This window comes from Aquila chrysaetos, chromosome 3 (genome assembly GCF_900496995.4).
Source record: "Aquila chrysaetos chrysaetos chromosome 3, bAquChr1.4, whole genome shotgun sequence".
NCBI lineage: Eukaryota > Metazoa > Chordata > Aves > Accipitriformes > Accipitridae > Aquila > Aquila chrysaetos.
Genome location: NC_044006.1, coordinates 74,481,909 through 74,626,087, shown reverse-complemented (window position 1 = coordinate 74,626,087; position 144,179 = coordinate 74,481,909). Strand labels below are relative to the sequence as shown.

The 144,179-nt window shown below is 39.3% G+C and overlaps 1 protein-coding gene across 3 annotated transcripts; it reads right to left on the bottom strand.

Moving 5' to 3' along the window:
• Positions 1–28,438: 28,438 nt before the first annotated feature.
• On the bottom strand, positions 28,439–115,612 carry MINDY4 (MINDY lysine 48 deubiquitinase 4). Of its 3 annotated transcripts, none has more exons than XM_030010015.2 (18): positions 115,372–115,612; positions 113,218–113,337; positions 111,793–112,001; positions 107,924–108,182; positions 106,468–106,886; positions 91,117–91,175; positions 90,656–90,765; positions 89,399–89,515; positions 85,783–85,871; positions 81,052–81,153; positions 79,996–80,059; positions 78,561–78,626; positions 78,230–78,297; positions 58,576–58,639; positions 56,481–56,642; positions 42,465–42,645; positions 37,527–37,599; positions 28,439–32,061 (listed from the first exon to the last, which is right to left on the bottom strand). In XM_030010015.2, exons 1-18 carry the CDS (start codon positions 115,432–115,434, stop codon positions 32,013–32,015), a joined length of 2,274 nt encoding a protein of 757 aa, XP_029865875.1. In that variant the 5' UTR covers positions 115,435–115,612; the 3' UTR covers positions 28,439–32,012. The 3 variants fall into 3 exon arrangements, with proteins under 3 accessions (XP_029865875.1, XP_029865876.1, XP_029865877.1); XM_030010016.2 differs by having other exon boundaries at positions 115,396–115,612; XM_030010017.2 differs by lacking the exons at positions 78,230–78,297; positions 78,561–78,626; positions 79,996–80,059; positions 81,052–81,153.
• Between the last annotated feature and the right edge of the window lie 28,567 nt (positions 115,613–144,179).

The following is a 144,179-nucleotide window of genomic DNA, read 5'->3' as shown; positions in this document are numbered from 1 at the left end:
TTATGGGCATGTTTTTTGCTGAACAGACAAGGTATGAGGAACACACTCAGTAGATAGAGGATGGTGGAAGATGCACAAGCTTGAACATAACTTTTCTCTTACCTGTGAGTCACTTAACAAGTTTGGTTTTTTTTTTCATGGCCTTCACTGCTATGAGACAAGATTAATTATAAGCTGTATAGGATTATTCTTTGAAACCACTTTGTCAGTTAATCTTCTTTTTCAGCTAATCTTGTTTTTCAGCTCTGTGCACTATGCTGTGCTGCAAGATGCACAAAACGGAGCCTTTAAGCCCACTGCACTCATTTCTTCTTTGGGTGGTTTTGATACCATATGAGAGTGTGTATAAATTTCATGTGTTTTAGTTCATGTAAACAGACCTTGGCTGATTTCAACCAAATTTAAAAGGGTGGAAAACTCAGAGATGGTAAATTTCTAAAACACTTATTAAAATAGGCAGCTGAGTAGAAAGTCCTCTTAGTGAACTTTAACTACCTTTCTAGACATCACAAAACCTACTCATTGGGGAAAATAAAGAAGAGAGGGAAAATATACACCAACATGACCAGTGCAAACCAGTCTTCATTTATTCCACTGCTCATAGAACAAGTACTTTTTACTTTAAATTAAAGTTTCATCGCATCTTTAGCCCTCTGGTATTTCATGCAAATCGTCACACAGGAAAGTACATTAATCTAAGATTTCCAGCCATGACACAGTTCCTGACATTTATATTGAAGTGAAATCTGTGAGGAATAAGAAGCCAATTACTAACTGTTTTATATACATGAGAAATGAATCATGTCATTATCATTCAGGGTGTTTTAGACCTCCTTTTTTGCTATCACCATAATTTTATAGAATTTATTTGTAATTTGCTGACAGCTTTCTACTATTCAAACTTAGAAACTGCAAAACAGTATTTAATTTATCCATCTTGCGCATTTTCTATTAATAGTATCTCTGAAATGTAGCCCTGAACTCAAAAAAAACCCAACAAATGCAGCAAAAGAACTAGCAAAATGTATATATACACATGTATATAAATATATAGGTATACATGTCCTTAGGAAGAGAAAATTTAGGATAAATTCTCAAGGTGGAGAGGAAACCTTCCCAACAAGAGCTATTATACAATAGCTCCCCTGGGGAAGTGATGAGCACATAATTTCTTGAAATACTGAACATGAGCTTTTTCAAAACCAACAAGCGTGCACTGGAGAGAAAACCTCTAGCAGCAAGGAACTGGACCATTTAATAGTCCTTTCCTATCTCTACAGTTTGTGAGTCTGTGAAGATCCCTAGGGGCTAAACGAGCCACAGATTTTGACAATGCTTTCCAGTAGTCTGTTATCAGTCACAAGTTACAAAACAGCTGGGGAGTTACTAGAGCAGTTCATGCAATTTCCCAAATCAGGTCAGACCAAGCAACCTGACACCTCAGTACATCATAGATCCAAGAGTGGAAGTGATTAATACCACGTAATATCTGACTATGCTACCCATACTGGTCTGCTGTAAAGACCTATGCCCTGCCATTAACAAAGATATTGTTCATTAATTCCTTATTAATTTCATGAAGAAAAATCAGAAAAACAAGGATGAAGACAGTCAAAACTGAGGAGACAGGGGAACAATATTTTTTTTCCAAGCTTTCTGTTCAGTCCACCCCTGTTGACCCACCTTTTTCCAGGCCCTGGTCTGCAACCAGATAGACAAGGGCAGCAGCTTGCTCAACAAACAAGCTTGTGTACCCACTGCATGTGGGTTTTGCCTATGAATCACCTTCTGATGTTGTTCCAGTTCTTTTCTGTCCGTTTATTAAAAACCATTCCAAGAGTGGGATGGACATCAGACAAAAGATGGCTCAGTAGAAGAAGCTGTAATTTCATATGGAATTGCTTCAGGACTTATCAGTCTGAGGAAACTGCACAGATGTTGTATTTCTAAGCATTAACTTATCGCTGAATAGGCACTGTTTCAACATAATTTATATTTCAGTCTTGGGATTTCCCTGACAACCTCCTCCAAATCATTTCTAGCTGTTAATGTCCTGTCAGATTTAATGATTCTGGCTTCTCTGACAGTTTTACCCTTAATGTGAAATAAATACCTTCCTGATGCTTCACTCAGTGTTGCTAATGGGGTGGTAGCTTAGCATTTTTATTCATGTTTGTCTTTTGGTCTTCAGAGGCTAATCAAACTTGGCCACTGAAGGCCACTAAATGGATCCTGCTGGTAGCACTGAAAGTTAGAGAAGTCTCCTGGCCAGGTGGGACTGCAATGGTCACCGAGGCAGATGTGGAGGGGGATAAATCTCAAAGGAAGACACTCTTACTGGATAACTAAAGACAGATGAGTTACTTGAGAGACAAAATATTTTTGCCAGAGGAAGTAGAAAGAAGGGAAAGTATTGGGGCTCTTAGGACATCATCACAGGCACAGGATCAGCTGCATTAAGCATAGGCCAGAGGAAGGAAAGTTTTTGCCCGCTAAAACTTCTTTCACTCTATACAACCAAATATCCAGGTTTCACAGTGCACACAATCTAGTCCCAGCACCGCAACCTGAATAAACAGCCCTCACGCACCAACCACAAGAATTAACTCCAGACACAGAGAGGTTTGGCATTTCTTTACTCAGGCCTTGTAAGAAGTAACATCCTTGACTTAGGTCAGAAATCATCCATAAGACTGTCCTGATTCCCTCTGCTCCTGTAATGTAGTAGAAAACCTGTTCAAAAGCATCTTTGAGCTACAATTCCCTGATCTATCAAACACTTGATTCAGCGAGACTGAGTCCAATCCAGTGCCAGCAGGATAAATGATCATCTCTGGGAAGTTATCATCTTTGCAAAGACTAAATCTGTTCCTCAGGATTTGCCTTTGCTGGGCTGCAAGTCCCCAGGGACTGATTATTATGGGAAGTGAATAATAGTTATGCGATTTATCTCCTAGATGTCGATGTAAAGAGAAGCTCCTCCAGAGGCTGTCACCAAACACTCATACCTCTCCTTTGAACAGTACATGGAGCCTAAACTGCTGACTTCTGTGTCAAATTTTGATGCTTAAAATTAAGTGACATGAATATCTCCCTCCCCACAGTGTCCCTGCTACAGTCAACTTTCATAAGGATCCAGGAAATTTGAGGTCCTTAGCCACAGAGGTGGAAGAGTGTGTTTCCATCAAGAAAATGGTGATCCAGGTGACACAGCTGTATGGAATACTTGAAACATTAGCAGCATCTTCTAATACTGATAGAAGATAGACATTTCCAAGCCAGACTTCAAGGAGTACAAATTCTCTTCCCCTGTATTATGCAGGCTACTGAGGGATGGACATTGGTCTGCAAACGTGATGACAGAAAAGCAAGACGCTCAAAGAAGCATTTTCCCCATGGCAAGACTTGATTCCTCCTTATTTGGGCAATTTTTCTGTGCCTACTTAATATGACCGAAACTTCTTTAGAACAAGACAATGCAAGAAAACAAGCTGGCCCAGAATCACAACATGTGAGGTGGAGAAGGGACTTTTGTCTCTAACACAGCAAATATTTCAGACAACCTCATTTTTCATACTCACTGTTTCCTTCTCTGATTTTTTAATCTCTTTTTTTTTTTTCCACAGAATAAGCCAGACCAAAAAAATCTCCCAAAAAGCAAAACCTTCTCAAAAGGTCAGAATGAAGAATAATATTTCATACTGCAGGTTGTGGAGCCATAGCATTCCTTTTCAACAACACCAGAACCACATGAGAAAGTTTGCAAATACCATTTAAGATAGCAGGGAATGAGTCACCTTACATAGGACCTCACTGTCTTATTTAGGTAATACTCGGCTTAGCTAAAATTCTAATAACTGGTACCAGCTACCGCTATTAGTAACAAATACTCCATAGGCAAGTTATCCCTTAATCTGCTGGTACCACTGTCAACATTTAATTAACCTGCCTAAAGGCCTGGTGCTCCCTCAGTGAGGTAAAGGAATGTTTTGCCATTTATTTAGAGCTAAAATATAACCCAATTGCCATTTTTAGGCACTTGAACATTGATTTTCCAGATGTGCAACAGAATTCGTTTCAACAGCACAGCCAGCTAGCTGGTTTCTAAACAGATTTAGATGCCTAATTTCTGAGCTGACAACATTTTTTTGTAATGTCTGCAATGTTTAAATACCTGTCACTCCAATGATCCTTGGTCATCATCATTTTTCTTCATTCTGTAAATGCATATTCATGAAATAATTAATTCCCAGGGCACAATGGAGGGATAAACTACTTGTGCTTCACATGCAGTTTATGTATGCGAGAAACTCCAGCTTTACAGCTTTTCCTTCCACTTCTTTTCCAATTCAGTCAACCTACTACAAGGGGGATTTGTTCCTGAAACCAGTCTGGTATGAAACCTATTCAACCCATAGGCTGTGAATGGAAAATGCTGGCATCTATATGAAGTGCTCACATGGTGTGTCCTTATGCGTTGGCCCATTTTAATCTTCAAATATAAAAGATACCACTACATGTGTAGTTACTGTTTTGTGATAGAAATAGACTTTTTTTTTCATGTGTGTGTGGTATCAGTAGCACTTTTAGCAATCACTGTAACACAGTGAAGTAATTTATGTCCACTAGGTCTCGATTTCATACAAATCCTTTCTCAAACTAATTTCTGATTTTGAATCATTTCTTTCAAGACCAAGAACAAAAAAAAAGTAAAGTTGTTATATTCTCGGGATTCTCCAACAATCAGTAATGCAGAAACACGGGAAATAATGAAAAAAATTACTTTAAAAAAAAGCACATACATTCGCAAACTCCCCCGTTTTGGCCAACGACCACACCCCGCACAACCTGGAGTTCATCCTGTATCCATTTGTTTAAGCAACTAAAGAACAATGAAACATTTCTGGACATTCCTGCAATCGCCTTCTATCCATCAGCTCTGGCAGCTGCTTGGCAACTCTTTATTTGGCCTCCAAAGTAAACCCAGCCTCTGAAGAAAACACTGCAAACCTCTACAGCCAGCCTGTTTGCCTGCAAAGTGATTAATTTTGAGCGCCTTGAAACCAAAGCCAGTGTGCTGATAACATGAAGCAAACAGAGGGAGCAGCGTGTTGAACAGCTTGGAACGAACTGTTCCTGCTTTGCAAGCCAGGCTGATATTCTCACCACGCATTAGTTTTTCCAAGGAATGGAAAATGAGCACCCTGGGCAAGTTTGAAAGCCTTGAGAGGAGATCTACCTCGTTATCCACCTCCTCATCTCTGTGATTGTGGAGACACCCTTTGATAAACATACATTAAAGCTCTTCATGTTGCTCAAATCTGAGATCAGTGTCTCTGCTGAAATTCAGGGGCTTCCCTCTCTGAGACTTCCCTGAACATTCCTTCAACTATTCTATTGATAAAACAGGAATATTTCATATAATAACATATACTGATAAGACATGAAGGCTGAGATGAAGAGGTCTCTTATGAAACCCAGTTAAGAAACACTTGGGTTATCGCAACCAGATGTTATTAAACTCACCGCAGGAATTACTGGCTTAGATATGCTGGCCTGTGTTAGGAAGCATTCAAGCCACATAATTAAAACAGTCTCTTTTAGCTTTAAAATCCACAAATCCTTGCAGCTATTGCACTTGCTAACTCCTTCTCTGGAATTGACGTGACAATAAGTTTATACCATCTTTCCAGAAAAGCGTTTGCAAAGAAAAGCTTAAAAGCATCAAGAGAACAAAAGATTCCCTTTTCCTTTAATAATTTTCAAGTCAATATTACAATCTGGAGGTATCTGCCTCAGGATTTATGAGCTATATGAAAAGTTAGCCTACTTACCTACCATGTACGCTTTTATCTCATGCTCATCCCATAGTTTCTGGACGTGCCCAGTTGTAGCCAAGGAAAACTTAATTAATCTTGACTTAAGTCAAGGTAAACAATTTAAAGCATTTTAAAATGCTCTCTGGGGCTCAAAAAAAAGCAAACAAGCTTCACTAATGGAATACATTATTTCATTCCACAAGCTATTGCTGAGGTTTCTTCAATTTGGTTGAACATCTGTAATGATTTTCCAAAAAGAAAGCAATAACTATTGTTTGTAGCTAGAGGGCTTGATTTCATGTCCCATCTGATTTTTCCTGACAGTCCTCAAGATGCTCCTAGGAATGCCCTGGTCTTTTTTCTTTTTTTTTTTTTTTTTTTTTTTTTTTTTTCTTCCTCCCCACCCCTTCCTTCGTGTATAGCAAAGTACTCTGAGGAATCATGACAGACAGGGAATGGAGGTGTCGCCTTCTTGTTCGCTTTTACAAAGACAGTGTGCTCACAGCATGTTATATACAACATCAGAGGCACGCATGGGGATGGTATATCTAGGGTCCCTCTAAAATGCTGAGTTCCTCTTGCCTAAGTGTTTTTGGAAGGAGACCAAGATGATGTATCATTGCAACCAGCTTCTACCATGCACCTGTGTTTACTTAACTTCAAAACGAAGTCTGGGCTGGACATTGCTGGATAAGGTGTTATCCTCTACAAGCTGGTTAAACTCTTTATTTTCCTTAGAAAAACACTGAAATTAAGTTGTTAAAGACAAGTCCTGAATACATTTCAGAGCATACCAAAGGTAATCTAAGTGGGTGGCTTACAGTTCATTGAACTATCACACATTCACTGCTCCCATAGCCTGGAAAGTTTTCCAAGAAATACAAACCAGTGAGGCAGGACCAAGCAAGAAGGTGTCAGAGAGCTCAACGGGACATTGCTGTCAAGACCCAGGCATGACCAAAGGCAAGAGAGGTACCTGAGAAAGGTGCTCACATTGAGGTCGATGAGCTAGGGCCAGAGAACAGCTATGAACAGCAACTTTAAAAGCCTCCAAGGACTTTTGCCAACATTTGGTGATGCCATTCGGAATCCAATCATGGCTCACAACTTCATCTTTCCTACGTAGATAACAACAGCAACCTGTCTGTATTTTGTCCCGAACCTCAAAAGCACAACGTTCATCACATTAAATTACCCAATACAGGGCCGTGACTCTTAGAGACACCAGAATACAGCTTCTAAGGGACTTTAAGGAAAAAATATTATTTACTGGTCTGTCTTGGGCTTTGGCATCCTGAAAAGAAAAGGTTATGGAAACTGTACCCTAAGCAAAATGTAAAAGGGGCAAAAAGTTGGGTTTTGTGTGTTTGTTTCCAAATACAAAATGAAGGGAATTCCCTGTTGCCTTATACAAGGCTGTACAGTTCTGGGCAGCAAAAGCTAGTGACACTAAATTTCAGTGCTTAGAAAACCATATCTTTAGAAAGCTGAGAAAATTTCACTTTAAAATTCCTAAACAGTCTTAACATTTCCCATGCACAATATCAAGATCTTCAGAATAATAGCTGCAAAATGCTCTTCCATGTAAAATCTTTTGAGGGAAAAGAAACACTGAGATATTACTTGTCCTCTTTCCACCAGATACAGGAAGGAGAAGAAGAATGATTTTAAGGTAGAGTTAAATTTTTCTTTTGGATAAAATTCCACTTTCTGTTAGTCATCACAAGGGAAATACGGTGTAAATCAGCCATAGTCAGTTGAGTTCTGCATATCTTTACTCTGCCTGAATTTGAGTCATTTGTTATTCACACAAATATAGAAGTCTATAAAGATCACTCAAAACCAAGCAAGAGTGATACATTAGTATATCCTCATCACTGCAAGGTCTCAGCCTATGAAGCCTTTTGGTTTTCTTCTTTATGTTCATTCCCCTGCGTGGTTACTTCATAACAATCATTCACTGTCCTTTATTTTTTCATTATTCTTTTATTTCAGAAATGGTTTTCTATTCATTTCTCTTCTTCATATTTGATTAATGTTCTGAAATGTTATAGTTGCAAAAATTATTTTTTAATGAAAAATTCTTTAAAAATGAAGGAATTAAAATAATCAGAAAATATTATCCTGGTGGTGTACATATGCTCAATTTCTAAGCACTGTTATTTATTCATTTTGATAAAATCTTTGATTTAAAAAGACTGTTTATCATTATAGTTCTGACAGGTGACATCTGCCTTTTTTTTTTTGTTTGTTTGGGGGTATTTTTTTGAAAATTAACTTATGGATGCTTTAAAAATGTAAAAGATGTCTATGAAAACATAAGATGAAAATGTAACATGAAATGTCCTATTCTGGATGAAATATCAGACCTACCATTGATTTGGTGTTTCTTTTACTTCATGGTAAATGTGTCCAGGCCATAAAAACACAAAATTTCCAACCCTAGCTGAAGAAAAATTTTCTGTTTGGTGGGGTAGGGTGGGAGCAGAAAACATGTATCTATTATTTCCACCATGAGCTGTAAACTTCAAGTGTCACAGTAATGGGCACTTGCTCAGAAACTGTCCACACATTTATTACAGCCTATAAAAGCAATGTCCTGTTCCCATCCCTTGTTTGCTCTGAGCAGTGAATGCCAGCGCAGTAGTGTTGGTGTCTGATGTACCAGACCAAAACATCCCTTGGCAGAATAATCACCCTGTGCTGAGATCTGTGCTACTGTGGCTGTTTCACCTCCAGAATGAGAGCTGGCTTGGTCGAAGGTACGAGCTACACCGGGCGTACAGTGTGTAAATACGTGCCGTGACACCAGATGTATCTCATTTACTGTGCACATCAAGACTTCAGAGTTAAATTTCCATTTTCTTATTGCAAACAGGGGTTTACTAATGTAAGGAAGCTCTTTGTTTGGAAGAAGATTTAAGCAATCAGCATTTCACAGCAAGCACTGAAGATCTACGCGACTGCAGCATTAGAAAGGTGAGGTTTAGGATTCCTAAAATCTGAAGTTCGATCTATCTGTTCTGGAAAGTGGGAAAGGAAAGAGAATGGGAAAGAAGTTTATCTTCCAAGCTGCCCTGACTTAAATATGTTTGTCCTTGCTGCTCATGGGTGCATAGTCTCTCCCCTCTGCCCACAAAGAGATGACAGAAGCTCCTATAAACCTTCCACCTAGCAAAGCCCCTGAAAGAGGCTGCTATCATTTGTCATCCTCCTCCTCCTGCAAAACTAACCCTCCGTCCATGTGTTCCACTGTACATCAACAAAACAGATAATAAAGATACCAAGAAAGGTTATTTTCTGTATTTTTTTTCTTCCTGTTTCACACAGCTTCTGTGAAAAAAACATGACAGGTGGTTTGAATAAAACATCCTACGTACTTTCTTTTTTTCATCAAAAGGCTGACAAAGAACGGCTTGTCTGTCGCATCCCTCTCGCAATGTCTTTACTAGGACAGGCTGAGACAGAGGTGTTTTGGGGAGCAACAGTGCTCCCAAGCATTTCTGTATGGCTGGCCGGAACAGCATGTGTGTGCAGATAGATATTTCAGACTGTTTTGATGCACCGCAGGCCAATAACTTCTCTACAAGCCAACCAGGGGTACCAGGGATTTATTACAATTGAGGCTTGGCCAGTGGGTGTCACTAAAAATTAGCTGTAAGGGAAATAAAAAAAATAAAAGAAAAAAAGAAAAAAACATTGGGGCAAGAGAACCTGAATATTAAAAAAGCATTTCAGAACTTATTTTTGGCCCCAAGCCTTGTTTTGAATCCTTCCTTTGGTCAAACAATGGCAATGAGATCAGAGCCAGGCATCTAGTGCCCGCTAATTACTATCTGGACTGACGCTTGCAGTGAATAGCTGGTAGGAGGCCCGGATAGGATGGGAAATGATTTTGCTGAAGTATCCCGCGTGGATTCCCCGGTGGTGGTGGCATGTTTCTTTATGGGCTTCCTTCGGTGCTCTCCCTCACGCAGTGGGGGAACGCAAGCCAGGTGACTCACTGAGATTCTGCCCCATGTTTACTGCAACGGCAACAGTCCCCTCTCCACAGGGACTTGCTCACCGTGTGGAGCCTGATTTTCCCAAGAACGTCTCAAAGGGCTAATTTTAAATTAACAAAAGCTTTGGAAGGCAGGGAGAAGGGAAGGGGGAGGGGGATTTCTTGCAGGAGGAAAGAGATGGCAGAAATAGACTCCTTCCTTTTTCCTTTCTCTTGTCCAAGATAAGGAAACATCACACACTAAAGGCAATTTAAAAACAACTTAAAAGGCAGATAAATTTAGTCACAAGTATTCCTCTGGGTGGACGATCGAGATATAGTACGAGTCTTGAGCCAGAAGGTTTTTAGGAAAAACTACCAGTGGTCAAGGCAAAGGGGCAAAAATCAAGGAAATATTGTTCATATTAAAACTACCATAGGCCCAGGTCATAAACCCCTTTAGAGGAAAGATGGTCCAGTAGTTAACACAATGGACTTTAATTTATGCATTCCACCCAGGTCTCCTGCTCCAGTCTAGGCTTCCTCTCTAACTGTGACAAAGTCACTGCAGCTTTTCTGTGTCTCCGTTCTCCACTCATAACATAATGATATTAACAGGAAGATGGCTAGGACCAACATACCAACAGCTACGAGCTTTGCTGAAATTATCATTGTATCAATAAGAAGTTGCACCCAGATCTAGAGGCCTATTATACCCTGCAAAAAACAAGGTTGGAGGATTTCATTGGGGAGTTCAGATAGTCCTGTTACTTTCCAATTCATGGTCCAAGTTTCTAACTAATTGATAAAGACTAAAACATGTGAGCCCTGCAAACTGGTCCTGTAGACGATGAGATTCGCTTCCTGAGCATATGAAGCCAGTGGCATGCTTTCATTGTGTGTCTCCTGGAAAGCTGGAAGTCAACTCATCCACCCATGGAAAGGGGAAGCTGAATTGGGATGCCTTGATATACTTTGCTTGGAGGTGTCCTTCTGTAGAAGGGGTGGACTGGCACATGATGAGCAGAAATGTGTAACCTTCAGAAAGCCTAAGAGATGTCCTCTATCATATTAAAGAGTTCACGTTCCAATTCTATCAAGACTCAAACTCTTTCAAATCTTTAAAAGGGTGAAGAAATTTGTTACTTGAAGAGATAAAACCTGAAGATGATGAATGAATTTCACATCGGGCTACAGGCTGATGGTTCTTCTGTAAAAACTTGAAGGGACTTGTAGCTCTGAGGCAGAGGGATGCCATCAGAAAATGACACTGGCAACTATTCAGTAGAAGTAGAGGTTTTGCATACAAGGATTATAGTAAAGCCTCCTCTTTTTATGTCTCTTGCCAACTGTCCTTTTGCTACTTTTATCGAGTGTTTTCTCAGTGGTCTTTGGGTTATTTGGAATTTGAGCCAACTTCCAAAGTTTGATGGGCCAGCAAAGATACTCTATCCATTATTGTGGTGAACATGTATCAACCAGAGGTCAGCACTAGCTTGAGGATGTCTGTATAATGCTCCATTGCACTAAGTAAACATGTCTTTAATCTCTCTGTACCATCTGGAAAATAATAATATTTCTTTGATTTTTCCCTTTTGATTTTCTTTTCTGTTGAGATTACAAGTATTAAAAGGCAAGCCCCTTCTCTTATTACACAAGGATACATGAACGCGAGTATGACAAACAGGCCAAGACCTGTTCCTTGGCCCTGAAGGCAAATGGTGTAATTAATCTCATGGCCATATGGCTAAATTTTCCTCCATGTGAAAAAAAGCATAGCCTCACCCATACTGCCTATTGGGAACAGTCTCTGACCTGTGATATTACTTGAACCATCTCTGAGCATTGTCTGGGAAAAATTACATGGAGCAGAACTATTTCAGGGACGGTGCTAACAGTTGATCACTATGGAAGATTGCAGGTTGTCATGGTTTAACCCCAGCTGGTAACTAAGCACCACGCAGCTGCTCACTCACTCCCGCCCACCCAGTGGGATGGGGGAGAGAATCAGGAGAAAAAAGTAAAGCTCATGGGTTGAGACAAGAACAGTTCAATGGAACAGAAAGAAAGAAACTAATGATGATAATGACAACAATAATAAAATAAAAATAATAATAAGAGGATTGAAATATACAAAACAAGTGATGCTCAATGCAATTGCTCACCACTCACTGACTGATGCCCAGTTAGCTCCCGAGCAGCGATCTGCCCCACTCTGGCCAACTCCCCCCAGTTTATATGCTGGGCATGACGTCACATGGTCTGGAATACCCTGTTGGCCAGTTTGGGTCAGCTGTCCTGGCTGTGTCCTGTGCCAACTTCTTGTGCCCTTCCAGCCTTCTTGCTGGTTGGGCATGAGAAGCTGAAAAATCCTTGACTTAGTCTAAACACTACTTAGCAACAACTGAAAACATCAGTGTGTTATCAACATTCTTCTCATACTGAACCCAAAACATAGCACTATACCAGCTACTGGAAACAAAATTAACTCTATCCCAGCCAAAACCAGGACACAGGACCATCCCTGGTCTTCTTTACTTTAACAGCATAGACCAAATTCAAGTGTGCCATGCCCAAGACAAAGGGCCACAAGGTTGATTGGGGCCTGTAGGTATTACTGTAAAAGAAAAAAAAAAAAAAAGTATTTTTCCAATTGACTTTTTGATTTGGCTTCCAGTAATTCAAATCACTAGTCATGAGCACCTCCCTGAAGGAAAATACCAACTCGAAGGCGGCATGCAGTCTCTACACAATCACTCCTCCAGCGGACGTTCTAGTTCATTCCCAGCCATTCTCTGCCGGTTTTCCAGCTCTGGAAAATTAGCACAGTATGTTACACCAGTGCGTGAGAGGAAAATGCCGTTAACGAACATGACTCTCTTGACAGAACAGTGGAGGTATGTATTGCTTGGCTTGTCTATTGTGCACTCCATTGGCGTCTTTGAAACACACAACTGTGAAAGCAACATCGCTCAGATAATCCTTCCCAAGTGTAGTGAGAAGGAACTGCTGGTGCCACAGAGCAAAAAGATTTCCAAAGATTGATTCTAATTTCCTGATTTTTAAAAAGAAATTGCTCATCTGTGGCTATTCATGTTTGCGCCTTTTGCTGTCTCCAAGAGCAATATTTTCCGAGGTGCTTTTAATGAACTGAACAGCCTCTTAAAGTCTCATGAGAGACAGAGAGACTATTAGAGACAAGTCATTTTATTTGATTATGCGTCACAAGATTTTGGTACATTCTTAACAGAAAAGAACACAACAAAAATTGATCCTCCTCCCACTTAAATCAGTTGGACTTTTTCTCTAAGGTGGGATCAAATCCAGAACATATTAATTAGAAATGTGTTTTGATGAAATGTTGTTATGTAGTGCGAGGCGTGTGACCAGAAAAGCAGATTAGGTTACAGGAGAGACATAGCTGGAGATGACTTCCAAAGGGAAAAAGGCCAGGAGAGGTCAAGGTGGTAGATTTGAAAATGGAGAGCTCACCAAGGAACAAGAAGGGGAATCCACACAACCTCAGCCTCACTTCTCGTGGGGGCTTGGACCCTTCTGACTTGCAGGACATAGTGCCATAACCCCACCTACATTCTCAATAGCTTTGCCAATAGATAAAGTCATTTATTTATAATGAACTATATTTCATGTGCCTTGGCAGAAAAGCACATAGTTGCTGAACAGTTGGGAAAGTGTTTTGTCAGAGACAGTCTGATTGAAGACTTGCTTATAACACTGTTTTCTAGAGCTCTGTTAGGCTACTTTTCTCATTTACCATCTGCTCTGGTTTTGCTGTTTTGCTTTCTTTAATTATTATTTCTAATCTGTCTAAAAGAGCACTCTTCCCCAAACCCAAATAAAATTTTCAAAATTCTTAATTTAGTCATTCAGGAGCAAATTCTTGCGAATACCAACAGGTAACATGGTGTTGATAGCAGGAAATTTCATAAACTCCTTTGACAGAAATCACAAGAAATTGTCTGCACTTCTAGGTACAGTCTGTGGTTTGTCTTCCAATGGTTCTCCCACTTCCACTCTCTTTCTCTTTCTGAAAGCCAAATACTGCATAGAATTTGAATCACTAACATAAAGTGCAATGTTGTCAAGGGTTTATTCACAAGGTATAGATTCAGTCCAGAGAAAAACAGACTTTCCTTTCTGCTCTATCCTTTTGACGATAAACTACTTTTGAACAAATGAAAACCCATTTAAGTTTTCATCTGTACCTTTACTGATAAGTGAAAAATTGACTAACTCATGAAATAATGTTTTCTCTTACATGTTTTCTTTCTGTGGTACAACTGAGATTTGGCTAGGACAGAATGTCAATCTGCCAGAATTAGGCGGAAGGCGTAGGATTCGTGGTATTTCAGACCCAGTCAACACAATTAAGCAAGCTTTGTTCTATTTTAAATTCACAGAACACATCGATCACCTTAGAAGTAACTTCCAGAAAGTTTTGTTTTGTTTTGTTTTGTTTTGTTCTTAAACCATGCTAGTTCCAGGCTGATTTCCAGAACATTTAAGTTTCAAAACTGAATAAGAACTGAGGAATCATCTGAGCTGAACTTCCAGGTCCTTGACAAGACTTACCTGAATATAAGAATAATAGACAGATGTTCTCCACACACAGAGTTCTGTTTAGCTTGAGGCCTCCCTGTAATATCTTCTTCTGTCACTGCAAAATTAATATTTTCAGCAGTTACTAGCCTCTTTAGGAGAAAAGTAGAGCAAAAATCTTCAACAACTGTGACCAAGCTTGTTAGGCAAATGAAAAATAAAATACTCTAAAAAGCCCTCCGATGTTCCAACAGTGCTGATCTATGCTCATGTAAAAAAATCTCAGATGTCTACATCGAAAATATGAACCATTACTCTATCTTTGTTTTGCTATTCGATTGTAAACTCATTCAAACAATATCAGGTTAAAACTAACTCAGCCTTTTCAGAGCTATAATAACCCCAAAGAAAATTACATCCTCAGCTTGCTGACAGGAGTCTTAAGGGTCAGAACTCTAAATTCCATCACTTTGGTGTAGTGCCAGGGATTTTGGAAAGAAAAAATAATAAAAATCAAGTAAGCTTCATATGAGTCTTAACAGATGCAAATAATTTTACTAAAACTAAACTGTTGCCTGGGACTATGTGCACCCTAGAGTCTCATCCATGTTCTATTCTGACACGTAACATGCTTTATTCTGACATGTAAAATAAAACCTAATGAGAAGTTACCATAGATTTATGAGAAGAGAAAGGAGAATATTATTTTTATTTCATTTCTGTACTGCTGTGGAGCCAGTAAGGGGTAACAAAGGTATGTGCCAGATACTATGATGTACAGCTTAGACTGTGGTTAGTGAGCATTGGTTATTATATAATATCAGCAGAAAGACATGGAAAAGGAATAATTACAAGGTATCTTCTGGGTTGCTGTACCCTGAGTTTCCAGAAGATTTTTGTATCCTTTATGAATTTAACTGTTATTTACCTACTAACCCTTAATGCTTCAAAATTACAAAGCAGGCTTCCATATTATCATATATTTCAAGTGAGATGCTTATGTATGTGGGTAGGTAAATGTTCAGGAAGAAAATCAGATCATTTTTCTTGAGATGTTTGAGTTTGGAATAAAGCATCAAACTCAAGCAGCCCAACTGTAGTGGTGGTTTTTTTTCCTGCTGGTGATTTAACACTGGCACGGACTCTTTTCTGATATTTCTCATGCAGCAGAAATATGTTTTCCCTTACAATTTGCAATTGAATATTTACAATTTAGCTTGAGAGATTTCCTCGGGTATTATTGTGCTTTAAGAAAATTGTTCAGACAGCACTGGCACAATTTGCTGAAGGTGACAGAAATGAGCAGATCCTGTGAAATGTTTTACTCGCCTAGGTTGTTAGTAGAGGAAAACCTGGGACATTGGGATTCAAAGCATGGAAGTCAATCACTCAGACTCCATTATCTGGCAACGAGCTCTTATTGCTTACATGACCCAATTATTACAGGAGAATGTGAAATCTGAATAATTTTTTTGAAATAATCTCTCTCTGTATATTATTGGAAGCATAAGGCAATAGACACCTCAATCAGATTTTTAAATGGAAACGGGATCAATCTGGTCCCTTGTTTCTAAGCACAAAGGTAGAAAGTGAGGGAGTCCTGTCATTATAAAAACAGTCCCTATAGCTCTCATTACCTTGACAGCTCTAAAATTGTGAAAACCATTAAAAAAGTCATTAATTTTCCAGAAATGTCTTTAAAAAGGGGGGAGCTGGGATGTCTTGGGGATTCTCGTATTAAAGCGAACTGTGCGTGACAGGTTTTTGTTCTCTTCTCAGTTCTTATCCTTACAGAATAAGCCTAGGGAGAGGTTGATTAAATGCCGCAGATACAGAGTAATGATTCTTTTTTGCTCCTTGGCATGAGAAGGCTCCAGGATTATCCACTCCACACGGCTTCCCTAAAAGGAGAGGAGAGCATGTGGTGCTCTCTATAAATTGCTTCCCAGGGAATGTTAAGTGAGCATTTAGGCAGTAATGATTCTCTTGTGCCTCCTTGGGCAGGGAAAGGTCCCGTTTGCTCTGGCCCAGAATAATTTTTCAGCACGTTTGCCTTGGTAGCAGCACTGTTTTTTTCACATCCCTATTTTCTGGTGAATCAGTGATTTGGTTGTTTTAGTGCCAAGTTTTCTTAATGTTTTCTTTTCTTTTTTTTTCCTATGAACCTTGGTAAACAGTTCTTCATTTGTCAGGTCCTGACTGATTGTTTTCACCTGGCCGATGACTCTACATTTTTCCTTCTTTGGCAAAAAACTGCATGGATGTAGCAATTCATTCCCTGTTGCAAAACTTTTCACTCTAATTAACTGATAAAAAGAATATCTTGGTGTAGCTTATTCTTTAGTCAAATGGCCACAGTTTTTTATACCGAATGAACAGAATTTTTCAGTTTAAATCAAGGCTGTATTTTGTCTAGGAATCTGTAACTGCTCACCTAATTAATCCATCTGAAAGTGGCCGTATGATCATTTGTGTGGGGGAACCACCCATCATTGACCATGATCCTCAACTAAGCACTGACAGTGCACCGTGGCTATAAAACTGAATGCAGCTGAACTAGGCTAGCCCAATGGACTAACACACAGATCTTTGACTTCCATTGGCTTACACACTATTTTGTTTATTTTATGCTTTGGGAGCTACCAAATTAAGAACGTATTCTCAATGATGGAGTTTTATTTGATTGCACATACCTCAAAGCTGATTTTTTTTTTTTTTTTTTTTTTTTTAGTGAAATCCTATTCATTATGAAATCAAATCATATTGATTTCAACAGGAATGGAATTTCACCTGTAAAGCCTTTTAATGGGATACGGAACTTCTAAATGGAGTTAGTTTCCTTCGTTCCTTGTCATAACCGTTTTTTTTCTCCAAGAAGCATATGGGTAGAAATGCAGTCAGCCTCATCAGTTGGTCATTAGAAATGTGTAGGCCTGTAAAGCTCTACTATGAATTACTCTACACATGCCAATATTGGCAAGAGGTATTTAAGACATCATGACACTAATGAATACTGAGAAGTATTTAAAGGCAAACCAGAAGTTCTCTGATTAATTCTCATAGAAATGTTCCATTTCTAATTTGACAATATCCACTCAAATTCACAAGGGAAATTTTTTTGATTTTGCAATGAGACCCTTCATGTTAGAGAAGGAAGGTGTCAGTTTTATTCTCAAACTCCATTTTGTTAAGAAATAGGAAAGGAAAAATAAAACTCAGTCAACAAGGATTTTTCCCAAAATCCTTAAGCATATCAGGACAGAAAGAAACATAAGACAATTGGATGGTGATACTCTATATGTCCTTGATTTGAAGTTATTTATGTTCTTTCGTCCCTGCATTTCGCTTCACCTTACTGCAATCATGTGTATTGCTGTTGTCACTATATTTTTTCTTTCATTTTCAAATTACAGAAGTGCAACCAGGATGTTTTGGTTATTTACTTTCCATTTGTTTTTTTTAATTTTTACATATATCAGTATTTTCCTAAATAGTCAACACGGACTTGGCTCTCCTTTCGCATATTTACTGTGATTTTCAGAGTGAAAGCAATTAGAACATCACAGTTTGTTCATCTGTTTATTTTAAATGGGATTCTGAATCAGTAGTACGGAACTGCTGAAAAATTTCTGAGATTTATTCTTTTTCTCCCCATCAGCTTAGAGCTCCACTGCTCTAAGCAAATGAAGTTTGCTTGGAGCTGTTCTATATTGTAACTTGCTGTGCTCAGGGATCATTAAAAGAGTTTGTCCTCCCTGAACTTCTCAGGTACAGGGGGCTCAGTGAAGGAAATTATTACTTTAGTGTGCTGTGACTATCCTAGCACAACTCCCTGCTGTTGTCTACTTATGTCTTCATATTGGCACTCCCATTAATTTCAGGTGTCTTTTCTCTTGCTTGCTTCCCCAAGCTTAATAAACTGCGCCGTTCCATCAAATATTAACAAGTTAATAATAAATTGTAGTGTCATTTACAACATGGGTGCATTCAGAAAGACCTGCACAATCTTAAGTGGGGCTGTCACATGCTGTTAATTTTGCATAAAGCAGCAGTTTTGTACTTCAGCTCTGGAGAATGTTAGGGGCATTCACAGTTCTCACTCCTAATTTACACAAAGGGCAACTGCAGCATGGCTTAGTTTATTTGTTATAGTAGCAATCATTTTGGCACATGCTGGCACTGCCACTGAAAGCAGAATAATGTCACCAGAGGCCGTTTCCTACACACTACACTGGAATTGCTCAAAAATCTCAGCTGGAAAACAGCCTGCTGAGGCCTGAGATCATAAAGGGCTTCTCGTGCGTAAATGACACTGATCCTGGTACTGGAACAAGTAGTTAAACCCTCCGCAAGCTCAGAAAGAGCATGGAGAAAAAGCCCAGAAAATTACACTTGATTTTGTAATTTTCTTCTATTTTTTTCCACCAGCCTATGGTCTGCACACAGATGACACTGGCTATGATCCATGCATAGAAAGGGGAGGGATTAAAAAAAATATCTATACTGTTACAGTTGCAAGCAGAGGGTTCCTTGAAGCATCCTCTGAAGTCACAGTTCATCTTGTATGCTGTGCTCCACTTTCAGAAGTGTATTTGTATTTTCCTAAAGTAGCTGTAAAAGGCAGGTCAGGAGGAGGCATCTGTTCATCTGACCCTAAAAGATGTGTAGAGTGATGAGTTCAGACACAACGTTTCAAGAATAAAATTAAAATTGACAGCTTCCACCTCAAGAGGAAAACAGCATTTAACAAAATTATGTTATTCGGGTATCAACCTGGGTTAGGGGTGCTCAAGATCAGACCATCACTTCACACACACGCTCACAGCCCAAGACAACCATACGTCTTTCACGAGGGCATGAAAAAGCAAAGCTCTTTCCTTCATTTTGCTCCATTTTTGGTATACAGTGGAAAACAGACTAGTGTGGCAGTAAATAAAATGCAATTTTACTTTAATCTGAAAAGACACTTGTTTTAAACATATTAGTGATTACAAGAAACATGATAGCTGTGGTATTGGCACAGAAACTGATAAAATCTTCTGGATAACTATCACTTTCCCTATCTGCATGGTTTGTTTCTCCAGTTGTTCTCTGTTTTCACTCTTAAAACTTTTATCTGATTTGCAGACTTATATAGCACAGCAACTGGACATGAGTATAAGAGCCTTCCTAGGAAACCATGATCGAGATGTGTTTATTAGCTTGTTCCTTCAAAAAAAGTCCTTTATTTTCAAATCCTGAGCAATAAACTGAAAAGCACAAACCACAGATGAAAATAAAGGTAATGCACTGGTAAACAGCAGGTAAGCACATCTAACCATAAAATATTCCTGAACATGAAGAACAGAAGAAGAGAGTAGATGTGCATTCACTGTAAGACCATAGGCAGTGGCTTCACTTCAGATTTTGGTCACAGACTAAAGTTATCCATGATATAAATTCTCTTTGCTTGAATCTGCCTAGATGTTGAATGTTTTCTGGTAAGGTGAATCTTTTTATATTACATGCCATTAAAAAGCACCACAAAGCAGAACCTGGTATTAGTCAGAGTTTTACTGGGATGCCGCGGAGTTAAGAATCAATAATAAAATTGCCTAGTTCAGGCACCTGACATTTAATTTTGGATTTGTGATTAATATTGGATGTGAGGCACAACATACTGGTATGGCATTTCATAACTGTTCACCTTTATTATAGAAAAGATGTTAGAAAATATTAAATCAGAGACCCATTGGTCCATTGCACAGATGTCAGATCTGTAGAGACATGGAGAAAAAAATCATCTGAATTGTTTAGAAAGCAAGAAGTCAGAGAGATGACGTCATGGAAGGGGGGGAATTTGAAACCTCCTCAGACCAAGAGCAGTGGTATATGTGACTTTCACATATACCTAGAGTGGAATGAAGGAGAAGAGGAGATTTCCTCACGTTGCTGAACTCAACACACTATGTCCTACAACCCCTTTCAGGAACTTTTGTTGTTGGAGTAGAAAGTTCCTATCCCATAGATTCAGAGTACAGAAAGGCCTCAAGGGGTTGTAGTTGTCCAATAGTGCTGTTAAAAGCCCCCAAAAGTACTAACATCAAATTTATTTCCTTTTTTTAAATAGCTTAAAATATGTTTCCAGAAGCTTGGTGCCTCCCTTAGTGCCTTACATCACATTATGTGATTAAAAGCTAATCACCACAAACACCAACGTTCAGTAGGGGTCAGATGGACAACGACTGGGGAGAGCACGGGTCAGGATGACAGATGTTAGAGGCAGCTGGATCCAAGAGCCAGTGGATGCGAGGCTGCCACAGCTCCATGTCCCCAGGCTCAGCCGGCTGTGAGGTTCAGCATGGATTCCCAACAGGCGTTGGGAATACTCACAATCTCTCCAGCAACTGCTTCAGACCTCCAGACCCTCCAGTAGCCAACTTGTTGACTCCCTGGTCCCTCCAGTATTCGGCCCCAGGGCCATGGTCTCTCCCATGCCCAGCTCCCAGACCTCTTAGCCTTCTCGCCAGCTAGCCTGGTTGGAAGTTTGTTGACAAATGAGGTATACCCACGTGCACACACACACACACACACGGGGCTGCAGTTCCTCAGGGAAACACTCACACATCCTGACGGTTCTGGTTCCTGGTGCCACAGACACACGAGCGCTGTGAGCCACGGCCCCTTCTCCAGCCGCTGGCACTCAGACCCCATCCATACACACACGTGCACGCAGCATAGGGGGGAGCCCCTCGGCCAGGAAAATGTTTGGAAATGGAGTTCAACAAGGAGACAGGACGGACTGAGCTGAGCAAGCACAGAGCACGGCCAGCCCTGGTTCATACACATTCAACTGCTTTTATCCCCTTATCTCTCTGTTTTCCCACACTTGCTCCTCCCCAAGCCACGTGGATTGGTCCTTCCCCCAAACATCCTATGATAAGTCTCACATACTCTCACAATTCCCATAAAACCAGCCCACAATAAGTTTTACACAATCCTCAAGTGCTCCTCCCTTGCATCCCGCTATGAGTCCTGTTCCTGTGAAGGCAGCAAACCCACAGCTTTCAAGGCCACCTGGGAAGTATTTCTTTGGCCAAGCCAAGCCATCTTGGTGGGTCTCAGCCTTGACCATGGGCTGATGACCCTCCCTGGGTAGCCCCAGGAGAGACTGAGTCAGAGTAGTCCATCAGCACTAATTGCGTTATTGGGGTTCCTCCACCTATTGTAGTTCCTCAACTCGTTGACGAGCCTTTGTGTTTATGGCGATTTAGCTCTTCATCACATATGCTAACGGATTAGGCAAACATCCTGCCTGCTGCCTAGTTTATTGTTCTTCTGACCAGCCCTCGCATGGCACCTAGCATGATTTGTCCACCTGCTGATCCGAAAATATCATGCTCTGCTGCTTCCCATTGCCCAGGCTGCATGAAGCTCCCAAGGTCTGGGGAACCCTGTCTGGCCAACATCTCGTTGTGCTCTCTTCCTTTCAGCCACCCTATATCAATCACCAGCTTCTCCTCACCCACATCTGTGAAGGTTTTGAGGTCCTATAAAACCTTCCCGATACACAATTTCTGTCTCATTTGTTATTGTGTGCCTTTCCCTTTGGCTCCTTCCCTCCAATTAAGACACTAGTCTTCCCTCCGGGTTTCCTTCTCATTCATGCTGAGTCAAAGATATGTGATGCCTGCAACTCTGCCCCATTCACCTCCCTCCTCAAAACTCCTTTTCCCTGGAAGACTTACCAAATCAGCTGGTGAAACGTCTTCTCTACCCCACTGTGAGATGTAAGGGCAAGAATGAAGAGATCAGTGAAAAAGAGCAGTAACTCTGCTTTATCAAGCAGATATTCTAGATTTTGCAGATTGGTTTTAAAGCAAAGAAATCTATTTTGGTGCAGGATACACATGAAACATTTTCCCTTTCGCATACCTGGTAACAAACATGAGGGTACATAATCTCTTCCTTCCAGACTCGTTCCAGCAGCCGCAGAATCTGCACGACACTTCTGCTGCCCCCAGGACCGACCACAATCGGGGCAAGGCAAAGAAAAACCTCTACCTCCCAGAGCTGCGTATCATAAAATTCAGCACCACCCCAACATACATTCTCGAAAGCTAATACTTTGAAGACCCCAGTAAGAACAGATTGTTCGGTTTCTCTCTTTATTTTACCAGCCCTTGTAGGGCATATTTTTTCCGTACTCTTTGATGCTTTACTAGAGCACGGACTACGCTCTGAAGGTGTGGCAATACTACAACTCAACTGAAGTCAGAGGATTTACGCAGTCTGAAGACCTGGCCCTACATTTCACCTTGGCCTTTCCAGCATGCTGATTTAATTTAACCCAAGGCCAGGAATTAAAATAAAAAACAACAATTCATGCCTGGTTACATTTGTGCTTGTGACCTACGCCTGTCTGAACAGGAGTTGGACAGGACAAAGCACAATGCACTTCCTTGTTTTTATTGCTTTCATTCACTTCATGTCATGCCAAAGAAGGTTGATTTAGGAAGTTCTAGTAATTAACTGCTGATGTTTTTGACTGCTGTTCCCAAGAGACTTACAATGACTTGTAATGGTTGTTCTGTAGGAAACTCTTTCTGGAATGATTGTAGATAACACATATTCTCCGTATGGCTTTACTTTTACTTGATTATTTTTTTAAGCAAGGAACATAATTTTTCCTTTAGGCAAAAGTCACCTGTTCCCTGCATCCTGGAAACCTCATAAATCACCCTTCTCCTCTCAGACCATACTGACATTTTGCTGTCAGAGTCCACGAAAGAAAGAGGCTTCCTAATTCAGTTACACGTTAGACATAGGATATGTAAAGTGGGCAAAACAAGCAAGGAGAGAGTAGAAATTAATGCTGCCTTTATACTGCAAGTTATGGAGTGCCTTTCATTGCTCTTAGCAGCTGAGAAAACTCAAAAGGAGGAAGCACAGGAGCAATGTGTATTTGGAAAGCACAAGTTGTTAGAAGAATTTAAATCTAGGCTGGTGCTATTAGAGGAGATTCTAACAGTTCCTGACATGGTCTCTCACTCTTCAGGATGTTTCCCTGTATTTTTAATTCACTGTTCTGTTAAAAATTAGTGGATGCCTTAGCCCTGTTGCATAAAACCTAACAAATTCCACCCAAAATGAAAAGAAATATAATAATTATCATTCTAATTCCTCTTTCTGTGCCTTCTGCTGCTCATACACACATGTATTTCTCAAAGCATATGGCATGCAGCCATCAGACACCTATTTTCTCTCTCAGATGACTAAACAGTTGGGTATCCATAGCTATATTTCATAATGTAAAAAAAAAAAAAATAAGGCTGATTTTCAGATTTTCATCTACTATGCTCATCTGCTGCTAACATTGAAAACTCCTGAAAAATAATACCAATAAAAGCAGAGCAGATTCTAATGTGTGTGTTGCATTTGTCAGGTTTGCAAACTGGAATCATAACTTTAATAAAACTGGACTGTTTCTTACAGAACTGACTTGACCAAGAGTGACTCAGGAAGGATATTGTGTGTGATAGGAATTCAGCCCTGAGAAGGATGGCAGTTACAATAAAACTCTTCTCTATTGAAGTGCTCGTAAAAACCAGCTTTCTTCACACGCCATTGCAAACCATTACTCATCTGTCACTAGCATTACTCATTTATCTAGGACTGACATTTACCAGCCACAATTTGCTATTGTGATATTTTTCCCCTTTACTTCTATAAACCAAACGCAAACAACATATGACAGCAGATTTGAAATCATATCAACAACGTATTACAGCCACTTAAAAACAGGAACACAGAGATGTATCACAGACAATAAGACATAAAGACACAAACCGTGAACCTTTTTCTCGGCCAAAATGTAATAGCGTGCAAGACAGTTATCTTCCATGTGAGATAAATAAAAATATGGAGCATACTGAAAACAGTATTTAGCTGATTTGCACTTGGCATGAGTTTGGCCTTTAGTATATTTTTCTCCTGAATTTAATGGTCAGTAAAGTAAATGAAGTGTAGGCCTAAAACTGCATCACAAAGAAGAAAAAAATCAGAGTAACACAAAAATCAGTGGTTCGTGATGTCCTGCACCTCTAGAGTAAAATGATTTGTAGCCACTTGCATGCTCAGTGTTTAAGGTGGATTTTTTTCTTTTTGCTTGGGTTACTAAAATTAATTTACTTCCACCCCCACTTATGATGATGCCTTTTTAATGTTTAGGATTTAATCCCTACCAAAACTTCACCAATGAGACCCAAGTCATATACACAGCTGAGTAGCTACTCAGTAACCGTGATCTTCAGTTGGGGTTTTAACTTCTTTTTGGAAATAACCTCGCAGAAACCCGGATGTCCTCAGGGGAACTGTGCCACACAGATCTGCACAGGTGGAGACTGTGGACCGCTCCCTTCCCTTAGCCAGAAGCTGTATTTTCCCATGCTCCCTGCAGGAACGATCAAGAAGTCAAGGTCTGGAGCCCTTGGCTCATATCCACAACACTTACCAAACCAAGTACATCTCAGCAAAAGGTATGTTTGCGGAACGTAACTTTTAACCTCATATTCTTTGTGTATTGTACAGAGAGGAGCTGAACAGTTTTATTCTTTTTTTGGTTACACATTCTTTGCTGGTGTTTTGTCAATTATTAAATATTTGCTGAATTCCAGTGCACAGAGTATTTTTACAAATGCCCAGAATATTTCTTAGATTAATTTGGAAGTCCTTGCCAAATGATAAGAAAATGATAAGAAAATAAGCAGAACACCCACACAAGGTACAGATATCTTGGGTGTTTTATCAGGATTGAGGATTGTGACACAGTCTTAGTGCTGTTCTACAAGAAATCTATGCTTACAAAATCTTATGTCCAGGACACCTTCCAGGCCTCAACTCTGATATGCCTTCCGTGTGTCCACGTGAGTGACCAAATTTTATCAGCACCTCCTTCTCCAAACGCTGGCAAATTCCTGCTGCTCAGTCCTGTGATTTCTTTCATAAAGAGAGCTTTCTCTATCTCGCAGCTAAAAGCCGTGAAGTGGAAGACCGAGGTAAGAATGATGCAGGAGCCAGGAGGAATCTCTAACCCATCATCTCATTCACTTGTTTTGTCAAGTGTATTGGTCTATAAACCCATTCTTCTTCTTTTCTGACCTTATCACTCACACACAGTGGGATTCATTTGAACTAGCCATCCCAGCCTCCCCATAGTCAGTATAACCAGCAGAGATCCAGCCAGCAGCAGGCAGGGAAGTGAAAAATGCAATTCGCTCAGTAGGCACCTAAACCAAGTCGGGTGGCTCATGCCCATATTGTACCTATTTCTTACCAGTGGCTTTAAAGACAGTCCTGAGTCACTGGTTTGCATGGAGATATCTACCCTGTAGACACCTCTGACTAGATTAGATGGATCTTGCCTGAGATTCACGGATAAGACTAAACTTCCTACAGCAGGAAGGCATCTGAGCAGAATAACCATTGCCAAGACTAGTTGACAATGTTGGAAGCTTTTGGTTTGGGATGATCACTTCAGTCACATGAAAGACCTTTATTTTGAGACTGTGGATGCTCACTACTTCCCAGTGCCTTTATAGGCATTAGTATATCAATCAAGCAAACAGATTGTATTACAAACATCTAATAAGCAATGCGTGGACCAGCTGCGAAAATGAAATGTGTTGCATCTGAACCCATTAGCCTTGCTGCATCTCAGCCAACCTCCATAAAAGAATGAGGGTTTATAAGTTCAGCTTCAGAGCTGTATTAATGTCACACTGCTGCTTCCACATTTACTGTCTCTCAGTATCTGAATCTAGTTGCTGCACAGGACCTCATCTCAAGCTGTCTACAGCCAACTCCTTATATTCTATTTTTTCACAAATGATCTCAGGTTTCTCAAATGGGCCTTGAAAACTGAGGCACCCAGATCCATGAGTTGCTATAAGACATTTTAATCTGTGCAGACCGAGGGTGTGCTATGTAAAGCATGCTGTGAATAGCACGTAATGCGTACAGTGCCACGGAAATCACACACTAGCTGAAACTCACCTTGATGCCAAGAGCCAGAGATCAAAGAAATAGTGCTCTAGTTCAAGGATCTAGCAAAAGTCTCAATGCTGTCATTCTTACAAACAGTTAAGAGTTGTGCCTTTAAGCACAACCTCCATGAAGTGTCAGCTGTTGCAGTTTAGCATAATTCCTTCAAGCAAAAGAAAAATAAAAAAATCCCACAGCAGATGAAACTTGAAATCTTGGACTACTGATAAATATTTATCTTAGAAAAAAGTCACTTTGCATACTTGAGAGGGTTTTTCGTTTTAAAATCGGTGCTTGTTTCCATGTTGATAAAGTCAACAACTGTTGATAATGAGGGACATCACAAAAATAGGTTTCTTTCCACTGTAACAACAATCCCTCCCTACCCTGGTTGAAATGACAAAATATCTGATTAAAAATGCCCTTTTTCTTTCTCTAGTTTTATAAACAAAGCTGCTAAGGAGAAACTGCTTCCATATTTCAGAGCTAATGTTGGCTTTATTATCTTTTAGCCAATGAAAACAAATAAATGAAGAGTGCTAGTATACACAAAGTGTTCTTAATGGGATGAGTTTTCCTCAGGTTATACAGCAGACTGGGCCCTGGATCATATGAACATGCAGGAGCAATCATTTTCTTTCCATGAAGAAATGCCTCTGTTTCCTACAGGATCTTATTGCTGAACAGAAAAATAAAATAATGCACATCAGTCATAAAGGCTTTGGTTCTTGATTCTTAAGTTTTGTGTTTCTACAAACATGAATTGAAGAGACAAATTATTACAAGACAAACTTTGGTGTGGATTAACTTTTTATCACCTACTCCACAATAACTGGTGTGGTCAATGTGAAATAATTCAGGGCAGTTTCCTCCATAGTAAACTTACTCTGGGACAGGGAAATGAAGCAAAGTTACCAAAATAATGTAAATCTAGATTTTGTATCACATTATATTTTTGTAATCATACCCCAAATCATGTAGGCACTCTAATGAACTGACTATTTCACTCCTTCAAAAAATTGGTACCAGCATTTTCAGAAACAGCCAGTGATTTGAGGTCCTTGTGGTTTAATGGAGCTCCCAACATCAGAAAATTGTGCCTTCTTCAAGTACTTCAGTTTCAGCAATTGAATCTTTAGAGCCCGTACGCCACTTATCACTTCTGGAAAACTTGGCTTATGGCTGTGTCATTTTTCCAAGCCCTTCAGCTTTCCTCTGATTTCTAAAGTGACCGTTTCCTGCCATTTCAAATTAGCCCATTAGATATATTAGGAACAAAACCAAAAAGAAATCTGCCTCAGAAAAGTGAAGACTTGAAAACAACGGATTCAAGCTGTCATTTTTGGTCCGCCTGGGAACAAAACACATAGTGACAGCAGAGATTCATTCATGATAGTCAGCCATCATATCTCAGTTTTCCCAGATTTGACCAGTATAAGGGCAGATATGTAGAAAACCAGACACCAGCAGGTTCATCAAATTAGGTCTGAATTTTACCCACAATGATGATTTTTTCACAAGTGTTTGCTGCTATAATAATAAAACATTTCTTTCTGCTGTAGAGTAGACCTGCAGATGGATAAGAAACCTACTCAGTGTGTGCACATACCCACCCTGCCCGGACTCCCAATAAGACTCTGCAACATGACTGCCTCTGCTCTGATTTTGATCAGGATGATGTGACTCGTATCAGACTAAACGACGACGAGTAATGAGATCTTTGCAGTTTTCACTACCGCTTGGGTAGGTTTCAAACAGAACATGGTGGACACGTCTACGTGGAGTCGGATAGTACCTCGCGCTTTAAACTAGCTTCAGACTAGGTGGTTTAAGCATCTGTAGTTGCCTGGGTGTAACACCACCGAGGTCGTTCTGGGCTATTTTATCCCACCCCGACTGCGCTACGGTTCGTCTCACAGAAAAGGAGGCCTAACTTCTCGTTATTATTCCACTGACCTGATGAGGCCCATGAAACATTTATAATCTAATCTCCCAGATTAATTTCCACTAGCAAATGAATTATTAAAAAATGAGGAGGAAATCTGGGCTTTTACTATTACCATTGCTTTAAATGTTTTATTTGTATGCGACATTCTGTACAAGACAAAGTTAAATATACATTTTGTACAAAAGTGACATATGACACCTTACCAGAATAGTACCTCTGCTTACATATTCATCTACATACACAATATGCCATGTCTGTTGTTAGCGAAGGGGCCAATTTTCAGCAGAGGGTGTATTTTTTTTATGCCACAGAAGAAGAGAGAATGAAATTAAGACATCATGCAGACCAAGTGCCAACGTCACAGGTGTCTTTTAATGCTCGATTATCAAACGGTTGCTGTTTTGTTCATTTCAGGAAGTCACATTCATTGGGTAACGAAAAAGAAAATAAGAAACAATGAAGAGGAAAACATAATTAAAAAAAATAGATGCGTGCTGCTGGAACAGGATATGATTCTACACAGATCTGTGCAAAGGTTGCATTGCCGTATAACATTTTGCATTGCCTTGTCTGATTGACTCAAAAAGCCCTGTAATGTCTTAAGGGAAATAACTTCTGGTGCTTTATATCAAATAAAAATACACAGGTCTTCTTCTTGATGCAAACAGTGATCGAGGTAACACTGTGGCATTTTTCTGAGAAGAACTAGATCTAAATTAATGTTCTGGTTGCACATTTCTTCCTTATGGAAGGCTGCCCTAGCAAACCTCAAGAGTCATCTTTTTTCCTAATAATGACACTGGCATTGAACACTGGTGAAGGAAGACGCAGCTTTTAGGCTCCAGCAGTCAAGGATGGTGGAGGGAGCTTAGCAATGCTGAGGTTCTCAGTGCTCCACCTTGGTGGATTTACCCTACACAAGTGGCAGTTTGGTGAAGTGGTCCAAGTGCTTTATTTCTGCCTTTGTGAGCGGGGGCACAGGTGAATCTGGAGTTAGTTCATCTTATATAGATGACAGGTGGACAGTGGACTTTGCAGAACAAATATACGTGGACACAGTGACAGATAATAGGCAAGAAAGATCTGTCTCACTGGGGTTCTGTTGTCACAGAAACTGAGATTCAACAAAACTATTCTCCATAACCAGTGATGAAGGAGCCTCAAAGTTCTTTACAGCCTGTTTTACAAAGATGGTCAGAATTCAGGGCCTCTCCTCATCTTCATTTACCCTCCAAGATAAACCATAAACCACAATCTATTTCCGAGCGCTATCCACTATACTCTTTCTTACACCCTGAAAAATCCTTACAACTTCATGGGTGAAATGCATTTGAGGCAATCCTCTCAGGCTCCATTTTTACTTACCATCCTACAGGCTGCAGCATAGTTCTTCTCATCCTAAAGCAAAGACACATCACACCCTGATATGTCCCCTCTTCTGAACAGAGGAGAACAGCTCCTCTGAACACATATGCACTGCAGACATCCATATTTTAGTCAGATGAAATCTGGCCTGTCACAAGGCAGCTCCCTCCTTCCCCAGACAAACACTTAATCTTTGCTGCTCTTCTATCAGGGAGTGGAAGGTTATCTCCAAACTGACATACTTTAAAGCAGTGCTTTAAATTAAATGGTGTAGGTTTACTAGACTGAAAAATTCAGAAAGGAATTTTTTGTTAAACCTGGTTCCAAAAATCTTCCACCATTTTTCATCTCTACACTATTTTCTGTCCAAATGCATTCTGCAAAAAATCTTAGTTTACATCATAGATGCCCTGTGAGGTAGGTGGGAAAATCAAACTATATTTGCTTCATGAAACAAAGTGTGGACTATAGTTCACAGAAATTTCAAGAGGAACAAAGGCTTTGGATCTAGGATCTTTGACTGTTCCTGATCTCCCACTCCCAGAAACACAGAAGCTCACACTGAGGCAAGCTCTTCCTGGGAAACTGGACTGCCTGAAGTATGGACGATGAGTGTATCTTAAAGGCAGTATTGAGTCCACCTATAGCTGACAGTACAAACATATGCCTATGTACACAAAGATGAAAGGGTTTGCCAAAGGTCATGTAACAACCTTGTAGTAGAGTCAGGAATGAGCTCAGATCTGATGCTGCCTATGTCTCAGAGGCTGAATGGGAGATCTTAATCTCACAAAGTTTAAAAAAGTTTGCTTATCTGATCTAAACCAAACAAAATACATTACACTGAATTAAATAAAATAACTGAAACTCTGAGATGCTTTATGGCGTATAGCTAGTTTGATGTGAATGGGAAGAAAAGGGGGAGACAGATGTTCACTCAAAGACTATCTAAACCTCTCTAGTACTCCGTTATGGCTTATATTCAGGCTGGTTTCCAAACCTAGCTCAAGTGCTAATTCCCCGAGATTTGTATTTGCATAGTCAGTTTGGTGTCTCCACACTACACAGAGTAGGGCCTTGAATTTTTGTTGGAAATTGATTTTGGAAAGAGCAATTAGTTTATCAGGACTCAGAAGAATTTGCATACTGACTAGGAAGAAGGTGCTATGATAAATATCAGAAAGTAAAAGTTCTCTATTAAACTCTCATGAATTATTCACTATCAAGAGAGAGGAATAATTCTAGAAACACCATTTTTCTGCCTTTTTTCCAAGGCATTTTTTTCCATCTTCAGTTCAGTAACTTGTTCCAATTTTGGTAAAGTGTTGCCAAAATATGTCACTTGAATTCATTTCAGCGTACAAACTGCTGTTTCAGTACCTCATGATACATATCCACAGTACATCATTTCAGTACATGCACTTTATTTAATCACGAAAAACGGTATCTATCACAGATAGGCACCATTTAAATTTCAAATCTAACAGCTCTTCTGTTTTCTTGTAATGAAGAAGCAAAGCACAGATCTTATCTATCACTTTGGTGTAAATAAACCTTAGTGTATAAGTAGTTACAATGGTATAAATGTAAAGATACTGATAGAGCTATCTCTAATCCAGAAAGAAAAATGTGCTACATTAGTGTGAGGCACTGTTACACACCAATTTCACCCAGTATAAGGAACATACTGGCGTTATTATTCTCATAACACAAAACCACAATCCTTACTGCAAATTTTATGACACAAGAACTTTGTATAGGTCAGGCTTTATCTGAAAAGTCCATATGGTCACCAACCTGTTTAGTGCAAAACGAGACTTACTAATATCAGGTAAAGAAGTGAATATATATTTCTTGGATGATATTTTATACTTGCACTGGAGTTTTGTAGGTGAAGAACTAAGCAGTAGAGAGAAGGCATGTACAGTGACAGAAATCTGGGTTCAGCTTCTTTCATCAGATGCTTTGAAACAATTGCAGGATACAGAGTGGATCCAGAAAGAGACCTCAAGGGGACGTTGACAACTTCACTGCTTCATCTGTAACCTTGATTTGGTAGTGGAATCTGAGTCTACTCTCAGAAGCTGTATGTTAAAGGCAGTGACAAGGAATTTACGTAAGTGTTGTTTATATTATAAGCAAAATATCTGAAGCACGAGGTGATTGAGGTGAAACTCTTCCAGCCTGGAAACCATGCCATTCTTCCTCACCGTAAACTGCACAACTCTTGTCCTATTTCCTGTATTGGTGGGAATAGGAATGTGCTAATTCAGTCATTTCCTTTTTGTCTTTACAAATAAAGTGCAGGTCAGGTCAGTCACAATATTGGTTCTGTGCCATTCCAGTCAATAACAGCTCCTTGCCACCTAGAAATGAAAGCAATCGTTTTACATCCATCAGTTAATCAGGTCATTGGAAAGGTAACCCAACACCCCTCAACCACCCAACAAACCTTAGAGAGATTAGGATGGACTCACTTGGGGTAACTAATCACATCTTCTCAAAGGCATAAGAACAGAAGTGAGGTACTTGTGCCCCTTAATTTTAGGTGCCTAAGTTTGGAGGTCAGTCTCCTTACCCTTCCTCCAGTCTCTTCTAAGCAATAGAGAGTCCTCAGCAGCAGCTGATTCAGAACAAGTACCTTCATGTTGCAAAGACTGTAGGGAATCCCTAAGATGGGTACAAGAATTAACCCTATATAACCAGAATGCTCAGTCTCAGCTGTTACTACACATTTTGCACACTCCTATACAGGCAGGCCTCTGATTAGGAACTCTGTGTCTCTGAAACCCTGAGACTGGATCATTTCAGTTAGCAGCTATCTTTGCTCCTGACCTTGGTTCCTTTGAAGTATTCAATGGCTCACTTTAATGGCAATGTTTTGCTTTTCCTATGTTGAGGCTTTGCTTTTTCTCTGCCCTCATTCCTTCTTCAGAATAACACTAAAGATGTGTATGAAGAACAATGTTTCCAAATGACTCCACACACATATGCACAAAAACCTTCCATGTCTTTAATTCCTGCTAATCCTCAGCTGCCCATTTGTCCTGGTTTTGGCTGGGATAGAGTTAATTTCCTTTCTGGTAGCTGGTATAGTGCTATGTTTTGGATTTAATATGAGAAGAATGTTGATAACACACTGACGTTTTCAGTTGTTGCTAAGTAGTGTTTAGACTAAGTCAAGGATTTTTCAGCTTCTGATGCCCAGACAGCAAGAAGGCTGGAGGGGCACAAGAAGTTGGGAGGAGGGAGAGCCAGGACAGCTGACCCAAACTGGCCAGAGGGGTGTTCCATACCATGTGACATCATGGCCAGTATATAAACTGAGAGGAGTTGGTCAGGCAGGGGATCACTCCTGGGGGACTAACTGGGCATCCGTCAGCGAGTGGTGAGCAATTGCATTGTGCATCACTTGTTTTGTATATTCCAATTCTTTAATTATTATTATTATTGTCATTTTATTAGTATCATTATCATTATTATTATCACTATTATTTTCTTCCTTTCCTATCAAACTGTCTTTATGTCAACCCATGAGCTTTACTTTTTTTCCCCGATTCTCTCCCGCAACCCACTGGGTAGGGGGGAATGAGTGAGCTGCTGCCTGGTGCTTAGTTGCTGGCTGGGGTTAAACCACAACACCACTCCAGGAATGTGACCAATGCTGAATGCAAAGAAGGTATCAACCCTGCATTTGTCACCAAATGTGTCTTCAAATCATGGCAGAAGACAAAGATCTGAACCAAGACTTGGTGAAAGCAGGATGATGCTCTCCAGTGACCTCACTGGATTGAAGTGAGTCAACTTACTGTACAGTCAGAGTCATTCACTGCATGAATTGCACCCTTGTCCGTGGCATTTCTCATGTTTGCAAGTTCATGGTCCCCATCTTCTGAGAACTAAACAACTATTGCATTCTCAGTGTCAAGTATTTATATCTGTTTTGAAAATCTGTCTCAGAGTGCATGTGCACAGTAGCAAGACATTGGTGAGGGGGTGGAGATGACAGTGAGTTGCCAGAGTGCCACATTCTTTCTGTCACCGAGGAAAGAATGTGTCAGCAAGGGTATGGCAGCTCAGTCCTTTCACTAAGCAAGTCAATTAAGTGTAAAACAAAACCAAAAGCTGAATTCATGCAGTACTCAGTGCAAAGTCTCAAAGGAAGAGACCGTCTGAGCGTTGTTGCGAATTTTTTCCTTCTTTTTTTTATTCTGCTGAGAAAATAAAAATTAAAAAATTGCAGAAAGACTGTCCTCATCCCAGGACTTAGTAGGAATACACAACAGTGATGCCTCACATCTTAAGCTAAAAGCAGAATATGTTCTAGCTGGGGATATTTGACCTAGTCTGGCATCTGCCAGATGTTCAGAATATCACCCCCAGAATAACCAAATGCAAGTGGGAAGTACAATTGCCACCTTCTGTCCCCATTGGATTTTTCAGGTAATGCCATCAAATCATTCCTTATCTTTGTGTACAAACTTCCCAAGGCACCACTTTCTATCTCATCAGGGTGATTAAAGCTTTGAGAGAGATCCACAGAGACCCCACAGAGGCCAAAAGACACCAAATGAAGTCTGCTCTGTGAAAACACTAACATGTGCTGATACCATTTTTGCTGTTATGGCTTAGGATGCTGCTAATCGCTACGCAGTGAAGAACTGGCCTTTTCTAAAACAGGATTTCAATAAAAAGTTTAAACAGAAAAGAGTATTTTGAAGCAGGACTCAAGGTAACTTTCATAACAAGCCTTATCTCCCGTGTTTATTTTCAAACCATTTTTGCTGAGCCATTTGTAGACTGAAAAGCAGTCTTTGGCTGTTTGCTCCTGTGGAGACGGATCCAAAACTTTTTTCATCTATTGAATCTGCACAAGAAAAGGTGTCAAATAGTGAGGAACCTCACTCACAGGCGCTGAACAAGTCTTTCTTTACAGACAGAAACAAAACGGTCCAGACAATTCAGTGTCATCATTTCCCCACACTATCCTGCCACAATGCAATTCAAATGGAACCCAGATTCTAGCTGCTGATTCAATTATAATTTATCAGATTAGCAACATGAAAACTATATTTGACCCACCTGGTTCAACTACAACCTCACCCAAAGGTCATGGAGTTAACGGGAACCCAAGAGGAACTGGTTCAAGCCCTGAACAATGCTCAGTCTGGAATAACATTCAGAGAGTATCTTCTGTACTAATCATTCAGTATTGTTTTAGAGCACACCAATAATTCAGGATGAAATGCCCATGCTCTCCTCTCCTCTTATCCACTAAATTTCCACTGGATGTCCCCCTTCAAAGCCAAACAGATGAACTAATGTGTCATATAGCCCCACTACCCCAGAGGAAAGCTGATGCTAGAGGGTTAACAAAATATACCTCTAAATTCAGATTATAATATCAGATCAAAGTTTTATTCCCCTCAGGCAGAGCTAACAGATGTTATTTCCGCCAGTGCAGAGAGACGCCGAGGATTGTGACTGTGATATGAGTATTTTTCAGGGAAGAATGGGAGAAGACGTCTGCACGGCATCTCCCAAACAACACAGGGATGCACATTCCAGACATCTCTTGGTCAGAATCTGACTGCTTCTACAGATGTCTAGGGCTGAAAGCCACAATAAAAGCACATGTACTTGTACTGACTCTTTGGTTGGGAGCCTGCAGGTTAAAGTGATACCTGTTGGTGACTAGCTGTTCTAGCCATCTGAAGTGTTACCTGCTTTAAACTCAAATCTTGCTCTTCTGACATTTTATAGAATAGGGACTAAAATAGGGACTAGAATAGGGACTCTCTTCCTCCTGCAGAAGCAAAACAACCCTTCTCCTCTGATAAAAATAATAACAAGAAAACCTAAATACAGAAACAGTCTATTACATATGCAGTTTTCCCTTTGGGAGAGGATAAGAGAACAAACAGCAAACAGATGTTAGGCATGTAATTCAATGCATTACAGGACGGTGGTGTTCAGGTATTGAGGTAAACAATGGGTAAGGCTTTTCATGGATTAAAACAGAACTGAGTCATGTGAATAAAAGGAAAAATCTCAATCAACTTTTGGAAACAACAGTTAATCTTCTCAGTTCTGATTGTTCAGTCTGTGAAATTCTCCAAACTGCCTGAGAAATTATCCTGTATTTTTTTATGAGAAAGGTTTGTTAAGTAGCTTCATCATGAATGCTTGGTCAAAATAAGTAACGGCTCTTTGCTTGCTTGCTTGCTTTACTAAAAATTAGTTTAGGAGTGTTTTCCATGGCTGTATGATAGAAAACATTCCTTTTTTATCTCCCAATTTGTTAAAATATTGGTTAGTTTGGTTTGGTTTTACTTTTCCTTATATACTGTTTCATAGTTGGAAGAAAAAGTTCTTAAACCAAAAAGGAAAAATAGAACACGAAAAACCTTTAGCAGCAAGGCCATGCTTAAATAAATATGCTCAAAGCAAATGGAGAATACTGAAAACAAGGAGCCAGACTGATCAGGGTAAATCAGACAGTCCTGAGAATGGTACAAACAAAATAAATTGACACTGGAATTTGCTGGTAATTTACTTCTCCAGTAGATTAAAGCAGGGAATTTAAAATAAACAAACATCACCACTACAAAAACTGTGTAACTTTGATACAATGCCAGGAATGGAAGATGTTCTAAGAGCACTTTTAAGTAGTTGCACGCATTATTTACTGTGTGGGTTTCTGAGGCTATATATTATTTATTTTAGTTTGTAGTCATGCTTATGCGTCACTGGAACAGAGGAATCAATACAATCTATATGTGCAGGGAGTCTGGACTAATGTCACTGCTGTCATGTTACAGGATGCCTCTTCTACTTTTCTGTAACTTTATAATGGCAGCCATGCAGGAACACACTGTTTGGCAGCCACTGTGCTTTTTTTGGGGGGTGTTTTTTTACAGGACAAATTGTGGCAAGGAGAGGGGGAAATTACAACAGAAATCCGAAGCTGCTTGGCTTGCTGATTTAACAAATGTTACGGTCTTTGACAATGAGGCTTTTACTTCTTGCTCCAAAGATATTCAGATAGCAGTTTTCAAAGTCATGCTGATGGAGCTGATATAAAGCTGATTTTTCTACCTAGTTAAATTTCTCCATTTTGCTTCTTTCATGTCTCACTAAACTGAAAATGTTCTCATTAACTTCAGTATGACTTGGATAAATTGCTTAAAATAATATCATTTAATATCATATAGACCTCAAAATGGCCATGAAAATCTGAACATGACAGGAACTAGCCTTGTATTTAAGGAGAAAATATGACCTAAGAACTGTCAAGAATGACTTCACAAAACACAGTGTTTTGTGATCTTGAGCTCTGTGCTGCCCATAGGCACATGGAAAATTTGAGAAAACTGAGCCCATTGAGCACAGGGCTTCATGCATTGAGAATGATACCCAACTCCCCCACAGCAATTATATTTTTCAGAAAGGACTTATGAAAATTTTCTCCTTTTCTCATTATAGCTCTACAATAGGAATCAATGAACTTTTGGGGATCTAAATGTAGATCTGTTGAAACCAAGTTGTGCTCTCAAACTGAATTTGGCTCAGTCAGTTCTTGGTGATGTAATGAAGGTTCCTCTAAAAATGAAGTGAACATCTTAGCCAGTTTGATGTTAACTACAATAACATACAATTAAATGTGTAATACTTATTATCACAGCCTGGCCCATTCAGATCCTTTCTGATTTTTAAGCAGTAATTTTGCAAGATTACTTGCTGCATTATTTTTTACCACACTCCAGCCTTACATATATTATTTATATCAATAACTGAATATATCTGTATGAAAAACTGTAGTTTCACTTACTTTGTCCTAATACAGTGCTCAAGTGGAGGAGTAAGGTCATTTTCTTTATCTTCAGTGCACATCTGAGTTGTGTCTGCAGAGACATATCAGACATTATTAGTGGCTGGAGTATATTTCTATTCACATAGAATACCGCAGTAGCTCTATTTATATAGAATACCGCAGTAGCTTCTAGGAACTCCACCCATGGAAGTGATGGACTACCACTCACACTGTCAATCTAGCCCACAACAGGCACGTATCCACTTTGGACTGAAATACCCTGGAAGGTGAGCATTGCTGGCACTGGAATACCATCTCATGCCCTCGTTCACACCATCTGAACAGAGTGGCCACCGACAGGGCCAGGAATGCTCAGAGCAGGTACCACAACTATGGCTCTTTGCAAATAGCATGGGCTTTATAGGTGACCTTAGAGTAGGCAGTCTGGCTCTCAGTGCTTTGTCATCGCCTGAACCCTTTCAGCTAGTGGTCTACTGCCTGTTCATGTGATGGCAGGCTAAAGGCAGGGGTGACTGAATGCAAACGCTGTTGGGAATGATCCCCAGATTGTGCCCAGTATTAGTTGTTCTGGGCCAGAAACATGCCCAGAATTGTGCTGACTACTTACCAGTAAGGATGATCAGGGGACAGTGTTCAGACTCATGCCCTGACACAGGTCAGTTTAGTAATATAGAGATGGTTTCAAGGAAAAACATGGATTAGAAGGTGAAAGAATATGCTGGAGGGGTGTCATGAGGTTTTTATTTTGCAATTGATGTCATAATTACTAAGAAAGCAATTTTCATTACTCAAATACTAAGGACAGCGGTAGTTGAATAGGAAACCCCAAGTCCAATCCAAACTGGGTTAAGACTCTTTCACCCTGGAAAAGAAGATTGTCCCTTGACTGTTGAGAGAGCAATGCACAGACGGGAGAAGCCAATGTTGTGTTGGATATAAGAGAGCTACCACAGGCTGTGAGCATTCCTTCGGGACAGAGAGGCAATTGCACTGTTCCAGGGAAAACAGAGAGGTCAGTGTCTCAGACACTGGATCTGTCAACAGTGAAAGTAGTCGCTGAACTTCTCAGGGAGAAAACATCCTGCGACCAGCTTGGATGTCAGTCTGCTCAGCTGTTTCCTGTTTTGGAGTAAAACATTTTAAACTGCAGCAGACTAGGGCTTTTTCTTCTTTTCTGTCAGTCATCCAGCCAATGGGTAGGTTGCGAGCAACAAACGATGCCAAGACAGGGTGTAGGATATGGGTCTGCTTCAGTGAGACTGTTGTAGACAGGATGGGAGGCAATTGCACTTACATTCACAGCTGCCAGTCTCAGATATATCTGGCTTCCTCGTGTCATAGACAGAATCTGGCTCTCCCTTGCTTGTTGATCATGTTGGTATAAATACATGCGGAAAACTCTGAATGACTGTAAGGGCTGGAGTAATAGGAAATGGACAATATTTAAAAATAAATAAAGTACTGGCAGTGTTCTCCTAGATCCTCAGGAACTTAGAGGTACACAGGAATCTTTTTAAGTTTCAAAGGGCCTCTTTTATTATAATATTGAAGAGTTTATAATGGTTTGTTAGAGGTCTCCAATAGTATTTGGACCCCTCTAGGAATTCCTGATACTGATGTTCTGGATCTTCTCATAGAGAGAAGCAAGAGCCACTGTCCTGACCCTAGTACTGGTAGCAGGATAGGCATATGACATGGCTGCCTTTCCCAGTCATTGCTAACTTGTGGAATTTTGTAATTTTTAGACTTGAGTTCTTCCAACCAGGAGGTTTGAATAAAGGTTTTTCATACAAAGGAATAGGAAAAAAGTATCACTAAAGGTGTACCTTACAGGAGTAGGCAAGGAACATTTAGCTAAGTTAATTAACTAACAAACTGTGTTAAAGTGTTTCATACAACTTATTTGGAGCAAGCAATATTGAAGTTACACTCTTCCATCCTGGAGTCACCAACAGCAAGAAAGATATGAATATGATCTCTTATATATTCACTTATATTCTAAGCTAAGGGTAGTGAGAAACTGAGAGCCAGCACAGTTACAGACAAACTTGCTGTTCAGGAGATATGATGACCACAGGTTCAGAAGAGTGGACTGTGAACAGGCAATCACCGAGAGAAGAAATACTGCTCATAATTTAAACGGCAACCTTAGAAAGTGATTTTTATTACTTACCTTTCCAGAAGACGTTTGCACATTGGAACAATCTCATCTTAACTGTACAAAAAACTGTTCTGAAAGTGTCATAATCAATATATGAGCCTTCCCTAGAAGCTGCCTCCAGTATCTGAATCTCTGCTAATTTCACTGCTTGCACCACCTTCTGTGGGACCTGGAAAGGGCTCAGGATGCTGTCTATGACTCTGGAAGAATCTTCTGAGAAATTCAGTTATATTCTCCTTAGCAATTATTCAGCTGCTTTTTGAAAACACCTTTAAAAGGATACTGAGTTGAAGGTAAGCACCAATGAGATATAAGAGTGATCTATTAAAACAGATTGTACAAAAATTCCCTGTATCTTCACTTGGAGACAACATATTGTAAATGTTAACATAGGTAGGTGTTAACTGTATATATTAGAAAGGAGAAGCAGTATCTTCCTGAGCAGTACAACACACTCATACAAGCGGTCTCTGTGACACATAACAAAAATCCCAGAATCTCCAGTCAGTCCCTGAACAGCTGACAAAAGAAGATGAGCAAAATGCATGCAAAATTTAGATACACTGGCTTGTTTTTCTTTTCTGCCTATCAGAAATTTCTACCCCTATGGAAAGGACTGAAGAACCTTCATCTATTTAGGTTAGTATGTTGAATTCACTAGAAGGCTTTGCCTGCTTTTAGGAAGGAACTTTATTATTTCCTGTCTACATTTTGGCAAATGGTTATAAGTATAAGAAGCAGGGCAAATTCTCAATATAAAGTGGCAATTGCTATTACCCCCAAAATGTAATTCTACTCTTTCTTTCTGGCTTTTTTACCTTTCTTGCCCAGTGTAATTTCTTCAAGATTTCCTGAAATATGACCTTGATTGTAATCTTCCTAATTATAAACAAGATTCCCATATCAAGGAATTCTCCCTCTTGCTAGTGAAAAGCAAACAACTTCACTAACCAGCACCAGTGAGATGTGGCTGTGCAGCACCCAGAACCTCACATTGTATCTCTAGGTAACACTCCCTAATCATCATAGCTTGTTGATATTTCTGCAATGGAAATACCAGTAATACTTAGCATTCTGATGTTTCCATCTGGTACTGTATGCATGGTTTAGATGTATGATCAATGTTACCTTTTGGATGTAAAGTAATTTCAGTTTTTCTCCAGACCTAACAAAGGATTACTGTACAGCCAGAACTAGGAAAGCATTTCCCTGGAATGATGAAATTATTTGCATTTTACAGCCTTTTGCAGAATTTCACAGATAACAGAAGATTTACTAGGACACATCCCTGGAAGAGGCTATAGGCACAACAAAAAGATATCTACCTCTCAATGCAAGTTTAGTCTTTGAGGAGAAATATACAGATACGCCGTGACAGATTGAACAGTAAAGAGAAAAACTTATACATACTCTGAGCACTTTCTCATCCAAGGATCTCAGAGTGCTTGGTAGCTCTGGATTTTGGAAACATTCCTGATTTATTAATGATAAAAAGACAGATAAGGACACCTGTTTTGGACTGTATGTTACATGGTACAACACAATAGAAAAAATGTGTCTTGATCTCTCTAGCCCTATGTTGAACTATATCATCTGTATCACTTACAAAGAACCTTTTATCTGGGACAGACCATGTGGGAACCAGTTGGCAACTATAGTCCTGTAAAGGTCAAGTATTTTTTTTGAGATAATATATAATGCGATCACTACAATAGAATGACAGGGATTTTAATTAAAATAAGAGGATAAATAACAGGGAGAAAGATGATTGAATTCACTACTAAATCTTGCGAGACGCTAAAAGCCCCCAGCACTCCCACCATACAAAGAGCTTTGCCACATGGACTCAATTAGAACATACAACACCCATGTATAACTCATCCTGTCCAAGAATCAGAATGTAGGTGCAAACAAGGAATACAGACAGCTTATTTTTAAAGAGTGGACTACAGTAGAGTGGCTCCTTAAGATTGAGAAGGAATTTCATTAGATTGTATAAATATATTGAAGAAAAGAAAACAAAAGATAAGTAGGATATTATTAGCAAATAGGAATTCAGTGGTCAAGAATGTCTTAATATGGCAATAAGTAGGAGCGTTCTAAGCAACAGAATACTTCTTGTCCAAATGCTTTCCAGATGGAGAAATACATAATTATTGTAAAAGCAGCTGCATAATTTGGCATGGTTTCCTGAAAAAATGAGTGCAACAAATTGAAAGATCTTTTGCATGTTTGTGTTTCCAGGTATGCTTACAAGCAGGTAAGAGACTAGACTTTGTTAGCGGATTACTGCCATCTTCTGAAGTAGCTGGTTTTGGAGGCAAGGATTTCATGCTTCCTCACCCTCTCTGCTCATTTTACTACGGGCATGTAGTGTTGAGGAACAGGAGACTTGCACTTCCTGCCTGTAGAAGTGATGTGAGAAGATGTGAAGGAGAATGGGAGTAGTTAAATATGGTTTATAATCCTGGGAGCATGAATAGGCCAGATCACAATCTGTTCCTCGGAAATCAGTGTCACTGAAAGATATACCAGTCCGTTATAAAGTAGCACATGCTCACTTTTAACCCTTTCAAGAGCTTATCCTCAAAATTTTCTTGAGAAATCTAATTTCCAATTAATCACCAAAACTAATTACAGAAAACAGGAAACAGGCACACAAATAAACTTTAGTGCCTGAGACCATCATTGTTTGTATCATTGAACTCTTCTTTTTGATGTGAGGCAATTGCCACCACCAGAGATGAAATGCAGAGGTACTGAGTTGTACTTACCAACTGTTAACCGTATTTCTTCTTCCTGGTTGGCCAAGCCATCATAATAATATAGATCAAATCTCCGCTCTGTTTTCCAGTCACCTAGTAAATCCTTTTCCAAACAAAAAAGCACACTGAAGTGGCTTTCGCTGCATACTAACCAAATTGGATACTTAGGGGTCTTCAAGTAACAACCAACCTAAAAGAAAGATACAAAACATTAGAACATCACGGGGGGGCAGGGGAAGAAACAATTCATTGTGGAAAACATGAGTTGTATAAGATCTTTTATTTATTATAGTCTACAAACATTAATGAAGGCTCATTATGTACTGCTGATGAAGCAGACCAGGATAGCTCTGGTAAATCATGGAACATATAAAGCAACTATCTGGCCCTGAGTTACAGGCTGGTAATGAAATCCTTACAGCAAAAAGATCGTATACCAGATGATCAGAACCAAAAGGAACCCTGTCCTCTGCAATAACTATAAAACCACAGTGAGTTTAGGTTAGGAATACTACACAAGATCAATGGGAGACCATGCTCTTATGCAACAGCACCTGGAAGCCAGGCAAGAGACTTCATAGGATCTCAAATGACATGAGACACCCCTGTGTGGGCAACTAAACTGAGACAAAAATCTTTTATTGGATTAAGAATATAATACATTCTCTTCACTTTAGCATGTTGTTCTAGCTTCACAGTCCAGATATGTAAAATATTTTCAGCTACTAGAAGAAAGCAATAACAGAAGCACTTGTTTTGATTCATTATTCTTAAAAATGAAATATTCTCAGCTGAAAAAAACCCAATTATTTCTTTAACAGATGCCTTTTCTAAGCCTTTGCCCTCCTTTTGAATGTTTGAAAATAAACTTCTTTATAAGTAACCTAAATATTCTGTATGAAATTGCATATAAATGATTTTCATACTCAAGATGCTTTAAACTAGAATTAGTGGGGGAAGGGGATACCAACAGGATTGCAGTACGTAAGCCAAGAGCTGGCATGGCATCAACTCAGGGCGGCAATCCTCGTGGGAACATTCACACTGCTCCTGGGAGCATGGAGGGCTCAGGAGTGTATCTGAAATACTTGTACACCAATGCACGCAGTATGAGAAACGAACAGGATGAACTGGAAGCATTGGTCAGCTCCCAGAACTACGATATCATTGGTATTAGTGAGACTTGGTGGGATGAGTGCCACAGTTGGAGTGCTGGGATAGAGGGCTACAGGCTGTTCAGGAGGGATAGGCAGGGCAGGCGAGGTAGAGGTGTCGCACTATACACAAGGGAGAGGCTTGATTGCACAGCCCTTACAGTTAGTGATGATGTGGTGGAGAGCCTCTGAGTAAGGATTAGGGGGATGGAAAACAAAGGAGATATTGATTGTAGTGGGTATCTACTACTAATCGCCCAGCCAGGATGTAAGCACCGATGAGTTATTCTGTAGGCAGTTAGGATAAATTTCTGGAATGGTAGACCTTGTCCTTACAGGAGGTTTCAACTTCCCAGACATCAACTGGAAATATCATACTGCTGTGACAAGCAGGTCTTGGAAATTCTTGAAGCTTGTAAGAGACAACTTCTTGTCACAGGTACTCAGTGAGCCAAGTAGGAAAGATGCCTTCCTAGACTTGCTATTTGTGAATAGGGAAGGACTCGTGGGGGATTTGATAGTAGGTGTCTGTCTTGGCCACAGTGATCATGAAATGGTTGAGTTTAACATTTTCAGTGTAATGAGAAAAAAGGACAGCAGAGTTGCTACCCTTGACTTCAGGAGAGGAAACTTGAAGCTATTCAGGGAGCTTTTTAGCAGAGTACCTTGGGAATCTGCTTTTGAGGGCTTAAGAGTCCACGAGTGCTGGTCAGTCTTTAAGAACTACCTTTGAGAAGCACAGGAGCAGGCAATTCCACTGTGTCACAAATCAAGCAACTGGGGCAGAAGACCAGCCTGGCTGAACAGGGAACTCCTCGTGGAGCTTAAGAGGAAGAAGAAACTGTATGATATCTGGAAGGAAGTTCAGGTTTCACAGGAATAGTACAGAGCTGGTTCATTTATGCAGGGAGAAAACATGAAAGGCCAAAGCTCAATTAGAGTTGAAACTGGCCAGAGTTGTTTCAGATAACAAGAAGGGCTTTTATAAGTATGTTAATAGCAAGCGGAGGTCTAAAGAAAACATTGAACAAATACTTGTTGAAGATGGTCATCTGACTAATAGGGATGAAGAAAAAGCGGAGGCATTCAATGCATTTTTTGCCTCAGTCTTTAATAATACTGGTAGACCTTGGGCTGCCCAGTTCCCTGAGACAGAGGACCACGGGTGTGGGAACAGTGACTTTCCATCTGTGGACACTGAAATTGTAAGGGACCAGCGGAATCAGCTCAATGTTCACAAGTCCATAGGGCCTGATGGGATTCATCCCAGAGTTCTGAAGGAGCTAGTGGATGTTATGGCAGGACCCCTCTCTCTCATCTACCAAAGGTCTTGGGAGTCTGGAGAGGTCCCTGCTGACTGGAAGCTAGCCAATGTTATCCCAATCTACAAAAAGGGTGTGAGGGAAGACCTGGGGATCTACAGACCTGTTAGTCTAACCTCAGTTCCTGGAAAAATTATAGAGAAAATTATACTGGGTGCTATTGAAAGGCATTTAAAGAATAATGGAATCATCAAGCACAGTCAACATGGGTTCACAAAAGGAAAGTGCTGTTTAACTAATTTGATATCCTTCTATGATAAGGTCACCCACTTAGTGGATGAAGGGAAGGCGGTGGATGTAGTTTTTCTGGATTTTAGTAAGGCTTTTGATACTGTCCCTTACAGCATCCTTCTGGACAAGTTGTCCAACTGTGGGATGAGTGGGCTCACAGTGTGCTGGGTGAAGAACTGGCGGAAGGGCAGAGCTCAAAGGCTTGTAGTGAATGGGCCTCCATCTGGCTGGCAACCAGTCACCAGCAAAGTTCCTCAGGGTTCAATTCTAAGGTCAGTTCTGTTCACTACATTTATCAATGATCTGCATGAAGGAGTTGAATGCACCATTAGCAAGTTTGCTGATGATACCAAACTGGGAGGTGCTGTTGACTCTCTTGAGGGACAGGAGGCCTTGGAGAGGGATCTAGATAGATTGGAGCATTGGGCTATGATCAGTGGGATGAAATTTAACAAGTCGAAATGCTGGATTCTGCACCTAGGATGGAGTAATGCCAGGCGAAAGTATAAACTGGGAGAGGAGTGGCTGGAGAACAGCCCTGCAGAAAGGGATCTGGGGGAGCTGGTTGACAGCAGGCCCAATAGGAGTCAGCAGTGTGACCTGGCAGCCAAGAGGACAAACTGCATCCTAGGGTGCATCAAACACAGTATAACCAGCCGGTCAAAAGAGGTGATTAACCTGCTGTATTCAGCATTGGTGCAGCCTCACCTGGAGTACTGTGTGCACTCCTGGGCCCCTCAGTTTAAGAAGGATGTGAAGGTCCTTGAATGTCTCCAGAGGGGGGCAACCAAGCTGGTGACAGGGTTGGAAGGCATGTCCTATGAGAAGCAGCTGAGGACTTCAGGTTTGTCTAGTTTGGAGAAAAGAAGGCTGAGAGGTGACCTCATCGCTCTCTATGGCTTCTTGAGGAGGGGAAGTGGAGAGGGAGGTGCTGAGCTCTGCTCCCTGGGATCCAGCAATAGGATGCATGGGAATGGTTCAAAGCTGCGTCAATGGAGGTTTACACTGGACATTAGGAAGCATTTCTTTACCAAGAGGGTGGTCAGACACTGGAACAGGCTTCCTAGAGAGGTGGTTGATGCCCCAAGCCTGTCAGTGTTCAAGAGGCATTTGGACAGTGCCCTTAATAACATGCTTTAACTTGGTCAGCCCTGAATTGGTCAGGCAGTTGGACTAGATGATTGTTGTAGGTCCCTTCCAGCTGAAATAGTCTATTCTATTCTATTCTACTGATTTGAAGTATTATTTTTAAATCTACCAGCTATTAAAATGTGGGCTACTACAGCATTTCTTTGGATTTGTGAGTAATTTCTTTTATTTATATATGTATTCATTTATCGGTTTAATCAATTTTTTTCTGCTGCTTCACCCCATAGTCTTTAAGGTTCAAGTCCAGTCCAGCAAAGGACTGAGACTAGTCTTATGTGTAGTAGCCTCACATATATATATTATTTCTCATGGAACTTCTGTTTTAAGGCTTTAATACCTGGGGTAGTGTATTTATGGTTTTGAATCTTAATATATGGTGACATAAAATGAGTTATGGAAGTTTCCTGCATCCCCTGAGGTCAGTGAATATCTTGTATTTTCTTCACCTCACACTAATGTGTTCTGAGACAGATACCATCCTCCTATTGCATGCTTCTGCTTTAAAGCTGCAGTATCAGTTAATGATATTAGCTCCTTCAGTAGTAAGTAATAGAGTAAAAATAGTGATTAGATTGCTTAATGTAACAAAGAAACCTTATCTCTTCCAACTAAAATGTTGGTATTCAGCTACAACAGGTATTTATTTTTAGCTATATTCCTGTCATTGAAAGCTGTATTCTAAGTTCAAAATAATACTGTTTTTTCCATCACTGAATTGTTGAGTTTTGTATCTTTGATAAATCACTCAGGGCAACTAAAAACCAAAATAAAACTTTTTTGCTTTCAGTGGAATGTTTCTAACCACAGCTCTGTTTATTATTCTTAGAGTAGACAGAATCACCACTGTGCAGGACGCTGTGTATAACCATTTTTATTTTATCCCCAGTTTTATGTATCCTTTGCTAAACAGATGTTGCACTCCTGGTACGCTACCAATCTGCAAAACAAGGAACGGCAGCCAAGTGTGCAAATATATGTGCATAGAAATACAAGATCAGTTTCTGTCTCCGTAATACAGACACATGGATCAAAGAAACTTTGCTAGTTCAGAGGCTCAGGTAGTTTAGAAGAGGTTTGCATAGTAATATGGTAAGTGATATAATCTACAGAAATAATCTCTGCCTATTACTACCTTTACCTTTACCACTATGGGATTTAAATCATGCTTCAGCATATGCTGTAGGTGCTAGTGGAAACTGGAAGACTTTTAATGGAAAAATTCTCATGCATGTTTTCTAGATACAGATTAATGGATACAGCTTCTACAGTGCAGCCCTCAGTTCTTTACCTTGGGCACACAGGTGCAAATGTCATCTCATATACTGCTAAAAGGCAGAAGCCAAGATATATGCCAAGATATATGTAACTAAAAATCTAAACAGCATCCTAAGTGATAAGGAGTTGGGGGGGGGGTATTGCTGAGATTTAGAATTTGTATCTGAAGTGTTATATGACTACAAAATCAATTATATTCCCCAATGAAAATTTCTTCTGATGTTAGATAAGAAGTCATTAACTAATTAAGTAACTGTTCTCTGACTCATTACTTTGCTGGTATCTATTTAAAACAGCCTTTTATACAACAGTTTTGCTTTTTATGTAAATCCTTGGCTTAAAAGTAAAGAAATTTTTTTACAAGCTTACAAAAACACTCATAACAGGAGTTATCAAGAAGGGAAATACGCAGATGCAACAGAAGATGGCAAATTAGAGGGATATGGATGAAAAGATTCAGTGTCACAAACATGCATATTTTAATATGCAGATAAATCAAAGCCAAAAAGGAACAGCCAGTCTTCTAAAAATGTGTTCTTCCTACATATGTCTGCTAAAGCAACTTCCAAGCTTCATCAAACAACATTTGACAAAACAAGATTAGAGAGATACAGAACTGTTTCAAAGCACACATCCACTCCAGTTCTTACTCACATGAACAGTCCTACTGAAGTCAGGACAAATTGTTCAGATGAGTAAGGTCTGTAGGAACATTTTCCAAATATGTAAAGTTTTCAATTGCCATGCTTGCAGAAGAAGGCAAGGGCATGAACTTTAAGACAATAAGGAGAGTATAAAAACATTGCAGGTCAAATCCTCATCTCCCATAAAAAGGGAGAAGTCCTCATTTCACTTACATCAATTATACAAGTTGAGGATTAGCTGCTGCCTTCAACATCAAGTTGTGTTCGGGTGGTTGGCTGGTCACTGGAGGTTTGCTTCTCCCCAAAACCACTGGCCACTCTGTCCCACTATCATCACCTTCCAGGGGCTTCTGGCTCTCCACATACCTCAGGTTATTCCTACACTCCAGCTTTAAGGTCAATACAAGTTTTTATCCATAAGACTAAAATTTCTTCCTCTCCCCAAACACGTCACTTTGTCTAGACTTCCTATAAGGAACTCCCCTCTCCTATAGCATTCCCCAAAACATGTCTAGATTTCTTCTACAAAATATAATATGGAACCATGCTACTGACAAAGTAAGGACAATCCTCATTGTGAGGATTCCTTTGCCTGCTTCTTCAAGCATCAACTGTTGAGTGGTCTAATCTAACTGGTCCACCTGCTGAGCGGTGAGTGCTTCTTCAATTGACTGGCCAGGCTGGTTGGTGGTACTGCTCCTGGAAAGTAACAGGAGCTTGAAGCAGGACGGGGAAGAACAAGCATGAACACCCAGTGTTCTGACTTCTCAGGAAACCCTTTAAACTCAGAGTGTGTGTCATCCAACAAGTGCCTGCCAGAGAATGGGGCCCTTTTTTCCAGCTGTTGTATGCTGCCCTGTGAGTGTAACGCTGGCTCTGAATTCCAAAGGCAAATCACGGATATGTGACTTGAATCTACTTTATTAATTATTATTATTTGTGTTAAGGGCTGTATTTCTACTTTGCAGAACATAAAAAGAATCCTTTTTTTTTTTTTTCTGCTTGCAGTATCATAATGCATTAAATAGTAATAATGCATTACTATTCAAATATTTGTTTTCAAACGTGCTCATTAATCTTCAGGCAAAAAAAAATATAAGGGGGAAAGGATGAATTAGGTGTCCTTTCATGCTGCATGTTTTCAATTCCTATGGAGACTTCACTAACCCTAATCTTCTCCTTTACAAATCTCTTAAGAATGCTCATAAATTTCAGGGACACAATTCTCATCTTTGGAAAATGTCAACTTTTCAAAAGCAAGCACCTTCAAAGGGCTCATTTTCAACACTACGGGTGGTCTTTTTCCACATCTGACTTTACTGTGTACTCACACAATAGTGAAATTAAATCTACAGACAAATATTTATTACTGGAGAATTATTCCAATGTATCTGCCAGAATGAGTGTATGGTACTTCACCATTCAGATTTTATTTGCTCATTGAACAAGGCTATCTTTTTCCACACTTATACCAAAAGAAATAAACAAGAAATATAACCGAGGTTCTGTGTTTCTTGGACTCCGTTACACAATTTACCTTGAACAAAAACAAACATCAGGTTATCACTCCTATGCAGTGGCCATGATTCAAAGAAGAGAAGATGATATCAAAACCAAGGGGGCTCACTGGATATGGCTAATGTGAAGGCATTTTTCTCCGGGAGTTTTGTTATAACTTAATATAATTTCACTTCCTTGCTTGTTGGACTTTTTTTTTTTTCAATTAAAATTATATTCAGTCATTTCTTGCTTTATGTTTGTTTGCCTGAATACAACTCTTATAGATGCTTATTTTCCAAAGTAATCATACAGTGCAGTACTGAGACACATGTAATTCCACAAAGGTCTGGGTTCTGTCAAACTGAGAAATTGCTAGTTGTACTGAATCCAATAGGACTGATAGACAAAAGGATAATTACACAAAGCTTTCACAGTTACAGGCCATAGCCTATTGTTTGTTCTGTCATTTTTTCCCAGCAATTGCAATGACCGTTACTGAATTAATATTAATGTTCCAACAGTGTTAAGTGTCAATGGTATAAAAATGGATACCCTTGCAACAGCCCTTGGGTGATCAAGAATACCACTGACTCAGTTCACCTATTGCACCAGCACTATTAAAACACCAGGCCAGCCACATTACTATTATATCTGCATGTAGTTAAGGGACACTGTGAGGGTAAAGTTATTGCCATTGATACGTACTTGATTTCAATCAGATTAAGAAAAATAAAATTAATGTTCACAAGATCTGACATTCAGAGTATGCATAATTTATTGTCTATGCCAGGTTAGGCAGAAATTGAAGAGTTTTTAGCCAGATATTTATAAATTGTAGTAGAAAACACTACTGCCATGTGGGAGCCCTAGATGATTTCTCTGTAGCTTTGAATCCTTTTTGTTTTAGAAAAGGAAATCTTTCTGATAATGAACTGGGTGGGTAAAAGGGCAACATTAATGAAGAAGAATAGAAAGAGATGTGTGTTCAATCCCAGGACTACCAAACCAAAGAAAAGACTTCTGGAAAGCACTGGCTTTTGACTAAAGTTCTCTTTTGTGGCCACAACATAAAAGAGGATAGCAGTTGTGGCAAGGCAAATAGATGCCAGGTAGCCTCAGGATCTTTCCTTTATGTTTGTCCCATTCTGCTGTTTTTCTGGTACGTCCCATCAAGTGAAGAAATGTTGTGGGAGCTTCAGACCCTCACTCAGACTTCAGCACTTTGCCATTCCCTCAATACACATGAAGGAGTTTATAATCCATTTCAGTAAGTTACTTCACTGTAATGACAAAGATAGGTCAAGATTCAGTCCACTTAACTCTTCAGCATCTATTTGTAGGCCCTCTAACTTAGGCTAGCCCCTAGGCTTTGGCTGTCTGCAAAATCAAACAAGGAAGAGATGGGTATTGTCATAAATTTAGACCCCCTCTGTTCATCAGCTATAAAGGGAGTTGGCTCGACTCTTACCTGAAGAATTTTCAGCCTATAAAGGCCCTAACGTTAGATAGGATAAATCCAGATCCAAATGCAGGTATTTATAATCTAGAGACACATGTGGAAAATATTTGACTTATCATTTTCTTTTTTGTCTGTTTGCAAAGCATGCAGATCTGTCTTAAAAATGTGGGGTTTGTTACTCTCATTTTCTTAAATAAAAACTCTGTGATTCTATTTTATTTGGAAGGATGTTGACAAGCAATCAATGCCAATATCCCAGCAACAGTGACTGGCCACTGGGAAAATAACTGTCCATGGATAAATAGGACAATAGGACTTCATTAAAGAAAATTTCTGTTCCAGGCTAGAAAGGGAGATGTAAAAACAAAGAATGAAGAAAAGACTTTTTAACTGGCCGATGCTTTGTCACCCTTATTTCAGTCAAACTTGTATGTATCACATGTTTTTGCCCACAGTGGTGCTCACAAATGTCTTACATAAATAGCAGGGTCCCTTGCTGAATGCATCTAGGCGGCACAATATTTACCGCATACCCATTACTGAAAAATAAGTGGAAAATTAAAACCAACCATCAGTTTCCATTTTGCACATGCATATTTTTGTTGTTGGTTTCTTAAACAAGATGGTTAAAAACATCTTTCTAAACCTCCCCCTCCGCAACCCCACCAATGACCTGGCTTGAATCCAGTCCATCAGACTGAGAAAGGCGCCTGTTTAGCAGACATATTTCCCAGCGAAGAAGGTTATAAGAAGGACGTTCCACAGGGCAAATAAACAGGTGAGGTGCCAGAAGACAGAGCATGTGTGCTGAATTTAATAATTCAAGTAGGTCTTGTTATAGCACAGAGTGTGCTGGTTTCATCAAAAGGACCAAAGATAATAATTCCCATCTGTGGAATTTTAATGAATAAATTCTGTTTATTTACGTTTCTCTCTCTTTTTGAAAAGAAATAGGAAAAATGAGCATAACTTTTTTGTCAATGCCACATTCTCCGTTCATTTTCAGAAATGCAAAAACTAAAAAGCATCAGTCTCTTGAAATGCTGACAGCTCAGGCAGAGACTTGGACATTGTCAAGAATCAGAGTAGGGTGAGTTTGGGAGGTCAGATGATAGGAGGTTTAACTACAATAGCAGGACAGGTTAAAAGCAGCAGAGAATCAGTGAAGACAAAGAAGAATCAGAGGCAAGGTTCAAAAGAGACAAGTAACCTTGAATACCTTCATTATTTCGTGTACAACAGCACATACCTAAAGTGGTTTCAAAAAGCATTTCAGAAGGATGGCCAAATTCATCAGTTGGTATCATACTAACTTTAGAGTGAGAGATTCAGAAGACCTGTACTCTCTTCCCAGTTCAGCCACCAGCTTACTGGATTACTTATTGGGATAAGCACTTTGACTTTTGTTCGTCTGTTCCCTCCCCATAAAATGGTAATGATACTTGCCTCTTTTGCAAAGCACAGATCTATTCATAGGAAATGATGCATAAATGCTAGATATTAATATTGTTATTATTACCAATATTAATGACAGTAGTAGTATCTTTTACATTTTTCAGATGAGAATGCAGATTATCTTTCCCTTTTGTCGCTTTTAGTCTCTTAAATGATCTGGTATAAATAAGAAGAGCATCTGTTTCCATCTGTTTCTACTTTTAATGTCACAATAAGTTTTGAAAACAGCATTTCATCATTCAAAGTCCTTTCACCTGCAATTTTAATGTGGCATTTAGGGCAAAGGCTCTGACCCAAATGCAGGGACTTTCTCACTCATGACTTCTATAATTGGCCCTACCCACTTCTGTGCCTCACCCCTTTCTCTGAGGTCTTGTCCCAGCTGCAGAAACAACTCAGCTTCCCTGAGACTACTGCTAAACTGCTGCATGCTGCAGTCCAGCAAACAGAGGAAAACCTGCATCAATTTTATATGGACTGACCAGATTTTGGAAATGTTTCTATTGCTTTAAGAGCTCTAAAGAAATCCCAGGAAACCTAAAATCTGAATTTAGGTTTCTTAGTTAAATGTGTAAGATCAGATGGAATTAATATAGCTTAAACATGGGCTTAGCACAAAGAAAAGAAATCCAAAGATGTGTAACTTGCCTACTGAAAAGTGACAGAATTGGACTTTTAGCCTTTTTGCATTAAAATACGGAATCTCACTATGAAACTAAATGTTTGCATATGAAATAGATTGAATGAATCCATCTGTCATTGTGAAACAATTTTCAGCAAGTAATTACATTACAAAAAATATACCGAGTATGGTGATATATTAGGACTAAGAGTGATGATTAGACATTAACAATTCCAGACAAATTACATGAAACACACATTTTTCTAATCAGTAAAGATAACACATTCGGCATGATCCAGTGAAAGAGATTAATGGATCAGTAACAGAGGGATTCTTCAGGCAATCACTGGAGAAAAAAGGACTGATCATTTTGTTTTGATTTGCTACTGTTGAAGTCTGACAGAAGGATTAATTCAGTTCTCATGCCCTCATGATATTTTCAACTTAGAAGCCATGCCAAGGAAATTGTGGATTATATACAAATACTCCACATATTAGACAAGGGAGATAAAATGGTATAGAAATCTTTCTCTGCGTGGATTTACTGCATCTAGCCTGGAATCTTGCATATCTTTTCCTAAACGCATTGGTAATTTGGAAGAAGTCTAGAGTAGGGCAATAAAAATAAGCTTTGGACAGGATGCACTGATGAAAAAGGGAGGAACTGTTACATCAGCTTGCAAATGTCTAGCGGATGAGGATGAATTGTTTAGGGGTCAGGTTGGATTAGAATTAAGAATGATAATCAGAGGAAACTAAGTAAATGAACAGTCAGGTTTAATATTAGAATATCCAAAGCACAAGCTGTGTAGTAGATATTAAAATATTCACATTCGCAGGTACCTACAAATTTGTATTTGCACTTCCTCATATTTTAAAGCAGAGACGTGTGAGGAAAAAGGTAATATCACAGTTATATGCACTACGATCAACTAATAAATGGTCATCTGAACAAAAAGGCAGGAACTTCATGGATACAGATTTTTAGAATAACGTCTACTATATAACAGGACATAAAAATATCCTGATTTATCCCCTGAGAGATTGACTGGATATGACCTAAAGGGAGTTTCCCAACTCTAATGTCTATGATTCATCATATATCATGCTCAGGATTTTCTTACTCCTGGAAACAAAAAAAAACCCAACCAAAAATGACAGTCCTTTTCCATTACTGGTTTCAGTTACCATCCTCATAGCCACAATGTAATTGGATGTTGAATCCACTTACCGAAACACTGAGAGGAAGAAAAGAGTCACTTTGAATGACAGGCAAATGCTATTCTCAGTTCCACTACTGCAAACTATCAGTGACATTTCTTTGTTCTAAATTGTTCTAAACGTATATCTTTGTAACAGAAAGCAGAATCTGGCCCCTCATGCTGAAGCCACAGTGAAGACTCCCCAGACTTGAAGCCAAAGTCCACCAGAATCTGACTTCTGTCCTAGTCCGAAGGCAGACATTGCAGCATGCACTGAGACATATGAACTGAAATGCAGAGCAGTCGCAGATGTTCTTAATAAAAAGCAAGACAATTTGCATCAGATGCCTAACTAGTGTACGCTGAAAAAAAAGGAAACTACATCTACTGGAGTTTCTGTAACTGATTAAGAGTCACTGGCTTGGAAAACAGATCACTGCTCATGAGTCCAGCTCCCATGCAAGAGCACAGTAGTAGAAGAAACGGACTCCCTCCACCATGTAATTTGCAGAATAAGTGGAAGACGGTGTCTGATTCTCTGGGTAACTTTTTATTTTATTTTTAGAGGGCAGATGGGAAAGAAATAGCTCTTACCTGCACTGACCTCACTTACCATTTTGCTACTTAGAAGTCATTTTACTCACTAGAGAATGGAAAAAATGCTACAGTGATGCATAACAATTTTTTGAGGTTTTAAATGTTACATTGTTTATAGAAAAGGACAAGGAGCTTGAACTAGACACAGAAGCTAATTTATTTTTAGTCCAGTTTGTTCTGAACTAATCTGATTTGGATACACTGATATGCTGTCTGCACTGAATTTAAGCCTTATTATAATCTTGTGAATAATGTAAAGGATTGTGTTAATCAAAAATAGTAAAAATTATAATTTGTCAGTAGTAGGAAAATGTAACTGACTTTAGCCATATGGGAAACAGTTAGAATTAAGCTTTGTTTTCAGTCACACATTCATATTAGATAAGTACAAACAAATTCTTTGCTAATGAATTCAAATTTTTATAGAGGAAAATTCAGATGGGACTGTTACAATTATCTAATCTAGCATCTAACACAAGTAAGAGAATTTCAGATAATATCTTTGCATCAAACACAAGATTGTCTGTTTAAGATAGAACATGTCTTTCCTAAAGATGTCCATCTTGACAACAATGTCTGTTGATGGAGAACCAGTGAAATCCTTATAAAAGTTTTTGCAGAGGTAAATTAATGGCTGTCACATCTTTGAAATTTTTAATCTATCTTTTAATTTTCATGATGACTACAATTTAAATACTAATTTCAAAGACATGTTAAAGGGAACATTCCCATTATATTGACAGCTATTTTAATTGTTTATGGTTTTTTTTACTGCTAATACAATATGACCACCATACAGCATGGAGTAGAGGATTCAATCAACCTGGCTTCCCATCACATGGGAACTCATGGAAAACTGAATACTTAGTGTGAGATTCAGCTCCAGATTCAGTTGCTTATATATACATGACTAAGATATAGGTGTCCACATGTGAGCTGGGCGTCTCAACTACACTATAATCAGTGGAGAGTTAGTGAATACAGAGGAACTTGTTCAGCTCAGCCTAGAGTACCCAATTATGTTTAGTCAGCTCATCAGCTTTCAACTCCACAGACTTCACTGAGCAGGTCCTAGTTCACGTATACAGATCTATACAGCAGCCACTTAAATAGAAGTGTGTTAGTCCGTAAGTTGACTCCCATTTCAGGAGATCAGTTAGAAACGACACAGGCATGTAAGATTTGAGATGCTGTGGACTACCCAAGTCATTCACCAAGGGGTGGCAGTCGTGACACAGAACCTGCATCCAGAAGAGAGACCATGCTTTGCCTTGGGGCATCTAAAAGAGTGCTAGATGCCTCTGAGTGAGCAACTGAGTCAAGCCCATGATTTCTTAGCTGCTATACTCACTCCAAGCCAATTTTAAATTTCATTGTTTCCTTTTTAATTAAAATCAGAAGAATGGAAAGCATACCTGACAAACATCATAGTGCTCGAAGAGAGACAGCAAACCAATATCACTGTGGCTTGTGATACCTTTCAATATTGTGATATTGCCATTTCCAGAGTCCAGCTCTATCACATTGTTGAAAACATTGGACACAGCTTTGCCAGTCAAAAGCAAGTTCACCAATTCCTGTTTGTGACATGTTTAAAAAAAAAAACCAAAAAAACAGTAGTTAAACATCTTGTCTCTATCAGACATCAGTACAAGATTGATTCAGGACTGATAAAGTGACACATGTGCCAGACCCCTAATTTATGTGGTGGCTTTAAGTTTAGGGTTAGGGTTAGGATTAGGATTGCTTATAAAAATTTTTCCAGATATTTTGAGGAAAGTCTACTCCCAAAGTAAAATGAGGAAATATTAATGGAGTTTTCAATGTTCATCCTTCCAAACTGATGTTAATCCATTTATTCTGACATCCAACTCTCAACCTTCTCATATTAGTGTTGGGGTTTTTTTGAATTAAAACATTTTGGTGTCCCTTTTTCTCTACAATGAAAGCTACAGCATGAATGATATAAATTAAAAGCCTGTACAGTACTATCTGATATTTCTGCATGTGCTTAGTGATTTATTTCGTATGTTGGACAAGATCTGTTAAAAGATTTTTTATTTCCTCACTGATTATTTCTGGATGAACTTAAGTCTCATTCAGTAAGACATTCACCCATATGGCTTCACATCTGGTCCATATCACTAATATACTCATACTTTGTATAGCAGATTGTTGATTATTTTGTCTCCAATTGAACTAGAAGTACGGGTGTGTCAGGGGCTAAATACAAGTGAGAGGTTGTGTGTGTGTGTGTGTGCATGTGCGTATGTGAGTGTGTGTAAAGTACAAGGAACAGAGACACCAGACATTTTGTTTAGCATAAGATCTCACAAGGGCCAGCTAGAATGTAACAGCACATAACAATATCTAGCAGCAGACTGTGCTACAGCAATGAACCAGCTAACTATTAATAAATAACATATGTCAAGAAACATGAGGGGAAATAACAAAAAGAAAGCTTCCAGAAAAAATATTCCAAATTACCATGCCCGAAGACATGAATAACAGTGGTATTGCCAGTTTGGACTTGACGTATGATTTTAAAAATACTGCACACATTTATAGCCCCATGTTTCTCCTGAAGGACTCTCCAAAGTTTATAGGTTCTTACTGATGTTTTTAGGAGTTCTAATCCACCAGTGATGTTCCACCACCTTCCTGAGGAATCACCATGTAACCACAGTATAAAAGTCTTCTAGCAACAGTACCAGAGAATAACATGAAGCTTGCCTTTTGCAGCCAAAATGGCAGTACATTTAATGGCTGTGGACCATATTCAGACCACACAACTGCCTATGTCCCAGCTTTGGGGGAATCCATGTTCCAGAATTCTGGGATCTACATTCCACCTACATGTCCAAGGCAAAGCGTTTCCAACTGAGCGGATGCCTCTGCAGGACTAGAGCCAGCCAGTGGGAGACATTTGGTACAGGACATGAGCTGGAATTCAGACTATATACAGTTGTGGTCTTAAGTGTCAGACAGCAATTCAGACTGCTTATTTTCAAACACCACATGTCTTTTAGACATGTATTTAATAAATCAGTGTCTCCAGTTTGAAGCACCAGTTAGCTTAAGTCAGCATCAGCTCAGTTAGCTGGGCAGTGATTGTTTACAGAGGAGCTGTACAATTGCACATGCAACCTCATCCACCTTTCTGAAATGGCATGGAGAAAACTCAGCTTGCAATCTCAGCAGTATCTCAGCACCAAAATCAACTAAGGAGTTCAAAAGAGGCAGATGAGAGGAGTATGAGCACATGCACACATAGGTACAGACACACGCAGAGCAGAAAAATAGGCCAAAAAGCAGAGGCTCTGAAAGCAAAGACAACAATATGCCAAAACACAAGGAAAAAAGAATAAAGGATGAAGGTGCTTGACATTATGGGGAAAAAGGAAAACCATAAGGAACTTAAAATAAGAAATGCCATCTCTTCACAGAACTCAGTTCACAGCTCTGCATGCAGAGGCATATCACATCCCCAAGACTGCACACTTAACTTACCTGAGTACAATAGCCATGGCTGCCAATCAATCGGTTTGTAAGTACATCAAAATCATTGCGCACCCTGAAAAGGAGTGGACGATATTTAAATACAATTGCTTTTTTTCACTAGACTTAATGTCTAAATCTTGGGGAAAAAAACCCAAACTGTTTCCCAACCATAAATATAGCTCTACATTTTTAAATTCTTTCAAGGTCATTCTTGCATGGAAAAAAAAAAAAAGTGCATATATCAACTAAACCTATGGCAAGCAAAAGTTTGTTAGAGCTAGACTAAAGAAAATAGTTGTATAGGAGAAAAGAAGCCATTGTCACCACTAGTTAGAACTTTAGAAATTAGAACTAGTGGACCACTTGTCTTACAGAATTAGAGAATCACAGACTGGCTGAGGTTGGAAGGGACTTCTGGAGGTCAGCTTGTCCAACCCCACCACTCAAGCAGGGCCACCTAGAGCCAGTTGCCCAGGACCATGTCTAGATAAGTTTTTTAATATCTCTAATGAGGTAGACTCCACAATCTACCTGGGCAACCTATTCCAGTACTCAGATAAGATGTTCTCACAAATGCATGTATTTGTTATGCCTATCATCAGTACTTGGAATATACCCACAAACTGAAGATGACCCTTCTTCTATTTTATGATATCAAAGACAAAAGTCCATGAAATTGCACTATGGATAATTATGGCATAATATCTCCCCAAACCAAATTCCCTCTCCCATACTCCTGAAATTACTGAATTAGTGACTGGATGATGACCTAATAAATAAGATTGTAACCGTGATCATTTTTATCCTGCAGATAAAATGTAATTGCAAACATTATTTTATACATAAATAAATGTTTAATCTAGTTTTGAGAAAAAACAGTGTACTATATTCTGGGACATCTATGGCAATAAACTCCACAGATTAATTCTATGGTTCACAAAAAAGCTATTTCCCTTCAGTATAAAATATGCCCATCTCAATTGTTTTGGTTACATACTTATTTTGGTATTGTTACAAAGGTAAAGAGAAAGCCTGAATGATCATCAATTAAAACTTAGTTATTCTACATACACCTGGCCTTCTCACTCTCATTTGACTTGTAAAATCTTCAGTGCACCCAATTACTCATGTTTTCTGGCAATTAGCACAATTATTTTAAAAAAAAGAAAAGATTTTGTTTGTGATAAAGTAAGAGTTGAATAGATGTGGTTGGAGTAGGGCTAGCTAGAAATTTCCCTGCAATGTTGCTATACGTGCTCTGTTAAAAAAATGATTTCTTAAGTAAAAAGCTGGGACGTTCCCTGTCTTCAACCCAAACTGTAAATAATTGTTTTCTCATGGGATTTTTTTGAATGCCAAAATCAGAATGTAATATATAATTTATAAGATTTCCAGCCCTAATGATACTTAAAATCATTCAAATCAAGTCACAGCCATTGAATCACAATTCTCTTTTTTAAAAATTTATTTTAAAGATAATTTACAAGTTAGTCTCAATCATAACAAAGTGCCATAATAACATCTCTTGCTAGTGTGAAATCAAAGAAAAGACCACGGAAAGTGTGCCTGTGATATGGAAAATTCTCTCATGCAACATTGCAAGGAATGGATGAGGTGATAATAATCTTTGGATTTTGGCCATTTTTTAGTTTTAGAAACAGTTTCATCTTGAAAACGCCATAGCCTTGTTTGAAATGAGTAGACTATACAATATGCGTCAGTTAGGGACGATGGGACATACGACAAAGACAATAGGAGGAAGTTCTAATTTCATCTGTAGGTACAAACAATATGGGAGTTTAGAGGTGTATCTCAGATTTTCAAGAAGAACATCTGCCTTTCAAATCATCTCTGCTAATGAGGAAACAAACATCAGGCATATAGCTATGAGATTTACACCTATTCCAAATGGTTTTAAGATTCTTATTCATACCTGCCAAAGACTTACCAGCTTCTGTGCAGGTGTATTTATTGTGTTATAATAAAAGGTGTCAGCTTTTAAGTGCAAGTACACTTCACACATTGTAAAAGTATCAGATAATGGTAACAATGTGTTTTGTTTCCTGCCAGGCTGTGAAGATATTCACTGATGACAAGCAAATCTGAAGCATTTGTTCATTCTGGTGTCTTGGCTATCAGATGTCAAAACAGACGTAATGAATAAATCATTACTACTAATACTACTTTGTCCTTTCATGGAATTTTCCATTTATAATTTTTAAATCACTTTAAAACAGAAAACCCCATTAATTTTAAGCCAGGAGACTTTTAAGAATCCCGGTCACCATCAGACAATGAGTTAAAGGCTTGACTCTACCGAATTCCTTCTTCTTAATTTACAACTCAGTGCTCTGCATGCTGCTTTGACAGAATCACAGGTCAGTAAAAAGACACTAAGAGAACTAAGACAAAGAGAACAGTGTTAATGGTAAATATTTTTTTCCTCATGCAATATTATCAGTATTTTCCAGTGTCATTGTAGTACTTAAATACTTAACTGGAGAGTGAGCTAGGAGTATGTTGACTGCTGGTGCACAATGGCGGTGTTTGCCTCACCTGGTAATACTGTAAAGTCTGTGAAAAAAACTATGCAGAGACCAAGATACTGATTTTTAAAATCTCCTGGACAAATATTTTAAATTAAGCATGAGTTCAAATATGCTTAAGTGCAACCTTCAGCAGGAATCGTTTCCTGAGTTGACAGATAATCAGAAAGTTGACAATGATTTCTGCTAAATTTCAGATCATTCTGTAAGATCTCCCAGCTTGATTTTTATTTTCAGTTGTACTGTGTGTAAAGTGTATGTGGCTTACATCTGTACTGAAACCAGGGAGGAGAGAGTGTGAATACCCTATGGAATGAGGGAAGCTGTGGCTTCTTCTAAGGCAGAAGCAGCCTCTTGAGACGAGAGAGAGACAGCAGCAAATAGAGTCAGATTAACATACTTCGTCATGTGCGTAAAGGCATAGTTTCAACTTTTGCTGTGTTTCAGGTTTTGCCCTGGGACCCCTGAATTGCTGAATTCTCCTTTCAGCAGTGCTGGAATTGCTTAGGCCTGCTTTTCTGATATCTTGACAAAATATGGATGTATTTTTATATGCTCACAGAACCTAAATAACACGGCAAAACTCATCTCCACATAGTTAATTAATTTTGTACTGTTCTTTTTAAAAATATTTCTATGTAAATCTTTTTGGCCCCCCCCCCATAATAGGGTGATCAGGGTGAGGTACCTATATACTGGGGCTTAACTGTCTTTTCATTCAGCAAGCAACCAAACATTTTTTTCTCACATTATTATTGCATAAAATGAACATCATTATGTGGCAAAACCAAAAGATGTGTAAAGTGGCTTCAGAGCAAATATCTACTTTATAGCAACTGGAGAAATCTCATCATGACAGAAATCAGCAAAATGCATCTGGTGTGAATTATACATATTTTTTCATGTTTGTTAATGCTGCTGGTTTTAGGGCAGGAATGCCTGAAATAGCCTTTCAAAAAATATCATTACATATTATAAATCTCATTTTCTCTCCATGCTCCTGTTGGTGATTCTGTGTTAACCAGCCTTGTTGAAACTGTTAGTTTCAAGTTATAAAGAATGTGTTTATTAAGGATGTAAAGTACTGAAGCTGTATAGATGTTCTGAGTCAAACCTTTGACTGCTCTGAATTGTCACAGCCGTACTGACATAACTTGGTGACTTCAAGGTAGCCATGACAGTTCTTATCAGGAATCTGTGTCATGTTTTCAATTCGTTCATCCATTATGGGATATACAAATTATAAAAAAATATTCTAAGAGTTTAAGACAGATGAACAAAAACTACCAGACTTAGAAGAAACCATAATGGCAGTATAAACCTTAGTACTGATGATGCATTGATAAAATAATTTACAGTGATCTGTATGAACTCAACTAAAGTTTTAAAAGTGCATAAATACAAATCCAAAATATAAATATTTTAAGCACTGGATGCTACAATATAACATAATCTGTAAACAGATTAACTTTTTCTTAGCAAATAACACTGAGTTAGATAATTAAGATATTTTAAAAATGCTTCATACACATTAATTCTCAATTTACTTCCAGGAAAATTCTTGCCAAGCCTTAAATGGAGAACATCTGAGCATTGAATATTAAATACAAAAGTTCATGTCGGTTATTTACCCTAGATATTGTTTGGATTGATAGCAGAACAAAATAAAACACTATAAAACAAAAAATAGTGCATTCAAGTAAGTGCTAGCTGTTTTACAGTCCTTAACTCTGTGGCAAAGCTGTAATAGAAAATTGGTGACCTCACTTTGTTCATGGCAACAGACAGCTATATTAACAAACACACAATTACAAGTCTACTCCGAAAATAGAATTTGGGTTGGGAGGGAGAAAAACTCGTCTTCAAGCATAAGGATTTCAAATAATTACAATGGGGATGTGGAAAATGACAGGATGGGTGACTGGCTTATTGTGTAAATGTTCCATAATATTTTTTTTTTATACTGGCACACTGCAAAGCTTTCAAATGAATGTTCAAAAAAGAAGGGAAGAGCCCCTCTGAAAAGAAAAAAAAAAAAAAAAAAGATTGCTGTTTGGGATTCAAACCAGTGAAAGCAAGGAAGTGGCTTGATTCTTTATTTATCACTTTTTTAATATACCTGCTAATTTCACAAAGTTCTTAAAATGTACGTGTACTGAGGTAATCATGCACATTTAATTTATCAGCTCTGCTGGTACAGGGTGCTAACATACTGTAGGAAGTATTTATATTTCAGAGAGATAGATCTGATGTGAAAAGTGATTAATCTATTGGCACATTCAATCTCCTATTTCATTTTTTAAAATAAATTATCTTTCTTCTTACTGAATGCAATATGTCTTCCTGAGCGCCACACATTAAGCAAAGATACTAAACCCAGATCTGCTTAACCATGTTGATCTTACATTTAGCAAACAGCTGAATAGTACACAGTATGACAGTACACTGGCTGAAATTTGGCAAAAATATGAGAGTGTTTTTGTTACTGCTCTATTTTGTAGTAGAATCACACTTGTTCTTTCACATCTTTGGAGTCTTTTTAATAAATATACTTTATGCCCCTAAAATCAAAAGAGTTCTTTTCTGAAATGCATTGATTTCCTGAAGGAAAGGGAAAAAACAAGATTGGGAAGATGACAAAGCTAATCTAACACTTAGGGATGGGCTTCATATCACTAATTTTTTCTATCTAAAGATGGACACATAAAGATCAGCTAATCAGTCTGGGCTTCTTTACATTTTTGTACATGGAAAGAAACTGGTACGTCCTGAAGGTAGTTTATGTGACCTTGCTTAGATCATTTGCAGAGTAGAGGAAGATACTCTACTGGAAAATGCATCTTCTCCATCTGATGACCATAAAGTAAAGGGAGCCTGCCATGACTCAGGCATGGCCATCTAACTGCTCTATAGCAGGGACTGGGCAGATAAATCATACTCACAAATATGCCAGCACTGCAGACAGGCTGACTATATTTTTCTTAGATCACACAATGAGAAATAAGGTTGCTATAGAAATGACAACACCCTGTAGCCAGCCTTTAAAAAAGACTCCTCAATTGGACAAGCGAATTAAAAACAATGCATGAACACTTGGTTTCAAACAGTCACTTTGTTATAAATTTTAGCTCAACAGTAACAGAATTTAAGCATTTAGATATAGTAGAATCAAAGGAAATTCAGATGGTCAGAAGAAACTACTGTCAAGATATGGAGCAGCTTTCCTGTAAGAAGAGACTTCATAGATCCTAGGACCTTTTCACTACAAAAGGACACAACCGATGGACTGCAACAGAAGTTCAAAAACTCCTCAATAGTAAAGAGAATATTAAGGAACATTTACTCACTACGTTTCATAACATGGCCTAGGCAACACTCTGTAGACTTGTTGGGCAACCAGTTCAAGCAAACAAAAGGAAAAACTCTTTCAGAAAGCACCTAACTACATTGGGGAACTCATTGCCACAGGATGTTGCGAAGGCCAAAAGAATTAAAGGGTTCAAAAAGGTTTTAGAAAAATTCATGGAGGATAGGTTCATCAAGGGCTAATAAACTCAGTGGTCCGGATACAACTTCCAGTTTAGGAAGTCTCTGAATTACTGACTATCGGAAACATGAAGAATATACCAGCAGAATAATTGCTCTATATTCACCCCATTTCTTATGCAGTTTCCCTCAGCAGCCACAGCTTTCCACTATCAAAGACAGGCTAATAGGACCTTTCCTTTGATGCTATATGGACAGTCTTATGGAACTGAGGGGCAATTTAATCCACATATCTCAGATACTTCTCAGAACAATACTCTGTGTTCATATTAGCCACAGTGTGGACTACAGCCGTATCACATACTGGGATAGAGCAGCATTGCAGAGAGGGAGAAAAAAGGAAGATGATGTTCTCTGCATCTGGCAGGTAAAATCCAGCCATCCCAGTTACTCTCTTTCACAGAAAACAACATTTCTCAGCTGTTTTCTTGGCTTTCCATACTTTTCTCAGTGGTAGCTTAGGAACCTGAAATCTAGTTGCACTTTGACTAGGTTTATTGAGTCACAGGCTAAGTTTACTGATACACTTTTATTTTGTACTATTATTGTTCTTTAAATTCAACAATTCTTCTCAGTCCTTCTTGTTTACTTACAACTGCTGCCCTCCCATTTTTTTAGAAAATAGTTACGTCCCCTCTCAAAATCTGTTTTTTAGGCTAGAAAAGATAAAAATGTTTGTTCTCCTTTTATAAGGCAGATTTCTCATTCCCCTGGTCTTCCCTTTCCCTACACTTCTCCCATTTTTAATGGGACATGGGATTTCAATGAGGATACATTTTTTGTATGGGATTTCAATTTGACATGGGATTTCAATGAGGATACATCAGTGCCTTGCACAATCTATTAATATTTCTTCACCTCCTAAAACTATTTATGCTGATACACCCTAAGAGCAGATCCAGTGCTGTTTTATAATGCTGGCTCAAAGTCACCATGTAGTCCACTACTCTTCTCAACTCCTCATCCTGCCGTTCACAACTTATGAACCCCCACAGTACAGTAGTGAGTAGTCTCTGTTTGCATGACCTTGTAGTTTCTGTAGTTAAAATAAATTCTTTTTTTATTATCCTCATCATGAAGCTGAGCCAACTCTTTGTGTACAACACAATTTGTTCTCTGTATTGACAGTGCCTTTCAACTTTTGAGTCATCAGTACATTTCATTAGCACACCACTCCCTTTTTCCAACATTACTGTAGGGAATAAAAACTAAGTTTAATCCCAGACTGATCATTGAGGAACTCTATCAGTAACCTTCCCCACGCTGGTAATCCTTTTCTGAGTCCCTTTCCTTTATCACCTTTACAATTCTTAAGATCCCTTATTTTCACATTAGCAAATGACTTCTCATTTGGCATGATATCAAATACAAAACCCTCTTATTACCTCTCCATTAACTAAATTTATTCTATTTTTTTTTCCAGTTTAACTAACAATTCTCCATTTGGTACTATAATTGCATGCTCTACTGAAGTTCAGATAGAATTCAACTATTTCATTTCCCACTTCAAAAAAGCAGCTCTTTTATCAAAGTAGAATATTAGTTCAGTTTTGTATAACTTATCTTCTATAAAATCAGACTGCATTCCCTGCCATTTTCCATTATCTCTGTAGTTACTGACTCTCTTTTCAGAAATTTGCCTACACAATTTCAACCTGCTGAGATAAAGGCTAAGTTGCTTAGTCTGCTTTTCTATCTTTCTTAAATGTAAGCATTGTTTGCTATTGCACAGTTACGGTGACCTCTATTGTGAAAAGGTATAAAGCATCATTGTCATTGTATCTGTGATTTTAGATATTAGTTATTTCAGTATTTGGAGATGGAGAGCATCCGATTCTCCAGACTTACTGCACCAAAGATGCAATGTTACTGTATGTTTTAATGGCAAGAGGTATAGTATGACAAAGCATGTAAGATTTTAGGATCAAGTCCATTCATAAAGTTTGACAAAGCAAGAAAGAGATCAGAAAGTATTGCATAAGTTTAGGAATGAGATATAGGCAAAAAGATACTTGGTTTAATTTTTCCTTCATGTTCTGTGGCCATCACTTTTTCAGGTTCAGTTCTACCTTCCACAAAATTAATTCAATTTCTATGCATGGATTCCAGTTATCTATCCTGACTTTGCACCATGGTGTTCTCCTTACTGAAATGTAAGGCAGAATATTAATTTAGATCTGGAGCATTCTTTACTTTATTCCTAATATCACCCACATCCACTCTATGCAGAAACTTCACATCTTTTCCTGATATCTTTTTATTGATATGATATGGAAATTGCTTGTTGTTTAATTTCCGTGACTCAAGGTCTAGGTCTGACCCCGTCTGAATCACATTATTTCCAACACCAAGACTCAGACCACTAGTGCTAGAGCTATTTGTTGCTCACTACACTTTTTTCATTCCTTTGCACTCTTTCTTTAGAGATCAGAAAATTCTCCAGAGAATGAGCTAATAAGCTTCCTTCTCTTCAGGCATGTTCCTCAGTTTTATGATTTATCCTGATCTGTTCTAGAAGGAACTGGATGCGTTGGGGGAACAATCTGGATTTTTTCCCCTGTTGCCATAAGAAATCTTTCTGTTGTATATCCACACCAAAAGTGTGGATACCCAGTACATATATATATGTATATATAGTGTATATATATATACCCAGTACATAGTCCACTTCTCTGTTCTGTGGACCCATGCTGGTGACAGGCTTCCTGAATTTTCTTAACAGGGAAATAAGTGTTACAGGTTTCTCTCTATTATTTGTGCAAATCCCAGGGTTTTTTCCCATTATTTTTTGCATTGTTTCCCAATATACCAAACCCTTACCTAGCAAGATGTCAAACAGAGTCAGTATAACAACCTCTTTGTCTTCTTGATTCTTCCCTTTTTTGCTGAGTTTGGTTTCATTTTTTCAGTTTCCTTTACCACTAACATTTGTTCCTTGTTCTTCAGTTCAGCAAACTTCTTCAAACCTAATTCAACTCTTCCTCTTCTTTGCCTTTGTGGTCATTTTTCCACCTGGATCACATTCCTTATCTAGCAGGCTATATAGCTTCCTTATCTTCAGATCTTATTGGACAGATGCCTACATATTTGTGTTGTGTCAGACCCTACTCTCCTTTCCTGTATCTTGTCTTCAAAATCCCATTCTACTATCATATCCAGCTTTATTCCTTTGTCCCTGGGTCCCCTCTTTCTCATGTGTTATAAGGTGACATTTCATACTTCAATATATTCCACTGCATATCCACTTTTGAAAAAATATAAATCTCATAGCTTCAAATCTTGGTCTCACATCCTCCTTCAAATACTGCTATGGCTGTCTCACTTATTATCCCTGTCTTCTTGTCTTTCTTTGAAGGGAAAACATTAGCTTCTTTCAAGCAAACTCCCTTCTTTATTGCCTCTTAGGAGCTGAAGCTGCAATCTGTACTTCATCAAGGTTCTACATTTATTAATATATTTATTAATGTAGCAAGAAATTCTTGCCCAGTGAACACTGGGCCAGTGAAAAGGGCCTCTGTCTAATTTACACAACAGAGCCTCAAAGACAAGGAAGATCCTGACGATTACGTATTGCATGCAACCTATCAAGCAGGAGGCACAAAAGTTCACTTACCCAAACAAACAAGGACTCAATTCCTCCCTACCAAGGACTGGATCCCACACAAACTCTCCTATTTGCTCTCCTCCCACTGTTCTCGGTAAATCTAATCTCATGCTTCCTCCATGTTGTGAAATCACAAATGGATCTTGGAGAGGTCTGAGACTCTCAAATATGGATTTTTCAGTTAGGTCAAGCTGCTTGTTTTTTAGCACTGTAACGTAATTGACAGCTGTTTCCCCTTAAAAATAGCTGCTTCCCTATCTTTTTCAAACACCAAAAGACTAAGACGTAAAATACATGATGACATGTATTTATATTACATAACTGTAAACACTGAGTGAAAACTGCTCACACACGTAATTTCCCCTTGCTGTTGGTCTCCCAGGCGTTCTCAAGAAGGGGGGGGGAACTACCTTTGAAAAAGTTTTCCCAGAAAACTAGCTCATATTTCCATCAAGAACTGAGTATGCCCCATGTGTTTGGATCTTTTATGTGAAGTTGTAATTGCTTTTACCATTGGACAAGCCAAATGGTCATTTTACAGAAAGCCTTTCTTCAACAGCCAAATAGCATTCGGAGAGTAGGTGCTTTAGGGGAACTCTAAATTAGAGATTGGTTCTGAGACAGGAAAAGGTGTCAGTTAAGGAAAGTGGATTGAGGGTGGAGGACCCATTGTTCCACCCACAATTCATGCAACAGAGCATCACTTTCTTTTTCAATGTCCTACGTGACTGAAAGAGTTTAAAAGTCAAGTAACATGTCAGAATCAGGATTATTTCACAATAACTGATACAGAGAAGGATTCAGAAAGGATATAGAAAAGGATACAGAAAAAAATGGCTTGATACAGATTACTACAATGACAATTATCTTCTGTTACACATCTCAATAAAAACTTGTTTTATTGAGTAAAGGTACTCTTCCCAGAGCTTGGCTTTCAATATTTTTTAATTGCACTAATATTTTATAATTTTAATATGGTTATTTGAGATTATTTAAGATTCTTTTTCATAATGAAGTGTATGGTTAATTAAGAGTGGTTATTCTGTCCTTGCAGCAATATGAAATAATCCAGATGAAAATGGACCAGCGAATCATGTCTGAAAGGCAGGTAACATCATGGCTAGAGATCCTAAAGTTCAGTAGTCAATGTACAGTTTCTTCTCTGATTTGTGGCACCTTGTTCTGGCCACGGTAAAGCAATGTGCTCACATGCTTATAGCACATGCCCAACAAATCATATGTATCTGGAAGCTCTTTGATAAATCAATTCCCACAGGCTTCTGCTTCCCATTTGTGACATGTTCCTCCTGTTCTATGAAAATTCTATAAAGCAGGAATTGTGTGGCTATGGGTAAACAACTGATCTTGAGGCCAGGTAGAGCATGACACGTAGTAATTGCATATACACATGCTCTTACCCTACAGCAAATCTGAGATATCTTTCTCCTGTGTGAAACAAGGATGAACACATCTGTTTGCCCTATAAGTTAGTGCATATAAGGTCAGAGCGACTGGGGAGTAGTAAGTGGCATGCTGAGGTTACTCTGGATGTGGCTTTGCTCTTTCTGACTCTTCGGCAGGGAGAGCTTCTGATCTTTATTACAGCCCATAGGTATTACTGTACTATAAATATATATTGTACATATGTAACAGTATGTCTCATAGCGAAATGCTGTCCTATGGAGATGAGTAAAGACAGAACTGTTATATTTTTTTAAAAATTGATAAAAATAGTTTGCCAATGGACCAAAGCAGGAAGATTCTTGGAATATGGCTTGCAACCCGACAAATAATTACAGAAGTAAAACCAAGCTGACAAATGGATATACTTGAGCATAGAACAGGGCATAATAGTGATAACAATGCATAGTTCATACAACATCCTCTGAGCACTTAAAAATTAGATTCCTTAGATGAGCAAGTTATTCGTTCAGGAAGGTATAATAGTTCTGTAAATGCTGAAGCTAGATGCTCTGCATAGCCAGAGAGGATTGTAGCCTCTGGTCCTTTAGCCTGTCTGATCAGGCTTTCCTCTCACTTGAAGTTCAAACAAGTAAAAACTTCTCTCCCCTGTAACATGTCAAGTGCAGCTCAGGTTCATTTATTATGGGAAGGATATTTTTTGAGATGGAATAGGTATACTGGACAGCTACTAACATGATTTAATGCTTGTGTGTGTTTATTTCAAGGATGGATTAGAATGAAAGATGAAGGAAATTTAACTTCCTTGGTTCAGTAAAAGGGTACCACAGGAATGAAGAATAAGTACTCAAGGGCACAGAACAACATGGTTTTAATCATATGATTCGCTTAGTAAAAAATTGTTAATTGATAGAAGATTTCAGAGAACTAGATAATTTACTAATAACTAGGGGCTGACTTATTTGATGTGAGAAGTCCTAGACTGATAAGGAATCAAAACATGTTTTATTCCATTTAATAAAAAGACATTGGCTTTTGAAAAAAAAAAAAAGAAAAAAGAAAAGAAAAAAACCCCAAAACAATGAAAACTCCCAAATTCAGAAATGGAAACAGCACAAATAATTTTGAAACAGGACTGTACACATTTCTGGTGCAGTAAACACTACAGAAGGATAGTTATTAGAGTTGTGGGATCACAATAAGGAAAAAGGTGTTGATGCATATTTTCCTAAGTGGCCAACCTTAATGAAGTACACAGCCTCCTCTTGACTTGCAAAATCATTCTCCTTTTTTTTCACAGATAAAGCCATTGTTTTCTTTATTCTCACACAAACACTTCAGAGAAAAATTTGAAAAGATACCCAAATGACCAATGCTGACTCTAGAATTACATTTGTGATCTGCTATCAGTAAGTGATAATGTATCCCTAAGTCGACAAAAAAGATTGCAAACACTGGTGTTTTGATTCTATTGGTCAGCAAATTTGTGAGTAACACAATGAGCCTGTGTGTCAGATGAGGTTCCATTTATTTTCTCCAGGCAGCTTGAAATCGGCAGTACACTGCTTTTCCACAAAGGAATTTGACCCAAGGAATTTTCTCATTCAATATGTTCTTTGCTCTAATAGCTTCTAGTAATGATGGTTTTATGCAATAAAGTTATTGCACTGATTAAGAAAAATACAGCAATGAAAACAGACAGTGTGACTGGTTGGTAAGAAGTTGAAATTTAAAGAAGGCATTTCAATGAATGGATCAGAATCAGCCACATCCCAATATAGCAATGGCTTTGCATGAGTAAGCTCAGTGAGGAAGGTGCCAAGTGTTAGAGGTGATGAGACAGCATCTAGCAGAGAAAGCTTGTGCTGCAGTTCCAGTACATGCTGTAACTTCAGTCAGACTGTGGAGTTTACTGAAGCTGCCATTACTGGGTCAGTGTAAACCACTCCTCAGTATTCCTCTTTCCTGCATGCAATGTGCCGTTCTTGGATGCAACAGTGAGGCCCACATGGGGGCTTGCAGCCCACCTTTAAGCCCAGTCTCTCCCAGGCACATGGAAAATATCTTGTAGCTCTTAACAACATGAAGATTTTAGTACACATTTTGCACATTCAGGAAGATTGGTCCCTTGAGCTAGTACAATACGCCCACTATTTTTTAATTTTTCACTGGTTGTGAAAAAAAAAAAAAAAAAGAGGTTACAATTGTTAGTGACTAGCATTCCTTCCTGTACCAGAAGCAACAACACGTTCTCAGCAACTTCCTCAGGAATTCTCACTCCTCTTTGGCCATTTGTTATCAGTCCTACCAGTGATGATCATTAGTGCATGGAGTATGATAAACTCATTACCAAAATCTACAAAGCAGTGCAAACCCCTGCATTTCCTGGCATATGTCCCCATTAAATAAAAATACTTAGATTGTCAGTGATTTAGAACAACTCCCTGATAGACCTAGTTGAAATCTGGAATTTCCGTTTACATGAAAAATCAGTAACAATGTAAAAATTATGGAGCCAGACCAAAAGTCAGCCTATCCCAGCATCCAGTCAGCAGCAGCAATAGCAAACATCAAGGCAGAACACAAAAACAGGGTACATGGAGATTACATCTAGACAGGTGAGTTTAAAGATACCGAAGTATGCATGTTCCAGTAATTTGTCTAAATTTATTTGAACCTCTTCATATTTTTGGCCTCCTCATCTCCCAGTACTGACAGTTACTCATGCTGTGGAAAAAAAGTACTGTGGTTTGTTTTAAAATTGAAGCCTGAGCATTTCCACGACATCCCCTAAGTTTTTGGACTCTGAGAAATAATGTATAATCACTCCTTATTCAACCTTATCATGGAAGTCTAAATATTTATCACATCCAAGTTATTCCTCTTCAATGCTGAAGAGGAAAGATTTCATCTGTCCTCACACAGAAGCTAGTCCACACTAACGGGAAACTTTGGTTTTTGTCTTCCACTGTGTGTCTTTTCTGACCAGGGGAGACAAGACTACATGCAAGATAGAGACATGAGAAGATCATGTATTTATGCAAAGACATTACCATGTTTTTATTCTATTCTCACTTCTTATCACCTTAACTCCCAACACATTATTTCTTTTTTGAACTGATATGTTCAGATAATTAAATTACTAGTAGTGGTGCCAGCATTTCTCTCCTTTTTTATAATAGCCTATTTAAAGCCCATCACTAGGTAAGTATAGTTGAGAATCTTTTTTCATCATGTATAATGCTTTGCACTGAATTTCATCTCCCATTTTATTGACCAGATACTATAAGACAGAATTCATTTCACCACTTGATGTTTACAGTGTAAAGCCTCTATATGATTAGGTAATTGAGATTTTCTTTTTATATAGGGGAGGTAAGTAAGCATTTTAGGAGATGATTTATCTCATTCTAAGCTAGACATTCAAAATAAGTCAAATGAATCATGATCTTTTTCTCTTTGCTGAGCGTAAAAGAAGCCTAGATGCAAATATTTCCATAGAAAGTAAATAAAGTAAAATAGATCATTACTGTCAAAATAGCAAAAATCTAAGAAATAGGAGTCTTAGCTAGTAGTTCTCCTTCAAAATCAAAGAAAAAAGATAGGCGCTGCCCACAGCAATTCTCCTCACCTTTCTTGGCACTTATTTTCGGATGGGATGACTCTCTCTTAGAGCAGCTTCTCTCTTTTAACTGATTACAGAGGGAGCTGGGAAGACTGACACTTGGCGTAATTTTTAGAACGCTAACCCTAGATGAAATTACTCCAGTGTTGGCACTATGAGATCCTTCTGAACTGCTAGAACTTAGTCACAGATTTAAGAAGGTGCTAACAGGTCTTGATCATTCTGAACCGCACCAACTACTGCAGCTATCATTCCTAAGTTATGTGGCATGGTCACAACTGCGTGCCATCTTCCATCTTACAGACATGGGAAGCATCTGTCCACAGATGTGACTGCTCTGAGGAAGTCTGTAAGCTTTGTGGTCTCATTATCCTGCACTCCTTCTAGATCAGTGCTGGCTGGGTTGAACTGCACAGGTCTTGGTACAGTGGTACTTATCCTTCAGTTAATCAACCTCACCATTTACTCCACATTCAGTGCTCTTCCTTTTAACTTGTAATTAATGCCTCCCCACCATATAAAATAAGGTATTATTATTTTCTTCTAATTACACCCTGAAGTGAAAGCTTCAGTAAACACTGGAATTTTTCATGGAACAGAAAACATCTGAAATAATATTTTTGATTGAAAGAAACATTTCAATATTCATTAACCAAAATGCCAGTCTTCTTTTTGTTGAACCAAATGTAAATGCTTTGGTTTGGTTTCACTGGACATACCTCTTCATCTTAGACAATGTTGTTTTATGATAACCATGGTTCAATATTATTCCATCCTTAGTCTTCAACTTGCTTACAAAAAATGCCAATTATTTATAGAAGAGATATTTAACAAGGGTCCCCGGAGGGTCAGCATTGTGGGCACATGGTGAAGAACTGACCCAAACAGAAGCATTTCAACATGATTTGAGAATGTAAAATATTTCAACTTCTGAACTAAAATTAATTAACTATCTAGCTTTTTGAATAGAATATGCACACAAAAATCAGGACAACTGAAACTTCCATGGAGGTTTTTTGTTTTTTTTTTTTTAACAAACCCCCCCCACTGATTTTGTGTTAAAAAACTGGGACAAAAATAATCCTAGGGAGATTTATTACTGTATGAAAATTCCATTACCTAAAACAACTCTTATTTGTCTTCAACTATTCATCCAGAACTATGCCAGTTATGTAAATAATTACTTACAATGCTTGCAACACTCACTAAATGGTACATATTTCTTGATGATATGAGCAGTGAGTTATTTGTCTTGATATTTGTAATATCCTAAGAGAAGTACTATGACATAGTCGTTCAAATCTGTTACTGAAAATTACATAAACGAAACTTAGTTTGCACTTCTAAAAAAATTTATGCAAAGGTCTGAAAACACATTCCACTGTATCTAGTGACACAGAAAAATTCCTGTTTCTTATAAACAAAAGATAGGTACCAATGCAATGTATTACACAGTACCAAGTTAGAAGAATAATGGTATTTTAAAATTATGATCTGTGAGAAAGTCATGAATTTTCCTCACAATAAAGCTACATTTTATAAACAATTCTGACATTGTGGACCAGAACTGTAATAATATTTAGATATCTAAAAATGCAAATAGGCACCATAAGGAATTTTCATGTTCACTTCAGACACTTAGCTCCCCCAAATACAAACACAGATGATTGATTGGCCTTGTCATAATCCATCCGTTAAGAATTTAGAGGTGATGGGAAAAATAAGCTCTTTGCTTATATTATTAAAGAATGTTTACCATTTTATAACAAGTAAAGCAATGCAATTAATAGCAATTAGGACCATTGCTGCTTTTGGTGATCATACCAAATGCCAAATATACCGTCACTTGCTCAAACGCAAAAAGGAAGCCTCTAGAGGGTGGGAGCAAGGACGGGTAGCCTGGGAGGAATACAGAGAAATTGTCCAAGCAGCCAGGGATCAGGTTAGGAAAGCTAAAGCCCTGAGAGAATTAAATCTGACCGGGGACATCAAGGGCAACAAGAAAAACTTCTATAGGTACATCAGTGATAAAAGGAAGACCAGGGAAAATGTGGGCCCTCTTCAGAAGGAAACAGCAGACCTGGTTACCCGGGACATGGAGAAGGCTGAGGTAGTCAATGACTTTTTCGCCTCAGTCTTCACCAGCAAGTGCTCCAGCCACACCACCCCAGACGCAGAAGGCAAAGCCAGGGACTGGGAGAATGAAGAACTGCCCACTGTAGGAGAAAATCAGGTTTGAGACCACCTAAGGAACATGAAGGTGCACAAGTCCATGGGACCTGATAAGATGCATCCACGGGTCCTGAGGGAACTGGTGGATGAAGTGGCTAAGCCACTACCCATCATATTTGAGAAGCTGTGGCAGTCCAGGGAAGTTCGCACTGACTGGAAAAGGGGAAACATAACCCCCATTTTTAAAAAGGGAAAAAAGGAAGAACCGGGGAACGACAGGCCAGTCAGTCTCACCTCTGTACCCAGCAAGATCATGGAGTGGATCCTCCTGGAAACTATGCTAAGGCCCATGGAAAATAAGGAGGTGATTTGTGACAGCCAACATGGCTTCACTAAGGGCAAATCGTGCCTGACAAATTTGGTGGCCTTTTATGACGGGGTTACAGTGTTGGTGGATAAGAGAAGAGCAACTGATGTCATCTACCTGGACTTGTGCAAAGCCTTTGACACTGTCTCACACGATATCCTTGTCTCTAAATTGGAGAGACATGGATTTGACGGATGGACCACTTGGTGGATAAGGAATTGGCTGCATGGTTGCACTCAAAGAGTTATGGTCAATGGCTCGATGTCCAAGTGGAGACCAGTGATAAGGGGTGTTCCTCAGGGGTCAGTACTGGGACCGGCGCTGTTTAACATCTTTGTTGGTGACATGGACAGTGAGACTGAGTGCTCCCTCAGCAAGTTTGCCGATGACACCAAGCTGAGTGGTGCAGTTAACGCGCTGGAGGGAAGGGATGCCATCCAGAGGGACCTGGACAGGCTTGAGAGGTGGGCCCGTGTGAACCTCATGAAGTTCAACAACGCCAAGTGCAAGGTCCTGCACATGGGTCAAGGCAATCTTAAGCACAAATACAGGCTGGACAGAGAATGGACTGAGAGCAGCCCTGCAGAGAAGGAGTTGGGGGTGTTGGTTGATGAGAAGCTCAGCATGAGCCGGCAATGTGTGTTTGCAGCCCAGAAAGCCAACCGTATCCTGGGCTGCATCAAAAGAAGTGTGACCAGCAGGTTGAGGGATGTGATTCTCCCCCTCTACTCCACTCTCGTGAGACCCCAGCTGCAGTACTGCGTCCAGCTCTGGGGCCCCCAGCATAAGAAGGACATGGACCTGTTAGAGTGAGTCCAGTGGATGATCAGAGGGCTGGAGCACCTCTCCTATGAAGACAGGCTGAGACAGTTGGGGTTGTTCAGCCTGGAGAAGGCTCTGGGGAGACCTTAGGGCAGCTCTCCAGTACCTAAAGGGGGCCTACAAGAAAGCCAGAGGGACTTTTTACAAGGGCATGTAGACAGGACAAGGGGTGCCAGTTTTAAACAGAAAGAGGGTATATTTAGTTTAGATATTAGGAGAAAATTCTTTACTGTGCGGGTGGTGAGGCACTGGAACAGGTTGCCTGGAGAGGCTGTGGTTGCCCCATCCCTGGAAGTGTTCAAGGCCAGGTTGGATGGGGCTTTGAGCAACCTGGTCTAGTGGAAGGTGTCCTTGCCCATGGCAGGGGGGTTGGAACTAGATGATCTTCCAGGTCTCTTCCAAACCAAACCATTCTATGATTCTATGAAATACCTTTACTAATCTGGACCTCTGCTGTAACTAGCTCAGAAAAATAAGAATAAATGACATATGCTATAAAATTATCACGTCATTTGTGTTAGAGTGCAGAAGTGGAGTTAAGCCAATAGCCACTAGTGTTACCGTAAGCAAAAGAAATGAAGAAATGACAACAAAACCAAAAAACCAATCTGTAAACACTTGTAGGAATCTCAGTAGGTGAGCAACTGAATGCGTATCACAAATTTGAACTAAGTTGCTATTTATTTTCAAGACAATACAGAGATGTTAGAAATAAAAGCTTACATAAATCAAACCCATGCTGCTTTCAAGCACAAGCTGCTCTCTTAATGTCAGTTGTTATTCCAAGTTGTCAGGGAACAGTTTTTTCACTTGCAGTTAACTCTAAGACATTTTTTAAAAAGTGGAATTTGACAAAATGAAGAAAGCTTTCATATTCTGACCCACTCTGTTATTCACAGTACCACAGAAATACATTTAATCTGTATAAAAGCACAAATAATTGCAACTGTGCTTGCGCAAGCCTCAATGAGTTTTTAAAAGAGGTTATAATGATTACTGCTTAGTTAGAGCTCAGCATATTTATTACACCAATAAACTGAGACTAGATTTGTCATACCTTACTTATAACCATCTAAAAATTAGCTGCCTAATCCATGTTATACTAGCCTTTCTTTATCATTATCATTGACGAGAGAGATTAGGGCATCACAAGCAAGTTATTCATCCCTACCTAAGACAGATACCTAAAGTATGTGAAATAAATAACCCTCTAAATGAGTCTTGCTTTCAGCTGTCAAGAGAGGGAGCATAGGCAACTACCTTTGACATGATGCCTAATGTTTAGATGGAGTCATTTACATCAGATACAGTGGACTGATCACTGCAACTTTAACAGCATATATATATATATATACACACACACACACACAAGTGTATGTGTATACAACAAAAAAAGACAATATTAGGTGAGTAAATCTGCATAACTTCCCTATATTTATCAGAGTAAACATCAAGACAGATTAAAAAGGCCAGAGAGTAAAGTACATCATGGTTGTTTCCTCACTTTGCACAGCTTGTTTGCTTTGCAGTTTATGAAACAGGGATACAAAGACACTCACAGATTGATAGATCTTGATAAGATGACAGACACAGTCAGAAGGATGCACCCACAGGGACCAATTTCAAACTGAAAAAGAAAAGGACTATTTTTATTTTGTTTGTTGTGTACATTTTCTGTCCAATCCTAAAGATACATAAATTGAACTGAAAAGCTGAAATAATTGCTCTCATTTATACTAAAACTGAATTTGTTGCTCTGTTTGTTAAAATGCAAGACATGTCCATATAGTGTTTGAAACGATGTTCGGAAGCCATCATATGGGACTGATAAACACAGAAAGACTGGCAGCTGAACTATAACAGGTTTAGTATCTTCTCTATACACAGTACCTGATGAATATTTTGCTGAAGAAATACAATCAGATCTTCGTATCTTGTGGCACTATGTAGTATTAGCTGGGAAGAAATGCAAGAAGAAAAAAAAAGTAACTGAAACAATAACAACTCATTTTTATAATCTGAAAGCTGAAGTAAAGTAGCTGAAACTTTAAATCTAACTGGAAAAATTTGAATAAACAAAATGGAATAAAGATCTAAAGAAATCTACCACTTACTGTTGCTACCTGGTATAATACTATATCTCAGCACTTCGTATATTCTGAATTTTTAAATACCGCTTCTTGTTGTTTTTAAATTCGTTGAACAGTTTGATTCAACTTTAAGCATTGTTTTTGCAATGAAAAACAGTTCCTAGAACAAACATAGGAATACTGCAGCTTTAGAAGACATAGAATGGGCAAGTAGCTTAGGAGTTTGTACCTATGTGGTGAGCCATCTATAGCAGGCATATATCAGAGCACTTCTTATCATAATCAGAGAATACTCCCATGAATGCTCCTATTTAACATGAAGTTCAGGAGAGTTCACAGATCCAGGCCCTTATTTCAACATTCTTTGTCTATTTTTCCATCTTCAGATTTTGACAGAAATGATGGTCTTGAGGATACTGTGTGAGGAAAGATTAAGCAGTCTGGATTATATTCCTTTCCATCACATTTTCACTGTGGCTATATCCACATGACCTTTGATAAGCAGTACTTAGAGGCAGCATAATGGTGCTAGTTGCACTCCGAAATAGCCAGCAGCTGAGAATTATGTTAACGTATTATCTTGTCTCTTGGAAAAGCATAGTATAGCCAAGGTTTTCTGCTGCATTCACCCTATTTATACAGGTTTTCACCTTCAGTTGTTCCAAAACTGTCTGGTTCTGGAAAGTTGTTGGCACATCCATTCCTCCATTTAGGAGGCCAGTAATATTTCCTTAAACCACTAAAGCCTGGCTTATGGCATCACTGTTTGCAAAGCCATCTGAGAGCTTCAGATGGAAATAAAGGCATAACTGGAAAGTATTTTGCCATTTAGATCTTCTGGAGGAAAAAAAACAGCAAAGAATTCTGTGTAAGACAAGAAGAAAATACTGCCTTTTGATGCTCACAGCCATGCTGGTCAACTTGAAAGGATCCATGTTCAGTTTTACTACATATCAATAAAAGTAGGCACAGTTTATAAGCTTGAAAAGTAGACAGAACAAAAAGGACTTCAGAGAGCCCAATTGCCCACAGACACTGGGACGACTCAGAGCCAGCCAGCCAGACTACAGGATTTTGTTACTTCCTATTGGTTTTTGGATCACAACTAACTAATTTGACATAAAAGATTTTAAAACACTAAGACAGCAATGGAAATCAGATTCATTGTACTAAAATAAGAAAAGCTAGAAAGAGGATATATGGAGAGTGTTACTGTGAGTTACACAGAGCCTTACAGTTTCTAAGATTCCATCTGCCTTGTATTTTCCTATGGGAGTGAACTGCTGTCTTCCTGATGGCCTGAAGAGGATATTCAGACAAAACCAAAGCTCATGTTAGAAGGAACAAAATGGCATTAAAGAGAAATCAAGATGTTATATTAACTGAATGATGAGCCAAAGATTTTGTATTATTATTTTTAACCACTTTTTTAAAAAGGGACCTCTTGCATTATAAGTTCATATTACATATTAAACAAACTTTTATCAATGAAACATATACCTTAGCTATGCTGTGCTCTCTCAGTCTATTTAATATCAATTACAAGTTTCTCTATACAGAAAGAGGATAAATATAGGTTTAAGATGTTAATGACAGTTTTTATTGGAAAACAATATTAAAGCAATGACATTAAAACAAGAAGAACATATGTACAATATCATCACATAGGAAGCATTTTATAGATGTAAAATATGCAAAATATCATTTGAAATGTCTTTGAATTTTCTGCTTCTATTTCAGGTTTGAAGAAGGACTTCTGTGCCCAAAAGCTTCTCTTTTATTTTTCAGCTATCTTAGTTGATCTAATAAAAGAAATGACCTATTCTCACAAAACCTGGCTCACTTAAAAATATCATGTTGGATCCAGTACAGCCAAAGCAAATCTAAAAGTTAGATGTCTTGTGTACAAGCAGCTTAATTGCATAGCATAAACTAAGTAACTAGTAGGAAGCTATAGCAAAAGGAAATTAATCCCAGCCATAATAGAAGATCCTGCAATACAAAATTGTTGGAGTAACATGCTGCGTCTGGAAAAATAACTCTTGATAATGGTTTTGGAGGAATCCTAGCCTCAATGAAATCCACAGGATCTTTCACAGCAATTTCAAAGAATTTGACTATTTTGTCCAAGCTACTGGGACAGCAGAAATTACATTTTGCATTTCTCCCTAAGCCATTTTAGACTGCATACATACATGTTACAAAACTTTCATTTTGTAAACTATGTACATATATAACAGACACAAGTATAAGAGCATTGTACAATAACTAAAACCGCTTCTCCTACTTACAGTGCCACAATTGCTTTTTCATTGCCTCCTGCACGCCACAATATGTCTGCAATAGCCATGGTGAGGCATTTGGTCCTGTGTACTTCTGAGGGCTGAAGACAACTGCAGTCCAGGAAATGGAAGAAATAGACAAGTACCAAAATGTGTACTGGGAAGCTTACTCATTAGAGGGCAAACTGCCCCAATTACAGTATACATAGATTCATAGCAGGTTTGCAGCTAAAAGAACAAAAGCAATTTTCTGAGACTATTTAGGTGTTGCAATGCCTAATAATGAGCCTCCGGCAAGTTGCCCTAGAAAATAATCATTTAGGTATCTCAGTTCCTTCTGTAGTCAAGAAAAGAGACAACTTGGATGGCCAACTCAAAAAAAATCCTGTGAGCTGAACAGGAAGCTAGTATTGTTACTGAGAAGACGTACCAGGTGTAAAGGTACAGTTGAATCTGACTTTTCTCTGAGGATTAAGCATCTGAATGAAATGCCATGAGAACACTCACTGTGCATGCAGTATGACGACTTCTCAGCACTGCACTGAACAGGTGATAGGAGGATGTGATGCTGTTGTTCAGCACCTAAAGAGCTCTCAGAAGGGAGATGCAACTGAAGTTACCACTAGAATATGGACTTTCTGGAACCATTCTTTGAGGTGAACCACCTTAAATCTCATTTTAGGCATTCAGGAAGGTACCTTGGATCTTGCTGAAGGTAATCAGATCCAGTGAATAGAGCTGTATCTAGAACAACTACCTCTTTAGATTGCTAGTAAAACAAACTGGGCACAGTGGGTAGGTCTCGTCTGAAGTCAGAAGCAAAACAGAAATTTGAGGGAAGTTAATTCACCTAGGACAAGTGTTAACAGCAGTGTGTTGCATTTGGGTGATCTGGATGAGCTTATGTTGCTCATAATGATGGTTAGACTGCTGTTACAGGTACTTAAGCTAAGCAATTGTAAGCTTGCTAGCGTATGTCTATATAGTCTACAATACCCTTGTAATACAAGGAACCTAAGAGATAAAATGCACAATCTCTATTTCTAGGAGATCAATACTAAAAATGGTGTCTGATTTATAAGGAATGATTAAAACAAAACTATTATTAAGACCAATGGACCAAAATCAAAAGAAGACTAAATAAGTTATGATCAACAACAGGAACTGATTATACACAGATCTATAATCATACCCTGGAAACTAATCTTCTAAAAAAATAGTGGATGCTCTTTCAGATTACATATTTATAATTGGTTGGACAAAAAAACAGGTAAATGTACTTTAGGGAACAATACTGTATTGCCAAATAATGGACAAGAGAAGCTAATTAATCTTTAAATCTGTAATAAAATTGTTTTAATATTCTGTAACAGGATTGTTTTATATATTAAATATGTTTTTTAGTTTATAAAGGCCTTCATACTTAATTTCTTTCTTAAGTTCTTATTTCTTAACTCTTGTCAACAACATAATGTTCTTACTTACTACTAAACTTCATCTAAAGTACTATCTGCAATAAACAGTATGCTTGCATTTTTTTAATAAGGTATGACCCAAAGTGGTGACCTAAAACATTATGGTGACTGACCTAGTATTGGTCTGTGAAGCCCCACTGTTTCTGAAATATCTTCACTTAGATGCTTGGCTTGAACTTACACAATGATGTGCAAAACTACAAGATGCTTACAGTAGTCTATTGATCCATATGTAAGCAGCGCTGTCAACACATTTCCTACAAGCTGTGTTTTGTGAAGTCTTCTAATACCTCCTGTTATTCTAATTTCCAAGATGTGAATGGAGAAATAAAGGACCAGGAGGCCAAAAGTCACACAATGGAAAACTGGCAGATTTAAAAATAAAACCCAACATCCATGAGCCTGAAGAAGAGGACAACAGATCCATGCCCCTGGGAAGCACAGAACTGGAATTTTCTCTAGTGGCTTCAAGAATGGCAGTCTTTGAAATTCAGATATTATCAGTCTTAAGAGTGTTACCAGCATGGGAGATGATGTCAAAACCTGTTCCCAGCATTTCAGTAAAAGATCTAATAATTCAAAAGACTAAACAAGAAACACCAAACATCAAAAAATTAAACAGACTTTCAAGTTCGATGTCTGCCTTGAATATAATGTTCATTTAGAGAATGTTCCTCCCTCTGAAGGATGTGAGATATGGGAAATAATTGGTGAGAGTTTTCAAGTAAAAAAAATATAATCACAACTTTCTCTTATCTCTGCCTGTGTTCTAATACAGACACTCAGAAATTTATGGGAAGCATAGCAACTAATTTACGTGTCTGAGAGAGGTAGCAGTGTAAGAAGGAGACATGATAATTATTTCTTGAATGTCGAAGAAGCCTGAAGTCAAACACTTACTGTGAAGTGGTTAGTAATTTGAAAATTCAGGTTAGAATTAGAAAGGAATATTAATCCTCTCATTTCAAGCTCTGAGACTTCCCTCTATTTCTGCCTAAGAGTTTCTGCCTATGGCAAACACATCATAAGAAAAATATGTTTATCTCATGAATAAAACAGTCCATCTTGCTATTCATTTTCAGGAGCCTGGAGGCTTTTAGCATTTCTGTGCATAAAGACAAAGAGCTCACCTGCTAACCTGAAATGCCACAGAGAATTTCTGCATACTTCAGCATCATTTTTCATATACAAAATATGTAAAAACTATTTTAAAACCACGTGGATAATAGGAGGGGAAAAATAGGAGAGGCAAATGTTGCCAAGTAAACAGGATAGTTTGTAGCTGGCATGAGTGGGGACACTTATAGTTTAAACAATCTGGCCTTAATCCACTTATTTGGGTGCCACATAATTTTATGTATTTACAATCACTGAACCACATTGAAAGAGGAAAAGGTTAACATCTCTATTTTTACTAAGGATGACCTGAGGCTCAAAGGACCAAGGAGCAGATGATCAAAGGCTGTCCTCCAAGCTGAAACAAATTCTTGGCTTTCACAACCAGAAATAATTCTTCAGTGAATTCTGTGGAGATTCCTGGTCATAAAATCTAAATATGTACTGATTTTCTTGCATGCAAGTTTCTGAGTTTTCTCTTTTATGTGGACAAGAGCTTCATTCTGCCTTGAAAAGTCTACTTTCATTATAATCTAAATTAGAATAATAAAGTTTTGCTAGCTAATTTTTGCACTTTTAAAAAGTGTGCTCTGAACAGCAGGCTCTTGATAGGAATTACAGACAGATGTGATGTACTGAAAGAACTGAACAGAAGAATTAAAAAACTAAACTGCATAACATTGCAGAATTAACTTGACATTACACTCTGCACATGTATTATACCACTGACCCTATCTCTTTATCAGTCCATCCTAACTGCCTTTAAGTGACTTCAAGGAACAGGCAATTTTCAGGTGATGAATTCGTAGCATCTTGTTTATTTGGCCCTTGTCTTGGGGTCTGCTGGCAATCACTGCCAATAACAACTAGCAACAGCAATAGTAGTAGTACCGGTAAAACTTTCAGTATTGTATTTAGACTCTAAGCCTGTTTTTCAACATTTCTACTGGCTTACTAGGTGTCTTGTATCAGGCCTGCCTACACCCTAGTACTGGACCTGGGCACCAGTGTGAACCCCCTAGGGCCTGGTAATCCTTTGATTAACTGTCATCTCCCATCCTGGGTGCTGAAGGCAAATAATGATGTTCTACAGGTGCCTGTTTCATTCCATTATTGATGAAAACAGCCCAAACACTGAATTTACATTAAGTGCCAGTCAGACAAAACTAAGAAAAATCAACAGAGACCCTGTCAGTTTCCTATACAGCTCCAAGCAGAAAAGTGTATATTTGTGGCCAAATTTTTATACATGATGAACATTTTTACATTGTAAGGTAATGAAGTTCAAGAAAATTCTCAGCATGAAAGATTTTCTTCTGACTATATTGGGGTCAATGTATCACCCACAAATAACACAAGGTGGTGGCAGTGTAAACCAGTAAAATACTGTTGCACCTATTCAACAAACTGTATCTCTATAAAGCACAGGAAAGCTTTGTGAAATTTTTCTTTTGTAATGGACTTAATTTGTTATTGAAAACAAAAGGTGAATACAAGAAGTCTGGTAATACAGTAATTTTTTTAGACATAATTTTCCAGCATTTCATTGAATAAGCTCTGTTCCTTTAGCAAAGTGACAAGTATGTTAATATTATAAAAATGCAAGCAATTTTCCTTGACACTAGCAATACTTAACAATATTCCTTTAAAGTAAGTAGAAAATACACACACAGAATTTAAATTCAAATTCTATTAAGGAGTTTAACTGTGAAAGATCAAACACAGTAGCAAGAAAAAAAAATTATAGCTGTAACTTTAATTTTTCACCCTCCCTGAGATTCGTAGTGTCAAAAGCTGCATGAATTTCATGGTCTTTCAAGCCTTGATTACATTTTCTTTGAAATCATATCTCCATGGGATCTCAAGGTTAAATAATTTTCATTGGCCTCAATTCAAGCTGTTGGATTTTTTTTAGAGGTTCTTGGGTTAATGACAAGCAAGTAATATACAAATAAAACACCAACCTCTAAATTCCTACAGTTGAAAGGGAAATAAATACAAGTAAATCATATGCTACTTTCTTTCTCTCTCAGAGACAAAGAGAAGTTCAATAAGTTCAAACTCAAAAGGATCCTCAGTGGCTGCAGCAAAGAAAAAAAAAAAATTAATTCTGTATGGAAAATATTTCTGATGTCAACTGCTGACTTACCGAGTGTCTTTATTCCTGTTACTGTCTGCAAAGATAAGCTGTTGTAGGACACAAGCTTGAACTGCAGCCAGTACTCCACATGGGCCACCCTGAGGGGAATAACAGGACACTCCATGAGCAAAACAATTTGCACTGTTTGATGCTAGTGAAAACTTTTGCAAGCCATGAGCTTCCATTTAGGCTTAAGCCATTCTTTCATCTCTCTCTTTCCATCCATGACTTTGTAGTACTCTCTGTCACTCTATTTTTTTTGCAAGCCAGTGAAAATCAGTGTTACTAACTGGTATTGTTTCCCACCTATTTTTCCTGAAAATGCCTAGACATCTATAATGTCAAAGGAAAGGTTTTTTAAAATCTGTTCTGTGATTATGCAAACAAATGAAGGATCTCCTGACGCCTATTGAGCCACAGTCTACCTTGACTTCCAGAGAGAAATCAAATCTGACTGTTTTCCAAATGGTGAAAATAAGCCTTGGTCTTTTACCTCCTCTGAGCACTATGCCCCCCCTCAAGTTCCCACTTACATCACTAAACAAAAATTTCAGTTTTATGTATAGTCCTCTGCACCAGGCAGCTATCTCACTGGGGAAGAAAGAAAATGAATGAAGTTTGAACCTTTCAAATAATTCATGTTGAAAAAAAATCACAATACCAATAAATACCATATTAACTTTAAACTTTATGGAAAATAGATAAATAGCTGTTCTGAAAGACTGTGGGATGGAGTAGCAATGTATTTCCTTCTCCTTGCTTATTCCCTGCCATCTAGCCCACCTGACCCTATTGCACGGCCAAGACCTGTTCCTATGGGTTAACTATATGGCAGAGACAGCTGCACAAGTTGTCCTGAGAAGCAAATGGTATGCCCTTTTCTTGTCTAGAAAACTTCATCCAGCATAACTCTCCTTCCCTTGTCACTCAATTCTCTCCCAGGTGCCTCATATCATATTATTTACTCAAGTAGTTTGCTGAGGAGACAGAGAAAAGTCATCATTTGTCTGGAACATCTAAGCATGAACGGAGCAGGCTATGTAGGACACAAGACTAACATCACAGATACCACAATACCACACATCACATTGGTAGTACTGGGAATTACTGCAACTTAACAGAGGATTCAGCATATTAAATCCCACAGATGCTGTCCCACGTGTCTGTCAGCACATGCTGCCATTCTCAGAAATGGGTTCACTCTTAACATTAGGAAGTCCATTACTTTAACACAGGTCCTCCCTAAACCAGCATCCCATATAGGCTGATGTATCAGTGCCAGCTTTGTCTACCGAGGTCACGTAAGAAAAACCATGAGAGTAAGAAAGTATGGACCACCCAGCAGGTTTTCTGGAGAGTCTGTGTTCTGATTTTAACCCATGCCAAAGTCTATGCTGTTGTTACTCTCCATAGCATGAGATTAACCCAGGATCACACTGCTGTCATATGCTACAGCTGCGCCCCTGATTTCCACTGTAGATCACAACCAGGTTGTGATAAATCAGTTTAGGATTTGTCAAACTCCTCTCAAAACCATGGAGCAGAATGAAAAGTGCAGCCAGCACTGCTATTTTCAAATAGCAATGTGACCAAAGTGATCAGTTTAATTCTAAGGTTGTCCTAAGTATGGCATCAAGCCTAAGGGAATGGGACTTCCAGGTACATGCAGTATGTACAGTATGCAACCTAGAAAATAAAGGTCCTGTAATCAGAAAATAGCTTAGATATTGATACCTTCCATTTTCTCATTTATATTACACACACACTACCTCTCTATAGTTACTTACATAACTAATGAGTGAATCATCTGAAATATATAAAGGAAAAAAGCAAGGTTTATTTCAGTCCACCAGGGAAAGCCTCCCAGTCAAAAAAATTACAGGAACCATTCTAAATATCTTCTTATTGCACCACAGACACTTAATGTAAGAGAGAATCAAACATTTGTTCAGCTGAAATGAATTTTGGAAGTGAGGAGGAATATATTACCTATCTGAAATAAACACATCTAAGCAAAACACTCTGGTTTACCATTCCTGTTGTGGAATTTACGGTAGGAAATTTAATGGCCAGTGAGTCACTAGAAGTGATGAGATATCCTTTCTCTAGCAGTAGGGTCTGGAAACACCAAAGCAGCATTTACTGTGGACCAGTGAACATTACTGCCATGGTTCCTTTTGGAGTTTAAATTAACATTTAATATCTTTTTTCTGCTAGGTTTTCTTTAAACATAAGCAACTTTTCTCTGAGATCATCAGCCTAATGAAATATTTAACTAGACAAGGTAAGTTAATTAAACATCTTAATGACATGTTTATTAGCCATTGTCCTTGCCCCAAAGCCTCTCTTCCTCTCATTTCTGTATAGTACATAATGGTCTACTTCTCTCAGGCCAGATAAAGATTTTCTGCATCAGCGCAGAAGCTTAATGAGTGTTTTGTAAAGAGGAGTCTACTCCTTCCCTAGTCTTTACTGAAGGCCTCAGATCCTTGCTCTTTAAGAGAAGAGACCTGGTGCATGGATGTCCCAGAAGCATATGTACAGAGTCACAGGGCAGAGACAAAAGCATTAAGCTGTAGTTGAGGAGGATGCATTTTTACTATGGATCTGTTTGATTCTGGAGGCAGCTACACATCCTGCACCCTGCGTGTGGTCCCTGGTCTGAGTCTACACATTGGCCAGCTGAGAAACCAGGCTGACCAACTGCATCTGGCATAGGGAGCAGAAGGACAGTCTGAAGTACTGCAGTCTGAGTCTGTAAGAGGCAGGTGCAAGGTTGAGAAGATAGACACCAGATGAGTGAGTCTCCCACTGAATGCCCTAGACCAGAGAGATCTTTGTTAGCACCAAAAATTTCTATGGATTGGGTATGTGCTTTCCAGGCTGACCCTAGTCATAGCATGGTGGTTTTACCAGCTCGGGTCACCACAGGGACCTCCTGGGGATTTTAGAAAGGGCCACTTGGTAGATGATGCCAAGGAATTGATGAAAACCTTGTTTTAGGGAGGAGCTGGAATCTTGTGGCTGGAGTTCAGAATTACAGAAACATGGCTGCAAAAGAGGTGGTCCCACCAGCCATCCCAGAGTCCCAGCCTCAGTGACACTACAGGGGCATTTGTTCCCTTTTATTTTAGAAATGAGCTTCATCACATGACCCCCATATCTTTAAGCAGCAAAAATCTCCTTGTGATTTCCCAGGCACTGCAGGCAATTTTTGCTATGTCCTCCCATTTTGAGACAGATGAAGCTCTATCTTAAATTTGTTAAACTCTGCCCCCCCAATTCCTTTATCTCTTAAACTCCACCCTTGATTTATGCTCTTTTATTCTTTTACCACCACTAGCTTTCAGCTGAAGTGGCTTGTCTTCCTCCCTACGAATAACTCCCCATCACACACACATATGTGCACACTTTCTGTAGCTACTTTAAGCTTCCCTCAGAAATATTTCGTCCATCTCAAGTCTCCTAAGAAGATCTGACAAGGTCACATCATCCACTGGTAACTAGAGAAGTTAAAGAAAGAGAAGAGTCTTTAGAAGACTTTTTTTTTTACTGCTGAAACACACAGCCTTTGTAAACTCGGTGTAAAAAGCAAAGATCACTTTAAAGAAATCACTTACAGTACCTTTTTTTGCACAATGCCGTATTTTAACTGTGGTATGTTATTAAAAGTAAAACTCTGTATTTTCCATTCTTCACTGAAGCAACAAAGACTAGAGCCAAACAAAAGATTTTTTAATTCCTATAAAAAAAAAGGAAAGAAAAAAGTTCTCATTTTAAAAACAAATCAAAACATAGATACGTTTTCTTGCCGTAATTTGTAGAAAAGAAAGGAGGAGTGTGGAAGGGTAATGACTAACTCACTACAACCACCCTTTTCTGTTTTATACATACTGTAAATAGCAACACTCAAATGAAAAGGAGCAATTTTTTCCTTTTCCTGCAATATTCCTTCAACTCACAATGCTGTGTGCTGCTCAGCATAGGAAACTGTTTATGCAGATTGTCTGGGGCACAGTTTCCCATGAAACCGTTACAGAATATTGACTTAAATTTAACAGCTAGAAAAGCAACGCCTACTAATGGTTACATGAGGGAGAAAAGGACCCTGCTGAACACAGTATGGAGAAAAGGCAGCCAGTTTTGCCTGTCAGAATTGCTGGTATGAGATAAATGTTCCTCAAACGTTTAACTGCTGTATGTCGGATGGCATATCAGCATGTGCCAAATTCAGATCTTGGCCCTGAACAACTGCAGACCACTGCTATTCAGGAATAGCTACACTGAAGAAATTGCATTCATGCTAAAGTAAAGCTGAGTAAATAAGAACAGACTACTCAGTGTTTGTATAGTTACTTGGACCTCTTTGATCTAGAAACGAAATTGGAAGACACCCTCATTATCTCTTCTCTGTTTTTTCTTTCCCTCTGTCTGAATGGAAAAGAAAATATTAAAAGTATTTAATGCTTCCATTTCTGCTTAGAATGAGGAAGGTAAGCAAGGGATAAACAGTGATAGGGGAATAATAAACTTGTTCTAAACCACTGTCAATTTAAAGGACTGGAGAATAAGCACGTGAATAACTGACTGGAGGCATTAATAAAATAATACAAGCTTCATTAATTATAGCTATTATCTGTGCTTCAAGTGGGCTGATGCATTCTGGCATGCTCTTCTGATATTTTTCTGAATTTTGGCCAGGCATCCCTACATTACTTTTTCACCTGAATACCAAGTAAGGAATATACTCAGGAGTGAAACAGCACATATTAAATCACACACAAACATGCAACACATAGCAACCTACTGCAGCTTTGGCTAACTTAACTGAAAAAAACATTCTCACACATCTATTTATATTTACCATCATAGTTAGTCTTACTTTTGCAAGAGAAATATCAATTGCCTTTGGTACTACTTGAAGCATATACAGTGTTGAAAGATCTGGGTTCTTACTAACTTCTTCAGTTGTTTCTTCATCCTCAACATCAACTAAAAGAAAAAAAAAAAATCATATAATGAGTTGGATGAAAAAATTGCTTCCCCCAGCAGGCTCAGTGCCAGGGGGTCACCGATATGACAATTAACACTTTCTTGTCATCCATCTTTATAAAAAAGAAAATACAGTTTTAGTCAGAAAGAACAGATAAAAAATACATGAGCCAGCCTTTGTTTGATTACTTCTTAATGACTTCTTCACACAGTCTTACCCAAGAAATAATAGCAAATGCAATTACTCTGACTCAACTAAGGGTTACAAAAGAAGCAACTCATACATATTTGGTTACAGCTGCTCTGAAGAATACGATGGCAAAAGCCAAACTGAAGCTTGACGTAACTTACCTAATTCTAGGACATCTTTCGTCTGGTCTTCTTTACAGTAAGTGGATGTGGGAGACTTCCTACATTAAAATTAAGCAAAAAGCAAATAACCAAATGTTCACTTACAATGAGAAAAGTTGTTGGAATAAACAAGAAGAAATATGGAATATGCCCACACAAAGATATATTTTTTTATGTGTGTGTAAATATATGTGTATATATATCTACATACGGGGTGGGTGGGGGGTGGGTGTGGAGGTATGTGTGAGCATGTGGAGAGAGAGAGATAATAAAAGATGCAGAAGATGATAGATAAAAACATATTCAATGGCTTTCACCTTTAGTTTTTAAAATGTTCTATACAAAGGAGCTCAGTCTCATATTTTTGTATAAAGAAATAAATGGCGTTAGAGCAAAAACTTTTTCAGTGGAAGAAAGCAGAACTTCAGAAGTTCATCAGGAAAAGCCACCAGCACAGAGCAATATACTGCAATTGATTCAGGATTTCAGTTCTCTTTCAACATCAGTTTCATTTCATTTGTGTGATTTCAGTATGTATCAGGTCCTGCAAGCTCATATACAGGGGCAGATTTTATACTGCCCTGAATTTCAAGTGAGGATATTCAAGTATATGTGACTGCCTCTGAGTTCAAAGGATCAGGACATAACATAAAATTTACATCCCTGATGGGGATCAGGATGAGATTCAAATTAGTCATTAAACTACGTGAAATATCCAAATAATATAAGTGGGAATAGGTGGTAGACTGGCTTCCTTTACCAGGGTAATTTTTTAATCCACTAATAGGTAGCAGTTGTTCAACTGCCCTTGTGATTTAATTGTATATTACATAAATAACAGGTTAAAAATTCATATAAACAACTACTAAAAGGACTAAGCATTTAAACTTGGCTGTGAAGTCAGAACTTAAATAGAATGTTAGATCTTCAGAGATGAGATGGGTTTATTCTTTCGGTTGAATTCATACCAAAATGAATTCAGAACCAAGAAAAAGTTTCAAATAACTACTGTAAAAAGATGATGGGGTTTGTTTTTTTTTTCCAAAAGAGCAATACTGCATCATTGGCTTTTGCTTTGGAAAAAAGGTATTGCACTCACAGTCCTTTCAAAAATAGTATGGAATAATTTCCTCAGCAACATTCTTTGTATGCACGATATTATTATAGCAACAACTGCTGTCATATCACATACTTTCCATTAACTTAGTTTCCTTTTTCAGTGTGTGAAAGATGAATAAAAACAGAACACAGACATATCATATTCAGGGCTTTTCCAGTTCAAAAGCATTTTGGCACCTTTCTCACTGATAATCTTTGATACTGTAAGAAAAGAAACACCTCTACTTCTCTATGAACAAGTGAAAGGGTTTTGCAATGAAATGTGGACGGCTATAATTCAGAAAAGATAGAATGGAAATGAATCACCCATGTTATTAGGGACTTGAGGTAAAAATAAATAGGATGCCCAGCAGGTCAATATAAATAAGAGGACTGAGAGCAAATTTGTATAGTGGCATAAGTAGTATTGAGCTCTCACTGAACATAACAGTACTTTTAATGTGATATAGAGTTTAATATAGTTGACTGTGGTATATTTTAAAATACAATCAGATCTCACCTTGCTTTTTTGCTAATACTGAATTTCAGCTGATATTCCTTTCTGCTAGCTACTTGCTAGTATTTCATCCCTCCTGGTGAGGGAAAGGGTCTCAATGACACTAAATTTGCCAATAAAATGTTTTTCTGCCAAGCACTCATGTCACTTAACTGTACTTTGACATAACCACAAGCCACATTTTTGTTTTGTCTGAGACTGCACACTATTGTCTTTTATTTCCTAGAGAATAATGTGTTTCTTCCTAGGTTAACCCATTTCGATTTAGTATTGCAAAAACAGAGCTCTTAACACTTTAAGAATGCAGCACTACAGGTTACAGCATCCTATCCAGCCTCAGTTGCTGCTTCAGAAGGGCTTGGGTCTCTTATAGGTACTGTATCATATCTCGTAGCTTCATTAGATGTCCTGGATACCTTAGAGTCTCAAATAGCACTATATGCCTATGTTCAGGCATGTAGAACACTGCCTACATCAAATTAGCAACCCAAACACTTCTCAGTAGTGTTTCATCTCAAAAGATCTATAAATGAAAATAAATTCAACTATGGTACAATTCATATATAGCTCACCTGGTACCAGTTTTTGTAACATTATTGCTTTCTGGAAAGTCTAAAAAATTTTGGTTCTACACCCATTCCAGGAAGAACCAATGCTGGGATGCAAAGTGCTTTGAATTGTCAAGGCTGAGAATTCCCATCAAGCTGAGGAAAGCGCTGACATGAAAGATTGATGGAGGGTGTTTTCTGGTTAAGAGGGGTATTTTTGCAGGTGTAGGTTCCCTCCTTAAGGGGAGCTTGTGTTTCTCAAAACATTGTCAGGACATTTATTGCAATTTCCATTTCAGCAGATGGTTACTGTTCCAGGAAAATTTATTGTACATGTAAAACCATACAGTTAGAATACTGAGGAAGGGGGAAGTCATCCATCATGGCAGAAAAATGGGACAGGAAGAAAATAAGTTTCATTATAAACATACTATACAGTACTTTCTCTAAATATTTGAACATTCCTATCTGATCTTTATGTATTTCAGAAAACTGAATTTACTCAGAATAGCTGAACTCGCAGAGAAAGCACTTCTTGGCACAATAATGTATGTACATTCCACTATTTCCTATTTATACTACCATACACAAGAGGTCAAATAAACAAAGGGGCTTAAAAAATAAACACTGATGATCGGTGGCTTTAAGATGACTGTGTTGGTAAAACTTATTTCACTGCCTGATTACAACAGCTTTTCCGCTGGACATATACCTTTTCTGCATAATAATTTAGTGTCAGCAGGATGCCAAGAAGTCAGAATGCAATCCTCTGGTCTTTTGCTGTTATGCCATATACAGACATATATGACTTTCTTGGTATAGTGAGTAAGATCTGGAGAGTAGGTAAGAAAAAAATTAGACTCTGTTGCTATTTGCAAAAAGGTAAACAAGGCCATTATATGCGATGCAGCTTGCCACTGCTTTGGGGCAAAAATATAAAACCAGAATTATTAAAAGCAATTGTAAAAATGCAAAGAAAATGGATCATAATCAATACTAGGCAATATATTTCTATGGGAAAAAGACCTTGTCAAGAAGATTTAATATAAATTCTGCCATGTTTGCAAGTCTGGTTGACAAAGGTAACAGATCTCATACACTTAATTTCTCCAAATTTCCTTTTTAGTTAAGACCTGCATCTGATTTGATTGGCACATGAGCAGTATGAAAAATTAATTCATGAACAGATGGCTCATTGACAGATATAAAAAAGCTAAATGAAAAAATTGCCATTGAAAGGGTCATTTCTAATAAGCTCACACATGAATCTGTGTTTGTCCTGCTGAATTTTATTAACTGTAGTGACAATTCAGGAGAAAGCTACATCTTTGCTGAGAAGGTTTGTATATGAAAAAAATATTATTATAATCACGGCTTGAGCTACAAGATGGTTTGAACTGCGTGATGAGTTGGGCTCACCTGAATAGAATGGTCTCATGGGCAATGAATGAATATTTATCTCCAGCCATAAAACCATACTGACTATAATGTAAGTGTAGCTCCTTTATTCATACTGTACTCTATCAAAGATTTTTCAGTGCAACACTCCCACATTGGAATTTTCAAGGAGCACAGTACCACTCGTGTGAACTGACCATTACATTCAGCCACTCAAAACAGTTGCCAGCAAAATAAACAGGTATCAGCAAAATAAAACTCCATTCCATTGATTCCATTATATAAAGGTGCTTACAAGACACCAGCTGAGACACTACGTAAAGCATTGAGAAGGGTTCCCAGACTTCAACGTTCAATCAGTTCATATCAGTGGAGGTGAATACAATCCTCCATTCTGTTTGTCGTACATAAAGTACCCACTCTGACTGGTTTTGGCCTTCAACTTTTAGGACATTTATTTTTAAGGATGTAGAATTTTCGTGGCCTTACATTTCCTGTCAGAAACCTCAGATTTTTAACAGTCCAAACCACTGTAACCTGACGAATTTTAGCAAAATAAATTATCTTCCTGAAAGCTAATATCAAATGTTAAATTGGAAGATGACAAAAGCTTACACTGAAGAGTGGGGCACTTTTCTTATCTCATTTTCTTATAAAAAATGGTGAATACAGATAACAGCCTATTGGTAAGCACATATACTGCAGAGAGAGATTTTACCTCCTGGTAAAGTAGTCTTAGGGAGATTAACACATAGGGGGACAAAAATTCCTTATGCTACCTGCAAACAACAGATTGTTTTTAAGGAGTGGGTAATTTCTTATGCTGCTTCCTACTGTGCTCCCCCGAAGGCTCGTATGTAGACACAGTGAAAGGAAGTGGTGTGAAGCTCTATGAGCAAAGTAGGATGTATATTGTCTGTTCTTGCTTTACATTTGAGAAGATCTAGACTCCCTCTGTATTTGCATGAACAAGGCAAATTCTCAAATGACTGAATGCATTTTAGGCAATGGGTTGGACCTTTCCAGTTTTACATCCTTTCCAAAAATAAAGAAATGATACAGAAGCCATTTGCCATTTCCAGTAATTGCAAAGTGCTTCTTCCTATGGAGTGCTGGAAAAATACTAAAAGGGCAAATGGCAGCACACACAGATGTTATGTCGAAGGCTCTGATGCCATAATTCCATTGGCACAAAACAAAAGTCACAAGAGTTACTTTTATTTTAGGTTCTTTTTTCCGGTCCAAGCATTATGTTATAAAAGGTGTTATGCAACTCCAGATACTTGAAGGTTTTCACTGCTGAGTGATTTGGCAACTACAGTATCTCTCTCTCTGTTTTTGTATATACGCTAGTTAAATCCATATTCCCCAAAGATGACCCCATTTTGTTTGACAGCCATTCTTCTGGTTGCCAATTGCAAGAGACAAATAAAGACTTATTCCCCGGCTGGCAGCTGCACACACTCCAGGAGGGTTTGGTTAGTCTCTTAGGGAAGGTGCCGACTGCACTATTCTTACTGTGCTTCCTGTATACAAAGCCACACCGAAGCATTGACGAAAGCTTGAGATGACGCCATGTGCTTCTTCATGCAGCTTAAGGACAATGCCTGGTGCTATGCACAGATCACAAACTGACAAAGATGGAAGGAAACATGCAAAGGTAATTTACTATTAGGCTGCTCCAACTCTGCATTCTTTTCCATTCTTTTGCCTGAAGTGTTGCACTCTGACTAAACTCCTGTTTCCCAGAAATGCCACCATTGCCCAATACATCCTCTTCCTCTTATAGTGGGAAAAATTTAACGAATTTCTCAGACATTGCTCATACGCACTGCATGTCACTGAGTATGCTGGCATACACTGAAATCAGTTGGGGTTTTCTGACTGATTTTAAACAGGCTGTAGTTTATAACGATATGGCCATCTGAGCTCAGACCTCATTTCACAGAATAGGCTATCAAGGTGATGAGTACTTACTTTCTACCCTCACAGGAAAAAATTCCTCAATCACCTGTGTCAGGAAGTTATCATCAGTGCAGTCAGAAACCTCCTGGATTGCTTGTGCTCTGCTTTGTTGCTTATGCTGATGGAGGGAATGTCAAATCCTGCTCTGGACTTGTTCAGAAACTCCTGGCCAACATTCTCTGCCAATGTTCTAATGTAAATCAGCACAGCATGTGGCCAGGAATGATGCAGGATAAAAATGTGTGAGAGGATCTTGGCAGTTTTAGGTTTCAATCACGTATAACTGACAGGTATAGGCTTGGTCCTCACACAGAAAATAAGCTCGTTTATTCCTGTTAATAACAGAAAGCATGAGTATTAATCTTTTAAGGACCATAACACTTTCAAAATATTATTTTGAAAGTCTCAGATATGTAAAAGAATACAAAAAAAACTGCACATATTTTTAAAGGACTTAAAGGATTTCTTTGAGGAAGATTAGTACTTTGTTTTCCTCTAAGGATCTCCTAGCTCCATAAAAGTGAATTTTCAGGGACTTTTTGTTGGAACATATGAAAGGGAAAAGGCAGGAATTTTCAGTAACACAATGTGTTCACCTGTATTCATCTCCATTCAGGATGAAGAAAGCCATAGGTGGTTCAGACAGCAAACTAAAGCCATTCACTCCTTGTCAGTCTTACATAGAAATGCAGGGAGTTGAAGGGAAGTACCTTTGCTATAGGAACACATATTGCCTTACCACAGAAGATTAGACTGACTTAATAATTCTACTATAAAGGCCAATTTGGAGGAAAACACACTAAAACACTGAGGAGACGTTTTGCATTCAATGTGCTTGAAACTGAAAGTAAGAAGGCATATGCCTGTGATAAACTGCAGTGACAAATGGGCTAATGTGATTTTATAGTGCTGAGAATCATGCCCTGAGCAGCCGGTGACTGTTCTTATGCCGTATTAGTGAGACTCACAGTGCAATAAAGTTAGAGCAGTCCTTAACTACATGGAAGAAATATAAAACAAATCAGTAAAACCTAACAGAAAAACAACAGCAAAATTTCAGAGCAGGAAAGATAAAAATACAAGCAGGCGATATAAGCTTTAGACAAAAAATGTCTAAATGAACATGAAAATTATAGAAAAGTATTTTAACAGAGGCAAATATGTAGCAAGGAACAGAAAGATCAGTCAAAAACCAACTTTAGCTACGGATAACAGGGCAGTAAAAAGCAAATGCAAGGTGAATATAAGGGAAAAATTCCTAAGACTAAGGATGCTAGACACTGGAATATATTCTCAGGGAAGAGGTGTTACCTGAGTAATTTAAGACTGGACTAGACAAAACCCTGGAAAAAGTATTACAGCAAATATATATATATAGAAATGAATAATCTGCCATAGAAACAAATGACCTTAAAAGGTCTTTTCCATCTGTAAATTCTAAGATTCTATGAAATATGAGTAATGTTCCACTAAGGAACTTGGTATCTATGGCAATTCACTAACCCTACCCTATTTGTGTTAGAATGCGCAGCAGTGCTAGAAAAAGGCTTATTATCAAATAATAAGTGATGTTTTGGGAACCACTAAAGAGTGCCCAGCTAAGGCAAACTCAGCTGAGAGACTATTGCAGGAAGAGAAATTCTGGCCCTGAACTCACTGGCGCTTGCTTTCCTGGTGGTAGAGATGAAGTGCATCAGAGATATTTAGGTTTTGGTTGGAAAAGGCATCTGAAGCCAAGCTACACAGTCATAAAATAGTCCTTACTGTCTGAAATATCCATCTGTACTGGCAGACTTCTGAAAGGAAACCACTAGCTCACATTCAGTTTGTAGCCAAGACTGATGGCAAGGCAAAGGAGGGTATGGCAGACGCAATTAGAAGAACCGGATAAGTAGGGTGATTGTTCACAATGAAAGGATGAGTGGAGAATCAATTATCTTCCTTGCTCCTGAAATTGTATTATAGATGTCTGCCTTTGGACAATGGGATCCACTGCTGTATCCTTTTGTTCACTAATGGCAGGAGGAAATTTTTGATCTGATGTAATGATATTCCTATTTCTTTTTGCCTTTGTGATAGCCATTCCCTTTTAGTTTCTATGAAATTGGCAAGATATCCTTAACTTCAGGTCCTGATTGCTAAGTCCTTTTGTTCCCCTGGGTCTTTGATTCCAGTTTTACACTTTTGTCTTCTTTCATTGCTCTGATTCTAGTTTCTATGCTATTTTTCTTTGAATTGGGTGAGGGAGGGTGGTTGGCTTTATACTTGAAAACTAGAAGTTCAAACATCGCAATATGTTCTTCTTCTTAACTACCAGAGGTGAAACTGAGGTCTACAGATAGTATCTGCCCATCTAACTCAGCACAAGGTGGTTCCACTACACTGCAGAACTGCCCAGTCAGAGCGCAGCTGGCCAGCTCAGAATTACTCATTTAGAAACTATTCAGCTGAGGACTAAAGGGTTTCCACATCCCTATCACACCTTACATTGATAGAATTAAAGGACATGGAAAATTAGGAGAGCACTTCAACTTCAGTGGCTGCATAAGCAGCAATTGTAGTATGTCTCTGTAGCTGAGACAAAAGAACTTTCTCAACTGCTGTGAAGTGGTTCTGCTTGCCTTTCCCCAATTTTGTTTGCTCAAGCTGTGAAACATGGGGACATCTTGACCTTCTAACACCATTTAGCTTCCCCAAATAACTTATTATTCACCATGGTCTTTCTGCAAAAGCAATAGAAAAATTTTAATCCAAGGTCAGGCATCAACTTCAACAGCTATTTATTTTTTTACAGTTCCTAAAGGTCGTGAATTCCATTCCACTATAGAGCCCCATTCTTTATTCTGTGTGCTCAGTTTAGTGACAAATACTTGCTTCTTGTAGGGGACTCAGCATTAAGGAGAATCACAGAATCACAGAATGGTTGAGTTTGGAAGGGACCTCTGGAGGTCAACTGGTCCAACCCCCTTGCTCAAGGGAGGACTGACCCTACCTCAAGATATTAAAAGTGGCAGAGAACATTTCCTCACTGCCATTTAAGGCTCTGCCCAGGTTAAAAGACTTGGGAAAGTCTTTAATAGTTTGCTACCTTTGATCTGAATGTGTTCCTTCAACATCGTCTCTCCCAAGTTCCTGTGGAACTTGCAGCATTTTATCAAAATCATAACTACAGATATGGCAACTTTTTAGTTGGAATCTTCAATCATTCACTTGAATTGTGTATTTTTAACCATTATTTTTTATTCTCTTGAAAATCTCAAAATAAAAAAATTAAAAAGTAGTGAGTCCTCCACATTTTGCTTGTGCCTTGCACAAAACTGACACTACTGAGAGGAACAAGGACTCAACAAAAAGGAGAACAGTGAGAAATACTCCTTTCAGAATGAACTATAAACAGCAGCATCAAAAGGACCTGAAAGGATAGATGAGGTTTCAAATTCTCCACTGATTTGGCACTGAGACATAAATGTCATTTTTAACTTGTTAAGTTAAATGAAATTTCTATGAAGGAGTATGGAGGAATTACTGACATAATTCTGTATACAAGTGTGTGTGTGTAGTTTGATATCAATATACAAATACTAGATTATGTATTTGTCTCCATATGTTCTTGAAGAAACATTTTTCATTTCCTTAAAATGGAAGGTTCTACAGTAAAATATTAGGAGTTCTGTATACATTGTATCAGTTTATACAACCAGAAAACTCATCAACAATCTACCTTTGCATGATAAACTCACATAGGAAAATATCACAAACCGATTCACTGTTAATTACTTCTGCTGCATGATTTCTCTGTCAAAGCAAACCTTTACCTTTCCTTATTTACTTCATATATTTATGATTGCACTACTATTACGTAGTTTAGGCAGAAAAGAAATGTACTGTGGCCACTGAAGCATTTTATCTAAACTATTAAAAGCTAAAGCCATGGAATATGAAAAGTCAGAAAACCAACTCCTGAGAAAATTAAGTTTAAAACTCAGATTGAAATACTGTCCTTATAGTAATCTCCTGTACCTACAGATTCCAGCAACCAGCACGGTTACCATTACCAACACCACAACATATATGGCACAATAAACAAAATGCGATGCCTCACCCAGAGGGTGGTGGTAAATAGCTCCTTTTCAAATTGGCAACCTGTCACAAGTGGGGTCCCCCAGGGATTGATATTGGGCCCAACGCTGCTTAATATCTTCGTAAGTGATCTGGATGATGGGATCAAGTGTACCCTGATGAATTTACCAATGATACCAAACTGAGTGGGGAAGTGGACACTTTGGAAGGGAAAGCCACCCTGCAGGAAGACCTGGACAGGCTGCAAGAGTAGGCTAACGAGAACCTTAAGAAGTTCAACAAAGACAAATGTCAGGTCCTGCCCCTGGGAAAACATAACCCAGGAGTGCAGCACAGGCTGGGATCTACCCGGCTGGGGAGCAGCTCTGTGGAAAGGGAGCTGGGGGTCCTGGTGGACAACAAGCGCAAGATGAGCGAACAGTGTGCTGCTGCGACAAAGCCAGCCAACAGGATGCCGGGTTGCATCAACAAGGGCGTCACCAGCAGAGATAAAGAAGTCATTATGGCACTCTACTCTGCGCTTGTCAGGCCGCACCTGGAATGCTGTGCTCAGGTTTGGTCCCCGCTATACAAAAAAGATGTGGACAGGCTGGAGAGGGTCCAGAGAAGGGCCACAAAGATGATCAGAGGACTGGGAAGCCTGCCATATGAGAAAAGGCTGACAGAACGGGGTTTGTTCAGCCTTGAGAAAAGAAGGCTTGGGGGAGACCTTATCACCATGGTCCAGTATTTAAAGGGTGGCTACGAAGAAGATGGAGACTCCCTTTTTACAAGGAGTCACATGGAAAAGATCAGGGGTAATGGATACAAGTTACTCCTGGGGAGATTCCAATTGTACCCAAGAGGAAGATTTTTCACAATGAGAACAATCAGCCATTGGAATAATCTCCCCAGGGAAGTGGTGGATTCCCCAACACTGGACACTTTTAAGATTCAGCTGGACAGGGTGCTGGGCCATCTTGTCTAGACCGTGCTTTTGCCAAGAAAGGTTGGACCAGATGATCCTTGAGGGCCCTTCCAACCTGGTATTCTATGATTCTATGATGGAGAAACTAAATTAGCTGCTGTTTGCTTACAGCTGAGGATACATGAAGATTTGCTGCCACCTATATATTGCTTTTTTTTCTGGATTAATGAAAAGTAAAGGAATTCTAAAAAAAAAAGGCATATAGATTGCATTCACAATTACATCTGAGTAGGTATGTAAACTCTACAGCATATTATACTTTCTTTATGGAATAACTCCTAGTGACATAGAAAAGAATACAATCACGTCATAGAGAGCTATCATTGACCCAACAGAACAAAAATTTCTGTTCCCCCTGTAATACAAGGAAGAAAATAATCCTTTTGTTCTAATTCTTTGCAATCATTATTCTCCCATTTCTGGGGAAGAATTCAGACAGTGTATTACCAGGAACTACGTAAATAAATGAAGCTGCAGGTGAACAAATTGTTCTTCACCTCTATCTTTCTGTGATTAAAGGAATGAAGTGCACTCACTACGTAATGACAGTATGACTGCAAGGGGATCAACATTAAGTCTGGAGTACACTGAAAACACAACAAGCGATTTTCTATTAAAAGTCAGTATTTTATTACAGTTATGAGCAATTAGATAATAACTGCAGTTAAGCACTGGCCTTTTAAACCATCACTAGAGTTACCTGAATTTGAAAGCAGATGGTCTCAGCAGTAGTTCAACAAACAAGCAAAGACTACATCTGTATCATTAGTCTCCATTTGATTGATTCACTAACTTGATTCCATTTTTCTAAAAAGAAACAATGAATTGCAGCAATAGCAATGCAAATAAATGAACTTGCATATTTTTTTCCTATCTGTGGTAGGTGTGTTGGTCTGTCATTTTGGAAAACTTAGTGCTCACTCTTGAATTACACAGCTCTCTTTACAGGTAAGCATTTAATTTGGGTCATCACAGGAATCCAAATGCCTCCTCACTGTCAAGATAGCAAATAGTATCTGTTTGGACAAAGACAGAAGCTCCATTTCTTACTGAGGACAAAGTTTTTTTGTGAAATATGGTACTTGGAGGTCTAACTTCGTGTTGATATTGTAAGATTGAAGTAGCAAGTCACAAATCTGGCCTCTTGACACAGTTACCCTGCTGCACACACTTCATGCAGTAGATACGAATTAGATAGTTAATGAAAAAAAAGCATGATCATTTCTTTCATTAAAATGTGTGAGTCAAAATACTGTGGATCTGTATTTCTCCAGGATATTTTTATAGCTAGGTATTTCTGCCCACTCAGTTTGTAAGCATTTATTCGATAACATTCAGCTTGTCTTTTGAAGCATGGCAGTGGTTTTGCTTTATTTTTTCCTCACAGGTAGACAATGGATGCCTGCAGCCTGTATGCAACAGAAGCATTTTTTTGCATATGAGAAAAGAGAATGAAATAGTACAGCAAATGGAAGGAAAAATAAGATTTGTATGTCTTTAGTTTTCTATGGGAAACAAAAACAGAATTGCAGATGCCTGTGAATGAACTAGCTGTGGTTAATCCTACAGAGATTTTCAACTACTTATCTAAATACTTAGATTAGCATTTATGTCAGGGGCATCAGGTAGCAGTAACAGAGAATGGAAGAGAATCCAGACAAATATCCACTCCTACATTGTAATTTTTCATGCCTCAAAATGCTCAAGCACTCTGGCCAAATGCTGAAAGGCTCTCAAACACCGCAGGATTTGGCCAAAGGGATATAAAAGACTTGCAAGAGCCAGGCCTTATATTGTAATGGTCGATGTTTATCTGTAGTCTCACTTCCACTCTCTGTTACTTTCATTTAACTTCAGGAGTATCAGCAGTCTTGCTGATTTCAGTGTGAGTTTTCAGAAGCTCAGACCTCAGCATGAATTCAAATGCTTTACTGGCTTTAACTCAAATCATCTGGCAGGAATGTCCCCGTTTTGCTTTGGAAACAGATTATCACATGGACTCTGCTTAGGAAATAGCTCCCTCTTCTGTTCTCGCTGAAACCAATCCAGTCCTCTGCAGGAGGGAATCTATTTCAAACCACTTACTACAGCAATGGAGCACAGTACCACAGTACGTTGCACAAAATGGTGCACTGGGGCAGTCCCTGTTCAGTCCAGCTTCTACTTTTCTACTTACTCCACAATTACTGCATAAGGTTAGGAATTGTCAGCACGTCAAACTACAGCTGAGTGAAGTTAGTACAAGAGATTTCTTGGTCAGACGCAGTCTTCCCAAAGAATTTTATCCAGTCCAATATGCCTTTGACACTCATAAATAATGTACTATATATTCACTGATTATCAAATACCGGGAATACACTTACTCTTCTCAGCTTTGTTGGGGAGCTGTCAAAAGCCCGCTGAAGCTGTATTGTCTACCTCAATTAATGCTGAGCGTGAAGTAATAAACCATCCTGAAACTGGAAAGGATCATAGAGTCATAGAACACTTTGTGTTGAAAGGGACCTTAAAGATCATCTAGTCCCAACCCCCCTGCCATGGGCAGGGACACCTTCCACTAGACCAGGTTGCTCAAAGCCCCATCCAACCTGGCCTTGAACACTTCCAGGGATGGGGCAACCACAACTTCTCTGGGCAACCTTTTCATGTGATGGGTTAGCACTACCTTATACACTCTGTCAAGCTATATGAAACAAGAGTTGTATGGAGTCAGACCCTGTTGCTTCTGCTTCCACAGGGACTTACGAGCTGGCTCTCTGCATTCACACGGAGTCATGAAAGGCCTAATAAATCCTTCTGGAAGCAGAATATCAAAGGTGGATCTGCAGGCGCCAGTTCCAGTTCAGCAACAGTTGGACTTGTATTACCTGGGTTCAGCCATTATCTGACATAGCTCAGCTTTCTAGTACATTACATAATGGAGAACTGACCTCTTGTGGGTTTTAAGACTTAAGACTGTAGTACTTTGGCCTGTTACTCAATAATCTTTTACAAATGAAGTTAGCTAACACAGATAAATAACTGCATAATGCTGGTGGCTATTTTCAGTCGCTTTTTGGTTCCAGACAGGAAGCAAGTGCCACTCCTGGACCATGTGCAGCTCCAGTAGATCCCCAGTTTGTGAACTCCCACAGCCCATACCGTAAGTGTGGAGAGACCTAATATATCATTGCTTCTTCATGATCTCAACAGGGCCTTAACACACTGCATCTCAGGATTTATAAGAAATTAAACATGAAAACAAAATAGTAATAATAATTTTTAAAAAATCTGTGATTGCAGTTTTAGCATATTAATGAGGTTTTTCAACACTTAAAAAAAGGCAACAAACCTGGCTGCTGTTAAATTTAGTAAAACAAAAATACTACTTTATGGCCTGCAGAAGGGGATAATGGCATGTGCCTAAGTTTGTGGAGCAGTAGGTGATATAAACTTGAAAATATTTCTGCCAATAATAACACACACTCCCTTCTAGCACTGGGAGCACACCACAAGACCAACACTCAGGGTGCCAGAGCCCTATGTATGACTTTATTATTGACCTGCTGTGTGACCTGTAGCATGCAGGTTTCTCTCTACCTGCTCCAGTTTTCCCATCTGTAGTACGGGCAGAGTGATAATCACCCCCTGCTTAAAGTTGTTGAAGAGCTGCTGACAGCAAGTGCTAGATAATGAGGCAGCAGTTTTTATTATGCAGATTTTATATATGCACAGACAGGGCACAGTTGCCTTGCTCTGCTCAAACCTAGAGCATCTTCAGCAGTTCAGAATTCCAGACTGGTTAAACTCTGATGGATGACTCAACCTGAAGCATTTCAAAACCCAACCCAAGTCACAGCCCCACTACAAAGCAAGCTTTGAGATGTGGCAGTCTGGGCCCTACTGCTTTAGCAACCCCCAAATAAATAAAATCCCATGCCTCCCACTCTTCTCAAATTCTGCACAGAAAAAAAAAAACCAACCACAAAACAAAACAAATCAATTAAGAGTATAAGACAAAGAAAAGCCAAAAATACATATTTGGAGGTCACAGAAGGAGGCTCTTCTAAACCTTTTATAGCAATGTGAAGCAATGCAGCACAATAAAAAAAAATCTGAGCTAACTTTTGAGTAAAATACTTTGAGACACAGGAGCTGTGCGGCTGCAGCATCATGGTGCATGAGGACGCTAACTGGGCTTAGTCTAAATACTGCAATGACACGGGCTGTCCTGCTTCAAAGACACAGCACAGTGTCTCTGCATGGTACAGCACTGTGCTGGTAGCTAAACCGGCCTGCTTGGGCATGGCTTGGATATCTCAACACAGCAGTGCACTGAACCATGTGGACATATGCGTGCACTTGGCTGGTATTCCTTAATTTTATCCTCTGAGGTTTTCTGGATGTACTACTGCAATATTTAGAGGTAATCAACACTATTTCCTAAGCAGCAAGCAACATCTCTGTGGAACACTGTAGATGACCTTCACAGGTGGGAGTCACTTGTACTGCTTAGATGTCTAAGTGGTCTAAGTCTGAACCTGTAACTACCTCCCTTTTGAAGCAGTAAAGAGAAACCAGCACCTCTAGGGTCTCTCCACTGACCAAGAAAGGAGTCTTCAGTGGTTTGGGATGTTAAAAGTTAGTAAGTTAAATCTTAAAATTTCTCCACCTTTCAGTATCTTCACCTCTTCCAGCTTCTTCCCCTCAATGAAATCAGAAGGCATATCTCAGTCACTCCTAGTCCTCCATCAGATTTCCTCAATGTTTTAGTATAATATTCTTACAAATATTCTTACCTGTGGCCTGACAACCGACTCTCATTTTTCTTGAGGGATCTTTCTCTCTTCTCTCTTCCAGCCCCTGAATGTCTGTGAGGGGCGCTCACTTTAAGGCTTTTTTCACTTCTGTCTGTACCAAAGCTTGGAACTGATTTTCTTTCTTCTGTCTTGGTCCTCTCTCTTTCAGACAGCAGTTTGGCAAAAGAGTCATCTGTATCTTTGGGGATGTTTCTTAGTTTTTCAGAGGCTGAACTTGTGTGTGAGCTTGACATAGTCTTTGATGCAAACTCCTTACTTACTTGTGTTGAAGATCCTTTGCTTTCTTGAAAATCAGTACTTGGGACACTCAGCTCATTTTCTTCATGTTCTTCACCCTTGAACTGTGCTGTGCCGCTTATGCTAGTGGATCGTTTTGGAAGCCTCCTTTTTTGCAGGTCCTAGAAGTAAGTGCCATTAAAACCATAGATTAAAATTTGAACATCTTTAAATAAACATGAAAAGAAAAGGAAAGCTCTGTCGCTAATTTCTGAGCTAAGCAATTTGTTTGTTATTAGGAATCAGGTTATATAGTAAATCAGATTTTTTAAAAAATGATAATATATGACAGACATACATTTTCACTTAAAATTTGAACAGTATTAAAGATGCTATATACCATTAAAAACTGTTTTCTTTTACCCAAGAACATCAACAAAATACCTCCTAAAAGCTTAATTTTGGGGTTGTACCCAACTCAGGAAACTAAGAAAGATTGCCCACTACAGGTATCTAGTTTCTATTTCCAAATCAGAGATATTTAGAAAAATCCAACTAATTCATTTAACTTCCATATTCTCTTCAGTATTATCTAAATGATATGTTTAAAATATTTCAATTTCTCATTATTACAAGCCTAATTTTACACAGGGGAAGTTCCTGTCTATATAAAAGCAGCATGAAGGAAAAAAAAAAAGAGGCAAGAATTTTAGAACTGTGTTTTGAAAATACTTACTGATGGAATATGGTCTGATTGATCACTTTAGAAACATATTTCTAACTGAAAGTAATTTTCAATTCCAAACTGCTACTGATTAAATATAGGGCTTGGGAAAAACCTGAGTAAAACAGATATCCATGGCTAAGAAAACTTTGAAAGCCGTAGATACTGCTAAGATGAAAAAGCAATTTTCCTAGGAAAATGGAAAATCCCATCTGTCAAGAGATATCAAGAATGGAAAAGATTTATAAAGCAATTCTGCAACCTAAGATCACAGACATGCAGGGGGTAGTTACAGGTAGTGGTTATATCTGAAACAGTTTGAATTTCTGAATTAACCAGAACCACTTCCCTAGCTTACGACATATTTTCAGACTGCAGATTTAATGGATTAGCATGCAGAAGTCATTTTCACATTATTTGCAAATGACTTTATCGCAGAAGGTTAGATATAAAATCCATGGCCAAGCCAAATATTTTGTAAGTGTTGGAAATCACCTCTGGTGAACTTGCTACTGGTCCAGCCATCATTCCTCTGACAATGAGACCAGACCTGGGCCTTGGCTTCTCCTTCATGGTGGATTTCAGCTCCTCAGAAATCGTTGCTGCTTTTAAATCTTCTTGACTACCTTTTAACTTCTTATCCCCATCAGAGGGTAAGTGGCTGTTGTGTATTGTCCCTGTGTGGCATTTTTCACTTTTGTGCTGATGTTTTCTGGATGGAAGGATTTTATCTAGTGGATTCTCAACATCATATCTACGAGGAAGAAAAAGGCAAAACTTCAAACAGCAAAAAAATGCACAATGAAATCAATGAAAACGTTTGCTTGGCTAATTAAAGCAGTGCTGTCAAATTAAGTTACTTATCTAGCAATAGTACTCACTGCTGCTTTTCACTTAAACATCTATATGTAGTTCTTCAGGACATTATTTCAATATCATTATTATGTGTCACACATATAATATGTGTAACACTTTAATCTTATGCTTACTTATTTTGATATGTACCATATCATAACAGAAAGAAAACTATATATATCATACCAGACAGGTCCTAAGCTACCACCAGCAGTTCCCATTCCTTCTCCATCTGCTTGGTTGGCAGATTGAAAATTTGTTAACACTTTTGCTAACATCCTCTGTTCTCATATAACTTAGACTGACTCTACTGATCCCTTTCACTCTTTGCTCAAATGTAGAACACTTACTTTAGTTCAAAAAGAAAGGTACTTTTGTATTTGGGCTTTTCCTTGATAACAGGTTGCTACACTGCTGTCATTTGACATCTTCCATATTCTTCAGCCTACTCCTCCAGGAAGCAACACAAGGTGTAGTTCACTGTTTGCATCTGTTTTCCCACACATATATAATGCTATAAACAAGCTTTTCTGAAATGCAAGTGAGATTCACCTGGATCTGTGACTCCGTTTGTACAACACAATATTAATTTCTTCCTTAAAAATATCTTTTAACAAATCATGTTCTTACTAAAAAAAAAAATCATCATTTGAGCCTGTAAGAAATCATGACAAGACCCAGTTTTCTTCATCAGGATCTGTTTCACTGTCTGCATAATATTAGATCACTGTTAAATATAAGTACTTTTATTGAGTAGTTCCCACTTCACTGAGACCTCTTTTGTGTCAGCTGATAAATTTATATTCTGTGTAACCTGAAAATGCTAGCTGCCTTTATGACAACTGTCCATGAACTTGTTTTTCACTCTAGGATGTTTTTGTCCATCCTATTTCATAGTAAAGCAATTCCTTGAGTTGAAGCATCTCGTATCACAAAAACATTCCTTTTATTTAACCAGTTAAAAATTGGTTTTTGAAGTAGTATGTCTCTTGTTGTGAAGACACGCTGCGTATGTAAACTGAAGGGAACATGATCAGTCTCTGGGAGCATTAGGAAATCTGAGGACTGTTACTCCCAACCTGGGACCATGTAACCCCTCATTGCCAAAGGGCACAGTGTGTCAGCTTAGAGACTGTTTTAACAGTTACAGACATTAAAAAAAACTTCAAGAGGTAAGTTAAAAAGAAAGAAGGCCCTTTAATAAGGAACCAGTGAAGAGTACCTGTCTAATTATACTCTCCACTCCTGAAAGCATTGTTAAAAATTATCCAGGTAGTTGAAATTAAAGCTAATTTCAGGCACTAGCTGGTTGACTTGGTAATGCCTGATTTTTCCCTGGCCGGAGGGGATGGAAATGGGTAGGAGGATCACAGAGCTGCGCTTTGCCGTGGTGTTTCTCTCACCGGTTCATTTTGTGGTCTGAAATAGGACGTGGCTGAACCAAAGTGGCAACCCGCCCACATTAGTCCTTGTTATGGCAGCTTTGCAGCCTCCTCCTGCGGCCCTGCCGTGGAAACGCAGCCGAACCGCACGGCTGGGACAAGACCTGATCCAGGGGAAAAATGGAGCCACGCATCCAGGAATGCCTACCTGTGTCCGAGGGTCAGATTCGCAGCTGGTTTCGAAAGAAAAATCAGTTACAAACACCGGTTTGTATCAGGACAGGCCCCGAAACCCACATTCCCCTGTCACACCCACTTGGCCCATTTTTCCTTGCTTGCACCTCCAGCCAACTTCGGCCTCCCCCACCTCAGGAAGGCGTAACTGGTGAGGTTGGCGCATACGAAGGCATGAAAATTGGCACAAAATCACACAGGATTTAGATGGAAACCTGCCCGTCAATACAGGATTTTGCCCTCTCCAGAGCTGGCAGCTTTCAGTGTGTGGCTAGGTAACGTTTCCAAGCTCGTACACGCAAAAGGTTGGGCATTTCTGGTTTTTGCTTTCCGATTTGCCTTTAATCTGCCATTTTTGGCTCCCCCCTGCCCCACTGGCTGAGGCAGCAAAGGGGAATACTTCATCCCTTGAAGGATGGTGCCCGCGCCATGTTGGCGAGGGGCCCTTCCTCACATCCCCCCCACTCTGGTCGCCGACACATGTTGCTTCTGCCTGTGGGGCTTTACTTTGCCTCTTTGAATTTGTGTGTTCATGTATCTGTGTCTAATGAACGTTTATGTGTGTGCGGATGTATGGGGGGGGGGGGGAACAGACCCAACAACCACACTGCGCATGTCTTTCCCGCCAGCGGAGGACTAGAACCATAGAGTGCCCGCCAGTGTAAAGCAGAGCGGCCCCACAGCGCACCACTTCCTGAGCAGTGAACGGCCACTCTGGGCCAGCCGCCGAGCACTCACTTTGCCGTCACCCCCCGCCTCGCGGGAGGGAAGCGCTCGGCTGCCAATACGCATGCGCACAGCGGGCTAGCGATAGCTGCGGGCGGGGGCGTCGCCATTTTGTTGTGGATGGGGAGGGTGGGTAGAGCGGTCTGGTAACTCTGGGTGGTCCTGTTCGGTGTCAGACGGGGGTGTTAGTGGATCCCTCTGTAGGAGAAAGCTTATTGCTGTAGTAAGAAAGGTCTGCAGGCACTGGGGAGGCTCGCAGGGGGAATGGAGCAACTTGCACTGTCTAGGGCAAGGGGAGAAAATGAGGCAGGTGCGAGGTCTGAGGTAGCATGAGGTGTGATAGTATCAGACAGAGGGAGAGAAGATCACTGACAACGTGCTAGAAGCTTCTGTATCTGAAAAAGAGAAGCAGCTAATTCTTCTTTTGCACTGCCTCCTTTTCAAGTGTCACTTCTCAGCTGGTAGCATCAACTCAAAATCTTGGCTTTCTTCCCCTATAAGGAAGGAGTTGCTGGGGTGTTGCAAGCACTGATGCTCAGACTTAGCTACTTGGAGCGTGCTGTGTTCAGGATGAGGAATAAAATCAGATTAATTCCCTGAGAGTCAAGGCTGGGAAGGTGAATTACTCTTTTGTGCCCATTTTAAAAGTTCTGTACTGAAGCACAGTTGGGGCTGTTAACTCCACCTTGAGGCAGTAATAAACGCAATTGAAAGACTTGGTTACATGCTGTTTTCAGGTATTTTGCAAGATAGAAATAACCTATCCTGTTAGTAACAATATTGAATTTAAGATGATAGACCTTGGTTTTGACATGTAAGGCATGAATATACGTGTAGTTTGAATGCATGTGGTTACTTTCTCATCAGACTGCTTCAATTTGAGTATTTCCAATTTTCAACGCATAAAAGCTCAGATTTCTATGTGCTTCAGTGACTGAAAGATGTAACTGAGATTATCAATCTTCCTAATTGGTAGGGAACATAACATTTTTGAAGAGTGGCTTGCATAGGAGATTTTAATAATTGGAAATTTAAGCTTTGTGTTACTAGGATAACTAATAAAAGGTAGTGTAGCTGAAGGTATAAATGATAATACTTTCAATGCTATTTCCCTTATTTAATTTAAAAAAGTTTCTAGACAGGCCAAAGAGAAAAATAAAACTGTACCTGTAGGCTTGAGTTTCGCTTTCATCAAGCACAGTGGCACTCCCACGCACATGATCTTCATCCAAGAAGTCAGGTGGATGAGATGTTGAGCTCTTACTTTGAGGAATTGACAGAGCAGAACTTGAACTGATGCTTCTGGAAGTCCCACGGTGCTCAAGGAAGTAATTAGTAATAATTTCAAGAAGAGTTTTCAGTGGGTTCTCCTTGGCCTATCCAAAAAGAAAAAGTTCTCAGTGACTATTGACACTCTTTGTTCATCTTACTGCAGCCTAAAATAGGATATTCTTTTTACAATGTACAGTAGCTGAACATACTAACTACATTCTAGAGTTAGCTGCCTATGGGTGTATCCCAGATTACAAACAATCCAGGAAACTGGAAAATGTCAGCTAGAGAATGTCAAGAGCTTGAAGGTGTTGCTGTGTTAAATGAAGTAAGCATGATACAGAAAAAGCAACCTGTTACAACCATTCCTTATTCTCATTGTAGCTAAACATTGCAAAGTATGGTAAATGTGCTAGAATACACCTTTTCTAATGGTACCTGGTGAACTTCAGAAGAATGTAGCATGAACTGTAAGTGTTTTTAGTACCTGACTTCAGTATTTGGGGTTTATTTTATCAGAACTTGGTGAGAAGCATAGACTATAGAACTCTCTTGTGCTTGGGATAACTGGTAATTATAGGGCAACACCCCACCCCTGTTGTTACACTGTTTCTCAACAGTACTCTGGAAAACTGTCCTGTGTACCTGAGTATTTTATTTAAAAAAAAAAAAAAAAAAAAAAAAAACAACAAAAGAAAATTAAAAACACCACAGATGTTTAAGGCTTAAGTAGAAAATGCTACAATGTCTGCTATAGTGATGCAACTACACTGGGAGATTTTTTTGAAGTGACTTAATACAGGATTAGCATCATGCTGCTTACCAAAAGCATCATGGTGCCTTAAGTCATGAGTGAACTGGAAGTGGAAATTATCCATTGATGTCCCTGTCATCAAATATTGCTGTCTATATTGCATTTCAAAGAATAGTAGATGCTAGAAGTGTAATTTTATCTGCCAGGTCTTACAAAAAGTTGCAAATAGAAATGGGCATGTATGGGTACTTCCAAAATTGAATAATCTAGCCCTAATGGTGGAAAAGGTGTTAAAGTGAGTAACTGCTCCTGGTTTATTGGACATTGCAGTTTGTAACAAGGGTTCATGAACTGCCAGGTTCTCAGCTTCGTCCCATGAGCTGCAATCTCACCTAAATGTTAAGCTCTCCATTCCTCAGAGACCTGTCAGTGTGTCTGCAGCAATGCAGTACCAGACACAAGCTTGAGTTCTCTCCAGTTTGGACATACACTACAGTCTTGATCTGGTTGGCCCAGTTTCATGGTATCTGATACCACATTTTGGGGAACACGATCTGTTTCCTTACCTTGTTCTGTTTGTACAAGGAGTGCAGATGTAGGACATTTCGAAGTTCATTCCTGTTATTGATGCTAAGTGCAGAACGTGGAAGCTCTCGGTCCATGGTAGTGATGGTTTTCTTCAAACCCTGCGAAGGAAAAGTGTCAGATTTTAGAGTACTTGAGACAGTACAACTTACTAAATCTTTTATTCTTTACTTTGTTGGATGTAATATGAAACTTCTGGATGGCAGTAATTAGTAACAAGCTAACCTTTAGAACCTGTACTTTAATGGTACAGTTTTGCATTATTACAGCCCACAGATGTGAAAATAATTAAGGTGGCTATGTTGTCTGTGAGATGGAAATTACCGAACATGAAAAAAAAAGACCTCCATTCAGGTGACTGCTGAACAGCCTCATAAGACTGACTGGTCTGTATGAGGCCCCTGCTAATACCTGGGCTTCTGGTTCAAATAGTTCCAGAAATACTGAGTTTACTTTTTCCATCAAGATGTGATACAGCTTTTCATATATGTGATTCTGACATGGGTAATTACGGAGTCTGAATATCGGGTGTATGCTATCTCTTGGTGGGTTCAGAACAGGTTTCAGAACCTTTATCATGAGTTGAAGTCACTCCCATCAGTCTCAGGTTGGAAATCAGTCAGATCTCCATGGCATCAGCTGGTTTGGGGTCTTCAGACTTCCTCAACTACTGTGAATCTGTAGTCCGCATACATGGGCACTTCAGAGACAAAATGTATGGGCATCTCACTTTCTGGAGGGAGAGACTGATTGATTGTGAGATGTCAGAGTCAGATCCCAAACTAATTTAAGTGGTACAACCAGACCACCATTTTGAGAGAGAAAGTCCCGATTCCTTCTATGAAGGGCTATTGTTACAAGAAAGGATTTATTTTTCTGCAGATGGATTGTCTGGCTCAGATTTAGGGAACTGGGCAAGTTGTGATAAATAAAGGATCATTACTGCAGTTGGCTCTGATGTGTATTAAAGATTTGGGGGATGCAGGGGAACACTTGTGCAGAAGCACAAAGGATTATCAGTGTCCCTTGTTTTGACTCAAGAGTATATAGTATGAAATAGATGTGGCAATTCAGGTGTAAGTTACTATGGTAAGCTGTATGGTCTGTTTTACCAGCAGGGCATTCCCTTTCTTTTTATGCTTTTATTCAGTTTTACCTTTAAAGATATCTAACTCAGAAATGTAAATGTCTTTCATTTGAAAAATCTTTGCAATCAGTTGAGCTGACAGACTCAAGCCTCTCATACTTCTGGCAGTAAATGGCAAATAATGAATTCTGCATCTGAAATTCTGCTGGCAAATGTTTCAACTTTGTTCACAAACATTGAAAATGTGCATTTGGAGACTTGATGCAAAACAGATGAAGAAAATTGAGGTCTGTGTAGCACTTAATAAGACAGTGGCTGTTTAATTTCTGATACAAGCTAACTCATTCCTGACACTGAAGGACTGACTGGGCTGGACATCAGCAGTATTTCCTTAGGATTTAACATAAATACAAGGTGGTAGGTACTTTCACCTGGAAATGTGAAGGTGCCTTTTCTTCTGCTCATTCCCACGCTCCACACACCTATGTATAGTCCAAAGTTTCCTTTACAGCATTAACTTTGTGAAAAGTACAGTGGCCTCTTACCCCCCCCTTCTCCCTGTCCCCTTTCCCCCAGATAAATCTGCTGTCTGCCAAGCTATTACTGAAAACCAGAAAAAAACAAAAAATTACCAGTTTCTCTACAACCACTACCTTTTGCCTTTTTTTTTTTTTTTTTAAATGTCATGGGAAGTTTTGTATGCCTCTTGTAAACACAAGGACAACAGCAAGATAGGTAATTAATGAGAAAAAAAAAAAAAAAAAAAGAAACTGCGTTTCTTGATTTAATCTTGGGTTCCGCAGGCGCGTGTGGGTAAGAATCAGGCTTTCTCACACAAGGAGGAAGCTGGCTTCCATAATCAGGAATAAAAAGGCATTGTGGGAAATGTAGTGCAGATACTCACCCAACAGGCTTGTTACGGTTCAGGTCTAGCTGCTCTAAGGCTAGAAGAAGTCCCCCCTCCCAGTATTCCTTAATCTTTTAGCACTTAACATTTTTCATGTGTCATTCTCATTTGTACTAGCTGGAGAAAATCGAGACAAGTTACCTTTCTACTGAGAAATTCTCTCACCAGTGATGCAGCCACTTCTTCCACAAAGGAGTTGTCCATTTTTAGCCCAAAGTGTGCTTAGGGGGCGTATTCTTTACTTCGTCTAACAAATCATTCAAGTCTGCCGGCATTGCAGCTCTTCGGTGCGGCTTTTAACCGCTGCAGTCCTGAAGCAGCAGCGGGTGGATGGCAGCGGCAGGGCTGTGGGCAGTCCGGTTGCTGGAGGTATGTTGCCGTGGAGACCATGTCATCGGAAGCAGGGAGAACTCCTCCCCCTGGGAGGGAAGCCAGGGAGAGACTTAAAATTGAAAGAGCTCATGGTGTAACACTGCAGCAAGCATCTCGGTCATTGCTTTAAATAATAAAATTGGAGAAAGACTGTTCAAATCTAAGAGAGGGAACAGTTTTCTGGGTGTTTTGTTTTGTTTTTAAGAAGCATACATACTTATTTGCAATTTATTAACTCCTGTGCTAATGCAGCTTTTAACCATATATGTTTCTTTAGTCAAATTGCACTCTTGTACAAAACAAACAAAAAATGCAGCTGCTAAATTGACCTTAATCTCTCATACTGGCAATGTCTAGGGTGGGAGCATTCATCGACTGAATCTTCCCTTTCAGATTGCACCTATGCTAGCCAGTGATACAATATGCTAACTGGAGGGATTGTGGTGAGCGATGCTTTGAGCTTGGGGATCTGATTTAGGTTGGAGAGGTCATATAACAGAGTACCCTGCTCAAAGCAGGGTATTCTCCCAGTACGGAGATTCCGCAGCCTGGGCAACCTCTTGCAATAGCTGACCACTCTTGGGTGGGTAAACTATTTTCCTTAGCTAGTTAAAATTTCCCTTGCTACAGCTTCTGACTGTTTCATCTTACCCCTTTAACTGTTGTGCCCTGTGAGATGAGTATGGCTCTATCTTTTCTTTAACCCACATTCAATAGTTCTATATAGCATCTAGACCCTCACCTGGTCTTTTTCTCTTTAGGCTGAGCAGACACTGCCCTCTCAGTTGCTCCTTGCATCTTGTGTGCTTCAGCCCCTTAATTGCCTTGCTGGTACCTTGCTGTACTTGGTCAAGTTCATTCATCGCTCTCTTAAACTGAGTAGTGGGGGAAGAAAAATAAAACAGGGTATTCCATATGCAACCTCAGGAGTGCTTCACAGAGGGGCATTTTTGCTTTTACTAGGTGCCTTTGCTGCAAGTGCATCCTACTGACTCATTTTCAGCTTGTCTGCCTGCTCCCCAAGATCCTTTTCTGCAAAGTTGCTTTCTTGCATAACCAACAGTTAGGCTGTATTTTTGAGTGGGTTTTTCATTCTTACTGCACGACTTTGCATTTGACCTTCACATCACCCACCGGTTTTTCTATATGCATGTGTAGCAGATCAAGCAGAGCACCCCTCTTCATCAACTCATCTATCCAGCACAACTTCAAAGCATTATTGTCAACACACTTCTGAAGTCTCTTGGTTGGTTGTGCCAGGCCACGTATCTCTTCCATGAGGTGTTGAGGTACTTAAAATCCTCCATGAGAAGCAGGACCTGGTGATGGGGAAGCTTCTTCCAGTTCTCTGAAGAAGTCACCATTTCTTCTCAGTGGAACAGACTCTGGCAGATCCCCACAGCAATGGCTCTTTTGTTGACCTTCCTTTTGGTCCTGACCCATAAGCTCTTGGCTGGCCCATAATTTATTGCATAGTAGATCTCTGCATTCAGGCTGCTGCTTTGCATACAGCACAGTTCTCCTCCCCCCTCTTACATGCTTCTCTTTTCTTGAAATCCTGTATCCGTCCAGTCAGGTGAGCTATTTTTAGCCTCTTCCAGACCTGGTGTTTTGCTTACTTATGGGTTAGCTTTGTGTCCAGATGTATCAAATGGTATACCTGCAAGAACAAGTAGCTGGTTTTTGTATAATTTGACTTGGTAGGGCATTGGCTGAAATCTCAGCCTTAAGTCTGCCACGCACATATGTCGACTCTCTGACTGACAAAGGGTGGAATGTGTCTCACTGAATAAAACTCTACAGTGGAAGAATGGTCGGTGCAGATGGACAAGGGTGATGTGCCCATGAAGCTCAGAGAATAATGCAAAGAAGCAGACTTTATCTCAACACAAAGAGGACTAGAGGGTGGACTTTGTTTCATATAAACAGCTATCAACAGTTGAGTGGATCAACTGGTGGTGTAAATGTTTCTCCCTGAGTGTGCGTGTCTCCTTGAGTTAGCCAGACCAGCATAGAGGGAGTGTATGCATGGCTCAGCCCAACACAGTATAAAAGCTAAACATCTAGCAAAAGCAGTCTGAAGAGAGCAACGGGCTTGACCTGGCTTCAACCCACATATTTCTTCCCAGTTACCGGGGATGCCCAGCGTCGTAACAATGGACATATTATAGAGACTAGTAATAGGGATCATACTGGTATTGTGTTTGAACTGCATACTGCAATTGCTATATTTGGCTAAGTGTAATTTACATTTGTATTGTGGTGTGATGCTTTATATCACACTGCTAAATCAGAAATCCCATGTAACATCAAATATATTCATATAAGTAAATTTGATATTAAACATTATACCCTCTACATGTGGAATATCTAAAAGAACCTGGTCAGAAGGTATTGGACTCTGACAGGCTCTTGGAGAGCTGGAGGAAACAATATTTTGCAAAAGTTTTGGTTAGTTTCTCCATATGTCTTTTGGGGACATCTGGGGAAAAGAAGATTACCTTGTGCTGGAAATGAGCTATCACATGCCTTCAGGATATCGGGAGGTAATTTGCCAACCATTCGGTTAATCGGACATGCAAAGGGCCTGACTGTTCGTTATGGTTGTCAATACCAGCTGTCTGCTATGCATTAACTTGCTGGCGTTTTACATTGTCCTAGAACATGATGCAACATGCTAAATAATGCTTGCTATGATATAGGTGCCCCTGTCACTCCTTTCATTCCAGGAAACTGTATTCCAAAATGAAAGTGGAACATGATTTTGATAACAACAATTTAGCAGTAAAGGTGCTATCTTGTGGGTCTAAAGACAGGGAGATCACATACCAACTGCCATCATGGACAAAACAGATTCAACTTGGGGAAATTAAATTTAATTTATTTTCAATTTAAAAAATAGAGTATGATGGTGAGAAATAAAAGTGAAAACATATTCCCCCCACCCCTCCTTCTTCCCAGGCTCAACTTCACTCCTTCATTCCTGACTCTTCTAAGTCCTTTCCACTGAGTGACACAGGGGGATGGGGAATGGGGATTGCAGTTGATCCATAACAGCTTCTACTCTGCCACTCCTTCCTCTTCACACCTTTCCCCTGCCCTGGCATGGGGTTCTCCATGGGCTGCAGTGTGGATATCTGGTCTGGCGTGGTCCTCTCCATGGACTGCAGAGGAACCTCTACTCTGGTGCCTGGAGCACCTCCTGCCCTTCCTTCTTTGCTGACCTTGGTGTCTGGAGGGTTGTTTCTCACCCTTTTTTTTCCTTATCCCTCACACTGCTGCACAACAGTTTTCCCTTTCTTAAATACGCTTTCACAGAGGCACCACTGGCTTCGCTGATGGGCTCAGCTGTGTCCTCCAGTCAGCCCATTATGGAGCTGTCTGGAACCAGCACCGTCCAGCATGGGGGCAGCCCCTGATCTCTTCTCACAGACGCCACCTCTGCAGCCACTCTCCACCCTCCTGCTACCAACACCTTGCCATGTAAATGCGATACACTGATCACTGAAATGTCTGAAGGAATGGGGATAGTGTAATGTAATCACTGGTCAGTGACTGCAGCACAGCTCTGGCTGTGAAGTGTGTAGCACTGTTTAAAGACATTGCACAAAGTATTTTCAGCTACTTGAAATTACACATTCTCTGCAAAAATGGCAGAATTTCTGCTCATAAGCTGATTCCACATGGACCTGGTTTTATAGAGCAGGAAGAACTCTCTCCTTAATTCCTGGGGGTTGGGCAGGGGGAAGGGGGTAGGAAAACAGTATTGATCAGATGAGAATAACAGACTGCAGGAGGAAGCCCTGCAGGTGTTAGTGCAGTGGGAAGCTGCAGGAGGCCTGTGGAGAAAGTTATATGAAAAGTCTGGGTAGCGTGTAGGGGAAAAATCTAGGTGCAGATAGGTAAATACAAAGGTAGTGTAATAAAATACAGTGACAAAGCTCAGACCTTAAGAGCTTTTACTTCTGAATGTCTTACAGTCTTTTACTCTCCATTTCTCTTAGGAAAGATCGATGCTGTTACGCATTTACAAAAAGTCCAGTACTGTTTACCTGTAGCCAGCTTTTGGTACCTCTGTTTCCTTACAAAAGAGGTAACAGCTCTTGGGAGTCAATTTTCCCAAAGTGAAATGTAAGTGCCAGGAATGCCCTCTGGCGCCCGTAGGTCGGTATTGCAGAACCGAGAAAAGCTCTCGTCCGTGCAGCTACCGACTTCGGTACAGAGAGGGTGACATTGGCACCCTCTGGTTGTTGCTGTTACTGTCCATTGCAGTGACAGTGTTCTCAGGGTTTCATTTAACGCTTACTAGTAAAAGTAGGTTGATTATAACCTGACAAAGAGATTACGTGGGGTGGTGATGCAGGGATTGATTTTCCCTGAAGTAGCTCTTGGGGTACTCCTAACAGTGGGTATTCACACGCGCTGTGACGCAACGTCTCACCAAGATACAGAAAGCAATCTCAAATGAGATACAAACAGAAAGAGATCGGGAAACTGCATTACAAAGCTGGGGAAGGTTTACTATTAAGCTATGCCAAAGAATGGTGGGTTTCTGAAACAGACTTTCTGTAACAACGTTCTTATAATACTGATTTTATGAGTTTTACCCAACTAATCTATGCAAAGTGTCTCATTCTTAGTGTGTCCACTACAGTAGTTATAGTATACAGTGATCATAACTGTTACAGGGACTGGGTAGTTGTTGAGCACGTGGGACAGCGTCTCTCTGGTATCCACATGTATTAAGAAGTACTCAGCAGGCTCAGTTAGGTCTAAAGCATTTGCTGCATTAGCATGTGGCAGATCTCCCGACATAGCCCCACTGCAAAATTAGGTGCCGATGACATGCTCCGCCTCCCTGCAGCTCAAGGCAAGAACCCCTGGGGTCATGGGGTTCCTCAGCTGAATAAGGTTGCATCAGGCAGTGGGAAAGGGGATGTGCTATTTCTGTAGAAAATTAATGTAAGAAAATTCAATGTGAAATCCTATGGAAGGGGATTTTTTTACTATGCAAAGTCTTTCTTGCTTTACATACTTTTTCTGCTAGTAACCTTGCTACCCACATACTCAGAAGCACCAAACCCTGTATGTTCAAGTGGTCTGGGCAAGATCACTTCTGTGCAACATGGAGGGATGAGGGACACTGGCTGTCAAGCCCTCACTCTGTCTTTTGGGTTCCTCTTGATCAGCAGTGATAGGAGTTGGAGGGCAACTGCTGGGGATGCACATCTCATGCTCAGCATGAGCACAGTTGGGAGAACATTTAATTAGAAGCCTCTGACGATGTTATCCATTTTCCCAATGTCAGAGAGCAGCAAGAGCAGATCTGCTCTGCAGAGGAAGGTGAGCTGCGTGTCAAGGGTTACCACATCACGGGTAAGCAATGGTGACATCACCAGCAAGGGTGCAGTCCGGCTTCGCCCAAGCAGGCAGGCCTATCTGGAAAATGCGCTATTTATAGACAGATAGTCCAGATATTGGGGAGTCCTGTTCCCAAATGCTGTATTAACTAAAAAGAATTACTTAAAAGCATTGGCTAGACTATTTTTACTGTGTTTCTCCAAACTTACTGCCAAGTCTGGAGTACAGTAGCCACAGCCTTATGGGTCTCCATAACTGCATATTCAGATCATGGTAGTTAGTAGTGATAATGCCAAGATGTTCCCCTGCAACAGCAAGACAAGCTGAGTCATTCCTAATGTTACCAGTGTAGTATCTTGTGTCACCACTACTCATGGTGTGCTCTACAGTCCAGTTTGATCAGAGAACAGAGTTTGGAGCTCTGCATGGCCAGTGCTCCTCAGGTTTGAGAAACAGTGTTGCAGGAGAAGCAGTCTATAGCTGGGGTGTTTTACTTGAGCCAGTTAGTTGTCCACCACCCCTTGACCGTGATTTGAGCCCTGAGAGGAAAAAAAAAAAAAAAAAAAAAGAAGAGAAAAAACAATAAGATAAACACTTCTATGTTCCCCTTTCCCAGTCTCATATTCCTTTATTTTCACCGAATGATACATGGAGTCCATAAAAATTCCCCTCATGAATAGATGGGCAATGTGGGAGTGAGGCAATAAGCATAGTGGTTCCTGCTCCAGCATGGTGTCAGCCATAGGCTGGAGTGCTCTCAGGCGCAGACGTGATCTGGCATGGTGTATTCTTTCCCCTTGAGAGTTCCCTAAGGAGTTCCAGATGTTCCATTAAATATATTTAAGCTCAAGTACTTCTCTGATTCGATTAAGTTTTGGCACACGTTGGGTTTTTCCACTGTTGTTTCATTTTACTTAGGGCAGCCTGGAAGTGATTTTGCCTGACACATGGTAGTTTGTGATGTCCTCCCCCACAGGTCACTATTGTAGCCCCCTGTTTCTTATAGCCTTATAGGCTTCTGGTTTTAATTAGTCATCAAACTCACAAATATCGCCACCCCGGATTTTAGGATCCCAGTTGGTGACAATCATGGCAGACACTGAGCTCACCGACTGCTCACATAGCAGCTGGGGTAACATAGCATTTAATTTGGCTGGTTCAGCACTACTAGGTACTGAATATATGTGATCTAGAAACATTATTCTGGTAAGGGGCTAAGGGAAATACTGTCAGTAGTGTGAGTGACAGTTCCAGCAATCCAGCAAATGTGAGGTCTGGAAAGACTTTGTAACATAGTCTTTGAACATTGTGATGTCTGTAAATACCATTATTTTCCACAGTGAGTAATGCACAATGAGTAGAGTAGATCTGGCTTTTAAAAGGCACCTGGAGCTGGCTGACATTTTTTGGTACAGAATTTGGAATACAATAGAGTCTGTTACCAATGCAAAATAATTAGAAGAAGTTATGTATTGCTTGTATAATTGCACACAATTATGTATGTGCTGCAGTTTGTTGACTCCCCTTGTTCTCTGCTTTGTACTGGGACAACATAATTGCACTTAAGTCTGATGTTTTATATGCTGTTTAGAATTACCTTTATTTGTCTAGTTAATGTTCCTGTGTTTTTTTGTAAAAATGCAGAACATTTCATTGTATGTTAAAGGAGAAAGTGAAATGCATAAAGATTTTCTAAATGTGAAATGCATAAACTTCTTGTGAACAAAAGGCATTTTTGTAAATAAGGGCTTTGGAAAGTGACTGATTTGTACAGGAAAGGACTTGACTGGTATTTGAGGTGCTGAACAAGAAAGCTCGTTGAGCTCCTTGTTGCCAAAGCATTTTTTAGGTCCGTTGTTGTTACTTTTTCTGTTGCCTGTCTTTTCTTCAGCCCTTAGCTCAATCGGACGTGTGGGGAAAAAATGAGTTAAATGCATGAGATAGAAATAGATGACTCAGACCTCCATATACGCACATAGCTGCAGAATAGAGAGTCACTTACCCAGAACAGTAGTTAGAAATAAAGTTTAATGAGGGTACAGGACTGACTGTGCTGACCAGGTGCAGAAAGACAAACATACTGACCAGCCCTGGATAACACACATCCAGCTCCTTCTAACTCCTTACCTTTCTATTTTAATCTTTCCCAAATCACCTTAATCCCTACCTTCGCCTGCCTTTGGTTCCTTCTCTAAACAGCCTCAGTAAATTCTGAACAATCCTGTAAAGCTCTTCCCTTCATCGTGTAAACCTGCCCCTGTCTGAAAGATGCACTGGAGAGCCTTTTCACTGTCTCATCAGTGGCTCTTCTGTGACAGCCCTGGGACGAGCTGTGGCCGGGGCTCTTTTTCTCAGCGTAATTTATGGGGGTTCCCTTGCCTGTTGTTCCTCTGTGCTCCTTCAAGCTGGTGACTCCTGTGATAGCCCAGAATAGTTGGGGCAGAGTGTTTTTCAGGTTCTCCCATTTACCACTATCTCTCTGTGCTTCTTGGAGTTGGACTTGATGATCCTTATGGGTCCCTTCCAATTTGAGATATTCTATGATTCTTTGTGAAGATGAACTTTTTCTCACACAACCTAACAGATGTCTTCCTCCCTGTAGCTTTCTCTTCTCCACACTGAACAAGTCCTGTTCCCTCAGCTGCTTCTTAGAGGATGTGTGCTCCAGCCCCTGACCATCTTGGTGACCCTCTACTGAACTCAGTCCAGTTGATCAATGTCTTTCTTGTACCAGGGGTCCTAAAACTGTATGTGGTCATGTAGATGTGATCTAATGAGTACAGAGTAAAGGGGGATAATAGTTTCCCTCAGTTGATTTTCCTCGATTAACAGGCCGTGCTCCTTTTAATACAGCCCAGGATGCTGTCAGCTGCCTTTGCTGCCTGGGCACACTGCTGGCTGGTGTTCAGCATGCTGACTACCAAGACCTCCATGTCCTTTTCCACAGGCTATTCCAAATAACCACCATCTCCTTCATGCACTCAGAAGTGTGATCCAGGAGGACTTGTTTCATCATTTCCCCACAAACTGAAGGAAAGCTGACTAGCTTGTAGGTCCCTGGGTAGAACTTTTAGCCTTTTTTTGAAGACAGATACAACATTTGTCTTTCATCAGTGACTGAGGACCTCCCTGGATCTCCACAACTTTTCAAAGATGATAGAGAGCAGCCTCACTATGATACCAGTCAGTTCTCAGCACCCATGGGTGAACCCCATCTGGTCGTATGGAATTGGATGAGTCATGCTCTCACAGGTAATCCCTGACTTCAACCATATCTGCTGCCAGTAGTTCATCTTCTCTTTGAGAAGAATCTCAGAGATGTGGGAGACCTTGTCAGTGGCAAATAAGGCAAAGAAGAAATTAGCTAATTTAACCTTATGTGTCCTTGCCATTCTGAAGTCACCTGCCCCACTGAGCAACAGGCCCACATTTTCTTTGGTCAGTCTTTCACCACTACTGTGAGAGAAGAAGCACTTCTTTTAGCCTTTAAAGTCTCCTACAGGCATGAACTGTGGGTGAGCTCTGGCTTTTCTAACACCGTCTCCATATGCCTTGGCAGTGTTTCTAAATTCCTCCATTGTGACCTGTAGTCTGTCTATCACAGAGCTCTAGTCATTCAGGCCTTTTGTTTTGATGTGCTCATGGTCTCCCTTGACTGTATCATTGCTGCCCATGTGAATGAGCAGCAAGTGTCCAAGGGCTGGATGAGCCTTGGCAGTCTCTCCTCAGCTTCCCTGATCCAAGCCCAGTGGAAGCATCACATCTCCCTGGACAGGGACGTGGTTCTTTGTCTTGTCATCTGGCTCTGGGGTTCTCCACATTAAGGTGCCAGACCCCAAGGTAGGGGCTCTGAAATGATGCAGAGTCCTGGTAACAAATAATGTGGGCAGCTATACCAGCCTGCTCTAGAGGAGTGGTTTGATTCTTGGCCACTTACTGAGATGTCCTTGGAAACAGGATGAAACTTGCCTTTGAGACTTCATGGGAGGTCTCTGTTTGTTTGTTTTATTAATCATTGTCTAGGGTCACTGATAAAGAAAAAGTCAGGTGTCTGGTCCTCTTCCTCCTGAGAAAGTACGTCCTATCCCTGATACTTACCCTCCTTGGTTTTGCCTTGGGACTAACCTTTGTCTAAATGTCACGGGTGTGGGTTTCTCTGTGGAACTACCAAATGTTTGTGTGTGTTCTTGATCATTTGACAACTGTGGAAGGAAGAGTGTATGTTGATAGTACAGATGTATCTGAGTGGGTTTAAAGAGTTTTTCTGGATGGCACGGTGGCACCTTGACTGACTTGACCAGAATCTGTGGTGAACCAGATTCCTTTCTGCTTTAAAAAAAAAAAAAAGAAAAGAAAAAATGAAATAGTACTGTATGTAGCTGTGATTTTACCCTACAATTTAAATCTCCTTTCTTTGTGTCACCTAGTATAATGGATTGATCTTTGCATGTCTACACTATATAGATGTAATTTTCTCATGAATATTCTTATTCACATGAATAATTGTCTTTCCTTGTTCTCTACATTTTTTCCAAGATAAATTACTTTATGCAGCAGCAGTTGAAATGCTACATTTTGAACATTAAATTAACCTTGGATGTGAGACATAGATCAGCAACATCATGCTAGGAAAGGATTTCTATTAAATAATTGACAGATTCTTTTAAAGCAGTGCTTAAGCTCTTGAAGGCTATGACACCCACTTCAATTTATAGAATTTGGGTTTGAGCAAAATGATGCATTTAGCTTGAACTTGGCTCATTAGTGCAGATATTCATTAGAAATAATTTCACTTTAGTTCTGCAATTGTACATTTTATTTAAAAATGTAATGTAGTTTGTGTTGACTGTATTCTATTCTAGAGCTGCTGTGAACAGGAATGTAGGAAATTACTGCTGATAAGCTGGAAAAGTATTAAAATACATAGTAGGAAACAGTATTGCGCGAGGAAACTTGAAAGGCTTTTGAAATGTCCCCAGGGTGGTTGCTCTGGGAAGCACGGCACTGCACTTTGATCATCACCTGGAGGTGGTATTAGCATGTTTTTGAACATGGATGCTCTTTGGTCATGTCCTGGATGCGATACCTTCTTTCCAACCCTAAGGCAACATAGCTTATTAATGAGAAGTTATTTCAAACTACAAATACATCATGTCCATGGGATTCCCTTTACCCAAATACTGACTGAAAACACTCATACAAGTCCAGCAGCCTAGTGAGGCTGGACTTCCCTTTACAAATCTGTACCAATTCTTTCCAAATAGAGTGTATTTGTGCATGTGCTCAAGATTTATTCTTTATTATGGACTCTGTCACTGCCAAGGAGGTTACTCACGAGCCCGTAATTCTAAGATACCTTCCGGAGCCCTTCTTGTAGACGGGAATCATGTTAGCAGCGCTGCAGGCCTCTGGCAGAGCAGCTGTTTGTAAGGGTGGGTAGCATGCCTTTGCCAGCAGTTTTGCAGATTCACATTTGGGAGAATGCTACCCAGTTCTGGTGTTTATTAGTATTATTGGTTTGGTCCAATATTTCTTGTGTATTGAAGCTGACTCATTATAAAGGATGTCAGAAGAGACCAGTGCAAGAAATTCACTGAGTGCTTTTGCCTACCCCTGAGTGCTCCTATTATACTTTCTTCATCAAGCAGTCCTGTTGATTCCTTAGCTGGCCTGCTTTTAATGTTTTAAAAGAACGTTTTACTATGAAGCTGAGTATCCGTTGTAAGGTGCTGTTCAAATTAATTTCCATCCTCTTAATTTCTTGTTTACATTTGACCTGCCATCTTGTATGGCTTTTCTGTTCTCTACATGTGGGCAAGCTTTCCATTTCTTTAAATTCTGACCTTTTTCTTCTGACAGCCTTCTTAACTCCCTGTTGAGCCAAGCAAGAATTAATTGTTTGGGGTTTTTTTTTTCCTCCTTTTTTACCTTTTGGTCCATGTTTTATCTGGGCTTCTATTCCAGTATTCTGTGTAGTTTCTAGATTGCTTGTAGATTTGATTGTTCCTGCTTTTGGGGCTGTTCTTTTCCTCTTTTTTCTTAACTAATAGCCTTGGTTTTACATTGTTCCATTTCGTCACATTTTTTATCTAGTGCTTTCTTCACTCACCTGCTGTTTTGTATAGTAGCCTAATTGTGTTGTGATCACCGCTAAAGAACAGCTCTTCCAGTGATTCCACTTGAACTGGTTCCCAAGCACCACTTGAATCTAAATCAAACTCTCATGTGGATTCCTATACAGGTTCTTCTAGGAGTTTTGGTTCTGCGTCTCATCCTGATGAGTTGCTGACCCATTCTGTATGTAGGTAATTTAGCTCCTCCTGTTGCCACCAGTACAAAATTTACTGCTTCTGTGCTCAGCATTTCATGATCACTGTCATTGCCCTGATGGAGGTCAGTAGTGTCCAGTTCCAGTGCTAAACTGGAATTAGATTATGGGATTCCTAACCTCAAGGATTCTTCCATGCTTCTCTTTTCCTATAATATCTTCATGCTCTGACACTACAACCATGTATAATTATTTAAATATATTGGGACACACACACCCATACATGTGGCTCTGTTACTTTTGCAAAGTTGATAACTTAGCATTAGTTGTCCCATTGTTGAAAGACCCTGTTTTCACTGGGTCTTTGGGATGTCTCTTGCTATTGGGGTGGTCATTAGATGTCAAGCATTTCATTTGACCCCCCTGACAGGTCTCCAGATTCAGTAATTTGACCAGAGCACACCTGCCTTATTGAGGCTGCTGCTGTCCCAGCCCTGGACTCAGGAAGGGGCACCCAGTGCTCCGTGCAGCTACATCTTTCCTCATGGGCTCCCATCTAGGTCAAGACCTCTTCTATTCATGTAGAACATCACCATTGCACTGAATTACCTTCCTGGGCTGCACCTCTGGACCACCCGCTATGCTAACCAGTTAGTCCCTGTTTGCACACCCTGGCCATTTTATATTTGTGGGTGTAAGTTAAGTAACAGGTCTGATGGGAGCCTGCTCTGTCATCTCCCTCCAGACAACTGAGTATTTGTCATTTAAAGAGGAGACTTGAAACAAATATCATCTCATTGACCGTTTATTGTAACTATCTTCATTTAATTGTTAGAAATCGAAGGTAAAAATGACTGGAAGAGTAAAACAATAATGGCAAGAAATTTTGAAAAGCTTTTCAAGGATGAGGTGTTAAATTCTGATGCTTAAAAGCTGTTACACTGGTTTTCAGCTCAGAACTACTGCTGTAAATCAGTGCTGCAAAAATTAGCCTGTCAAAAGTGATACATGAAGAATGCACTCTTAAGAAAAAACATGCTAAAATACCACCCTCTGAACACTTCAGTATCAAGGTAGCTTTCTGCTGTTTTGTTGACTGAAACCAGCAGAATCTGCCTGGTCCACAAGTTGGTTCTGTTTATCTTGCTATGTGTTGTTTAACAAGTATATTAAATCAAAAGATTTGTTTGAATAACTGTCTTCTTGGAGATGGTTTGAATTCCTCCAGTGTGGTTTGGCTAATATTTTCTTAAGAACTTTTTTGATGTGGGATTGAAAAACTGTTTCATTTTGTAAAAAGAAAAGGCATGGCACTGTGCTTTTTTTTTTCAGCATTCTTCATTCCCCGTCAATTTAAGGAGGATTGGGAACAAAGGGTAGGGCTTCAAAAAAGCCTTCATTTCTGTACTGCATGGTAGCCTTGGCTGTTTCTCTAAAGGTTTGTGCATTTCTGCGTATTTCAAAGTTACAAACATAGAGCAAGTGATCACAGAGATGCCAGATGCAGTTTGAAATACAGTAATGTAATACTCTGTATAACTCATGAAGTGTGAGTTATGGCATTGTTACAATCTCGAACTTCATCTTTTTATCTTGCTTCTCTGAAAAAGGAGTACTGGTTCAATGGGAGCATCAGCTTTGTGTTACAGAAAAGGTATGAAACACAGGTAAGAATTAAACTTCTTAGAAGCAAAGTAATGAAAGCAAACAATATGTACTTTTCTACCACTGAGTTTTATAATTGCATCTGAGGCCTTGAGAATAAGCAGCTGTGTAATTTTTAATAATGTTGTAATATTTCATATAGGAATGTGATGGATGCCTTGTTCTTCATCAGCCCTGTTGTTAAGGGACTCCTGGATATCCTGAAGCATACTTCACTGTTAACTATACGCGTGTGTGTAATGACATGTGTATCTTTTGGGTACGATGCTGCTATTAGTTTCCTAATATCAGGTTGTCATACTCCTGGGAATATTGCATTTTAAATAGTCAAAAACTAATTTAGTCAAAATCTCTGGGACTGTTTGCTAATGCAAGATGCTAAGCAGCAGAAGTCAGAGACAGGTCTTACCTTAGTGCTTGGAAAATAGTTATAAACAAATGTTCATCATTATCCTCTTGGAAATACAGAAGCAATACAACTTAACAGCGGGACTGTACTTGGAGCATTCATGCAGCACCTGATAACAGCAGGCTTTGTTGCTCGTTCTTTGTGCAACTCTTACATGGTAGCTGATAGTCTATTTCTCTTGTATTCTCCCCTTTTTATTTCATCCTGTCTTACTGGATAACTGTCCTGATGTCTGCTGAGATTCTTACAGAACTTTGTTGTCCTACAATTTATCAAGCAGAAGGGAGAGAACACAGAGGCCATGGATGGATGCATTTCATATCAGCCAACCTCTCTTCACTACAGTCTATTTTAGATGACTATACTTCAACCAAACTTATTTTTCCTTTTTGCGATATGCATTCTTTGTTTGCTGGAGCAGTTGTGTGGGCATAGAAGTACTCATGAGCCCATACCACCATGGAAATTACCAGTGGCTTGATACTGTGGTAATTTAGATGGCTTGCTTAGGATCCTGAAAGTATGAAGCTCTTGTGCAGTGTTTGCAACTGCCCATTACAAAGTGCATTACGTTAAAACATTGCCCATTTTTCTTGGCTATGTAAACAACACTTATAAAGATAGCAATTCCTCTGGTCCATATGAGGGGATATTCATCTAGGTGGCTGCTGCACTCTCAGTAAATGCATCTTTCCCACCCCTTTGCAAGCCTCTCTGTGCTCTCTCTACTCTTCATAGGAACTGTTGCTACTTTTCTGCTTAGAAATGCTTTGGTAATAACCATTCTTCCTTTGCTGAGTCCACCTGCCACCCTCCCAAAAGTCAAATAATCAGAATAGGGCTGTTCTTTATGTCCAAAAGGAACAGGCATCTCGTCTCTCCTAGCAGTTCATGCAGTGCAGTAAGTGAAGCTGCTGATACCTATTTCTGGACAGGAGTTAAGGGACCGATGTGACGTTCTGAACTCAAATTGCTCCACTATACGGAGGGCACCAGATCTGCTGAACAAATCTATACATTCTTCTACAAATCTATTACAATCTTCTGGGATTCCATCAAGAGAGGAATGGCAGTGGAAGAGGGCAGCTGACAGAAGGTGATAAGCACAGAGCATCTTAGGGTACCCTAAGACAGGATACATGAGCTCCTAACAGCACCCACAGGAACACCAACAGCACTCACATAAACATGAACATAAAAGGCCCAGTGCTTTTACCTTTCTCCATCAGATCTGGATGGAAGTTCACCAGTGAAGAGACATTTACATGCCTTGCCTTTTTAGATTCACAAGCACACCATGTTGGCAGGTCTCTCAAATATTATCACAGACTCCTTCATCTGATATCCATTTCTGGGCTTTGCCCAAGAACCTTAACAAGTTGTCAGCTGAGACCTTGGGCTTCACCAGATGTGGATCTTCTCATACTCACCAGCTAGTCCAGCTTGAAGTTTGTTAGCAAATCTCACTCGACATGTACACAGAATTGACATTCCGTGATGAAGCAGCCCTAGCCCCAGTGCCTCCAGTTGCTTGCACCAAGACCTAGAGAGCCCTGCGGCTGACAGTCTGCTCTTCAGTTGCTGACACTTAGATCACCCTCAGACACAGAGAACAGAGTGAGATCTCACATGAAATATTTAAGATTAGGATTTAACAAGGAGATAGGGTAGACTGTGGTGGTCAGGCACAGGGTCAGTCAGACAAGGGTACTGACCTGCTTACGCATAGCTAACCCCATTTATTCCCCCTTCTCTCTATTTTCCCATGCTTTTCCTTTCCCCGTGCACTTTACACTCTTCCTTTCTCCACTCCTATGTCCTCCTAAATGAACAACCCATCCTTAATTACCTTTTCCCCATTGGTCATGGTTTTACTATATCTGCATCCAAATTTGGTATTTCTGATACTGTTACCTAGGTCATCTGCGCCTTATGTGGTATGACATTACCTGGGTCCTGTTGGCCTGGTAAGATCCTGGTCCCCAAGTGGTCCCTCTGATTACCTCTGGAATTCGGCCATGTCTCACATAACTCCCCCTTCATCGTGTGTGAAATTCAGCCATCCTTCACAGTGCTATGTATAATTTTCTTCAGCTTTTCACTCTGTTATTTATGTTCAGCAGTTTCTAGTGTTATGTCCACTAGTTTTTCATGGTCTGTTCAGTTAACTAAACCTCAAGCCAGTGCCCAGTCATCTGCTTGCAGACCTTAACAGAAAAACTGTAAGTTTGGTGGCTCACATTATTTTTTTCTACAGTGTTCTGCTTCTCAAAGATACAGAGAAACTGATAAACTTTGTGGGAAGATTTCACTGCTTCTGAATTCTCACTAACAGCAATATGACTGTGTGGAAAATCAAGAGTATATTTTGTTATTGAAATGGGAATTGGCACTGTTGTCAGGAAAATAATTAAGTCCAGCAGTAAACAATAATATGCTTTGGCACATAGCCTGAGAAATAAACAAAATGCAGAATAAAATTACAGGAACAAAATACATGCTCTGATTGTCAAGTCAGTTTTCAAACATCCTTTTTCTCTTTTAAGATTTTTTTCCTTCAGATACAACTTATGTTTAATGCAAGAATATGAATCAAAAGAATACAGGAGATGTTTCATTTTTCTGTGCATATCATTGTCAGCAAAATAAATTGTTGCCTTGACCCTATCACACTTTTCCTTGCTTTTATGCATTCTGTAGGGCTTCCTCTCCAAACTAGCCTTGCTCTTATATCTCCTCTCTAAAACCTTTACCCTCCAGCAGTCACTTCTTGCAGAATCCAGGTATTCTGGCTGAGATAGAAATGCAATATTTTGATGTGAGATTGAGATCACCTTTCTTTCTTCTTTTTTCTTTGGGAGGGGATTTTAGGAAGGGGTTTAGAAGAAGGTGGAGCAACCAGAAGGCCCTGCCTTAGCGGTTTTTCAGACACTTTTAAAGTTGTTAAGAATAAACAGAAGTGCTCTTCTTCCTTTAGTTTTGCCCTCAGATTTCTCAGTCCGTCTCAAGCTTTTCCTCCTGCTGTGTGTTTGCAGTGGTTTTTGACTTCAGGTTTGAATTGATCATCATCATCCCATACCAAATTCTTGCTTTTCTGTTTCTTTTGTACATGGTTACACTACGCACTGGCAGAGTCGAGCAGTTTTCTTCTTGGTGTTGTCCTATTGTCCCTTTTTCTAAGAGAAAATATAAATAACTACGTGCCTTTGGAGCACAGTTCTATCTCAGGGAAATTACAGTGTTCCCCCCCTCCATCTCTGCAGGGTGGCTGTTTGAGAACAATGCTCTGCATGCTGCAAAACACTCTTTTCTTCCCTTAAAATGTGCAACCAGCTTCTAACTATTAAGGAATTCACCTGCTGTGGGCAGCATGCTCACTGTTTTTTTTCTCAGCACTGAGCAAACTGCAGAAGGTTTTGCCATCTGTCCTTGAAAAGCTTCTCCTACTGTAGTTTTCAAAGGCTTGACGTTTCGTTCCTTTCCTTTTCTCCCACAATTTGCAGCTTACTGCACACTTGTGTTGAAATTGAAGTGTATGCCATCCCACTCCTCATGATACTTTCTGTCCTCATATTTGTAGGCAGACTGAAGAAGGTCACTTTGCCAATTTACAGGTGATAGGTATTGCTTTGCAAAAACCCTGTGTCTGTTTTTTTTCCTTTAAGCTGGAATGCATCCTCATTAATGGCATCAAACTGTATGCTTGAAATGTGTTGTTTTATTGGGAATTAAAAATAAAAAAGGCAGGAAGAGGAGGAAGAATTAGAAAGGCAGCATGTAGCTGCATGCAGACTGTATTTATGTAAATGGACTAGTTTCTGAAAACCAGGTCATGAATGAATTGGGAATTTCTTATAAATCCCACGTGAAATGCTTCAGATTTTTAGCTATTGCTTTCTTTCCCTCTCCTTTCTTTTGTCTTGTGTCTTATGCTGAAGCTATAGAGTAAAATCATAACTAACAATTTGCTAGAGATTCTCCATGATAAATGCTGCAATGCTTATAGTCTGCAAAAAACCCAGTAATTTACTGCTTTGACCTTAATTGATTAACTGACTTCAAAATACACATCAAAATATTTGAGTATGTTCAATCTGTTGTAAAATGGGAGATCCAGATGAGTAAACATTTGTTAAATACTAACGAAATCAAAGTAATTTTTGGCTTTAATATGGAAAAAGTAGACAAGTAAAATGATTTATGAAAATGCTAAGTATAACGTGATGGATTTCTTAGTTCCTCACTGCAGTTTTACTTTAAAACACTAGGTCGAGCTCATGATTCATGGTTTCTGTTTTTTCCAGACGCTTGTTTGGAGAGCCAAGCCTCTTCATGTTCTCCTAACTATAAATAAAAGAGAAACTTTAAACAAAATACTGCCTTTTACTCCATATTGTAGCAGATTTTTTTGGCTAATTGAAGTTAAAATGTAATTTAATACAAGACTTAAATAATATTCTCAATAATGAATTAGTAAAACTCTATTTTTTACAGATCTTCATCCACTGCTTATCCAAAAACCTTTTTTTTTTTGGCCAGTAACAGTTCCAGGTGTTTTGGAACCAATTTAACATAGGCTTTTTTTATTTTTTCCCCTCTTGAAAGCAGCACAGGATTTTTAGTGTAATGTTAGAATTTTTATCATGCATTTTTTGAATATTTTCACTGTGGTAGTGGTCCCAACTATTCTAAATTTCCGTTGCGGTATTTGGGAGCATTTGGGTAAATGAACCACAAACAGTAGTAGCATTTCCGTTCCTTGATTGGATGAGCAGTTCTGGCATGAATAACATATTTGTGTGTGTACAGATAGTCTTTGGAGCCTCAAATATGCACCCATGAGATCTTGAAACTAATTTCTTATGAGTATTTCTGCTAAAAAAGGAATGCTTGGGTATTTGCTGAGAGCCAATGTAAAAGATTGTCTGTCCCAGGCTCCTGCAGGAATTCAAGCCTAGTTGCATTTGTTACACTGTAATTTGAATCACTTCCAGTCCAGCAGCTTACAAACTTGTTTGGGTTTTGTACCCAGACTGGGTGAAAAATTAATTTTCTTGAGATCTGCGGAAACTACACAATAATTGAAAGTGGTTAATGTTTGGATTGAAAAATAAGGCTGAAGTTAGTCATAGGTTTGCAGGCATTTACTTAGAGTCATGTGCATATGTTAAGAACAATCATATGGTTTCTGTGGCTGCTGTCCTGGCCATTTTTTTCAGTCCTCGGCATTGCTACCATCAAATACAAGGCAACTGTACTGTATATTTGCACCACAACCCTGGATTATGGCAAGCTCCCAAACAGTCTTGTTAAATACGTTTGACTCAGAATTGGATTAACTGATCCAGACCCTACTGCAGAGTTTGGAGTCCAACTTTCGGAGGTAATTCCGTAATTTGGACTACCAACAGGATAAAGTCATGATGTTTTTTAGACTAGATCTATCCAGGCCATACTGGGTATTTCAAGAGAAGGTGCAAGAAAACGTGCAGTGGACAGGTCTGGCAAAACCTTACTTCTCTTCATAAATATACTTTCAATGGCACACAGCAGACCTCACTTTGATTGGATTCTCTCTTATATTAACAACAGTTCTGATGGTGGAGAAATCCATCCATGCCTAAAAGAGTTTAAAAACAAAGATTCACAGTAAGGAGTGAGTTTAGCGAAGTCCATGAATGGCAAGTATTTTGAGTCAGAGAAGAAGTAAATTACAGCTTGTCTACTTCTCACATGCATCAGCCTGGGTCACACAAGTTTTGCTGCACAAGTAAGCCTCAAGAAGAGATGATTAGTTTGGATGTTACCATTTTACCAATTACTTTCCCCATGTTTTAAATCAGACTGAGGGAGAAAGCCTCGTGGATCTTTAGCTTTCAATGATAGAGGCTTCACAGAACTGGGCTGTAAGTTCAGGAGGTCAGAGCATTATACTGTGTACTTGCTTCTGAAGAGGTGTCTATAGTCTTTTTATTTTCTCCTATTGTTTGTGGATGTTCTCAAAGTTTAATTCTTTATTTATTGGGACCTAAGCCGTTATGTTTATGCATGAGCAATTATCTATTTACTCCAGCATGGATAAGAGGCCACAAGGTTACAGTTGTTGCTAACATATCTTTGAATGTCAGTTCTTTTGATTGCTCTGGTTTTCGGTGCATTTTTTTCTCTCTGACAATGCTTGTTCCTTTTTTGAACAACCGTTCTCATTAGTGTTATGTTGTTTAACAATAATGTCTAATTGATAGAGCCTGTGCTTCCCCCAGCATTCATCCAGGGGTGTGGGGAGGTTTTGTTTTTGTTACAGGATTGTTTAGTGGAAACCTTCATAGAAGTGGTGTTGGATTGGAAAGTGGAGTAGGGAATAAATAATTGATTACAACAAGAACATTCAACTGAAATTAGGCACAGTGAAATTCAGGAGAACGTGGGGGAAGTAGAAATTATTTTTAATTGAGATTCTATAGAAAAACTAAGGCCAAATCTTTCCACTTCAGACAGTCTGTAATTTACAGTTATCCTACAATTAAAACTTTCAGATCCTAAGTGTTCATCTTTTATAATATCAAACTTATATTTTGACTCCAATGTCAGTTTTGTTCTTCTCCCCTGTAACAGACAGTCCCTGAACTTTGAATCTCTTTCAAAATTCAGAGGTATTTAAAATTTGGATTTAAAATGTTTTATGCCTGAGGGCTGTGCCTACTTCACATGTTCATCTAATTTGAATGAAGACCTTGAGGTCTGTCCAACCATCAAAGGTATTGGAATTTGCTGTTCTGGAGAAACATTAAAATTTTTCACTGGCGGAAGGGGAAGGTAAAATTCCAATGGAAATTGTATCCTGCCTTTCCAGCAGCCCTAGCAAGCATTTATCATTCTGTTTCCGTTCTTACTGAAGGCATGCCTTCGATATTAGAAGTTTCTTATAAATTACAAACGTCCATAAGCTAGCTTTGAAACATTTGTGGCTCTGAAATATTCCTGTGCTCGCCTTACGATCATCACTGAAACTTTATCAAAAATATCTACAATCTTATGTTCATGTTTTTTGATAGAAGCTAATTATAGATACTAAAACTAGCTGAAGTGAAGGATTTTTTTTTTTTTTTTTTTTTTTTTTTGTGGAGGCATAAAGCCAAGATCATCATTACAAGGTTGCACAGTTTGTTGCCTGCGTAGGCCTGGGGAGCAGATGGAGGGAGGTATAGGGACTCTCTCAAGTAGAACTGGCTGGGAAACAGTACATCTGCTTTGTGAAAAATAGGGACATTTTGAAATATGTGTGGATGCTAGTGTGGAGCTAGGCATGGTGCTTCCATGATAGATTGGGAGAGAAAGCAGCCTTCCTGCAACAGCAGGCTTTGCTATTGAAGGCAAGTTCTCAGTGATGTCAGATGCTGTATTCGCAGCGAGATTTGAGCCCAGGTGTTGTGCTCCCTGAGTGATATAACACTGGGAGGGGGGGGGGGCGGAGATAGGGAGAATGTGTTTGCATGCGTAATTTGTTTTAAAGCTTTTTTTAGTCATTCTTCCTCATTTTCTAGCAATTTAAGAGGACAATGCCTTTAAGCCTAAAATGTCACTGGAGAACTGCTTTACCTAGGTTTTTAATAAATTCTGATTCACCATTAGCTCCACCTTAGTTATACCCACTTGATGCTGAAGGAGCTTCTATGATCCCAGCACTAGAGACCCTGTTCATGTGGTTTCAGCTTGACAGCGGGAAGTGATGTTGCTTGGGTCAACCTTGCCTCTACTTGGCAAGGTTGTTAGAAATACAGAATTGTGTCTCTGCTTGTTAGACTTATAGAACCATTTAGGTTGGAAGGGATCTCTGGAGCTATCTAGTCCAACCTCTGCACTGAGCAGGATTCAGTTCAAAGTCAGATCGTGTGGCTTGAGGTTTTCATCAGCCAAGTGCTGAAAATTCCCAAGGACTGATATTCCACAAGCACTCCAGGCACCTGTCCCAGTGCTGCACCAATGGCATGTTGAAAAAAGCTGTTCCTTCATGTCCTCCCAAAATTCCCCTTGCTGCAGTTTGTGTCCATTGCCTCTTGTCCTTTCAGTGTACACCTCTGAGGATAGTCTGGCTTTGCCTTCCCTGTTACCTTCCACTAGATAGCTGAAGGCAGAAATTTGATTCCTTGCAGTAGCCTTTCTTATTTGGTTCAATTGGAACAAAAAAGGAGGATGAATGCAGTTAAAGGAAAACTAATTTTAAGATGACCATATATTCATGGACATTTTTGACTGCTGACCCAACTCACCCAATAGAATAGACTTCATCAGCATGCCCGTATCCCCCAGGCTAATTCCTCTAAGCAACACAGATGAAAGAGTGGAATTTTCCTGCCTTTTATTTTAAATGTTCTAAATTAGATAATTACATAGAGCCCTGACAGATTTACAAGAGTAATTGCCTAATTTTATGATGCAGCACTACTGAAAACAAAGATTACTTGATCTAAATCATGTCTTGAAAAGGAAAGTCTTGCTGAATGTGTTTGAATAACAGCTGAAAAATACACTATCTAAAGTCCAGCCAGTCACTGGGGAAGAGCCAGCTCCTGGGAAGCAGCACAGAGGAACTGGAGATGCATGAAGCATGAGAGCCCTTGGTACATAGAGAAGGAAATGGGGGAAGCAAAGGATTACTGGGGGGACACAAGTAAGGGGATCCAGAATAATGATTTAAAGGCCTTGATGAATCCTTCATGCCAGTCAGCAAGCTAGGTTCAATTTAAATCAGACTCTTTTTTTTTTTTCTTTTTTTTTCTCCACTTCCAGTCATTCAAAACAACTTTGCTCATTCCAGCAGTATTGACCATGAAATTAATTTGATCTACTGTAGCTAGTGCAAGGCACGCCGTCCTCTCTCCTGTTGACTGGTGGCACTTCTGGACTATTAAAGTGCTAGGGTACTCTAGAAGAAGCACCTCTATTGGAAAAAAAAAAAAACACAAAAAAACCCATAAAAAAAAAAATTGTAGGAAATTTGTCTCTTGCCATTGTCACACTCTGCTCGAGCATTTTTCTGACTCTTCTCCCAACTGTACAATGTCATAATGGCAGTTGTAAATCAAACAGCAGGTTTTTGGCCTATCTGTCCCTTCCTGGGAAACCTGATGTGCACGTGAGAAGTCCCAGTTGCTCCCTACATGTGGCATTTTGTCACCTTGCAATGATACCATGCCAGAATAGCACCCAGCTAATTTTCTTACTGTCTTTAGTACTGCTTTCAACACATCGAAATGGATTCTGGAGCCAGGCGGTTTTAGCTTTGAGTCAGTGTTATTATAATTTATTGTATTTAATCACTTCAGTGGCACTTTTTCATGTTGCTTGCAGAATGGAGATGCTGGAAGAACTAATAATGGGCTCTTCTGCACATCCACTAAATCTGCACCAAACACAACCTGCCTTCAAAATAAGAGTGCTTTTATACTAAGAGCTTCTACCCTGAAGGCAAGATCATGTAGTAACTGTGCAACTGCTGCAGCTTCTCTGCAAAGTGAATACAATGGATTGAGGACACCACAATACATCAGATAACTTAAGGAGCTGGGTTGTTTTCTTCTTACAACAGAGATCATCTGACTTTGAACTAGGTACTGAACTTCTGGGTGATTGAGCTAGGTTGCCTTGCCAGTGCATGAGGAAGGTGGCATTTAGTGAGTGATTTGTGCCATCTGTTTCAGAGAAGTGTCTCAAATAAGTGGAATAAGTCACCCCGGGGAGGTGCTTGTCTCTCCATTTACTGATAATGGAAGTCTAGAAGAATAGCTGGGACCCAAAAGCCAGATTCGCCATGCCAACTGAGCAGCTGGAGCTTACTGTCCACCTTAAGGAGTGAAATTCAATGAAATTACTCCTTCTTGGGTCTCATTTCAGTTTAGTTAGCAAACTTTGGTCAGACCAAATAATTGAACAAACAGGATATTCCACTGAAGGTTAAAGGAAGCATGTAAGCTTGTTGCAGAAGTAAGAGTAACAGTTGCTCTCCCATCTTACTCAAAGAAGAGATTGTCTTTATGTTGAAGTAGTGATTAGTAGCACTTACAGTGACAAAACTCTCAGAGATACAGAGGTCTGCAGTATCTGTTCCTATCGTATTTTTTACTGTTTACCAGTGAATTTGAAGTGACAGCCTCCCATAAAAGAGAATCATATGTTGGTTAGGGTTTTTTTATTCCTATTACAGATCTCTAATACAGGTCTGTCTTTGTTGCTGCCAAATAGCAGGTCTAACAACTCCTGCAATTTTCAAAAGACTGTGGAAGCAGGAGAACCTGAACTCTGTTCAGTCCTGGCTCTGGAAGATGAGGACAGCTGAGGAACAGTGGCAGAGCCCCCTCATTGTGGGGAAAGGCAAGGAGACCAGCAGAAATTAACATCTTTGATTTAACCATTCTGATTTACTAACTCATATGTCTTCATGGTATTGCTCTGATACAGGGTGCTGATATGTCTAGACATTAAGAGACTGACATTGCTGCTCTTTTAATACTGTTTACTGTTGCGGTTCCTCTACCGAACCAGTGTTTTCTCACTACCAGCCATCCCACTGTGAATTGCTATGGCAATAGAAATCAAGCACAAAAACAATCCTTCCCAAACATGTGAAGGTTTATTTACCCACATTAATTCAACTGCATACTTTCTCATGAATATTTTGGGGGTTTCAGTCTCAGAACAGAATGAACTGAAAAAAATTGCATTTAATATGAAAAATATGGATGACAAAATGACAGATCCTAGATGGCCAGTTATCCTGGGGGGACTGACTTGCAGAAAGCAGGTATTCTACATCTTTCAGAAACCAAGAATCCTTCCAGTGACAACAGGCCAGTCAGTCCCTGATGGGCTAATTTACTTTTCTGGAAAACAGATCACTCCAGAGTCTTTGTATCATGTGTCCTCCAATTTACATCTTAAAAACATCTGGTCAGCTGCTGAATAGTCTGTTGCCATTAATATTTTGAGTGGTGAAAAGATGTTCACTACAACAGGAATTGTCTAACAGTCCCAGTAGTGCCACACAGTTGAGTCAAATTCTCCTGGAGTGAACCCACCCATTCAGCAGGAGCTTCTCTGAGAGCTTGGGGTTGCTCCCTGGTGTACTTGCATTTAGGAATCAGAAGTAGCAACAGGAGAAGAAAACAATGAAAACTTAAAGTGCAAATGTTTAGACAGAAGGCTTGCTTTGTATAAATTCTATGCTATTGCTAAAATGATAATCCTTCAAAATACGCTGTTATATTTTAGATGCGCTTCCTCAGCACTACTTTAAGTCCTTTAAATCACCCCATATTGTCTGAACACCACTACTGAATCACAGACTGATGCTTCTCTTTCCTTAAATCATTTTAACGGAGGTATACTTAAAATGCTTTAAGTGTATACATTCTGTGTGAAAATAAACAGAAGAACTGAATTAAGTGTGGTAGAGTGTTTTCCCTCCAATTAAATCCACCATGTAATTTATCACTTTTATTAAGAAACTCATATCTCAACAAGTGATTTTTCATATCATCTTTTAATTAAAGCTGATTTGTGTCCCCATGGAAACTCTTAAGGTGAACTACCATTATCATAAATCCATAATCAATCACTTGTAACATGTGAACAGACGAGTAACTGCAGATTTTTTTTCCAAATATTTATTAAGAAACATTTGTTAAATTTCACTATTTACAAGTGAATCTCTGTTCTGACAATGCATCTCAGAAATCAGCCTGAGTCTAAACTCTTGTCGTTTACAGCCCAATCAGTAGAGCAATGATGGTGGCCCGTACATTTACTGAAAAGTGAATTTATACCATACTTAAGCACAGTTTGGAACAAAGAATGGAATAATTTTGTGATTTGATTTCCTGCTATAAAAATATCTTCTGGGAGGAAAGCAGGAAGCTTTCCATGATGCTTTGAGGATGGGTAGAGTGGAAAAAGCAGCTGTTTCTGAGGTGCAATATAAAATCAAATGACCCCTCCATCTGAAATTAAATATGCCCATCAAGGAGTGTCATAAATCTAAATGACAACATCAGATGCATGCCACTGTGCTTGTAGTAAAGTCCCATCCATCAGAAAACAAAGACTTTTTAATGAGATGATCACTACAAAAGAACATTTATAGAAGTCCAAGTTCAATAAGTTCCTCAATAGGGTGTCCTGAGTGAGTGCTGCTTCATCTGACTGTTGGGTTGCTGATAAGTAGTCCATTGAAAGAACTTTACTACATCCAGCAGTGGAAATTAATCAAGTATATGACATATTCGTGGCAGCAGATATCCCACCTGTTCTGCCTCCAGCATTACTGGATGTGGGTAAACTATTTGGAGATGCCAGTCTGTTCATTGACCATTATTCTGGGTTTCTCACCTCCTTTGAAAGATGTCAACAGATAATAACTTCTTAAGAATTGTTCTGTTGGCTTCTCACCTTCTGAATTACCCACAGATAGGTTAGCTTGGATGCTTGTGGCCTGCAGGCAGTTGCATTGTCTATATAAATGACAGCTATGTCATCACCATGGGTCGTGCAGGCTTGGGACTTCCCAGCCTCATCTGTCTATAACTGCATTGCCTCAGTGTAACTGGCAGGCTTTATTCTGCACTTCCCTTTTTTTTGGCAGGGTGAATGGCGCAAAAAGAGGGAAAGGTAGAACTACCGAGTGACCAATTTCTGGGATGAAGACAGTGGAGAGGTGTAAAAAATTATGACAGAAAGTGTGGGCATTTTTATTTTTTTCTTTCTGTTTCCTAGGTCACATATCAGGTGTTAGCTGAGGTTGCCTCTCTGAGATATAAAAATATTTTGTAATATCACCAACCTGGTGAAAAGTTTAGTCATGGGATCTTAATATGTTGCAAAATTCTGGTCCTATCTCCTTCTCTAACTTCACCACTGCTAGGGTTCTTGGTAAGATGACTATATCTGCTTTGTAGACAAGATGCCCCCAGGTACCATCTTCTCTTTCATTGTACTCCAGAAGTATAATACTTCTGGCTCAGGCTCATTTTTTGATGCTTTTTGTATTGCAGTGACATCGACTGAATTTATTTCCAATGTTTTTTTCGTTGCTACAATAAACTGACAGTAATTGGAGGATGGATGAATGAGTATGATTCCAGGAGAAGAGCTCATCTGGCCATATGTGCCAAAGACTGTCAAGTGTTTGAGAGAATTATGCTTCTTTGAGCGATAACGTAGCGATTTATGGTTCAAAGCTGTGCCAGGGGAGGTTTACAGTGGACATCAGGAAGCATTTTTTTACCGATAGGGTGGTCTGACACTGGAACAGGCTCCCTAGAGAGGTGGTCGATGCCCCAAGCTTGTCAGTGTTCAAGAGGCATTTGGACAGTGCCCTTAATAACATGCTTTAACTTGGTCAGCCCTGAATTGGTCAGGCAGTTGGACTAGATGATCATTGTAGGTCCCTTCCAACTGAAATAGTCCTATTCTATTCTATTCTATAATTTATACAACAATATTTTGTATGTAATTTGGGAAAGGTAGTTTTTTGTTAATTTTTTCTTTTTTTTTTCAGTTTCCTATCTGTTAATCCTTAATATCTGTAATAGGATTACATGATTTGGAAAATGATGCAGGAAAGAGATCTGAAATCCTTAGCATTCCTACAAGTTCTATGAAAATCAGTGGCCTAACCTAGCCCACATCAATTGCTATCCCCAGTGCTGGTGCGGGAGATCAGCTCCCTTAATAGCTTCCAGAGAGCCTGCGTGAGAGAGGAATGCTAAAAATGCCTTGACAGCAGAAAAGCTTTGGTCAGACCTGAGCCTTGCTTGGAGGAGGACAACCTGAACAGAAGATATAAAAATCATACTGAATGAGGCTTCCTATGACCCTCTACTTGCAAGCTACTTCTGTTTCTCTTTTGGGATGAAGGTTGCTCTGAAGACACAGCATGCTGAGATTGTGCAGTAACTTTCCCTTCCCATCCTCAAAATGCAAAAAAAAAAAAAAAAAAAAAAAAGAGAGCAGCCAGGGACTAATACTTGCAGTTTCTCAGCTGTTGTAGAAATGTGCCAAAAAGATGCAGGCCAGAGCAGCCTAATTGAAGGGTAATTCATTTAAAATTAGTAAATAGGCCTGCCCATACAGTCAGCTGTGTGAGCTTAGAGGACTGTAGCTGGACAGAAACCAGCATCAGTGTTGCAGCTTTCTTTGGCTGCTTTTATAATCTAATGAATGAAATAATGTAGTCAAAGGCTGTGATTGTAAGCTGTTGAGTGACGATTTGCCAAGCATACTGTAATAGTAATTAAGACACAAAAGGTAATAAAAATGTGGATAATTACATCATGCGCAACATGGCTTAACTGTTCTCTGCAAGAGCCAGAGGAAATATCTTCCCTCGTGAAGTGTTATTTTCTCGAATTGGAGGTCTAGTCAGGTGTTCTGTTTCTCTTCAAAGTATCATATTCTGGTCCCTTCAAGAGGTGATGTGTCAGAGAGCAATGAAGCCTCCTAGGCAGATCACATTTTTGACATGCATTTCTGTGCCCTGATGAAGACAGAGGGTGTGATACACTCTGAAAATGATCACCGGCCTCTGTTCTGAAGCCTGTGTGATGAAACATCCATTTTCAAATATTATAATAGGGTCAGTCGTTGGCAAGTCTTGCTTTGGTTGAGGGTGAAAACACCAGAACATCGTTTTCCCTTCTGAACCATGTCCTCCCTGTGTGTGATATATTTGCTATGACTGGTGTTCTGGCTTACGTTGACCTTGGCAGTTTGAAAGCAAACAGCAACTTTGTTCTGCTACTGCAAATCCCATAGTTGATCTTGTCAGTAAAAGCTGTGTAAGTAGTTGGCTTATTATCCAGATAACGCGATAAAAGAATT

Bases quoted from the DNA above. Each gene is read 5' to 3' on its own strand.
- MINDY4 (XM_030010015.2), bottom strand. From the start codon at position 115,434: ATGGACAACTCCTTTGTGGAAGAAGTGGCTGCATCACTGGTGAGAGAA. The intron at 90,766-91,116 runs GTAAGTTACGTC...TTTTTCTTTTAG, and splicing joins GAAAGATGTCCTAGAATTAG to TTGATGTTGAGGATGAAGAA. The intron at 42,646-56,480 runs GTATGCTTTCCA...TCTTTCTTTTAG, and splicing joins AGCACTATGATGTTTGTCAG to GTTGGTTGTTACTTGAAGAC.